This window comes from Gossypium raimondii, chromosome 11 (assembly GCF_025698545.1).
Source record: "Gossypium raimondii isolate GPD5lz chromosome 11, ASM2569854v1, whole genome shotgun sequence".
Lineage (NCBI taxonomy): Eukaryota > Viridiplantae > Streptophyta > Magnoliopsida > Malvales > Malvaceae > Gossypium > Gossypium raimondii.
Genome location: NC_068575.1, coordinates 20,431,876 through 20,576,054, shown reverse-complemented (window position 1 = coordinate 20,576,054; position 144,179 = coordinate 20,431,876). Strand labels below are relative to the sequence as shown.

Here is a 144,179-nt window from a genome sequence, read left to right as displayed (position 1 = left end):
AATGTCCCACCTGGTTTCCATAAGTCTATACCGCCTCAACAACAAGTTCAAAAATGGCAGACATCATCTTCTTCCTCATCTATTGCATCTCTATTGAAGGAGTATATGGCCAAGAATGATGCTGTGATCCAGAGCCAAGAGTCACCTTTACGAGCTTTAGAGAACCAAGTAGGAAAAATAGCTAATGCTTTGAAATCAAGAACAAAAGGAACTTTGCCTAGTGATATTGAGAATGCAAGACCATTTGGGAAATAACATTGTAAAACAAAGTGGCATAGTTAGATAGAGTTGACAAGAGTGTCGTTGCTGAAATAGTAAATTTAGAATCTGATCAAAGTAAAACTCTTGAAGAACACAAGAAGAGCACCGCAAATGAGAAAATTGGACCAAGCAATGCCAAAGAAATTTCATATAGCACTACTGAATACAATGCCCGAGCAAAATAATCACTGAAACCTGAAGTTTGCCCATCCCACCATTTCCCCAATGATTTCAGAATCACAAACAAGACCAACACTTCAAGTGATTCTTGGCTATCCTTAAGCAGCTTCACATCAATATACCCTTGGTGGAAGCCGTGGAGCAAATTCCCAACTATGTCAAGTTTATGAAAGACATACTTTCAAAGAAGAGACGATTGAGAGAATTTGAAACAGTCGCACTCAGTGAAGGGTGCACTGTTATGCTGAAAAATAAATTACCTCCAAAGTTGAAGGAACCAGGAAGCTTCACAATACCTTGCTTAATTGGTAACCAATATGTTGGGAAGGCCTTTTACGATTTAGGAGTGAGCATAAACCTTATGCCTATGTCTGTCTTCCAAAAGCTGGGAATTGGTGAAACAAGACCTACCATTGTGACCTTGCAATTGGCAGATTGATCATATGCACACCCAAAAGGTAAAATCGAAGATGTACTGATGATATAGAAGTGTGTCATGCTGTCAGTTTGTTAGACTCTGTTGTGGAAGAGGAATTTGAGAAAAAATACCATGAAAAAGAGCATAGTGAATTGAATTCAGTTGACATTGATGATGAAGGGAAATTGGGACACCAGAAGTAGTTGTTGGAATCTAAACTAATTGTCGGTAGACCTGGAAAGAGGTTTGACACATTAGATTTATCTACTCAAAATTTTAGCCTTGATAAACTATCCATAGAAGAACCACTCACATTAGAGTTGAAACCTCTACCTGCTCAGTTAAAATATGCTTATTTGGGGAAGGATAACACATTGCATGTGGTTGTATTTGTTGAGCTACTTATGAGCAAGAGGTTCAATTATTAGTTGTACTTAGGAGATTCAAAAAAGCGTTAGGATAGATAATCGCAGATATTAAAGGAATCAACCCCACAATCTGCATGCATAAAATTTTGCTAAAAAATTGCCATGGTAGTTCTATTGAATAGCAAAGGAGGTTGAACCCAATTATGAAGGAGGTGGTGAAAAAGGAGATAATCAAATGGTTGGATGCTGGCATTATCTACCCAATCTTAGACAGCTCTTGGGTGAGTCTAGTCCGATTTGTGCCAAAGAAGGGAGGTGTCATAGTGGTCAATAACGATAATAATGTGTTTATACCAATACGAACTGTCACGGGATGGTGAGTCTGTATGGACTATCACAAGCTCGACAAAGCCACAAGGAAAGATTATTTTCCACTACCCTTCATTGATCAAATGTTAGATCGATTAGCTGGTAAGGATTTCTATTGCTTCTTAGATGGATATTCTGGGTACAATTCATATTGCAATCACCTTAGAGGATTAAGAAAAAACAACATTCACCTGTCCATATGATACATTTGCCTTTAAAAGAATGCCCTTTGGTCTGTGTAATGCACCGACAACTTTCCAATGGTGCATGATGTTAATATTCTCAGATATGGGTGAGAAGTTCATTGAAGTGTTTATGGATGATTTCTCTATATTTGGGAATGACTTTGAAGGTTGTTTGCACAACTTATAGCCAATACTTCAATGTTGTGAGGAGACAAACCTTGTTTTAAATTGGGAGAAGTGTCATTTCATGGTACAAGAGGGCATTGTCCTAGGGCATAAGGTCTCATAAAGGAACCGAAGTTGACAAGGTAAAAATTGAAGTGATTGAGAACATGCCACCTCCAACGATTGTTAAGGGAATTATGAGCTTCTTAGGGCATGTTGGATTCTATTGAAGATTTATCAAAGACTTCTCTAAGATCTCTAAGCTCTTGTGTACCTTGTTAGAACAAAATAAACCTTTCCTTTTTGATAATGCTCACCTATCTGCTTTCAAGGAGCTGAAGAAGCGACTGGTGGTTGCTCCAATAGTAGTGGCCCCAGATTGTTCACTGCCATTTGAGCTCATGTGCAATGCGAGTGATTTTTATGTTGGAACTGTGCTTGGGCAATAGATAGGTAAGATTTTTCACACTATTTACTATGCCAGCCGCACTTTAATAGAAGCACAACTAAATTACACTACCATTGAGAAAGAATTATTGGCTGTTGTGTTTGCATTGGATAAGTTTAGATCATATCTAGTAAGAACTAGTGTCATAGTGTATACCGGTCACTCTGCAATTAAATACTTAGTAGCCAAGAAAGACTCAAAGCTGAGACTGCTTAGGTGGATTCTTTTGCTACAAGAACTCGATCTAGAAATTCCAAATAGAAAAAGAATAGAGAATCAAGTAGCGGACCATCTATCCAGGTTAGAAGCTAGAAATGAGGATGGCAATGTCAAACTTATTAATGAAGACTTCTCAGATGAGAAACTGTTGGTTGCCACGACATTACCTTATTATGCCGATATAGTGAACTTCTTAGTAAGCGGTCTGCTGCCACCTAGTCTTAACATCCAAAGAAAAAGGAAATTCCTTCATTATGCAAGATATTATTACTGGGATGAACCCTTTCTATTCAAGCAGTGTGCTAATTAGATAATTAGGAAGTGTGCCTTTGATGATGAAATACACAGAATTTTGCAACATTTCCATTCAGCCCTTTATAGAGGACACTTTGGAGGAATGAGAACTGCTGCCAAAATACTTCAGTTAGGATTTTATTGGCCAAGTTTATTCACTGATGGCCATAGCTTTTATAAAGCATGTGATTGGAAAGACGAAAATGTGCAAGTGTACACAATCGCAACAACTAATAAAGTGACACGTAAATGTCGAGTTATCGTACCCACAGAGACTGTAAAAAGGAATATTTAAGAAATTAATGTTAAAACACTTTGGTGATGGAAAATATTTTGGTTTAAAGATGATTAAAGACTAAGGGTTAAAAACTAAGTAAAAAATTTTAGAAATAAAAAGGTTCTAATGCACGATTTCAAATAAGGTTTAATCAAGATGATATAATTGTGTTGGATTAATTACATTTCTTTTATGTTTATACTGCTACGAACAAATTCACGGCTACTCGGTAATTTGCTAACTACTGATCATACATACTTATTAAATTAATCAATCTCTTGAACATTTTTCAATGTCAATCCAAGCGATTAATCAATCTTTACAAGCATATAAAAGATCAAGTGAGGTAACAGATTATTTCTACATTGAAACAGTTTAATCACAATAATCTTGCAAGTTACGCAAGGCATATGTATCGCCAAATACAATACTAAATTAACTTCAGCTACTTTAGAAGAATAAACATGCACTGATTAAGTATTGTGTCGATTAATTACAATTTCAATACGATTTAATAATTAATTTATTAGTTATCTAACAATTAATATTGCAAGAATAACTTAGGCATGATTTTACTTAATCAAGCATCTTACCGAGGCCTATAACAGCACAAACACAATTTCAATAATTTAAGCAGAAAAAATTTAATCAACCAAACACGGATTAAATTCAAGCTAGATTGATTAAAATAACCATTTCAATAGCATAAATATTCATAAACATGTTTGTCAAAAAACAACGAAATTTAAAGAGATAGGGAACAAGAAACAAATCTGGTGTTTCTCCGTGGCTTGACTGATTTCTCCGTTCTTCGTTCTCCATTGTCCTCGACTATCAAGGTGGATTATGAACACTTTAATTGCTGCTCAATAATGGCTGATGAGGACCTCTTTCCCAAGAGAAGAAATCGACAGTTGAACAAAAGGGAAAATGGGAAGGAAAAGTTGAGAGAAAGTGAGAGAGTAGAAGAGAGAATGAGGGTGTGAGGGATGAGTTGAATAATCAGCAAGGGGTGGATTTTATAGCTGATTGTGGCTGCTAAAAATAGAAAATTCCATCAGCCAAAGAGACCCCCCTTGGCCGGCCACACACATGGCAAAGTTGAGAGATTCAATTTTGCTAAAAATAGCCTAGGGCAAATCCATAAAGCCACATTTTTTGGAGGGGTTTGAATGCAAGGTTGAAAGTTCTTCAATGGCTTATTTGAAAGATTATTTAGTCAGCTAAAATACTGATTTGGGTCAGCATATGGACGGTTTTGGGCAGCCCAATTGGTGGCTAGTTCGGTTCATTAGATTCAGTTCAACCAAGGCGGTTCAGCATGACCTTTTTTCCATAATTAATTAATAATAATTTATTGAGCCCAAATTAAATTGATAATAAATTAAAATTAATTAACACACATTTTTGGACCATCTTAGGCTGGAAATAGATTTTCCTGGATGCTTCAAATTGCTTCTCGGTTTTATCCTTCGAGCATTGTCTGCCGAGCCAATTTTCGCCCTTTGTGCGAATTTGTCGAGAATAGTCAAAATTAATCAAAATTAACTATTCAATTAATTAAAATTCATCATGTTCATATTTTTAACATAATTAAATTATTTTATAATATTTAATTATTTTTCGACAAGAATTTAACAGAAATAGCATGATTTTAAGTTAAAAAGGGCATGTAAAAACACATAAATTTTCGTGTTTCCACACCCCAAACTTAAATCATTGCTCGTCTCAAGTAACGCACAAATTTGAAAATAATTTTCTCGGAAACACTTTTTGAAAAACTCTTTCAGAACAACATTCTTCCCAAAATCATGAAGTCAATATACTTATGCTCAAAAACAAGAAATTTGATAACTATGCTACTCAAGTATATATATCGTTCAAATTAATCTCAACAATTACTACAATAGCAAAATTAGACTAAATGTTTCTTAATAAAGACATTTTAATCCCTACCAATTTGATTTTAATCCTTATTCAAAATTAAACTGCAATCATTAAGCTTAACTGATGTCTTCATATGTTGAACAGAGTAATTTCTCTCCACTAATGTAGGTAACATTGGAACTTTGAATCAATAGGTCTTTAACAAGGTTGTAACGTGGCTGGGCTTAGGGGTAGGTAAAAGATAGATAATTTTAGGTTTAAAAAACCCTAGACTCAGCTATAATTTTAGGTTTAAAAAACCCTAGACTCAGCTTGTATTGGACCTTTCGAGATAATTACCTTCAATACATCAACTTTTCTTTCCTTTTCACATGCTCTTTAGTGTAATTTACTTCAAGTACATATGCTCTCTCTTTTTTTCAAGTATTTTACTGCATGTACTACAATTTTTAGAGGATTTCATACTTCTTTGTAACTTCCCCAAACTTATTTTCAAAGAATACTCTGAATAGTACTACTCTAGTGTTTGAGACATTTTTAAGATAATTAAGAAAAGTGATGGCTAACTTAGTAAGGGTTCAAATAAAATTAGACCACAAAGTCTCAAAGTTGGGTTTCAAAGGATAAAAATTTCATCATGGTTGGCTTGAAAGGCTCAAACGGTCCAAACAACAGTTGCCTAAATCATTTTCAACATTCCATGCTTCCTAGGGTTTCACCTCAAGAAACTACTAAGTCAATTCTAAAGACTTAAACTTTCATGCAAGCCTAACTTTCCTAAAGAACTCAAATTTTATGGTATGATTTGCATGCTTTATTTGAAATACATTTCATGTCATTATTAAGCTAACATAACAATTTTTGAAATAATCTAACTTTATTCATACTTAAATTTATTGAACAAAAATATATCATATTCATAATTAAAAGAAAAATTTTATTCTGAGTGGAAATAATTTCAATTTTCGGTCCCCCAAACTTAAAATGAACAATGTTCTCATTGTTTAAAGTGAATAGATACCATACACTAGGTAGGATTCCAGAAAAGAGGAGGTGGGTCAATTTGACTGCTTAAGTACCAAGTTCTTCCTAGATCCAATCCTAGACATGTATATACCTATTGCCACACTTTAGACTTTACTACTTGTCTATATTTACTTTTGATTCCCATCTCTTATTTTATTGTGCAGAAATAAAAAAATTCCTAATTCATCCTAATTTTAAGCTAAGTTAATAAAAATTAATATATAAATTAAAAATAATATAATTATATATTAAAGTTTATCAAATTATTAATAATATTAACGATATTTATTCTAGAGGCTTTTTGAAAATATTGACAAAGAAATTAAGGCACCTAGTTTTTTTATTTATTTACGAAAAGAGCGACTAAATTTTAAAATAATTTAATTAAGTCCCTAGACTTAATGAAAATTTAAAATTGAGTTGCAAATTAAAACTTGGATCAAAATTGACCTTTTTATTTGAAAGTAAAAATTTATTTTTCCATTTAGGGGATAATTTCTCGAAAAATTATGTCAAAATAAATTCCCAAGAAAGATTGGAGGGGTCACAAACGGTCCTGCTCAAGTTCCAATCTCCTAGAGAGAATTTATTTAAACATACTTTACCCGAAAATATACCCTAAATCATTTATTCAAAAAGAAAAATGAAAATTAAGTATCCGATAAAATGAACGAGATTTTATCCTTTTCAATTTTATCTCCCCAATAATGTTTCTGGCACTGAGCATTAACTCGGAAATTACCTCCTTTACCTTAGAGTTCAAAAACTCCGTATGGATAGACTTGGTGAATCGTAAATGGACCGGACCAACATGATTTTAGCTTACCTGGAAAGAACTTCAACCTGGAATTGAACAACAAGACTTGCTGACCTACTTCAAATTCTCGAACTTGAATGTGGCTGTCATGCCATTTCTTGAGTCTTTTTTTTAAGTAATTTGGCATTTTCATATGAGAACATTCAGAACTCTTCTAAATCATTGAGTTGGAACATCCGTTTCTCTTTCGTGAGCTTATCCAAATTAAGATGTTGAAGAGCCCAGTAAGCTTTGTGCTCTAACTCCAATGGTAGATGGAAGGATTTCCCAAAGACCAACCTATAGGGTGACTTCCCTAACGGTGTCTTGTATGCTATTCTGTAAGCCCATAAAGCATCATCTAATCTTGTGGACCAATCTTGTCGGTTTGGGCAGACTACCTTCTCAAGTATGCCTTTGATCTCCTTATTTGCCAGTTCAGCTTGCCCATTTGTCTGCGGAAGGTAATCCGTTGCAACCTTGTGTTTCACTCCGTGCTTGTCTAATAACCATTATAACTACTTGTTCACAAAGTGGGATCCTTCATCACTGATGATGCTCTTGGGGTTCCAAACCTTGTGAACACATGCTTCTACAGAAAATTCATCACAACCTTAGCATCGTTTGTCGGATATGCCTCAGCCTCGACCCACTTAGACACATAGTCTACTGCTACTAGTATGTACTTGCGACCGCAAGACGGAGAAAAAGGACCAAGAAAGTCAATACCCCATACATCGAACAACTCTACCTCAATGATGTTTGTTCGAGGCATCTCATTTCTATTGGTGACGTTTCCAACCCTTTGACATCGATCACAACTCTTCACGTAAGCATATGCATCCTTGAATAGTGTTGGCCAAAAGAATCCGGCTTTCAATATTTTGGCCGTTGTACGTGTACCTTCGATGTGTCCCCCACTTGGAGCTGAGTGACAGTGGTGTAAAATTTTCGGTATTTCATCTTCTGCCACGTATCTCCTGATCATCTGATCTGCACACTTTTTAAACACATATGGCTCTTCCCAAAAATAGTACTTCACATCGTGAAAAAACCTTTTCCTTTGTTGATACTTCTTATCAATTGGCATCAAACCACAAGCTAAATAGTTAGCAATATCAGCAAACCAAGGGATACTATGGACATGATTTACCTTTAGGATATGTTCGTCTGGAAATATCTCCTGAATTGGTATAAGAGGAGAATTCCCTTCTTGTGGCTCCAATCTGGACAAGTGATCTGCTACTTGATTTTCGACTCCCTTTCGATCTTGAATTTCTAGATCAAGCTCTTAAAGTAGAAGTACCCATCGGATTAGCCTCGACTTAGCATCTTTCCTCGCAAATAAATACTTAATTGCCGAGTGGTCCGTATAGACAGTCACTTTGGTACCTACCAGATAAGATCGAAACTTGTCGAAAGCAAACACAATAGCAAACAACTCTTTTTCTGTTACCGTATAATTCAGTTGAGCTCCTGTTAGGGTTTGACTTGTGTAGTAGATGGGATGAAAAACTTTGTTCCTTCGTTGGCCCAAGACAGCTCCAATTGCGAAGTCACTCGCGTCACACATCAATTCGAATGGCAAATCCTAGTCTGGTGTGATGATTATAGGTACCGTGACTAATCGAATCTTCAAATCGTTGAATGGTTTTAAACATTCCTCATCAAACTTGAATATAGAGTCCTTCTCCAATAATTTACATAAGGGTTTAGCAACTTTGGAAAACTCCTTGATAAATCTTCGATAAAAATCGGCGTGGCCCAAAAAGCTCCTAACACCTTTTACAGATGTTGGAGGTTAGAGTTTTTCAATAATGTTTACCTTTTCTTTGTCTACCTTGATCCCATGTCTCGTTATCCGATGCCCTAGAACAACTCCTTCTCGTACCATAAAATGGCACTTTTCCCAGTTGAGTACGAGATTCGTTTCTTCGCATCGCCTTAGTACCTTAGTTAGATTGGCTAAGCAGTCATCGTAAGTATCTCCGAATACTGAAAAATTATCCATAAAAACTTCCAAATATTTCTCAATCATTTCGGTAAAAATAGACATCACACATCTTTGAAATGTAGCAGGTGCATTACATAAACTAAATGGCATGCAGACAAATGCAAACGTACCGTACGAACAGGTGAATGTCGTTTTGTGTTGATCTTTCGATGCTACTGTAATCTGATTATACCCTGATATCCATCGAGAAAACAGTAGTAATCTTGTCCTGCGAGTCTATCCATCATCTGGTCCAAGAACGGCAAAGGAAAGTGATCTTTCCTAGTTGCCTTGTTCAGCTTCCGGTAATCGATGTAGATTCTCCATCCCGTAATCATTCTAGTCGGTATTAAGTCGTTGTTCTCATTCTCTACGACCGTGATACCTCTTTTTTTAGCACACACTGGACCAGGCTTACCCATGAACTGTCTGAGATGGGATAGATGATACCTGTATCTAACCACTTGATGATCTCTTTTTTTACTACGTCCTTCATGATGGGGTTCAGTCTCAGTTCTCCATCGATTGTCCCTTTTTTGTCATATTTCAGGATAATCTTGTGTATGCATACAGATGGACTAATACCACAAATATCGGTTATAGTCCATCCGATGGCCTTCTTGAATTGTTTCAGAACTAAGATAAGTTTTTCCTCTTGCTTAGTGGTCAATTCTGCTGAAACAATCACAGGCCGAGTAGAAGCGTTACCTAAATAAACGTATTTTAAATAAGAAGGTAATACCTTGAGTTCTAATTTAGGTGGCTCTTCGATCGACGCTTTTGGTTAGGAATAGTCCTTCTTTTCTAACTCCAAAGATTCAAAACGGGATTGCAGATTAAATCCCCTTTGATTAGCTTCTAGCAAAGCTAACTATTCATACTCCTCTTCATCATTTGGAGGATCAGCTGTCAAATTTCTTTCCAGTGGGTCCTCAACATAGTTGAGTTCCTTCTCCACTGTTAAATCCTCTAAATCGAACACTACAGAGAAATCATCTATTGTGTCAGGAAATCGTATAGACTCAAAGACGTTAAACGTTACCTGGTCATCCTGAACACGCATAATAAGCTCGCCCTTTTGCACATCAATTAGAGTCCTTCCAGTTGCTAGGAACGGCCTTCCTAGGAGGATTGGTACTTCTTTTTCTGCTTCAAAATCTAGAATTACAAAGTCAGCAGGAAAGACAAACTTATCTACACATACCAATATGTCCTCGATTTTTCCTTCTGGTTGTGCTAAGGATCGATCTGCTAGTTGAAGCGTAACTGTAGTTGGTCTAACGTCTCTTATCCCCAACTTCCTAAATATTGACATAGGCATCAATTTGATCTTACACCTAAGTCACATAATGCCTTACCACAATATGTTGCTCCAGTGTTGCACGGTATGGTAAAACATCTAGGATCCTTCAATTTTGAGGGTAGTTTGTCTTGAAGATATGCACTGCATTCCTTCGTCAGAGCTACCGTCTCAAATTCTCCAAGTCATTATTTTTTAGACAAGATATCTTTCATGAACTTGACGTAGTTTGGCATTTGCTCAAGTGCTTCAACCAACGGGATGTTGATGTGAAGTTGCTTGAGTACATCAAGGAACTTCTTGAATTGAATCTCTTGCTTCTATTTCTGAAGTCTTTGAAGGTAGGGTGGTGGTGGTTTCATTACTGGGACTGATTCTGGTTGATTCGTCTTTGGCGGCAATTTTGCATCTAACGACATTGTTAGTTGCTCAGAATTAGCTGGTCCTAAGGTTACTTTGTTGAGTTTTGCAGATTCTGGTTCTTGTGAAACTGGAATTTCAACACTTGGTTGAACTTCTTCTGAATCTTGAGCGTCAGCTAGCTCCTTTTAAACTTCGAAAGTGTTGGGCTCTACTATCTTTCCGCTCCTAAATGTCAATGCTTTACAATGTTCCTTCCCCAGATTTCTCAGATTCTCCATGTCACTAGGTAGAGCACCTTGTGGTCAGCTCCTGAGTTCAGTAGCAAGCTGGCCCACTTGATTCTCCAAATTCCTTAGAGTGGCATCGTTTTTCACCATGTACGCCTTCAATAGATTCTCTAAGCTATTGGATGGTTTCGCTTGGGTTAGTTTCTAAACTTGTTGGGGGAAACTAGGCGGCTGAGTTGGTCTAGGTTGGGTGTAAGTGATACTGGTTCTAGCCCCTTGGTTACTCCAGCAAAAATTTGGGTGATTTTGCCATGATGACTTATAAAAGTTGGATTGCAGTCCTTGCCTCCCTTAGTTTTGATTTTGGTTACCCATGTAATATACGGATTCAGGGTTCGATGGACATTCTTTAAACAAATGTCCTTCCCCACAATACACATAGGCTATATTCTCAAATTGGTTAGGTGGTTGGGCTACAAAACTGTTAGACCCATTAGTGGTAAGATTCTTAAGCATTGAGGATATTGAAGATACCTGAGATGCGAGTGAAGTGAGAGCGTCCACTTCATGTATTCTAGCGACTCGTCTTCCTGACGTTGCTCGAATGGTTGTCCATTGATAATTGTTGCTGACAATCCTCTCAATAATTTCATAAGCCTCATTATAAGACTTAGAAAGGAGAGCACCATTAGCAAAGGCATCCATTACCATCCTCGTGTGAGCGTTAAGACCATTATAGAATGTCTCAAGTTGAATGCAATGTGGGATTCCATGATGAGGGCACTTTCGTAATAACTCTTTGTACCTTTCCCATGCCTCATACAGGGACTCATCATCCATTTTTTGGAAGGCAGTGATCTCATTTCTCAACTTGGCATTCTTGCTAGGTGGGAAATACTTCATGAGGAATCTCTCAGCTAACTCTTGCCATGTAGAAATGGAGTTCGGTGGCAATGAGTTCAACCAAGCACGAGCTCTGTCCCTTAGCGAATATGGGAACAACTTCAGTCGTAATGCATCTTCGGGTACTCCGGCTAACTTGAAAGAATCGCTCACTTCCATAAATAGTCTTAAGTGAAGATGAGGATCTTCAGTAGGCATTCCACTGAATAGGCTTACTGTCTGAAGCATCTGGAACATGACTAGCTTTAGCTCGAATTATTGTGCCTCAATTTTGGGTCTCCTAATACCTGGATTTCGATCGTTAAATACTGGCACAACATACTTTCGTAAAGCTCTATCCCTATCATCAACAATAAGATTCTGAGCAAGGTTTACTCCGTTTCCTTGATTCATATTCTCAAAGTTTATCTCTTCGGTCCTTCTCTGGTTCGCTTGTCTTCTTTGCAGTCGAAAGGTTCGTTCTATTTCAGGGTCCACATGGAGTAAGTCGATAATCTGGTCAATACTCATAAACACCTAAAATAATCACAGAAAAATTAAGTAAAGATTTAAACAGAAAAATAAATAAACCAAAATGTAAAAACAGATTCACCAATGATTGCTTTTTTTTAAGACAGTCCCCCGGCAACGGTGCCAAAAACTTGGAACGACGAAAATGTGCAAGTGTACAAAATCACAACAAGTAATAAAGTGACAAGTAAATGTTGAGTTATCGTACCCACAAGGACTGTAAAAAGGAATATTTATGAAATTAATGTTAAAACACTTTGGAGCTGGAAAATGTTTTGGTTTAAAGATGATTAAAAACTAAGTGTTAAAAACTAAGTAAAAAAAATTTAAAATAAAAAGGTTCTAATAAGGTTTAATCAAGATGATATAATTGTGTTGGATTAATTACATTCCTTTAACTTAGAATTATTAAACTTATGTTTATACTGCTACGAACAAATTCACGGTAACTCGGTAATTTGCTAACTACTGATTCTACATACTTATTAAATTAATCAATCTCTTGAACATTTTTCAATGTCAATCCAAGCGATTAATCAATATTTACAAGCATATAAAAGATCAAGTGAGGTAATAGAGTATTTCTACCTTGAAACAGTTTAATCACAATAATCTTGCAAGTTATGCAAGGCATATGTATCGCCAAATACAATGCTAAATTAACTTCAACTACCTTAGAAGAATAAACATGCACTGATTAAGTATTGTGTCGATTAATTACAATTTCAATACGATTTAATAATTAATTCATTAGTTATCTAACAATTAATATTGCAAGAATAACTTAGGCATGATTTTACTTAATCAAGCATCTTACCGAGGCTTATAACAGCACAAACAGAATTTCAATAATTCAAGCAGGAAAAATATAATCAACCCAACACAGATTAAATTCAAGCTAGATTGATTAAAATAACCATTTCAATAGCATAAATATTCATAAACATGTTTGTCAAAAAACAACGAAATTTAAAGAGATAGGGAACAAGAAGCAAATCTGGTGATTCTCCTTGGCTTGACTGGTTTCTCCGTTCTTCGTTCTCCGTTGTCCTCAACTATCAAGGTCACTTATGAACACTTTAATTGCTGCTTAAAAATGGCTGATGATGACCTCTTTCCCAAGAGAAGAAATCGACACTTGAACAAAAGGGAAAATGGGAAGAAAAAGTTGAGAGAAAAATGAGAGAGAAGAAGAGAGAATGAGGGTGTGAGGGATGAGTTTAATGATCAGCAATGGGTGGCTTTTATAGCTGATTTTGGCTGCTAAAAATAGAAAATTCCATCAGCCAAAGAGACCCCCCTTGGCCGGCCACACACATGGCAAAGTTGAGAGATTCAACTTCGCTAAAAATAGCCTGGGGCAAATCCATAAATCCACATTTTTTGGAGGGGTCTGAATGTAAGGTTGAAAGTTCTTCAAGGGCTTCTTTGAAAGATTATTTAGTCAACTAAAATTCTGATTTGGGTCAGCATATGGATGGTTCTGGGCAGCCCAATTGGTGGCTAGTTCGGTTCACTAGATTCAGTTGAACCAATGCGGTTCAGCTGGACCCTTTTTTTGCATAATTAATTAATAATAATTTATTTAGCCCAAATTAAATTTGGAATAAATTAAAATTAATTAACACACATTTTTGGACCATCTTAGGCTGGGAATAGATTTTCCTGGATGCTTCAAATTGCTTCTCGATTTTATTCTTCGAGCATTGTCTGTCGAGCCAATTTTCGCCCTGTGTACGAATTTGTCGAAAATAGTCAAAATTAATCAAAATTAACTTTAAAATTAATTAAAATTCATCATGTTCATATTTTTAACATAATTTAATTATTTTATAATATTTAATTATTTTTCGACAAGAATTTAACCGAAATAGCATGATTTTAAGTTAAAAAGGCAAGTAGAAACACATAAATTTTCGTGTTTCCACACCCCCAAACTTAATTCATTGCAACTAAGAAGGAACCAGAGAAAACAGAATCTATGCATATTTAGGATGAGGAAAATATGCAAAATGAAACCAACTATGCAGCTACAATGAATGAGAAGGGAAAAAACTTGTCCCACATACGCCACCTAAAGACATGTCCGCACAAAATTGAGAAATCAATCGCATAATGTATAAGATCACTGAATCTGGAAAGGAAGAGGAGGAACCACCAATTTAGTCACTTAAAAGAAAGATGAGATAGAAGAGTGCAACAAGGAAATCAACCCTTAGGTTTGGGGGTGTAGCATCCATTTTAGATTTTAGTGTAGCATAACATTTCATTCATTGTTACATTTTATCTGTATAGACATACTTAATTGCCATAGCATGTCATGCATTTAGTTGAAGATAACATTTAATACATTATGGTAAGAAATAAAGAATTCTTTTTTATAACATTATTGAGTTGATTGCATGATAGCTAATTGTCCAATGATCAAAATAGTCCTTAAAATTTTTGTGAGATATAGAAAGGAAATGAATAGAATTTGTCCCTAAGGTTAGGATTCTCTATCATATTTATGAAACTTAGATTGTATTCATTCAATCCTTAATTACCTTAGGAATTTTTGAATTAAAACTCATGGTTTCTTATATAGAAGTTATTAAGCTGAAATGCACAAATGTAGCAAATGAAAAGCTAAATTTAAACTCCTAGAAGCGTAAACTGCTAAGTTATGTTTTCTAGTAAAGACTCTAATGTCTGCATCATTGAGTAGCCCAAGAGTTTGGTGTTTGCTTCATATTTACTTTTGGGTAGAAAGAGTTTCAGATAAGAGTGCCTTAAATTTTGTTTGGAACATTCCACTGTGGAAGACTGCTAAGTATCTTGGGAGTTTGGTGTTTGCTCCATCTTCGCTTTCAAGTAGAAAGGTAGTTGGAAATATGAGTGAAGAAATTAACTTCAAATCAAGACTGTGCTAAGTATCTTGGGAGTTTGGTGTTTGCTCTATCTTCGCTTTCAAGTAGAAAGGCATGTGTGATGAGATGAATTCCCAAAAATAAAGAGTGAAGCATTAAATGGGAGAAGTAATAGCTAAAGTCAAATTGAAAAGTAATAAAAAATTTTTTAGATTGGGAATTCATAAGTTCCTTAAGATTTGACTAAATACAATCTAATGCACACAATTGCACTTATGGAGATTCTGATTTTAGGGAAGGGTTCTTGCATTTCTAGAATTTGATGAACTTTTTGTGGATAGATTGCACATATTCTTGAGTGTAGGATTTTTTGAGGACTGACAATTGGCAAGGCTTAATCAACTCGATCATGTAAGTGCAAGTAATGAAGAGCATGCATTAGTTGTTATGTAGCATGGCATTGCATTGCTTGAGGACAAGCAATAATTCAGGTTTGGGGGTATGATAACTCTTTAAAAGAGTTATAACTCATACTTTTAGACTTAATTAATTGGTTATACTTAAGTAAAATTAGTTTCATTTTAGGTAATTGCATGATCAATTTTTGTCAATTAAGCACTGCATTTAGGAGTTTGAGATGATGATTACTTCATTACATATTTACTTTTAATTGCTTGCGAAAAGATCTTGCTGTGGCTGAATGGAAGGTTTAAGGAAGAAGAATTACAGAGGAAGGAGGTTTTCCAAGGCATAATGAGAAGTTGCCATGGCAATTCTGGTGAAGAAACTAACAACCACACAGTTAGCAATGAGAGCACTTAACAGCTGGTCCCCCCCACACTCACGTGTAATAGAAATATCCACCTCAAAATTAGGGAAAAAGAAATCATTGACTAACGGCTTCTACCCTATAGGCGGATCCAAGTATAAAAGACAAAAGAAAGGACAAGGAAATAAGAGACGAAAAAGAAATAAAAGGAGAAAAAATTTGACGTCCACACTTAAGGTCTACCATTAATGAGAGCTGAAGGTACTGCTAAATGCAATTTTCTGAGCTTCAACAAAGGTCTCATTGTAGCAAGGAGGGAAACTTGAGCTACTAGGAGCATTGGTGAAGCCAAAAAATAAGACACCGAGTGGAAAATTCGTGTTTTGAACCCAAATTTCTTTCTTTCCATTTGGTTTCCTTTATTCGATTCTCAACTATTATTTAGAATGATGATACGAACAAACTTGGATTTGTGTAGTCCAGCCATGAGCTAACTTCATACGGCTGGGGATTATTTTGTATGATGTTTAAACTTTAACTAATGTTTGTGGATTAATAAGGTTGACTTTGTTATTTTATCCACTAGTTGTATTTGTTTAAATTCTTGTTACAGTATTGATGAATGCTCGTTAAGCCTTAAGGTAGCTTACTACCGACAAGGTTAGGCTACTTGGATCGAAGTTGGGTAATATAAGTGAGTGTTGAATGAAGCACTCGTGTAAACTCTAGACATAGAGTCTTACCTTATACGATTTAGAGGGTTATGCTTAGTAGTGGTTGTTACTCCCAAGCCTATAGATGTAGAGTGCATCATGAGTGAACAACCTTAGCTTTTGCTTTCGACAGAGGTAAACCACATTAGTACCTAATCGAACAATAAGTTTGCCATAGTTTTGCCATGACATTACTTACAAGTTAGAACTAATCCCTTAGTAATCCCAGCCTTTACGATCAATATTCCAATCTTGCTAAAGTTTTTAGTACTTTTGTTTGAAGTGTTGCAATTGCAATCTCTGCTAGTATACTTCATTACTCTTATTTTTAATGTGTTAATCCCATTTTAATTACATTTAAGTATTGTTTAATACAACTATCTTTTCTATTCAATTATGGTAATTTAGGCGAAGAACACCTATCCAATCCTTGTGGGAACGATACTCACTTATCACTTTATTACTTGATTCGACGTGTATACTTGCACAATTCACACATTATATTCACATGTGGCAGTAGATCATCATAATTTTATGTCAGTTGGAAGTTCAAGTTAGAGCTCACACTATATGTTCGTTGACTCGATATAAATTGTAGTTATTTTTATTTAGGTTATAGGTGGCATGTACTAGGAGTTTAAATTTACTTGTTATTAGGCATGTTGTTTCATGCTTAGTTAGGTGATGTTGTAGTTGTGTTTATTTAGCTCTTTTGGTATGTTTTGACTATAATTAGATAAGTGGTAAGATTCATGCCTTGCAAGTTTGATTTTGATTGTGGTTTAAGCTTACGAAATGCTTGATAGATGTATGTTTTGTTATTTGGGAAATGATGTATGTGATTTAGAATCTAAATTTTTGAATGGTGGTACCAAGGAGGGTACCTTGGTTAAGCACTTGGGTTGAATGTTTTTGGTATATTTTTGACATGAATAGATGTGTTTTGAATATTATGTTTTTAGCTTTTCCTATATTTTTCTTTTTTGTTTTAGATTAGTCCCTGTTTGTTTCCAAATTGGTTTTAAGGTTTCGTAGACCTAATTTAAGTTCTGTTTTCGCATATATACTATGATTAATGGTTCACCATTGTCTTATGATGACTACATCGAACTCTGAATTGTTTTAATTTATAATTGAATTGAAATTTTGAGAATGTAGCAAATTAGTCCTAGTTAAATTATGAATGGTAGTGGAGCATATATAATGTAACACGCCAAACCAGGCCTAGTCGTTATAGTCGAATTTGAAAAGCTACATTGGCCACCAAAATGACCCAGAATAACTTTCGTAATTTCAAATGTACTTTTTAAACCATTCACATAGTTCGTTCAAAACTAGTAAAATCTAATGTTCAACTTTATTTTCAATCTCAGTTCAAAATCATTTGTCTGCGAAAATGGATGAAATAAACTTTTGGAATATTTGAAAAGAATATTTAAAACTATTGGCTTATCAAGTCAAAAAAAAATGAAATAAAGTGTTTATTTTAATTTCATAAAAACTGTACAAATTTTAGGAATTGAAATAAATAATATCTCCATTATAAACATTCAATCATTTATTCAAAACTACTTGATTTTCAATCATATTTCTAAATCATTTGTCTTTTGTTCAAAATTTAAAGAACTTGGTTATTTGTCATTATGTCGGAAATAAAAACACCTTAACTTCATAAATCAAATGTCTTTACAAAACTCATTTATAAACATTAATAAATTTGAAAACTAAGACTAATTATATTAAAAATGCATTTTTAAATGCAACGGAAAAATGTGTTATTGACAAATTTTAATTAAAATCTAGTTTTAAATGAAATCTTATCATTTGTTAATTTATGCAATTTTAAAACTTAATGTCATGTAAGCAATTTATGCAAATCGGAATGAAAACCCCAAAATAAAGTCTCATGCCGTAGTCCATACTCAAACTTATTACAAAATATCAAAATATCAAAATAAAATTTTAATTACTTTAATTTAAAAAGACTTTCGAGTAACTCCTCTAAATGTCGTCGTTGAATCCTAACCGTTGGGTTATATGTAAAAATAGAAAACTAAAGAGGGGTAAGCTATAAAGCTCAGTGTGAGATTAACATAAACACAATCACATATATATAAACATATCCATATACATTATACAATCATAATAATCATATTAGTTTCATATAACTCAATATTTCACACTTATACTATGTATGATCATGTCAATGCACATTTCGTAAAATGATGCAGATTTTATGAAAATGGTCATACCCATCTCCACTGCACACCAAAATCGAGTTTTCCCTAAACTCGTCCATCCAACACACCAAATTGTGAACAGTGTCATAGTAATGTAGATAAACTGCCACATAATCAAAATTGTGGACAAGCCATTAGAGTCGCAAATAAACTGCAATATAATCATATCATGAATAGTATCACATTAATGCAAATAACTGCCATATACTTGCACCTTTCACATATCCCACCCCCTGCATGTGGTATGACCAAAATCACTCAAAATCATATAGGCATGTTTAACATGCAAATCACGTATGTACTCATGGTACCAAAATTTCACATTTTATTTTCATATGAATATCACGTATGTCATATAATCATATAATATGAGAATGAGATGTACATATTTTTCACATTAGCAGTAAGCATCAATATCACACAACATGCTTTCCACAACGTATACGATTTAGGGAAACACTTACTTGATAAAATCCATAATGACGATTGATCTCTCTTTATGGATACATGTAGTATCCCCATCAATCAACATTATTTAAATAACAATATTTTTATCAATATAAAACACGTCTCAATTTTATTTAGTGTTAAAACCCACACCTGATAATAGAGCCAACGCAAATCATCACTCTAAAGAGACACCCACACTCGGATCTAATCAATAGGTTACTCTAATAATAATCAATCGAAGATTGATCTCATTCCCCACGTTAAGGGTTTTCAAGAATGGCATTGGTTGACCCTTCATCAAAAGTAGAATACAATGTGTTAATACTTAAAGGAAAAACTATTAAAACCCCCTTAAACACATATGGCCTACAGGAAAAAGTAGGGAGGAATAGTTGATTTCATTCCACTACCATACTTACTCCATTTAGATTAAAACGAGAGGGTCGGAGGATCACTGTGTTCTTGAGAAGGATAAGAATATAGAGAAAATGGTCACTTGAAAAAGTGAGTCACCCAATTTAATATTTTAAAACATAATATTTAAACTTATTGAAATAGGGTTGTAGAATTTTTATTCACTATAAGAATGATAAAGGTTGGAAAATGTTGAAGAAAAGAGAAAGAATTACCAAAGCTGGTGGACGTATGGCGTTGACGGTGACGGCAAAAAAGGTTCGATGATGAAGGCGGTGGTGCTACAATGGAGGAGGAAGAAGAAAAAAATATGAGTTTGGTCATTGTATTAAAGGAAGAGAAATGGGAAAAGAAAGGAAAATAAGAAAGAAAAAGAAGTTGCGTGGTGGTTGCCACAATGGTGGAGGGCGATGTTAGGAGCGAAGCTTGGAGAGAAAGAGGAGAAAATTGGTGGTGCAAAGGAGGTTTGGCGATAAGGTGATGGTGGTTTAAGGCCAAAAAATGGTGGATGAGAAAGAAAAAGAAAGGAAAAAGGGATGTTAAGAGCTAAACAAAAGAGAAAAAGAGAGAAAATGGGGAGGAGTAAAGCGTGGTGCTACAATGAGAAGGGGAAAGTTATAGGATAGATGAAAAGAGTGTGGTCAACCTTGTCTAGGTTCAATAAACCATTCATATGGTAAAAATGGAGGAATTGGAAAGTAAGGGGGACAATAGAGTGAGAAGAGGATCTTGGTCACCACAATTAGGTTATGTTGACCAAAAGAAAAGGAAATAATCTTTCCCCCCACTATGGCAAGAAAGTTCGACGAAAATGGGGTGTTTTGCACATGAAAAAATCACAAAAATTAATTAAAAGGTTTGTTGATGGGGAGGCTTAAATCTAAGACCCATAGGGTATTAATTAAACACTTAACCACTCTACCACTCACTTCTTTGTGATCAATTTAGCAAGAAAATAAATAAAACATGGGATGTCCTATGCTTACGGTTTTAAACAAATTTGCACCAAATAGAAATTAACGAGAGGGAAGGGATTTGAACATAAATCACCAGGGATAGCTCCACCACTACTCAATCACTATAATTGATATCTATTTATTAAAAAATGCACAAGGATAACCTTAAAAAAATTAGGGCATGGCCACTCTCGGTTCATTAACCCAATTTCTACTAACCCAATTTTTGGGATGTGACACATAAGCCTATATATGATCTGAGAAATTACGTATTTGTTAATCATAAATTGAATTTACTATGTTTGGAATTGTTTTTGTTAAATTTGAATAATAACTATGAATTTATAAAGTATTATATGTTTATTTAAGATAATTAATGTGAATTGAATGCGCTTTATTTCGGTTATGATTGTAGCATTCTGTAACTCTGGTCTGATGATCAGATCGGGTTATGGGTGTTTCAGATTTTGGCATGCCATGTAGTTTGTAGACTTGGTTCAAGTAATCATGTGCCACTATTAAAGTAGTTAAACGATTAGCTAAAGCAATGAACTGGCCATATTTGGTCAATCTATCCACCACTACCAGAACCATGCTTTTGCTTTAAAATGTAGGTAAACCCTCTACAAAATCCACGCTGATAGCTGCCTAAGCCATGTTAGGTATTGGAAGAGGTTGCAATAATCTTAGAGATGCTGAGTTGTCCACCTTGCATCTCTGGCAAGTTATACACTCTCGAACCCATTTATTCACATCCTTTGAAAGCCCATTCCAATAGAGTAAGCTCGATGTTCGATGCATTGTGGCATGTGTGCTTGAGTGGCCCCCTAATGATCCTCCATGGAACAAATAAAAAATGTGTCTTTTAAGTTGGTCATTTTTCCCAACCACAACTTTCTCCAATTTGCGAAATACCTTGCCATTCCAAGAATATTTAATATGAATCTGAGGTTGGTGCTGGAGTTCCTAGCACAACTGTTGCAGCTTGGGATCACTTTTCCAAGAGTCCATAATTTAACCTCATAACTCAAACCAGGAAAGGTTCACACTACCTTAACATTAAAAGAGCTGATGGTCCTATTTATGAGGCCTTCTTAATAAGGAATTTGGCACTGTATTTTGACCCCCCTTTCTGTAGTAAATTGAGTAGTCATACTCAAGCATCTTAGCCACCCATTGTTGTTGGTAAGGAGTTATTGCTTGCTAGTTAGTCAAGAATCTCAACTTTTGGTGATCAGTATTGATTTGAAAATGCCTCTCAATTAGTTAGGGATGCCACTTTTTAACTACCAAAAATATTGCAAACATCTCCTTGCCATATATTGACAAGGCTTGATGTTTGATGCCTAAGGCCTTGCTGAAGAAAAGCTATTGGTCTGCCCTTTTACTATAATACTACACCCACCCCTTGTCCATTGGCATTAGTTTCCACACAAAATGTCTCTTGGAAATTATGCAAGGCTAAGATTGGTGCCTGACATATAGCTTCCTTAAGCTACTGAAAAGTTGCTTGTGTAATCTCAATCTACTACCATGACACATCTTTCTTCAGAAGAGTAGTAAGGAATTTGGCCAATACCCCATACCCCTTGATAAATCTCCTATAGTAGCCTGACAGACTAATAAACCCTCTCAAATTTTTTATAGACTGTGGAATGGGCCAGTTAAGAACACCTTCTACCTTTTCCCTATCCATACTAACTACCCTTTTAGAAATAATGTGGCCTAAGTATTCAATTTGAGTACCTCCAAAAGTGCACTTACTTCTCTTGGCATATAACTGATTAGCCCTCAACAATTGCAATACCTCTTGCCAATGTGCTAAATGATCTGACCAACTCCTGGAATACATAAGGATATCATCAAAGAATACTAAGAGTGATCTCCTCAGTAGCTGTTTAAAGACAACATTCATCAAGGATTGAAAGCTAGAGGGGGCATTGGTCAGACCAAATGGCATGACCATGAATTCATAGTGCCTCTCATGTGTTATGAAATATGTTTTGTGAACATCTTTTTCCCACATACTAGAACGATGAAAATGTTCAAGTGTACACAATCGCAACAAGTAATAAAGTGACAAGTAAATGTCGAGTTATCATACCCACAGAGACTATGAAAAGAATTATTTATGAATGCAATTAAAAACACTTTGGTGAAGAAAAATATTTTTATTTTAAGGAAATGATTAAAAACTAAAATTTAACTAAGTAAAATAAAATAAAAAAATAAAAGTTCTAATGCAAGATTTCAAATGATGATTTTAATCAAGATGACATAATTGTGTTAGATTAATAACATTTCTTAACTTAAAATTACTAAACTCATGTTCATGTTGTTACGAATAAATTCACGGCAACTCGGTAATTTGCTAACTACTGCTTAGACATACTTATTAAATTAACTAATCTCTTGAACATTTTCCAATGCCAATTCAAATAATTAATCAATCTCCATAAGCACATAAAAGATTAAGTGAGGTAACAATGCATTCATACCTTGAAACAGTTTAATCACAATAATCTTGCAAGTTATGCAAGGCTAATGTATTGTCTAATACCATGAGTAATTTAACCCTCAACTACCTTAGAAGATTAAGCATGCACTGATTAAGTATTGTGTCAATTACTTACAATTTAAACACGTTTAAATAATTAATTCATTAGTCACCTTACAATTATAATGCAAGAATAACTTAATTATAGTTTTACATAATCAAACATTTCACCAAGACCTATAACAACACAAACATAATTTTAATAACTTAAGTGGATGGAATGCAATCAACCTAACACGAACTAAATTTAAGCCATATTAATTAAATTAATCATATCAACATCACAAGTATTCATATACATGTTCATAACAACAACAACAATAAAATTAAAAAGATAAGGAACAAGAATCAAATCTGGTGTTTCTCTGAAACTAGACTAGCTCCGCTCCTCCTTCTCCGCTTGTTCTTGTTGAAATGAGGCTTCCATGAACACTTGAATGCTGCTTCAAACAGTGGTTTAAAGACTCTTTTCCAAGAGGTGAAATCGGCAAGGGAATGGGAAGGAAAATGAAGAACAAAAGAAGGGTTTTAAAGAGAGAAAGTGAGAGAGAGGTGAAAGGATGAAAGGTTTTGAGGTGTGTTTGAAATGAGCAGCCAATGAGGTATTTATAGGTTGAGAAGGCTGCTAAAAATATCAAAAATCATCAGCCATATACTCCCCCCATGGCCGGCCACACATGTTGCAAGTTTGAAAGTTTCAAACTTGCTAAATTTAACTAAGGGCAAATCTAGAAAAAAACTTAATAAGTGGAGGGGTTTGAATGCAAATTCAAGGAGACTTCAAGGACTATTTTGCAAGCCAAATAATCAGCTAAATAAGCTGATTGGGTCAGCATGTGGGACAGTTTTGGGCAGCCCATTGCTCAGTTGGATCAGTCTTCTAGGTTTAGCACAACTGGGCCTCCTTTCATAATTAATTAATAATAATTATTTAACCCAAAATAAATTGGATTAAAATTAAAATTAATTATATTATGAATTAATATTCATAATTTGGACTGTCTTAGGCTGAAAAGTTAATTCACCTCGATGCTTCAAAATCGCTTCTCGATTTTACGCTTCTAGTAGTGTTTGTCGAGCTATTTTTCGCCTTTTGTATGAATCTGTCAAAAATAAATCAAAATTAATCAAAATTTGATATAAAATTAATTAATATTAAACATGTTAAAATTTTAAGTGCAATTTAATTATTTTATAATTATGTACTACAATTTTGTTGTATGTACTACAATTTTTGAGCATTTGATACTTCTTTTCAATTCTCCCAAACTTATTTTCAAAGAATATTCTGAATAGTACTGAGTCTAGTGTTTGGGACAATTTAAAGATAATTAAGAGAAAAGTGATGGCTAAAAATTGCAAGGATTCAAATAAAATTAGGCCATATAGTCTCAAAGTTGGGTTACAAAGGATAAAAATTCATAAAGGTTGGCTTGAAAGGCTCCAATGGTCTAAACAAAAGTTGCCTAAATCATTTTCAACATTCCATGATTCCTAGGATTTCGCCTCAAGAAACTATTAAGTCAATTCTAGACTTAAACTTTCATGCATGCCTAACTTTCTTAAGGAACTAAAAGTTTTATGGTATGAAATTCATGCTACATTTATGTCATAATTCAGCCAACATAAAAGTTATTGAAATAATAGAATTTTATTCATACTGAAGTTTAGCATACTTAAAAAAATTTCAAATTTTCGAACAAAATATATCCTAATCATAATTAAAAGAAAATTTTATTCTGAGAGAAAATAGTTTCAATTTTTCTGTCCCTCTTACTTAAGATGAACAATGTCCTCCTTGTTAAAAGTGAATGGATACTATACACTAGGTAGGATTCTAGAAAAGAGGAGGTGAGTCAGTTTGACTGCTTAAGTACCAAGCTCTCTCTAGATCCAATCCTGGGCATGTATATATCTATTGCCACGCTTCTTTTTTTAAAACTTGTTCATTTTTATTCATGATTTCCATCTCTTGTTTTATTATGCGAAAAATTAAAAATCCTAATAGATCCTAATCCTATAATAACTTAGGAAAGAAAATAACATAAGGTAAAGATCCCCCATTTCTTATTTATTTGTAGATCCCTCAAAATTCAATTCATCTTTTGCTCCATCATCTTTGTTTTTGCATGAATCTCTTCATTCCTTCTTCAATAGTGGACTCCATGGTTCAAATATAATATCTGTAAACTCAAGCACAAAAATAAACGGGTCATTGAATATTTTCGTAAGAGCGCTTCTCATTGAGTCATCCTATATTTTTGAACATCTCCAGTAAGTTTGTTGCTGACACTGCATGTGTTTCATTATGTCCATCAACTTTGACAGATCATTTCGAAGATATGAGCGAGGCGATTGAGTTCTGAACATAGAGGTTGTCATGTCAGGTTCGGTTGCTGGTTCCATTGGTTCTACCTTATTAAGGATTTCAGCTGACTGCATTGGTTCGGTCACTGTGGGATCTTCTTCTTCTTTTTCTTTGGGATCCTTGCTCTCTTCAACTCATTGCTGGAGAACAAAGTCTTCGACTATTCGGTAGAGGTCCCAACCTGTGATTGTGCCCTGGCTATAACATGTCTTCTTTATGTTTGCAAGAATTTTAGCTTTCAAACACAAAATCGTTATCGTAAAAGGAAAGTAAGTTGGGCTAGAACATCTAGTGGCACAATTCTGCATTTCTCTCATGATGATTTTTCCCACATCAATGGTCTTTGCAGGTAAAATTGAATGAAATAGAACAATACGTTCGCTAGTGGTGTCAAATATTCTTTGCGAAAAGTGTGAATTCCTTGCTTTGACACAGTCCACTTAGAACCTAGAACTGTAAGTTCCTTGAGAATTTCTTGTAGATTTTTAGTCTCAATATTTCTCATCAAGGAAGAATATTCGTCGTCTTGGAAATCAGATCATTCAAAGAATTCATTAATAGCGTTTGAGTTTATTGGTACCTTAATTCCTCGGACAAAAACTGCCATCAATTCATTTGAGGTCAAATTTGCATAAAATTAACAAACTAATTCCTCATATACCCTAGGTCTTTTCTCACAAAACAACTCCCAATTGAGAGCTGCAGCAATTTGCCAAATTCGGGCCATGAAATCAATATAGTTGCTTTCTTTCAATGTAAAGCCTTTTTCTGGGTGCATTTGTTGATTCTTGAAAACGCTTTCGTATCTTGCTTTGGCTTCTTCACAGTGAAATTTGTTTTGGGATTCGTAAATTTGGATAGAGGCACGAGTTCTCTTGCGAGGCATGATTAACCTAAACATAAGATGGAAACAAATATTTTCTCAAAAATTTAATTAGTAAAAATAATATATTAATAATTAAAAATAAATTTAAGAGTTTAAATAATTAAAACGAATTAAAATTTTGAAGAAAACTTTCTTACCACATCGTATATAAAAATTAAGAACTCAACTAAAATTAGAAGCAAAAGATTGTAATTGAAGAATGGTTGGAAGGGTTATCGGCTAAGCATGGGGTGTTGGTGCGAGTTACAAGGCTAGTGTGTCACGCGGATGCTGGGAAGCTGCTAGACGTGCGGGCGAATGTGCAAGGGAGCAACAGGTTCTGGCGTGGCGATTAGGGCAAAAAGAACATCGAAAGCGAAAGCAGCGGAGGGTGGTGCATTGATGCTGCATGAGCTGGACCTACGAGAAGCATAATCGCTCGGAGTAGGATGTTCAAGGCAGTAGCAGTGCGTGATGGAGGCAAGTGTGGGCGGGGTGAGCTGTTGACCTGGTGTGCCAAGTGGTTGCAAGGTGAGCTGCTGGCCGAATAAGGCTGCTGGGCGATGCTATTGCTTGTGGTTAGGAGCTGCAACACTTGGTTGTTTTTGGATGCTAGGATCGATAGTGGAACGAGTGAATGGAGGTTGGTTTGATGAGTGATGAATGATGGAGAAGGTTGGTGGAATTTATAGGGAAGAGGGTAGGAGTTTAGTTAGAATTCTTAGAACAATTTAATAGTTAAAATATTCTAAGTTAATATTCTATAAAAAGGTAATAAAAATTAATAATTAATATAATGCGTATTAAAATATTATTTGCTATTAATTTATTGAAATAGAAACTATTAAATAAAATATGATCAAATTTAAACTAATCCTAATTCTATGTAAAGTTGATAATAATTAATATATATTATAATAAATATAATTATATACTAGTTATTATCATCTTATTTATTAAAATTAAATTAAAACATTTATTTTAGATGCCTTTGAAAATATTTACGAAAAGAGACATCTAATTTTTAATATTTACAAAAAGAGCAACCAAATTTTGAAAATAGTTCAATTAAGTACCTAGACTAAAAGAAAATTTGAAAATTGAGTTGCAATTAAGACTTGGATCAAAATTGACCCTTTTATTTGAAAAACTAAAAATTTATTTTCCATTTAGGGAATAATTTCTCGGAAGATTATGTTAAAATCAATTCCCAGAAAGGTTGGAGGGGTCACAAGTAGTCTCGCTTAAGTTCCAATCTCTTAGACGGAATTTATTTAAACATACTAATCTTGGAAATATACCCTAAATCATTTATTTAAAACAAAAAATAAGAAAAATTAAATATCTATTAAAATGAATGAGACTGTATCCCGCTCAATTTTATCCTCCCAGTAGTGTTTTAAGCACTGAGCATTAACTCGAAAATTACCTCCCTTACCTTGAAGTTCGACAACTCCATATGGGAAAACCTGGTGAATCGTAAATGAACCAAACCAACATGATTTTAACTTACCTAGAAAAACCTTAACCTGGAATTGAATAACAAGACTTGCTGACATGCTTCAAATTCTCGACCTCGAATGTGCTTGTCATGCCATCTTTTATGTCTTTCCTTGAATAGTTTGACATTCTCGTATGAGAACATTTGGAACTCCTCTAACTCGTTGAGTTGAAGCATTCGTTTCTTTTTAGCAAGCTTAAAATCCAAATTGAGTTGCTGGAGAGCCCAGTAAACTTTATGTTCTAACTCTAAGGGCAGATGATAAGCTTTCCCAAAAACCAACCTATAAGGTGACATCCCTAAAGGTGTCTTGTATGTTGTCCTATAGGCCCATAAAGTATCATCCAGTCTTTTGGACCAATCTCGTTAGTTTGAGCAAACTAGCTTTTTAAGTATGCCTTTGATCACTTTGTTTGCTAGTTCAGCTTGCCCATTCATCTGCGGATGGTAAGCTGTGGCAATGTTGTACTTCACTCCATGTTTTTCGAGTAACCATTTCAATCATTTGTCTATGAAATGGGACCCTTCATCACTGATGATAGCTCTCAGGGTTCCAAACCTTGTGAACACATGCTTCTGCAAAAACTTCATCACAACCTTAGCATCGTTCGTCAGATATGTCTTAGCCTTAATCCACTTAGACACGTAGTCTACTGCTACCAATATGTACTTGTGAACAAAAGACGGAGGGAAAGGACCGAGAAAGTCAATACCCCAAACATTGAATAATTCTGCCTCAATGATGTTTGTTCAGGGCATCTCATTTCTGTTAGTAATGTTTCCAACTCTCGGGCATCGATCACAACTCTTTACATAAGCATACGCATCTTTGAATAGTATTGGCCAAAAGAATCAGGCTTGCAATACCTTTGTCACAGTACGTGTACCTCCGAAGTGTTCTCCACTCGAAGCTATGTGGCAATGATATAAAATCTTATGTACTTCATCTTCTGCCACGTATCTCCTGATCATTTGATCTGCACACTTTTTAAACAAGTATGGTTCTTTCCAAAAATAGTACTTCACATCTTGAAGAAACTTTTTCCTTTGATGATATGTCATATCAATCGACATCAAACCACAAGCTAAATACTTAGCAATATCAGCAAACCAAGGGTTATTATGGACATGATTTACCTTCAGTATGTGTTCATCTGGCAATATATCCTTAATGGGTATAAGTGGAGAATTCCCTTCTTACGGCTCCAATCTAGACAAGTGATCTACTATTTGGTTTTGTACTCCCTTTCGATCTTGAATTTCTAGATCGAACTCTTGGAGTAGAAGTACCCATCGGATCAATCTCGGCTTGGCATCTTTCTTGGCAAGTAAATACTTAATTGTCGAATGATTCGTATAGACAGTCACTTTGGTACCTCTAAGATAAGATCAAAACTTGTCAAAAGCAAACACAATAGCAAGTAACTCTTTCTCTATTACCATATAATTCAATTGAGCTCCCGTTAGAGTCCAACTTGCATAGTAGATGGGATGAAAAACTTTGTTCCTTCGTTAGCCCATCACAGCTCCTATCGCAAAGTCACTTGCGTCACACATCAATTTAAATGGCAAATCCCAGTCTGGTGTGACGATGATGGGTGCCGAAACTAATCAACTCTTCAAATTATTGAAAGCTCTTAATCACCCCTTATCATATTTAAACATCGTGTCCTTCTCCAATAAATTGCATAAGGGTTTAGCACTTTTTGAGAAGTCCTTGATAAATCTCCGATAGAAACTAGTGTGGCCCAAAATACTTCTAACACCCTTTACAGATGTTGGAGGTGGGAGTTTCTCAATAACATTTATCTTTGCTTTATCTACCTCGATCCCATGTCTCATTATCTGATACCCTAGACCAACACTTTTTCGTACCATGAAATGACACTTTTTCCAGTTGAGTACGAGGTTTGTTTCTTCGCATTGCCTTAGTACCTTGGCTAGATTGGCTAAGCAATCATCATAAGTGTCTCCAAACACTAAAAAATCATCCATAAAGACTTCCAAGCATTTCTCAACCATATTAGTAAAATTTAACATCATACATCTTTGAAATGTAGCAGGTACATTACATAAACCAAATGGCATACATCTAAATGCAAATGTATCATACGGGCATGTGAATGTTGTTTTGTGTTGATTCTCCGGTGCTATTGTAATCTGATTATACCCCGAGTATCCATTAAGAAAAAAGTAATAGTTTCACCCTGCGAGTCTAATCAGCATCTGGTCTAAAAACGATAAAGGAAAGTGATATTTCCTAGTCGCCTTGTTCAACTTTCGATAATTGATGTAAAGTCTCCATCCTGTAATAGTTCTAGTCGGTATCAACTCATTATTTTCATTCTCTACAACTGTGATACATGCTCAAACTCACTAAAAAGAGCTTGTAGGTCTTGTGGAAACTAAGTGAATGGTAAGCTAATGGTAGCTTGATCATATGAAGCCAATAACATAGGGCAAGGACCATTGCCTATCATATTAAAACACTTGGATAATTGGCCAAAATATAGAATTTGAATAGAGCCTGGTATAAGACCTTGGAGAGTGCAACACTGCCCTTGTACTCGAATTGTATAGTTAAGGAGGAAAATTTCCAAATAATAGGAGCAAGAGATAAGAGCCACTGAATTCCTAGCACGAGATCACAACTCTTCACTAGAAAAATCATCAAATCAATTGAAACTATAGCCTTGTGCCTTCCATTGAACAACCCTGCATAGTCCTTGAGTTAACAATCTAACTTCATTGGCTACCATTACCTACCATTACCCTCAATGTGTTTGTCTGCTCCACTGTCAAATTCAGCCTTTTAGCTACTTTGGAGTCCATAAAATTGTGTGTACTCCCTAAGTCGACCAAAACAATTACTTCAATTTGGTCTATCAGAGCTGAAAACCTCATAGGGTGATGCCCTTGAGATCATTGAGGGGCATATAGAGATAAAGTTGGCATGGAAGGGGTGACTGCTTCAAGATGTTTAGGACAGTTTTGGAAATCCTCAACTATTGGACTCTTGGCATTTGTTTCCTATTCAAGTAAGGGAGCAGTGATAAGTTGTTACAACTAAGATTTCGAGAATTTATGCCCTGGTGTGTACTTAAAACCACACCAGAAACAAAGTCCCTTCTTCCTCTGATCCTCTATTTTAGTTTGTGAGAGTGACTTAATGTGAGCTCGCTGCCCCGAATTACTACCTATGGAAGGAACCCCTAGAATTCTGAGGTACATTAGGATTAGAAAACAAGGGTTTGAGAAAACCTATCCCACTTCCTATAGGCACATTCTTCCTTGAGGGACCTAACATGATGCTCTCAACTTGTCGAGCCAACGTGTAACCCTCAATCTTAGGGCTTAAATAACTAAAGATATTGACCAATTTTTGGTTACAAGTTGTAAAAATACTTAATGCATATGTCTTAGGTAGATGAAGTTGGTTTAGGAGACTTGCAAAACAATCATGGAATTTGTTGACCGATCCTTTTTGCTTGATAGAGACAAGCTTAGACATGGGGTCAATGAAGGAGTCAGACCCAAAACGTTCTTTCAGACCTCTACCATACAAATCCTAAGACAGCTGTTGCAACCCCCTTGCCTTTGAACAAAGAAATTGTACCAATCCAAGGTTTTCCCTTCCAAGTGCAACATAACAATTCGAATCTTGACATGATCTCTTATCCCTTCAGCTTTAAAATAATGTTTAAGCTTAAACTACCACCCTCTGAAATTTTCCCCATCAAAACGTGGGCAGTTGAGTCGAAAAGGATGGTTCACAACATCCAAAGGCCCAACTTGAAAGGATGCTCCAGTATGTCCTAGGTTTGGCATAGGGGACATGACCAGATGCTCATTTAGTGGAAAGCTAGGAGGGGGTCCTCCCAAAATCCCTTTACCTTTGTCAGAAACCAAGCCAGTAATAGTAGCATATTGCCCAAAGTATTGCTCAAACAAGGAATGGAGTTTCGAACGAAGCTTAGAACATACCTCACTCTTAACACTTTCAAGAAGTCCTCAAACGTGCATCAATCTTGGTATCCAATTGACTGAACTCCACTTGCAACTGAGTGAGCTCATGTTGCAGTGATCTTATATCCTTCTGCATTCTGGTGGTCACATCCTCGTTGGCCATGAGAATCGCCAAGCTCTGATACCTTTGTCATGAAACATAATAGAAAAGAGAAAATTGATAGAGAAAGATAGATCGAAAGAGAAGAAATCAGAGGAGTAGGAGAATGAAAATACTATCAAATTTCATAATTGCCTTGCCCCTCATTGATTGGTGTTTAAAACAGGTGAGTAACGGCTTTGGCCAACTGGCAAGGCTAACAAATTGCTCAAATTGCACCATTTCACTAACACTTCATACAAAACGTTGCATTTTTACAATATGAATTAAACAAGTAAAAGAAATAACAACAAAAATAACAGAATTATAAAAGTGTTAACTGTTGACCGCTTTGTTCCATAACACCATCATAGATTCTTGTGTCTCTTATTTTTATTTTTATTTATCTTTGGTTGGTTATTGGGTGACATAAAAGTGGACTAAAAAATGTATAAAAAGTAAAACAGAAATCCAAAAACTTACTAAAACTGGTTGAACCTGTTCAAACGGTTTTAGTTTGATAACATTCTCAACAGTTCAATCCAAAAAACGGTTTAACATTAGTGTCTGTGATTCAGCCAATTTTCGATTCAAATGATTCGGCTAGTCTATCCAATCCTAATTGCTTACTAAATTTTTTGTTTGTGAAAAAAAATTACTTCAATTATTTTTTTTACATAAATGGGATTTTCACCAAATTTATAATTGAAAATTAAAAAAAATAGCAAAAATAAATAAAAATAGAATGACTAAATTCTGTATTTTATTTAAAATATTCTACACAAAGAAAATAGAAAAAGGCATAATTGCATAAAATACCATCAACGAGTTTTTAGTTTTATGCCATTGACCTTTTTTTTATTGACACCCTCAACATTACGGTTTTTTCACAAATCAACCCAACTTTAACAAAAAAATATTAGTTGACCATCAGTTAAGCATCGATAAATGAAATATCCTATGTGGTGTGCTGACGTGTCAAAAATAATAAATTAAATATAAAATTAAAAATAAATAATAATTTGTAAAAAATTAATTTTAACCCTAAAATTAAAACCTATCATTAAAATACCTAAGCCCTTACTCTAAATCGTGAAATCCCTAAAAACTCTTTGGATGAAAAAAACATCAACAATCTCCAATTGCTGATAAATTGAGACAACTTGGCCGTACAAATCAAGGGAATAACACAAGTAAAATGAGCATCTGGTCAAGTAAAATGAGCATCTGGCCGTATAAATTGATTCTGTGTGTTACTTGAATTCAAAATAACTACTTTCCTTTTTTTTTTTTTTCCTTCGATGGAGAGCAATGGTGAAAGAATAAATTGGTTGGTGTATATTGAAGCAATGAAAAACAACAAAAATTATAATACATATACCAATTTTGTCGTAAAATTTTTAAGGATTTTAAGATTTGAGAAGGGGTTAGGGATTTTAATGATAGGTTTTAATTTTAGCGCTATTTTTTTATAAATTATTTTTTAATTTTACATTTAATTCTTTATTTTTGATACAATAGCATGCTATATAGGCAATTTCATTGACCAGCACTTGACTAGCAGTCAACTGACGTTTTCCGTTAAAGCCAGATTGATTTGTGAAAAATCGTAACGTTGAGGGCGTCAATACATAAAAAAAAAAAGGTTAAGGGCACAAAACTAAAAACTCTTAAACATTGAAGGTATTTTATGCAATTATGCCAAAAGAAAAAGGGTGTAAAAGTAAAGCAACGTGGAGGTGGTCCTTGTGGAGTTAGTGTCAGTGACAGAACTAACAGATATTCTAAAAGGTTCCCTAACTCCAAGGCCCAAAATCTTTGCGGCAAAATTTATAGAACCGAAAACAGTAAACCTAACTAGTACCATCGAACACAAAGAAGACAGAGCTACCCATGAAATTGTTTGATGCTCATTGCCACCTTCAAGATCCCAGAATTCTCAACAAAGCCCCCAAACTCATTTCCACTGCTTTGGATTCTGGTCTCCTTAATTTTGCTGTTAATGGTGTTTCTGAGGTCGCTCCTTTTACCTTGGATTTCTCATTCATTTTCCTATTTTATTTGCTTTTTTATAATGATATTATGCTTGGGTTTTTCTTGAAAACTGTAGAAAGATTGGCATTTGGTCAAAGAAATGGGAGACAACTATCCTTCTGTTATTCCATGCTTTGGAGTTCATCCTTGGTAAAATGGTTACTTTTAAAATGAATACTTAGATGTAGTTTTTAGGCTCTTCTCTTTTACTGTTTTCATTTGTTGCAGGTATGTTCCTCAGAGAAGTCCAAATTGGTTTACTACTCTCAAGGAATTCTTTGAAACCACTCCTTCTGCTGCTGTTGGAGAGGTAATTTATTTCTTTTACCACTAATTCTACTTAATTTCTTAATATCTAACCAAGGGTATTTAGTTTTATTTTAATTGTGCAGTCCATAGGTCTGATGTAGAGTTCTAACTTCAGTTTTCCAAATTTCATGGTAAAAAAGAAAATATTAAAACAGAAGGTTTCAGGACTAGATTCTTACACTATTGTGCTTGGATTTATATTTTTTCATAGCTACCTCTCTAATAACAACATGCTTTTGCACATTTCAGATTGGCTTGGACAAAGGTTCAAAAGGAAGGGAGATTGATTTTAATGATCAGGTCCTCACTGTTTTTGTGTTATCTTGATTGTCATTTATTTTTTATTAATTCTACTTTTTCATAAGGCAGCATACTCTCTGTTTTCTCTAAGGCAAAAAGAGCAGCTCCATGCATAACAAAAAGACTTGCATCTGTTTACATGTTGCCATTACTTGGTGTGTGTGCACGTATACTAGGCATTTTCGTGAAGTTTTCTGAATCTTTAAGTTCTATCTTCCAGATTGAAGTCTTTAGGCAACAGCTAGAGCTTGCAAAAGAGCTGAAAAAACCAGCATCAGTCCATTGTGTTCGTGCATTTGGCGACCTCCTTCATATAGTGAAGTATGACTTTCTCTACATCTGTTTGTAACTGAGATTTTCTCTTAAACAAATTATTAGGGACTATTTAGAAAATGTTTCAGCACAATTTCTCTAAGATCTGCCACTTAGTAGATAACAAATAACATAATGAAGGCAAGAAAGCCTTTGAAATCTCTGGCACTTATCACTATTAGTGTCTTTGCTAGAAGTGCTCATTATCAGGCATGTATCTTAGCTGCTTGTTTACCGATGTACATGTAAGATGCTTTAGTTAATGTATGTGTTTCCTTACTGCAATGTATCTTATCACTATTAGTGTCTTTGATAGAAGTGCTCATTATCAGGCATGTATCTTAGCTGCTTGTTTACTGATGTACATGTAAGATGCTTTAGTTAATGTATGTGTTTCCTTACTGCAATGTATTAATATCCTCAGGGACATTGGGCCTTTCCCAGATGGTCTCCTCCTCCATTCTTACTTAGGTTCTGCGGAGATGGTTCCTGAATTTGTCAAATCTGGTGCTTACTTCTCATTATCCGGATACATCATGCCCATGAAAGTGCAGAAGGCCAACAAAATGTTGAAGACGGTTAGTTCATTGAGTTTATTGTTCCATTGATCTGATCATCATGTAACAAAGTATACAATTGTCTTACCTCTGAAATTCCTGCAGATACCTTTGGAAAGGATCCTCTTAGAGTCGGATGCTCCGGATGCATTGCCACATTTAGAGTTAAGCTCTCTATTTTTGGTCGACAAAGATCCTTCCCTTCCACAAGAAATTTTTGCTCATGGGAGAACTACTGCTTCAAATGTTAGCACTTCATCTGATACCTCAAGAGACGCTTCTTCATTGCCAAAAGACATGCTTAATCATCCGGCAAACATACATAATGTATAATTTCTAGTTCAACTGATGGGTATCTTTTCCATATGCCTGTAGACTGCTTACATCTTTATCTAATACCTTACTTTTGGCACCTTTTCTCGTAGAAACTCAAGAAATATAATTACATAGGAAATAGCCTAAAACAAAATTAATAAAGGACAGTACCCTTCACCTCTGGTACATATCATGTTTCATTTATAAGCTTATGGATTTTTGGTTTGTTTTCTCCAGTTGAAAATAAATGTGATGTTCATAGCTTACTTAGTACCATCTGATTCGTATATGATATAAAGGAAGCATAGGAGACTATGATCTTATTTGGGTTGAGTTCTAATTACCAGCAGCACTAATATGTTGGGACGGGGTTGGTCTGAAGATGGAACCTCAATAAGTTTAGAGTCATCGAAATATTTTGTTATCACATCTACGACTGATAGTTGAATTTTTTTGAGGTGTCATCATTTAGTTTTGATCACATGATATGCTGCTATATGCAATTCACACCGTTTGTAACATTCAGATTTCTTAATTTTTTTCATTTTTTCTTTTCCTTCAGGTGCTTGATTATGTTGCAAATTTGCTGGAAATTAGTAAAGAGGAACTTGCAGAAATAAGCTACAAGAATTCTATACGGTTGTTTTCTTATCAAGGTTCAAAAGTTGCCTTAGGATAATCTTTTAATGTCTTCTAATCTTTTTACTGCAAAGGAACATGCTTTCGTACCTTTTCTGTGTCTTCAAAATGTGAAAATGCTTTTATAATTTTTGGTTGTATTTTCAGTTTAGTTGAGTTCTAAGATGTAAATTTTATGGAAAATTATAATCATACTTTCTTATTTATCTTTGTGGGTATATTTTGTGTATCTAAGATCCTCTATTCTTCAAAATTTTGCTGTTAATGGTGTTTCTGAGGTCGCTCCTTTTACCTTGGATTTCTCATTCATTTTCCTATTTTATTTGCTTTTTTATAATGATATTATGCTTGGGTTTTTCTTGAAAACTGTAGAAAGATTGGCATTTGGTCAAAGAAATGGGAGACAACTATCCTTCTGTTATTCCATGCTTTGGAGTTCATCCTTGGTAAAATGGTTACTTTTAAAATGAATACTTAGATGTAGTTTTAGGCTCTTCTCTTTACTGTTTTCATTTGTTGCAGGTATGTTCCTCAGAGAAGTCCAAATTGGTTTACTACTCTCAAGGAATTCTTTGAAACCACTCCTTCTGCTGCTGTTGGAGAGGTAATTTATTTCTTTTACCACTAATTCTACTTAATTTCTTAATATCTAACCAAGGGTATTTAGTTTTATTTTAATTGTGCAGTCCATAGGTCTGATGTAGAGTTCTAACTTCAGTTTTCCAAATTTCATGGTAAAAAGAAAATATTAAAACAGAAGGTTTCAGGACTAGATTCTTACACTATTGTGCTTGGATTTATATTTTTTCATAGCTACCTCTCTAATAACAACATGCTTTTGCACATTTCAGATTGGCTTGGACAAAGGTTCAAAAGGAAGGGAGATTGATTTTAATGATCAGGTCCTCACTGTTTTTGTGTTATCTTGATTGTCATTTATTTTTTATTAATTCTACTTTTTCATAAGGCAGCATACTCTCTGTTTTCTCTAAGGCAAAAAGAGCAGCTCCATGCATAACAAAAAGACTTGCATCTGTTTACATGTTGCCATTACTTGGTGTGTGTGCACGTATACTAGGCATTTTCGTGAAGTTTTCTGAATCTTTAAGTTCTATCTTCCAGATTGAAGTCTTTAGGCAACAGCTAGAGCTTGCAAAAGAGCTGAAAAAACCAGCATCAGTCCATTGTGTTCGTGCATTTGGCGACCTCCTTCATATAGTGAAGTATGACTTTCTCTACATCTGTTTGTAACTGAGATTTTCTCTTAAACAAATTATTAGGGACTATTTAGAAAATGTTTCAGCACAATTTCTCTAAGATCTGCCACTTAGTAGATAACAAATAACATAATGAAGGCAAGAAAGCCTTTGAAATCTCTGGCACTTATCACTATTAGTGTCTTTGCTAGAAGTGCTCATTATCAGGCATGTATCTTAGCTGCTTGTTTACCGATGTACATGTAAGATGCTTTAGTTAATGTATGTGTTTCCTTACTGCAATGTATCTTATCACTATTAGTGTCTTTGATAGAAGTGCTCATTATCAGGCATGTATCTTAGCTGCTTGTTTACTGATGTACATGTAAGATGCTTTAGTTAATGTATGTGTTTCCTTACTGCAATGTATTAATATCCTCAGGGACATTGGGCCTTTCCCAGATGGTCTCCTCCTCCATTCTTACTTAGGTTCTGCGGAGATGGTTCCTGAATTTGTCAAATCTGGTGCTTACTTCTCATTATCCGGATACATCATGCCCATGAAAGTGCAGAAGGCCAACAAAATGTTGAAGACGGTTAGTTCATTGAGTTTATTGTTCCATTGATCTGATCATCATGTAACAAAGTATACAATTGTCTTACCTCTGAAATTCCTGCAGATACCTTTGGAAAGGATCCTCTTAGAGTCGGATGCTCCGGATGCATTGCCACATTTAGAGTTAAGCTCTCTATTTTGGTCGACAAAGATCCTTCCTTCCACAAGAAATTTTTGCTCATGGAGAACTACTGCTTCAAATGTTAGCACTTCATCTGATACCTCAAGAGACGCTTCTTCATTGCCAAAAGACATGCTTAATCATCCGGCAAACATACATAATGTATAATTTCTAGTTCAACTGATGGGTATCTTTTCCATATGCCTGTAGACTGCTTACATCTTTATCTAATACCTTACTTTTGGCACCTTTTCTCGTAGAAACTCAAGAAATATAATTACATAGGAAATAGCCTAAAACAAAATTAATAAAGGACAGTACCCTTCACCTCTGGTACATATCATGTTTCATTTATAAGCTTATGGATTTTTGGTTTGTTTTCTCCAGTTGAAAATAAATGTGATGTTCATAGCTTACTTAGTACCATCTGATTCGTATATGATATAAAGGAAGCATAGGAGACTATGATCTTATTTGGGTTGAGTTCTAATTACCAGCAGCACTAATATGTTGGGACGGGGTTGGTCTGAAGATGGAACCTCAATAAGTTTAGAGTCATCGAAATATTTTGTTATCACATCTACGACTGATAGTTGAATTTTTTTGAGGTGTCATCATTTAGTTTTGATCACATGATATGCTGCTATATGCAATTCACACCGTTTGTAACATTCAGATTTCTTAATTTTTTTCATTTTTTCTTTTCCTTCAGGTGCTTGATTATGTTGCAAATTTGCTGGAAATTAGTAAAGAGGAACTTGCAGAAATAAGCTACAAGAATTCTATACGGTTGTTTTCTTATCAAGGTTCAAAAGTTGCCTTAGGATAATCTTTTAATGTCTTCTAATCTTTTTACTGCAAAGGGAACATGCTTTCGTACCTTTTCTGTGTCTTCAAAATGTGAAAATGCTTTTATAATTTTTGGTTGTATTTTCAGTTTAGTTGAGTTCTAAGATGTAAATTTTATGGAAAATTATAATCATACTTTCTTATTTATCTTTGTGGGTATATTTTGTGTATCTAAGATCCTCTATTCTTCAAAATTCCAAATGAAATAAGTAGAATATAATTGCATAAATCACTCTTAACAATTAAACATTCTATAATAATAAAGTTAAATTTATTTAAGTTTATCCTATTAATAAAAAGATCATTTTAAAGTATTTATTATTTGGTTCAGTTTAGCTTGTTATTATTTGTAAGATGTAATTGAAGGCACAGCAAACCAATATCTTGTCAACCAGAATGGAAGAACAAGAATTTGGGATCTCAGTATATCCTTAATGTTACAAATATATGGGGGAAAAAAAAAAGAAAGGAAAGAAAGAAAGAGAGAAGAAACCTTAGATGAATCCAACACTGTTAGTGGTGGTTCGCCTTTCCGAGATGCAGCTGAAATATGATTATCATTCTCTTTACCTTCCTGTGCTGTTTCAGAGAGGTCGTGCACCTTTGCGTGGACTATCACCCCCATGTTTGTTGACAATGTTACCGAAAGGAACACGACGATGATCACCATCAGGCGATCCCAGTGGTGAGCCTTCATTTTCCAATGAATCCATCGAATTGCCTACATGTCCATCAGCAGCGCAAGACTGTTTCTTGGTTAAACTGCTAAGTTCCCTGTTGAGATTCCCTCCATTGCTTCCACAAACGCAATCTTCAAAACTCCTATATAGGTAAGTAGCAATCCAAAAGATCCAGGGAATGCCAATGAGAACTATCCCAACAACAGGATACCAGGATGCGGATTCGGCCTTGGGTTGTAACATGTAAAGGCATAAGAAGGCGCCCCCCGTGCAGATGCAGAGGAAGAAAATGGTGGAGACAATGTAGATTCTGGCATCTCCTTGTTTAGTTTCTTGCATTGAATGGTGTTTGATGTAATTTGTGTATAGGATGGGAGGTGAAGAAAAAGGGAAAGTGTAGGGATCCCATGGAAGTTGAAGGAATTGAATGAAAATAGCATTGAAGGGGAAGTGGTTTGTTTTTGTTAGTATGGTTGTGGGGGAGATTAGCCGCTTTGCCAGTAATTTGGAAAATAAGCTTGAGCTGAAAAAACAACCAAAACTGCAAAACAGATAAATTATAAGGGAAGGCCCCAAAATTAAGAGTTCATTCCCGCCCTTTACCTCCTCTTATACTCTTATTTCGACTTTTGATATATACTTCCCACGTGTATTTAATATTTAAAATAAATAAAATACTATAATTATAATTTAAGTAATTCTACAATATTACAATGATTAAATTGTAGGACCGTATTATCTCCTTTCAATATTTGCAAAACCAATTATATTGTAAATGCACTTAATAATAATATTAATTTTAGTCATAAAAAATAAATGTATCTCTTTTGCAATAATACAGCAAGGTTAACAACATATGCAACATTCTAATTTAAAAAAGAAATTATATAAAGTTTAAATTGGAAAATCTAAAAATATAAAGTTACCATGTAACATTCTAATTAAAATATTCATCCTACTTTTGTTTCCTTTCTTTCATTCAAAAGTTGGTTTAACATTAATAATCACACCCATAATATCTAGCCTAAAAACCAAATCAAAAATAAAATTATTCTTATTTACTAACCTATTTACTAAAAATTATAAAGTAAAACACTTTTGTAAAATTAAGAGGTTAACTTCTTTAGGAGGGTATAAGAAGTTGATAATAACTCATATTTATTATAAACATTAATAAATTTATCATAATTTTTTTAAGCTTATAAATAAAAAAAACCTTTAAGAAAATAAAATAAAAATCAATTAAGCCCCTGTATTAAATTCGTGCCCAATTAAGTTTTTGCCGTTAACTAAAATAATCAATTAAGCCCTTCCGTTGACTGTTATTGGCCACGTTGACTGTTAAAATAATTTGACAGACCAATCAGATAGTGATATGTGGCAGCTTCTGGTTTAATCTAATATTTTTTCTCATAAAATAATAAAAAAGCATAAAAAAATTATAAAATATAAAAATTAATATAAACTTATTAAAATTATAAAAATTTATAAAAAGTATAAAATATAAAAATCTAATTAAATCTAATAAATTATAAAAATATAAAATTAATAAAACTTAATTAAAATATTTAAAATTAAAAAACATATTAGAATTCTTAAAAATAATAATAAATTGTAAAATATTAGAAAACTATTAATATTGATATAAACTTATAAAAAATAAAAAAAAAACACATAAAAACTTGAACTGGACTGATTAGACCGAAATCAACAAGGTCACAGTTGAACAAATTTTTTAATTTTTAATATTTTTTTTCAAACCAAAATTTCATTATCCAACTATTAGCATATGTCAGAATGAAATATTCTAACCAAGGTTTTCAGAATCGGACCGGTGGTTAAACCGATTAAGCCAGAGGTTTGCCAGATCGACTGATCCGTTTAGTTCAATCAAATACAATATTAAAAAATAAAAAAATAATTTTTTAAAAAATAAAATCAGTTCAACGTCCGGTTCTAAGGTCAACCGGTCTAATGAGTTTATTCGAATCGATATCCCCACCGATTTCGGTCTAATCAGTCCTATAATGGCCCGATTTCCAATGGCATCAGAAAAGGCAATTTCGGGACCTTGTTTCCATAAACTGAGCTCATAAATATCTAATAAAAATATTTATAGAGTTATTATATGAGTGAATTGAATTTTAAATAAGTAGTTTAACCGAAATTATAGTTAATTAGGACCCATAAATTAAATTGTAAAGTCTAATCGCTATAGATTTTTAATTAGTGAATGAATTTACTCAAATTACAATTAACTAAATACATAGAATAACAATTAGACCTTAATAAAGCATAATATAGTGGACCGGTAGATTAAGAAAACAATTAGTTAATTAATTAAAGTTTTAATTAACTAAGTTTAAATTTAACTAATTATATGTATATATATTAAAGTTGGGGGGGGGGGGAGAAGAACATTATCTTCTTTTTCCCCATGCATCGAAAATTGAAGAAGAAAACCTAGGTTGGAGTTCGAAGCTTTCGGTCAAAAATATGTAATTGCAATTTAGTTATTTTCTTATAATTTTTATATTTTTGAGGTCATGAGAGCTTGATTTAGCTAGTCTATCGATCTACCGTAATTTGATATGATAATTAGGCTTTCTTGGTATATTTATGGAGTTTATTCTCAAGCAAAGTAACATTTTTTTCGTAGTTTTTCATGATTTTTAGATTTTAAGTTAATAAGTGTAAATGCCTCGTTTTTACTCATTTGGAGACCTAATTTGACCAATAGTGCTATTGGGGGTCTTAACATATGGTTGAGTGGTGTAGGGACGTGTTGGAGGTTAAAAACGAGTGAAAGCGACACCAAATGAGAAGGTATCGTGATATCCACTTTGGGTATTGCGATATCCACCCTCCAAGAAGACCCCCAAGTTCAAAACTAACAGGGTATCGTGATATCCTCTTCTTGTGCATTGCGATACTGATATAGTGAGGGGATAAAATTGGACAAAAAGGGTAATATTTGTCCACCCGGTGCACCAATCACACAAGCCCAAGAAGAGCAGGATACAAACATTAGCTTAGTTTTAGCTTTAGTTTCTCTAGGTTTTCTTTTGGTTTTTCTGCAACTTTTTCTAGGGTTTATATTTTCTCTCCTCCTTTCTTAGTTTTAAAGTTAATTTTCCTGCACTTTCTTCTTGTTCTTAGTGTTCTTGTAGTTAGTTAAGTTAGTTATCACTGTAGCCTAGGTTTATTTGCACTTTCAATCCCTGTGATTTGGTTGTAATGACATTTTTAGCTTTAGTTTGATGTATTTCAATTTCTTTTACTTTAAATCTATTAAAGTTTGTTACTTTATATTTGTTACTTTAGATTTTTTTATTGAATGTTTTTTTGTTGAATGCTCTTTAAGCTTTCTTGCATAAAAATATAAAGTTTTATATTTTTTTAAGCTTTACATTAATGAGTTTTTTTCTTTTCATTCTCATGGTTGTTAGTTGTATTTCCGGCATCAGTAGCTAAACCTTTAAAGGGGTTGGTCTATTGCCATAAACATCACAAACTGGGTCGGTTTTTAAAATTTTAACTTTTTGTTGTACAAGAAAATCGTTTTCAAACCAGATTTTTTTCAACACCTTTTGCCTTTTCGAGACTTCGTTCTTTGCGTCGTCGTAATGTTGTGCTCCTCCTCATCGAGATGTCGGTTCTGTTTCGTATTTGGTTTTCCTAAAAATGCAAGCCACACCCCACAAAATTTCCACAATGATTTATATTTTCTCAACGCCTTCTTTGCTGAGCCCCATCAGGGGCCTAACTTGATTTTGCGGGATTCTTAACCGAGTCCAAGTGGTACTTAGACTTTGAAAGTGGAAGACTTTTAATTTTTTGAACTACTAAATCAAAGCTGACTCATGTTTGCTTCCCATAAATGCACTGCTCTGTTTTACCAACTCCTTCAGCCGAAAGAGAACCTCTCTTATTCAAAACAATCATATTTTTTATATGACCAAGTTGCCTATGATTCAAACGAGTCAACTCTGACTTCTTAAAAGATGAGGAAATTGTTGTTTTACTAATCACTGTTGCTTGCAGAGCATATAGACTGTCAGTCTTCTAACCTTTCATCAAACCGAGAGCTCCACAAGATACCTTAATGCCGCTTGACTTAATGACGATTCTACAATTGTTTGACTCTAACATACTTAGTGAGATGAGGTTTTTCTTTAAATCAGGCACACGCTTGATATTTGAAAGTGTCCTGATAATTCCTTTAAACTCTCTTAAAAATATTTTTAATCTCCTCTTACTCTTAATTCATAGATTAAATATGACCAAAATAACCTAGATTAATCAAAATTTGATTAGGAAAAAATAATAGTGTTTAACTAGGGAAAAATAATCAGAATTTGGAGAACACGTAGCCACGTCGTGACGTCGCCTTTCGCCTCGTCGGGACATTGTTCTTCGCGTTGTCGTAACTTTGTGCTCCTCCTTGTCAAGACGTCGATTTTGTTTCATCTCTAGTTTTCCCGAAAATTCGAGGCACACCCCACAATACCCAAAACTGATTTAATAACCAGTTATTTAAAAAGTGGTAGTGGTCCCCAAGAAATAGATATATCTCGTATTTCTTTTCCATCCCCATCAGAGAGATATACTAGGAGAAAAACTATTTTCTTGGAAGATCAAAGCCTTCTGGGGGATCTTCAATAATGAATTCAGGTACGCTTTGATGATCTAACATGGCAAATTTTGGCCTGTTAAAGTTTTATATAAAATATTATTTTAAGATTTTAACAAGTGGCATCCGAGCCTCATCATGTCGAATCATTGAGTATGGGTTAAGTTGATTCATTCATGAAATACTTTAGTATTTCAATTAGATATAGGTTAAGTAGTTGAGTTTGATGATTATTTATTAAAGCTTTGGGTTTTGATTTTTATGGATTCAGTTTAGGAAAATTAATGTATGGATCGGTTTATTTTCGGTTAAATATATTTGGGTTTCATTATGAAACCACATATATTCATATATATATTTTAGTAATATGCATGGACTGTGGAAAGAAAAAGTTTTGATATTTGAATGGATTCAAGGTAAATTTTGAAAGGATATAATGTTGATTATTTATTTATTTATTACGAGGTGTTAGGTATTAGTTATATATTATTCAGTTCAGGTTTGCAGATTCGTTGATTTGGGTTAATTGGTTTGAAAACCTTTAAATTTGCAGGTAAATTTCTGGATTAGGTTTCATTAGAAACCGTCTATAATATATATAATTGTATATGGTAATTGTTTTTATGAATCATGTTTAATGCTTTTATGAAAAGATAGTTTGAATTTGATGGAAACTTGAATATTGATAATGGAGGTTTATCGGATTTACATCTCCTAATTGTTTTCTGTTATTTCTAATTTTGAAGTTTATAATTGCTCACTGTTTTATATGCTTCCGATTTTTATTGTTTTAGACTCGAAAATTTGAAACATGTTTAATCATAAATACAAATAGAAATTTTATAGTATATGCAGAGTAAATTTTCTATTTGATTTTGAATTACATTAGTGTTTTGTTTATGCCAAAATTATAAATACATGTGCTTGTTAATTATTTGGCATTGAATCATTGCATTATTTCTACCTTTGATTGTTATGAAAATTTTGAATTTGAATATCAATATATTTATAAATATTTTAAAATAACTTAATTGAAACAATAAGTTGTCAAAGTGATTTCTGTTAAAATTATTTTGTTTTTAAAATATAAAATGTTATATGCATATAACTTAAGCTATGTTAATATTGATCAGCCCAAAGGAAGGTTAATATTTAAAAATTTTACATGTGCAATAGTGGTAAAAAACATGTGACGATTATTCTGCTTTTACACCTAAATAATAAATTGACCCAGAGAAAGATTTATTGTTCGACATGTTTTTATTCTCAGATTTGAATACTACAATAATATATCACTTAGAAGTTAATATTTTTGTTCAAAGATGAAATTAACATAAATATTTTGAAACAAATAAATTCAGATTTTAGCTTTGAGTTTTGGAATAAAATGTCATTATTTTGAATTTATTGTTTATTTATAGATATTGATGTGAGCTTGTGATAGCTCTAATATATAGCGTTATTAAAGTACTTTTGACCTTATATTTCGGGCAAGTTAAGAGGGATTGATAATTTTTTAGTAGCTATTTTTGTTATATTTCTATTGAATATTCGATATTGAAAAGTTTTAATTGGATATTACATTTTTGGTCAATTTCCATGCTAAAATATGCAATTTTAACCTTGAAGGTGGCTATTGAAGTTTACTCAACACCACAACAATGTCACAGCAATATCATAAGCCTCAAGACCGATAGGAACAAGCTAGCTCATGTTCAAGGATTATAAATAATAGCTACTAGGCAAAAGAAAGTAAAAGGACAATAGAGAAAATGGAGCCAACATGCATCAAAAGTTCAGCTACAGAGAGCACACATTGGTCGCGGACAACTCGCAGTTATCACGTCGCTGATGAGAGTTTAACGAGCATTCATTGCTCATGGATAGCTTGCAATTAGAGCTCAGCTCACATGCATTGCTCGTGGACATCTCGCATCTCTCTGTTTATAGCTTGTATGCATCGCTTGGAGACAACTTGCATTTCACCAGTTCGCAGCTCCATCTCAATTCGCAAGCTCTTTGTTTGCAACTCGCATGCAACCCTTGGAGACTATTCGTATTGCACCAGTTCGCAAGCTCTTTGTTTGTACCTCGCATGCAACCCTTGGAGACTGTTCGCACTTCACTAGTTCGTAGCTCTATCCCAGTTCGCAAGCTCTCTGCTTGCAGCTTGCAAGTAGCGTTTGTTGGTGGGGAACTTACAACATACAACTCGTAGTACATAGCTCGCGTTCTCAGATCGCTAGCAACGCTTGCTAGTGGGAGCTCGCGTATACAGCTCACATATAATGCAACTCAGAGCACACAATCCACAATCCTATGGTCGCATGCATTACTCGCCTACATAGAGCTCACAGTTCACGGCTCGCACATCAAAGTTCCCATTTCACACTTTGCTAGTTCACAGATATGTGAGATGCGACATGGTTAGTCGATCTCCAACGCGTACACAAAGAGCTTAGTTTACTATTAGATTATGGAAAGCAGAAAACACAGAACCACTATAATGATAGAGTAAATTAAGGAACCGCTACGCCTAAAAATAGAAAAGATGAAAGGAGCTTAACAATATAAATAGGGAGTAAATTTCAGCATCAAAGGGGGATAGAACACAATAGAACACAAACACACATAATTTGAGAAAAGAAAAATCAAAACACAAGAGTGAGAGCATTGAGGCTGAAAATGACACAGAGTTTTTGAGGAAGCCAACGGAAGCTAGTTGCGGAGAACCACTAACATTCGACTAATCATCATTTCTTTCTCTTATCTATTTATTTATTCTGTTGTTTTTAAATCATGGCTGCAACTTGTTTGTTGGTTTTCACTTTAATGATTATGACTTAAAATTGTTATGCTAGAATATTTTCGGATCCTTAGCATAAAATTATCGATGCTTTGCTAATAATGTTTTGTGCAAATGGTTGTTATTCATTCGAGTGGTTTTCACATTTAACACTTGCTAAAGCATAACTAATATTAGTAAGTACTTGAGTTAATTATCACATTTGAGAGGATGGCAATTAATAGACATTTAACTTCAAAGGTCCATGTTTAATTCTTCCAGTAATTAAATTTGTAACAGTATAGCGATATATTTTTACCTTACATAATCCTTGGGAACGATGCCTAAAAATGTGATCTTGAGGTTAACTTGGCATAGACATATGTTAAGGTGATTAAAAGATTTAACTTAGTGACTTCGAGAGAAACCTAAAGCCAATGGATTCCATATTAGTAAACTACCATATCACCACAACATTTTATAACATCGCTTTCGATGATTCATGTTAGGGGGAAACAAATGTTCTAGCCTTTCATGTCATTGTTTTCATTGCAAATACATTTTGTGTTATTATTTTAATTTGTTTCGCGTACTTAGTTAAAATTAATTTAAGAACTTAGTTAACTCAATTCCCTTATATTTTTGTTACTTCCCAAATTCATCTACACCAAAACAGGCTTTTAGCGGCGCTTTTTTAGGCCTTTAGCGGCGCTTTTTAGCGCCACTAAAAGTATTTGCGGCGCTTCAAGAAGCGCCGAACAAAACGCCGCTAAAGAACGCGTCGCTAACTTTAGCGGCGTTTTTTTTTCTAAAAACGCCGCTAAAGACCAAGACCTTTAGCGGCGCTTTTCCCACAAACGCCGCTGAAGACCAAGACCTTTAGCAACGCTTTTACCGAAAACGCCGCTAAAGACCACAACCTTTAGCGGCGCTTTTCCCGCAATCGCCGCTAAAGACCAAGACCTTTAGCCGTGCTTTTCCCACAAACGCCGCTAAAGACTAAGACCTTTAGCAGCGCTTTTCCCACAAACGCCGCTAAAGACCAAGACCTTTAGCGGCGCTTTTCCAAAAAACGCCGCTAAATACCGAGACCTTTAGCGGCGCTTTTCCCACAAACGCCACTAAAAACATGACTTAAAAAATATTTTAATTAAATAATATTTATTTCTATCATAAATATTATATTATGTTTTTATTTTTAAAATTTAAACTTTAAACTTTAAGGATAAAAAATATTAAATTAAAATTTCTATTAAAATATATAAAAATTAATGAATTTAAATTAAGAAAAATAAAACAAGTTACATTCTATATTAGAATTACATAAGAAAATTGTTTACATTCTATATTAGAATTACATTAGAATACATAAGTTCTGTTTACAAGTTACATTCTATATTAGAAAATTGTTTACATGTTACATTCTCTCATGACCAACTCTCATCAACTCTTTAAGGGATCTTTTTTCCCTTAACTCGGTGGTTTATCCATACTTTTCTTGCCATCCCACATGTAAACATCACCTATAGCAGTAGCAGTTGCAGCCCAATACTTACCAACAGAAATGCTTACGATTGTTTTCTCACAAAGGGAATATAGCTGTACAAATTCATCCAAATGAAGTAAATAAAAGCTTCACTCCAGGGGAAGTTAAAATCAACAAAGACAATGGAATAGAACCTGTTGGCATCTAAGATGAGGATCTGAGGAAACCCAATAAAATAATGCTCCATCTTCAGAATAGCCATGCTATGTACCATCCCGTGACTATTGCAACCACGAACCCAAGTACGCTTAAGGCCTCAAGGGCATAGATGAAGGCTACTACAGCAGGCTCAGAAATATGAATTTCCTAATGCTATGTTTGGAAATATGAATTTGAGAATTTGGATTTAGATTTCATTTCCTACATTAATTGTGAGAATAAATGCATCATTATGCATAAAATAACTAAAATTATGATTATGTATTTAAAGATATAAAAACATGAATATCAAAATAAGAAAGATCCATAGGAATTTCAAATTCATCACTTATACGGGCATCCCACAATCCATAAATTTCAAAAACAGTCATGGATGTTAAACTTACTAGTTTCTTTATCACACAACTTACACCATATTGAAATTCAAATCCATTTTCTGAAACTCAGATTCCTAAGTACAACCTAAGTGAACATTTCACACTATCAATTATTTTATGCCTTGTATGTTATATCATGACGATACTCAAATCCATATCTCTTTTGTCAATTGTTTAGTCCCAATTTTGTTTAGCATTCAGTACCTTTTACATATAAACTCAACATACAACAATAAAATCCATTTCTCAACATGTAAGCATTTGCAACACAAGTAACACTGAACAGATATTCGCACCAAGAAATTAATGATTCCTCATAATCATAGTAAAGACATACATTTTTGGGCAAAGAAAAACCTTCAGGAACCATAAAACAATGGCGAAGACAGTACTTCTCCCACATAGCAAGCCGCTTATCCAAACTTGATTGAATCATATTGCGAATATAATTAACTCCTTAAAAAGAAACAAAGAGTCGAAAAGCTTAATGGGAAATAAGGAATATCACAAAATTGTTTTTTCTCCTGCATTTTCTAGTCCTCAACTATATTTTTTCAAATCAATAATGTTAAACTTTATTTAAGGCAAATTAATTTTCTTTATTTTTAACTTAAGGCAAATTAATTTTCGTAGAAACTATAATTAGCAAAATTTTGAAAAATATAAATCATTTTCGGCTCTAACAAATCAACATTTCTAAACTCAGAGTAATAATACTTTACTTTTACAAAATGAAAGAGAAATTCCAGGTTACCTTGGTTAGTTCTTGGGAGCAATCGGTAACTTCGACTTTCAAAAGTTTGGAAGCTTCTCTGCACGTTTTCAACAAAATTTTACTAACCTTTCTTGAGTGAACTCACAGAAAAAAAATTTAAAAAGATTAATAGAAACTGAGAATGGGGGAGAGAGAGGTTATGTAATAAAAACTCACTTTCGCAGGCTGTCTGTGATTAACATCTAAATTAGAAGGGAAAAATGATATTTCATTTTTCAACTTGGGCAATAATATAGATGAATTAAATTAAATGATTCCTTTCAATATTAGCTTTAAATCTGATCAAAAAGGGAAAAATGGATAAATAATGAGTACCTATTCTAAGTGGAATATATGGATACCAAGTTGGGATTGCACTCCTATTGAACTTGTACTGCACCTAAAGTTTCCCCTCTGTCGAAAAGGGCAAAATCAGAGGTTCGACTATAAAACCATAAAACATTATATGGAAAACAAGCATGGAATGATGAGCTTATATGCAAAAGAGATGGATAATTAGGGAGTGTTACGAACTACAACTACAATCATAATACGTCAAGTACATAAAGGACCATTGAAATTTAAACATAGCCACAATCATAATTTCAGATAGATGCATAGACGATCTAAAGCTACAAAGGAATCTTGGGTTTTTCTTGCTATTAAACCAGCATAAAACATAGGATATCCATAAGGTTTTATGGTAGAAATTTGTGTTACAATGCTTGAAGATGGTATTCCGAAGAGGAGAACTTACAACCAAGTAAGAAACAGTTTTAATTACTAGCATGTTTGTAAGCTGCTGCAAGAACTATATCACCAGAAATACTAGCATGTATGATTTGTGCAATTATATCCTTGTTGGTCTAATAAATATGTTAAGGTTAAAGTATTAACTAGCAACCCGCTAAAGAACAAATAATCACATTTTGAATTAACCTAGGTATTTCAGCACATTCAGCAACCTATATGTCTAAACAGTATAACCTCAACCCAAACAGAAATTATTCACCATAAAAAACATAAACGGTATTTTGGGGTGTTGTATTTGTTCTTGTCCTGATTAATCCTGCGAAAGTAGACATTCCAATCTGCTTTATAATGTGACTCCAGTCACCTGCGGTACCTGTAAAAATATCTTATATTAAATTGAAGACTTAAGAATACATGTTTTCCTCCTCTCATTCAAAGTCCAAGATCTTATATTGAATATGCTTTTTTTAAATAAAAAAAAACTCTCCCTGTAATAAATGAATGTATCAATTGTTTCTCCAAAAATATCTTAAACTAATCAACTTATTAACAGCAGCAACGCATTCACTGCATGGTTCTTTTGTACTTAGTTTTGCTAAAGAAGAAGCAGATAGAACAGATATAACTAAAAACAAAAGCTGTTGAGCAGCATTTGGTGGGGTCAGTCCTGGTTCTTCCATTCTTACTAACCATATCTGAAAAAGAACTTCTTTGCAGACTTTCAATGGATAAAATTTTACTAAACAAACATGAACTTTTACAAGAGACCACCAAACCATTAAACTCAAATTTCATAAAAAAAGATGGAAAGAAAAAGTAAGAACTTACAAAAAATTATATTTCAAGCTAAACCTAAATAAGTGCTTTATATGAGTCAATGAAACCTTTCCTTTTATATCTATGGTCCAAATTGTGCAATAAAACGTAAAAGAAAAACGAAATTCATATATGAACCAAGCTTCATACAAATCTTTAGCAAACTAAGTCCTCAATATTTTTAACAAAAATCAAATTTGGAAATCAAGAATAGCTCAAATTTCTACACCGTAATGTAAAAGCTAAAAGTAATTAAATTACCACTGGGATTCGAAAGAATAAAACTCGACATCACCGATGCCGTTGATTGAAACCGGAGAAAACTCAGATCTGGAGAGAGATTTCAAATAAACCAAAGGCGGGATCACAAGTTTTCAAGTAAGCACAAAAACAAAAAACCGAATACGAGTAACAAACTTATTTGATAATTACAACAGCTCACTGAGTAATCGACGGTGGAGATAATAACATCACCAGAATCAAAACTCGCACGCAATGACTCGGACTCGTAGAGTTACCGAGTCCAAGAACTTCAACTCAAAAAAAAAACTCAACCTCCAAAACGCCAAAAAAAATTGAAACAGAGAAGAAAAGAAGTTGATTGTCTAATTGTTTGTGGAACTGAAAAAAAAACCGTTGGCTTTAGCTTTGGGAGTAAAGACGAAAGACCTGGTGAGATTTGTAAAGGAGACGGGTAGAAAACACCATGAGAGAGCTCAATCAAACTTCTATTTGGGAGTAGGGTTTCTAGTATTTGTTTTGGGAATCTGCTTGCTCAATCAAAAACTTAAAGGGTGTTTTGAGCATCCCAATTTTAGGGGAAAAATTAGGGGTTTTAGTGGGGAAAGATGGGGATAAAACCGCGCCATATTTTTTAAAGAAATAATTTTTGCGGCGTTTTTTAAAAAAGCACCCTAATGCTCTGTCTATAGTGGCGCTTTTTAAAAAGCGCCGCTAATGCTTAATCTATAGCGGCGTTTTTCAAAAGCGCCGCTAATGCCACAAAAGCTCAATGGTGCTAACTTTTTTTTGCGGCGTTTTTCAAAAAGCGCCGCTAATGCCTGACCTATAGCGGCGTTTTTCAAAAAGTGCCGCTAATGCCTGATCTATAGTGGCGTTTTTCAAAAAGCACCGCTAATGCTTGATCTATAGCGGCGTTTTTATAAAAGCGTCGCTAAGGCCACCAAAGCTCGACGGTTTTTTTGCGGCGTTTTTCAAAAAGCGCCGCTAATGTTCGACCTATAGCGGCGCTTTCCAAAAAACGCCGCGAATGCTAGTTCTATAGCGGCGTTTTTCAAAAAGCGCCGCTAATGCTTGATCTATAGCGGTGTTTTTAAAGAAGCGCCGCTAATGTGATATCTATAGTGGCGTTTTTTATCCAAACGCCGCTGAAGGTGCCGCTAAAAACCTGTTTTGGTGTAGTGATTACTAGTTAATTTTACAATTATTGTTTTAAACCAGTCTTTGTGGAGATGATAACTCTAATACTCATTACTTTATTACTTGTTGGCGATTGTGTACACTTGTACATCAATAGAAAATCTCGCAAAAAATTTTTTGGTGCTATTGTTGGGGACTATTTTACTCATTATTTTCTAAATTAATTATCTTGCAATTTGGTTTAATTTTCTTTTGTTTTCACTTCAATAATTTTCATGATTTTTCAGGTGCTATTAGTTTATGAACGTAAACCAAATTATTGATTTACTTCCCATTGATCCTGAAATCGGATGTACTTTTAGAAGGAGAAGAAAGGAATGAGTGAATCAGAGACAACCTACATTATGAATATTGCACCGCAAGGTCAAAGAGAAGGAGCTGCTAGTAATGTTCCAAATCTGGTCATTGTTTTTGATAAAAAAGACCGTGCTATTCACCAATATGTTGTGCCTCTCTTCAATGAACTTAATCTGGGTATTGTTAGACCCGAAATTGAGGCACTTCAACTCAAATTGAAGCTGGTCATATTCTACATGCTTCAAACGGTGGGTCAATTTAATGGGATACTTACTGAAGATTCGCACATTCATCTACGCTTATTCATGTAGGTGATTGACTCATTCAAATTGAGCTTGAGACTAAAATTATTTCCATACTTTTTGAGAGATAAAGCACAAGCATGGTTGAACTCATTACTCTCTGATTCGGTAACTATTCAGAAATAATTAACTGAGCGATTCTTGATGAGATATTTTCCTCCTAGCAGGAATACCAAGCTTCGAAATGAAATCAACACATTCCAAAAACTTGATGAAGATTCTCTATATAAGGCTTGGGCTTAGTTCAAGGCATTATGGTGAAAGTGCCCTTACCATGGTATTCCACATTGCATTCAGTTGGAGACTTTCTACAATGGTCTCAATGCTCATATGAAAATGGTGGTAGATGTTTCAACCAATGAAGCCCTTCTTTCTAAGTCCTACAATGAAGCTTATGAAATTCTTGAAAGGATTTCTGGTAACAATTATCAGTGGCCAACTACTTGAGTATTCACAGGAAGAAGAGTGGTAGAAGTACATGATTTGATGCACTTACTTCTTTGGCGGCCTCGGAATCTTTTATGTCTGCTATGCTTAAGAACCTAACAATACATAGGTCCAATGGTAACCCGATGGGTCAGCAGCCAGACCAGTTTGAGAATATCTCTTGTGTATATTATGGACATGGCCATGTTTTTGTGAATTACCTATCAAATCCAAAGTCAATCTATTACATGGGGAATCAGAATCGGAGTGGTACGTAGTCAAACTTTTACATTCCTTTATTACGAAATCATCCAAATTTTTAATGGGGCTGGTCTGAGTAACTTTCATATGCGAGCAAGACCAAATTTGTCATCTGGAATATTCACAACACGCTCAGAAACTCCCACCAACTGAACATTCGAGTAATATTGAGAATTTGCTAAAGGCATACATGGTGAAGAATGATGCACTGATCCAAGGCCAAAAAACAACATTGAAGAATTTGGAAAATGAAGTGGGACAGCTAGCCAATGAGTTGAGAAGTAAACCCCAAGGTGCTTTACTAAGCGACACAGAAAATTTAAGAAATGCATGTAAAGAACATTGCAAAGTCGTCACCTTGAAGAGTGGGAAGATGTTGGAGTCCAAGGAGTTTGAAGCTAAAAATGAACCCTTTGTTATTTAAAACAAGGAGAAAATTCAACCTAGTGATGAAATTCTTGCATTACAAAAGTCTGTTCTTGCGACCTTTGCTAAAATATTACTACAACAAAGCAGTCCTAGAAGTCAACATCAGAGACCAAGGTTGCTGTACCGCAAAAGAGTGGTCCAGACAGATTTAAAACCCTACAGCTCCATGTCCTCAGCGATTTTAGAAGCAGAAGCAAGAGGTTCAATTTAAGAAGTTCTTGGACGTGTTAAAATAGTTATATATCAACATTCCATTGGTGGAAGCTCTTGAGCAAATGCCAAATTATGTGAAATTCATGAAGGACATTCTCTTTAAAAAGAAAAGGTTGGGGGAATTTGAGATGGTGGTTTTAATAAAGGAATGCAACATATTTTTACAAAACAAACTGCCACTAAAAATGAAAGATCCAGGGAGTTTCACCATACCATGTAACATTGGAGACTCTTATTGTGGAATAACTCCATATGATTTTGGAGTGAGTATCAATTTTATATCCATATCTATGTTTAGGCGAGAGTCTTGGTGAGGTCAGACCAACGACGGTTACACTTCAATTGGAGGATGTGTCATTATCACATCCTAAAAGGAAGATCGAAGATGTTTTAGTATGTATGGATAAATTTATATTTCCATTTGATTTTATTGTATTGGATTTTAAGACAGAAAAAGAAGTACTAATCATTTTGGGGGGACCTTTCTTGGCAACTAGTGAAACATTGATCAATGTGAAGAAAGGTGAACTCACCATACGAGTTTAAGATGATCAAGTGACCTTTAATGCGTTCATGGCCATGAGATTTCTAATTACAATTGAAAATTTTTTTGCTATGTTCGAGACAGAAATGTCGGTTTCTACATAATGGGAACTTAACTCTATAGATGATCCGTTAGAATGCATTTTAGTATCCGACCCACCGAATGACGATGAAGATGATGAATGTTTGGCTTTTTTAGAAGGGATTTACTTTACAATCTTGATTTGAATAATTGGAGTTATCATTTCGTGACTACACACAACCAAAGACATTAATTGAGGATCCACCTAAAATGGAGTTAAAGGTACTTCCTTCCCATTTGAAATATTCTTATTTGGGTCCCTCCCCAACTTTGTTTGTCATCATTTTAGCTGAGTTAACTGAAAAATAAGAAGAAAAGTTGCTCGATGTGTTGAAAAAGTTTAAAAGGGAAATCAGATGAACTATCGCTGATATTCGAGGTATCAATCTGTCTTTGTGTATGCATAAAATCTTACTAGAAAAGGATGAAAAGGTATTGATTGATGGCTAAAGAAGACTGAACATTATTATGAAAGATATAGTTAAGAAGGAAATTATTAAATGGTTAGATGTAGGGATTATTTACCCTATATTTGACAGCTCGTGGGTGAGTCTAGTTCAATGCGTACCGAAGAAAGGGGGAATCACAGTTATAGAAAATGAGAATACCGAGTTGATTTTGACAAGAAGAGTTACAAGTTGGAAAATTTGTGTGGATTATAGGAAACTAATCAAAGAAACTTGGAGGAATCATTTCCCACTGCCATTTATTGCCAAATGTTGGATAGGCTTGCGGGACGTGAGTATTATTATTTCTTGGATAGATACTTAAGGTACAATTAGATAGTTGTAGCTTTGGAAGATCATAAAACCACTTTCACTTGTCCGTACGGTACATTCATTTTTCGAAGAATGCCCTTCAACTTATGCAATGTGCCGGCAACATTTCAAAGGTGTATGATGGCAATATTCACTGACATGGTTGAGCAATTTTTGGAAGTTTTCATGGATGGCTTTTTAGTGTTCGGGGATTCGTACAATTATTGTCTAATTAATTTAGCTATGGTGTTGAAACAGTGTGAAGAAATGAACATTGTCCTTAATTGAGAGAAATGTCATTTTATGGATAAGGAGGGTATTGTTTTGAAGCACAAAATATCAAGACATGGAATTGAAGTTGACAAAGCAAAAATTGATGTGATCGAGAAGTTGCCACCTTCTATTTCTATAAGAAGCGTTAGAGGTTTTTTGGGGCATGTCGATTTTTATCTAAGGTTCATCAAAGATTTCCAAGCCACTGTGTAATTTATTAGAGAAGGATATAACATTCAATTTTGATGAAGTATGCTTGAAAGCCTTTGATGAGCTGAAAAAATGGTTAATTTTAGCACCAATTATTGTTACACCGAATTGGAATTCTCATTTTAAGATGATGTGTTGTAACACCCATTACTCAGTCCGGTTGTCGGACCTGAGCTACGGAATGCTACAATCATAACTGAAACAGAAAATGGTCAATTTACATCGATTATTTCAAATAAATATGGAATATTTCATTAATACACAATTAATAATCAATTTAAAAAAAAATCATACAATCATAGTCAAATCAATTCATAATCACTAAATACAACAATTCTTAGGTCTTATACGAGCTTACGTATACTCCAGTATCACCCATAATTTAGCTAGGACTAACTTACAACATTTCCAAAACTACAAATCAATTATATCATAAATAAATTCTTCAAATAATCATTCATGTCATAAGAACTCAAGTATTATGATATATATAATTGAAATATTTTCAAAAGTTAAAGGCAAGTATGAAAAACAAGGGTCACACAGCCGTGTACCCAAGCCATGTAACTCTTTGTGACCATGTGGCAGAAAAATGACCATGCCCTCCAGTAGTGACAGGACTGTGTGGCCATACCATATAACAATTGGGAACAGTGTGGACAAAAAATGGTAACGTTTTACAACCTTCACACGACCGTGCCTCCAGCCTGTGTATTTCACACATTTTGACAAATTCAAAAACTTGCTCAAAACATTTCCAAAACAAGGTAAAACAAACATATATCAATCTCCTAAATCACTAACCAATATACCTCAATGACACCATTACAAACCAAGAATTTCAAAACATTACAATTTATTCAACTCAATTAATACCATTTATGTTATTCACTACACATTACTGAACCTTCTCACATATGCAAAACATTCATTTAACATCCACCATCAACACCAATTGTCATGCCATATTGGCACCAAATGACCCTTCAACAAAAACACTTTATACCATACAAATCATCTTACAAATGCACCTCATTTAGTACACAAATGAAATCTCCATTATACCTTTTATATCATTGAAATCATGCACACATTTCTTACCCATTCATTTCTATACTAATCACTTATGCATCAAACCATTCTCAAGAATAAACAAACCATTGACTTTCATCACTTATACACATATATATATTGAGATGCAAACATGTAAACATAATCTACAAGCCTTTAAGGCTATTATCAATCATGTAAAAAACTTATACATATCAACCTATGTACATGCTGTTGGGAAATGTGCCCATATTGTAGTAAACATGTAACTGTTTTCTATTTATTTAAACGATGAATAAATAAAGTTAATTTCACATTTCACTATTATGTCTTTTGTACTTCTATCTTTCATATTTTGCATGCATAGCAAAATTGTGACAATAAAATATTAGCTTATTGATTGTGTAAGTTTAAACTGATGATAAGTGGCACTGTAAGAACGTATGCATTGCAAGAAAGACAACTTACTTCGGTAGATAATCTAAATGAGTTTGTAATCTTGTAAAAGAATTAAAGTGAGCATTTGATTCAAATACTTAGAAGGATTATTATGTTGTCTATAATTCCAATTGAGGAGATGACTAGTCTTGGCTATCAGAGCAGTTGACTCCATGGGTAAAGATATAGATGTATTTATTTGCAGAATGATAATTGGACTAAACCCAAGATGAATTAATTCTAAATCTGTTTGTGAATTACTCCACTTGTGACATTCATGGTGTGATTTACCTAAATCCTGATTTAGTCACTGGCCATGCGTACGTGACAGATGTGCTTTGATATAAGTGGAGGCTTATGCTCTAAAGATGATCAAACCGATAGTCGGTATGTTGGGTACATGACTTGTGTATGGCATGACTTTTCTAGTAATAGTGGAATTCATAGCTAAACTAAAGAGTTAAAGATATCCTCTCATTAACATTATGTGGATTGATAAATATGGAACGTGGCTACGGGTTTCTTGTTCTTGATCGAGCAATTTATTACAGTTATTTGTTGATAGTGATCATATTAATTATTAAGAAGACACAATGATGACAATGAGATAAAATATGATTGTATTGAGTAAACGGATTTAACTCAAAGGAATCTAGGATATCTTATGAGGGTAACACACACATGACAAGGTAATTGGACAAAACAGTTGGATGAGTTACTTTTGTAAAGAGTATACGCTAAGGAGTTTTCAATCATGGTGCTTCTTGTGAACTGACTCCATGATTAAGTAATTGCGAATTATCGAAATGATGCTTCTGGGCATAATTGCAATTGCTAGAGACTAATTGTATATGTCCGATTAGTCCCTCCAGTAGCTCAACAAACTTTCAATCGGACTGTATTTAAATCAGAAGAAAATTCTACGACTTTGGAAATAATTTAATTGAGTCGATTTATCCGATGTGGAACTAAATTAGACAATCTTAAGAATTGTTCAACTAGAGAATTTGATTAAAGAATTTTCTTAAAAAAATAATTTAGAAAATCTAAGTGATTTTTGGGAAAATTAATTTTGATAAAGTAAAATTAAATTAATCAAATTAATTAAATTTAATATGATATTTTTGGAAATTAAATTTCAAGTTAGACAATTGGTCCAATGGGTAATTGAACTTGAAAGTTGGACTTGAAATCGTAAATTGGGTTCGGGAGCCCAAAACCGAGATTGAGACTCAAAAATTGGTCGAATCGAGTCTGGTATGTGAAACCAGGCCAACGGTCCAATCGGTGGCTGGACCAGATCGACTGGGTCGCCACTGTCTCGAATTGATCCGGGTCGAGGTGTCGGCAATTGCGATGATGACATTTTGATGGCCGACAAATGGTCGACGACAGTGGGTCTTCGGTGGTTGAGTAGTGGAAGAATTAAACTCCTACTAGGACTCTACCAGAGAATTTGATTTCAGATTAACTATTCCAAAAATAATATTGTTTTAATAAATCTAGTATTAAATTAAATTTAATACTGATATTAATATTAATTTATTAATTTAATATTAAATTGATTATTTTAATATTAAATTTAATTTAATGTTTAACTTGTAAATAAATATTATATTAATTTAATATTAAAGTGATTAAGTTTAATCATAGTTGAACTCTCTAAACTCTCCATATATAAACAGAGTCATGGGTCATTATTCGAGACACATGGATTCAAGAGAAAGTTGTAGAGAGAAAATTCTCTGAAGAAATTATTTCAGAAAATTTCTAGAGATATTTTTCTTATTTACAACATGGTCTAAAATTTTAGAGAAATTATGAAATTACCCCACTGGAAATTTTTGTAAAAGGTTTTCTGATTCAAAATGAGCCCACACTCGACAAATGTAAGCTTGAGGATAGCAGAGAAGACTATTCGATCGAAGCGTTCATCCTAGATGAATTGAAAAGGTAAATTTTGATCAAGTGTTTATTACTTTAGATATCACAACCAAGATCTAGTTTTGGAAAATTTTTTTTCAAACTTTGGTTTTCCCTTAAATTTATTTTTCGATGCATTTTTCAAACCTGATTTTCCAACACATGCCACATAACTGAGTCTAGAAATGATTAAAAGTCTATTGAGACAGAAGTTGGTTAGTGTGTGTTCCAAGGTGATTTGATCGACACATTCCACAAAATGACCACTATAAAAGCAAAAAAGGAACAAAATAAGCATTTCGAATTCTTAGTAAGTTCATAGGCATTAAACCAAATAACTTACCTCCGTTTACAAGTAAACACTACATACTATTTAACTCAATAATTTTTTCCTAGCATGACAAATCAAATATAAAAAAGGTGAGTTAACATTTAACCACATCATAAAGCAAATCAAATATGAAATAAACCAAATCACTTAATATCACATTTAATACCTTCTCAACCCAATTCAATATTAGCTATATGAACATCATTCTCATATCATATAAATTCTATCTATTTATCAAATATACATCCAATTCTAATTTAATGTCAATTACTGTCACACCTAAAAATTTGGTCTAAAGGTTTCGAGGTTAGTTTTGGAAATTTTGGCCAAAATTGGGTTCGGTAATTCAGGATTTGGTAACTGGAAAACATCTTCATCAAATGGCTTTTGAAAATAAAATTGATTTATGAAAGAAATGAGAAAAAGACTTTTGATTTAAAAAGAGGACTGTTTTGTAAAAGATTTTAAGTTGAGAAAAGCTCAAAGGCAAATATATCAAAATTTTAAAATTAACCTATTTCCCCCTTCACCTACAGTAGACGCACGACACCCTTTTCCCCTTACTTCTTTTTGCTGTGAATTGAAACCCCCAAAACCTTAATCACAAATTTTGATATTTATTTCACCAAACCTTTTGATTTCTATCATCTTTCACACACCAAATCTTTTCCAAATTCTAAGAGAAGCATCAACAACACCATTAATTTCATTACTATTCATTTTGTGGGTTTTTCTCAGATTTCAATCAACCATTCATTTTTCTCCTCAATCAAGGTAAGGTTTTATTTTTTATTATATTTTAATGCAAACTAGTCTTTCAATCAAGTTTTAATCCGTTGAATCAAGCATTTCGTATTTTAGCTGAAATTGGGGTCGTTAATTGTAGAATTTAGATTTTTTAATGAAACTATATTTTCGATGTGTTTTTCAACTTGTTTCGATGAGATTAGAATATTTTTAAACTTTTTTTAAACTTTTGCTAAGGGATTTGAAGATTATATTGGGTTTTCATTGAAAATAGCCATAAATGTCGAAATTTTCCAAAACCAGAAATCTGAAGAGTTCTGGATGTTTTAACGGTTGAAAATCATTCTTAGATGAAAAATTAGACGATTAGAATTGATTATAAGTAATAAGAATAAGTTCAGATTAAGAAATCTGAGTTTCGGCTAAGCGAGTAAAAAATTTTGGTTCTAAGAAGAGTTGGTTTTAACCTGCGTTTTTGTTCGAGTTAATATGTGTTTTGGCTGTTAATTGTTTGTATATGTTGTGTGGTTAATATGTGAGAATATTTAGAATCATTGGAACCCTTTACGAGCAAGGCGAAAGGAAAGGAAAAGCTAGTTTGAACGTTCAGCAAACAAGCGAAAACATGATTGGTCAGTGTTTTGGAGTCTCTGCTTGTAGGCATGATTCATAGTGTTAAATGAGAGCTTAGAAGTAGTCTAAATGTAACATCCCAAAATTTAGCTTAATGAGAATGTATAATTTTATCAAAGATAAGGAGTTAATTAAGTGGTTAGTTGTTAAATGTGTAAGCATGAAATTTAATTGGAGGTCCTAAGCTCAAATCTTTTTCATTGAAAAATAATTAAAAGTTTTACAAAATCCCTTATTTTAAATATTTGTGCCATCCATACCTTGTAACCATAGGTATAAATGTTAATTTTACACAAAATAACCAACCTTTATTCTATATATCCTCACCCTAGTCGTTCCTCCCCTCTTCTCTCTTCTTTTATCTTCAATTTTTCTTTCTTCCTCCATTGTTGTTGTCACCCATAACACCTAGTTTTATAATATTTTTTTCTTTTCTTTTTGCAACAAGATTTTGCATCATCTATTCCATCATATTGCTATCACTTTTCTCTAATAAAAGCAGCCCCAAATCTAAAATCTTGAGTCTCCAAGTTCAATTCCTATCGTTGCGAAGAAGTGCCATTGCCGCCCATAGCATCTAACTTGTGTAAGATCTCTTTCTCTCTGGTTTTCTTGTTAAATCTTGATAAATAAAAACTTAAATTTTTGTATTTGGAATATGGGGGATTTTGAAGGATTTAATGGATTTTTTTCCAACTTTTTAATCAATTCCATCTTCTTTCTCTCTCGTTTTCTTGTTAAATCTTGATAAATAAAAGGGGGATGTTTTTCATTAATTATTTCCCATTTTTCCTAGCATGATTTTGGGTTCTTGAACCCCTCCTAATCATCCTTGAAATAGGTTTTGTAACACCCCTTACCCGAGACCGTTTTCGGAGTCGAGCATGAGGCGTTACTTGACTTAACTTAACTTAAAAGCTCGGGGCATAAAAATTTACTTTTTAAAAGTTATTTCACTATTCATACACTACACCAAAACAGGCTTTTAGCGGCGCTTTTTTAGGCCTTTAGCGGCGCTAAAAAGCGCCGCTAAAAGTATTTGCGGCGCTTTGATAAGCGCCGGAAAAAACGCCGCTAAAGACTGTGTCGCTAACTTTAGCGGCGCTTATCCCACAAACGCCGCTAAAGACCAGGACCTTTAGCGGCTCTTTTCCCAGAAACGCCGCTAAAGACTTGGACCTTTAGCGGCGCTTTTCGCAGAAACGCCGCTAAAGACCAATACCTTTAGCGGCGCTTTTCCCAAAAACGCCGCTAAAGAACAAGACCTTTAGCGACGCTTTTCTCAAAAACGCCGTTAAAGAACAAGACCTTTAGCGACGCTTTTCCTACAAACGCCGCTAAAGCTCATGACCTTTAGCGGCGCTTCTACTAAAAACGCCGCTATAACATTGACTTTTAGCGACGCATTTTCACAAACGCCACTAAAAGCATAACTTTTAAAAAAATTAATGAAATAATATTTATTTCTATAATAAATATTTTATTTTATTTTATTTGTGAAATTTAAACTTTAAACTATATAATTTTAAGGATAAAAAAATTAATTAAATTAAATTTTCTATTAAAATTTTAACTTTAAAGGTAAATATAAAAATTAATAAATTTAAATTTAGAATTAAAATATTATGTTTAAATAAATAAGCAATCTACCTCACAGCTCATCTGATCTATATTAACTCGGCCAAATATAAAAGAAACTACAAAACATAATTAACAATCATAATTAAATAAACTAGTACACAAGGTAGCTACAAAACCCTATTTCAATAACACCTAATTCAAGTTCCGACTAAGATAAACGACCATGGAATACAACATTAAGTAACACTCTACTTGAAAAAGTGCTAAGCCTTGGCTTTTCCATCTTGAAGAGATTGAATCATCCACTACACCTTCAATATCTAAAGGATGCAAAACCAAATGATCAGATAAACCAAAAAACTTGGTAAACAATAGAGATGTTAAAAATAAAAAATATATATAGCATTAAGGCTCAAAAAAATATATAACAAACAATTATGTGCAACTTTAGCTGCAGGTTGAACTATACTAACAAACAATCTCAATCATAGCTCTTCCATGTGTCACAAATAGGCATTCTTTCTAATGATTGTCTAAACTATTTAATTTTTTAACAAGGAACATTAACAACTAATGCTAAGAAAATACGTAATTTATGCATGGAACGTGTCACAGTCAACAATTCAATTGCATGACTAAACAGGAAAGAAAATATGATTCACAAACACAAATTACAGATAATAACCGAAAATGAACTTTAGAAGTTTTAAAATTGATAACTAACACATGGGAACTTCATAATGTAAGTAATAAATATAACTCCCAAGCTGTCATAAGCCACAATCCAAGAAACATGTATCCGCACAAATCGAGAACATATAGATAAACCATCTACAAGACAATAAATGGTTACAAGTTACAGCCAAGACGTAACATCGCCTCGATGAAGTAAACAAATGAGAAATTTAACATTGAAATAGGCACCATCCATCTATGTCCTAACACAAACAAATAAGAATATCCCACCCCATGCTGGTGACTCTCACCTTCAAATAAGAATATTTCCATTTGGTAATTCTTATATTAATTTTCTTTTCTGTCATTTAATATTGTTTTTTATATCTTTACAAGCTGTGTCGTTATATTGTTGTTAACATTTAAAAATTGCTTCATGTTTCATGGTTAAGAAATGAAAGCATCTAGATACCGAACCACAGAAAAAGATCGGTGAAGCTAATAAATATATTAACCATGTTAGCAGGTAGTAGAAAAGTATCAAAGAAAACTGCATTAAACAAAATACCAAACTCTTTTTCTAATTATAAAATGTCTAGAGCGTAAATCACTCAAAATTAGCAACATTAACCTATATTTATTTGCTGGCAAAGTAGTGTGAAGGATCTAAAAGCAACTTATATTAACTAGGAAGAAACAAGTTGAAACTTCAAGGTTTTAAAGTTCAAAGACAAAAGCATAACATACCATAAACAAATGAAAGAAATATCACTCATTTGAGTTGTACCTGTGAATTTATGGAATTCAACAAGGAAGTTTACTATAAGTTGTTATAGTAATTACGTATTAGTCATAAAATATAGTTTAATTTTGGTTCTTGGAAAAACCCCACATGAAATAACAATGTTGTGGACCATCAGCCCTGTTTCCTACAGCATAAACAATAGTAATTGACTAAACGACATTCCACTTCTAAGCCATGTTCTACAAGAAACAGCTAGTGGAAAATCCCGATTAGAAGTAAGATAAAACAACAAACCTGGGCCAGGGAACCTTTCATGACTCGATGGAAAAAGGAACCCTTGTAGTGCAACGGCTTTCCAGTTTTAGGACCAATGCCCTTTTCTCCTGTAGACCAAGACATATTTTAAAAAAGCAGAAAAATACAAACACGTGAATATATATGTGCATAAATGTCTGCAAGTGTGCTTATCTCTACAAACAGCAGGCGAGAGCTTTTTCCCTTTATATGCGTCATTTCTTTCATTCATTCAACTGTTTCAAAATACTAGTGAAGGTTTTGTAGAACATGGAGCGTATAAAAATAGATTTTCTTATAAATAGTATATATCGAGATTAGGAAGAAGAAAATGGAAAGCATTGCAGGTAGCTATGAAACCTGAAGAAAAAGGAAAGCATTCCGAGGGACATTGAGCACCGCTGAAGTGTCTTGACATGGGAAAATGGAACGCGCGTGGATACACTGGCATTGGGTATGAATAAAAGGCTGTTTTTTTTTTGTTAAACGTTTGCGGCGGTGATAGCCATTGGAGAGCAGAAGAAGAAGGGGAAGTAGAGAAAACGATGAAGAAGGAGTTCAAAACATTATCGTCTAGTAGCGAGATGGAAAGCTGGGTTCCTTTGATAGGGTCAGGTGAAGATGAAAGAGAGAAAGGGATAGGGGAAAGGACAATAGGGATAGTAAGATTAGGGATTTCACGGGGAAAAATTTAGGGTAAAATGGCGCCATTTATTAAAGTAAAATGATTTTTGCGGAGTTTTAAAAAAAAACGCCGCTATTGCTTTATTTTATTTTAAACAAAACGACGTTATTTTGCTCTACTAAAATTTTTTTATTTTGTCTGTTAAAAATTTTTTATTTTGTCTGTTAAAAATTTTTTAGTCAACTAATTTGATAAAATATTTATTATTTTTTATAAATTAAATTTTACTCTCAAAATAAATATCATATATTTTAATAATAAAAAATATTAAATGGTCAGTAATTAATTATTAAATCAAAATTATCTAATGTAAGCAATTAATCTCTCACATATCAAATTTCTATTAAAAATTGAGACGTTAATCATGATTTTATATTATTCATTTTCGATCTAATCTCCATTTTATTAGAGATATTTCTTCCTAGCTAAAATATAACTATTTTGCTAGATGTTCGATGTGAAATGATTTTAGTTTTTGTATTTCATTTTATTTGTTATAATTTGGTCCTATCCAAAATATAAAAACATTAATTAATTGTATAAATTTTCATCATTTAACAAATCTAAAATAAACCTTAAATCCTAAATCATTTAATATATATAAAATTGATTTATTATCTCTTAAACAATTTAAACTATAATCATAATTTTAATATATTAAAATCAATATTATCTCTTTTACAATTATATAATAAATTATTTAATATATAAATTAAAAACACCAATTAATCTAACACTTAAACCTCTAACCTTTAACCCCTAACCCTCTTTTACAATTATATAATAACTTAATTAATATATAAATTAAAAAATACTAGTTAATCTAAACATTAAACCCTAACCCGACCTTGAATCTCTAAAACCTAAATTAGTAACTCTTAACCTCTAACCCCTAACCCCTAACTACTAACCCCTAAACCTTATTTAATATATAAATTAAAAAACACTAATTAATCTAAACCCTAACCCATAAACCTTATTTAATATAAATTAAAATACACTAATTAATCTAAACCATAAACCTTAACCTAACACCGAATCCATAAACCTCAAATCCCTAAATCTTAATCTCTAACCCCTAACCCCTAAATCACAACCCTTAAACCAAAAACCCTAATCCCTAATCCCTAATTTCATAATCTATAAACCTTAAAATTGTAACTCCTAAACCGACCTTAAATCCTAAATTAATCATATACCCCAAACCATATACCCTAAACCATATATATTAAACCCTAAACTATAATGATAATTAATTAAACATTTTAAAATTAATACGATCGTATCTTTTACAATTATATATGAAATTATTTAATATATAAATTAAAATCAATCATCATGTACCCAAAAAATTTAAAATTATTTTAAATAATAGTATTTTAATTTTTCCATTTTTAACAAATATTTTTCTATTTTTTATTTCAAATTATTTCTACGTGTCATCATTTCAAATTTATCCATTTTTAACAAATATTCAATTAAAAATAAATTGAATTTTAATTAATATAAATAAACATATTAAATAGTAAATAGACAGATAAAATATTTTTGTGGCGCTTTTTAAAAACGCCGCTAAAGCCCTGAGCATTAGCGGCGCTTCCCCAAAAACGCCGCTAAAGCCTTGAGCATTAGCGGCGCTTTTCCAAAAACGCCGCTAAAGACCTGAGTATTAGCGGCGCTTTTCCAAAAACGCCGTTAAAGCCCTGAACATTAGCGGCGCTTCCCCAAAAACGCCGCTAAAGCCCTGAGCATTAGCGGCGCTTTTTTAAAAACGCCACTAAAGCCCCGAAAGGTTCGAAAACGATGTCGTTGGGCTTAGGTTTTTTGCGGCGTTTTTTGTAAAAACGCCGCTAATGCTCATTTTTAGCGGCGCTTTCCTGAAAACGCCGCTAATGCTCGATCTTTAGCGGCGTTTTGTCTAAAGCGCCGCTAATGCTCGATTTTTAGCGGCGTTTTTTGTCCAAACGCTACTAAAAATGCCGCTAAAAGCCTGTTTTGGTGTAGTGATAATAAGGTTGTCCACCTATGCAGCAGTCACTAAATCAATTATAAGTCGAGCTATGAAACTTGAAATTTAGATTTGTAAATTTTCCCTGAAACTAGACTTATATATATTTTTACCATAAATTTTTCAGAATTTTTGGTTCAGTCAATTAGTACAGTTTATTAGTTAAAATTTATTAGTTAAAGTCTCCCCTATTTCACTGATCGGTTGTCCTGAACTCTCGTCACTAAAATTTAATTATATCATTGTACAGACTTCATATGGTGTTCTCACTTATTTCTACAGAAAATAGACTCAATAAGAAATCTAGACATATAAATTAAAACTCATAACTATTTTTTTACAATTTTTAATGATTTTCCAAAGTCAGAATAGGGGATTCCAAAAACCACTTTGACCTTGTCTAACTAAAATGAAAATATCTTAGAATACATAATTCCTTTGTCTACAACACTATTTTTCTATGAAAATAGACTCAATAAGCTTTAATTTTATATCTCATCCACCCTCTAATTCATTTTCTACTATCCTTGGTGATTTTTCAAAATCACGTCACTACTGCTGTCTCAAAACTGATTCACTACCAATTTTTACTTTTTCATGATTTCTATGCATAATTTATCACCTAGACATTTATGACAACAATCACCTTCATACTTAGCCATTTTAATAACTATTCATCATCAAATATTTACATATCATCTTTTGGTCATATCTTAAGAATATACAATCGAAATGACCAAGTCCCTATACATGCCATAGCTCAAAACATTTATCGCCTTAAAATACCGAGTTGTGGTGGTTGATAGTGTGAACGCCTCCCACGCCTTCAAGATCCCGACTATGTTTGATAATACTATATGAAAGAAAAGAAATAAAAGAAGTAAGGTAAAGCTTAGTAAGTTTACAAGTAAATAAATAACAACATTGATCATAAACAATTATATTCATAAATTTTCATTAAGCATTAAGATCTTTACTTTCTTCTTTACTTACTCTCTTACTATTTTACTTACTTGCTTGCTTAACTTACTCCTTCGTTGCTGAAATTTCTTTTCTCTACTGATAACTGAGATACTCTTAATCTTATTAACTCGCCTGAACTTGTCTATTAGGATTTTACCTGAACTTTCATTTAACATCTTCTATTTACTCGGGTCTCCTGTCTGAATATAACATGCCAAAGTGTCCCAGACATAGTCTTACATGAGATGTTTCTTGTACTGCCAATGCCATATCCCAGATATGGTCTTACATGGGAGTTCTCGTATAGGTGTCCATGCCATGTCCCAAACATGGTCTTACGAGGGACCTCTCATCTCGGTGTCAACACTATGTCCCAGACATGGTCTTACATGGGACCTCTCATAATCTCAATGATGCCAATGCCATGTCCCAAACATGGTCTTACATGAGATCTCTTTACCCAAATGTCATGACATTTGTATCTAATACATTCCTTAAGTTTCAACGGGGCCTTTTAACACTGATTCTCTATCATCTCATACTTGAGTTAGCATTAGATATTTTCATGAAATAAATACATAATTGCTAAAAAATAACAACATTAATAATAATTATCAAAATATTGTATTTATTTACCGTAAACTTACCTCGATACAAAAAATGATCAAATCTAGCACTTTAGTCCTCAACCTTTTTCTTTCCCCGGTCTAACTTTGGATTTTGTTCTTCTTGATCTATAATAGAAAATTTAGCTTATTTAATATTCACATTCATCAAAACAGTCCTTAACTCGAACTTTGACAAAATTACGTTTTTGCCCCTAAACTTTTACATATTTACACTTTTGTCCCAAAGCTCGGAAATTAAACTTAATCCCTTATTCTTATGTTTTATGACACGCTGAACATTTTTTCCTTCTATGGAAACATCAAATTCCCACTCTAACACTTACTTATGAACATTAGGTATTTTTACCGATTATGTCAATTTACACGTTTTCACTTAAAATCACTTAGCAAAAGTTGCTTAACATAATTTCAAGCTTCATAATCTACCATAAAACATCAAAATAAACACATTTCACCTATGGGTATTTTTCCAAATATGAACCCTAGGTTAAATTATTGCTAGAATAAGCTAAATCAAGTTACGAGGACGCCTAAAACGTAAAGAACATTAAAAACGGGGCTAGAACAGACTTAAAATTGAGCTTGGAAGCTTGAAAAACCCTAGCCATGGTTTCCCCTTGTGAAATTCGGCCATGGGGTTGAAGATGGACAAAAATTGGCTTTTAATTTTGTTTTTAATTCATTTTAATAACTAAATGACCAAAATGCCCTTAATGAAATACTTTGGAAACATGCCTAACCATGTCCATTTTTGTCTACCAACTTAACCAATGGTCTAATTACCATATAAGGACCTCCAATTTAAAATTTCATAACAATTGGACACCTCTAACATGTAGAATCAACTTTTGCACTTTTTACAATTTAGTTTTTTTAACTAAATTGAGTGCCCAAACGTCGAAATTTTCGAATGAAATTTTCAAAAAATCATTTTGTGAAATCGTTGACCATAAAAATATAATAAAATAAATTTTTTTCTCATCGGATTTGTGGTCCCGAAACCACTGTTTCGACTAGGCCCAAAATCAAGATGTTACAGGTTTTAATTAGGAAAAATTTTTCTTGACCAATCGGCAAATCGGATCTGACAATTTAGGAAGCGTAAGTGTGGGTAATCATAAACTAGTTTGTTGTTTTGACATAGATTTTGGGAAAAAGGGTTATGGGTTGATTAAATGAAGAATTTTAATCAAGATCAGCTACCGATTTTCTATTATTTAAATGTGTTAGGTGCTAACTCGAAGGCTCCAAATCAACAGTAAAACTGAAATTCGTTCGCACTACGATTCACATCAAAACAGTGGAAGAAATCTAACTAGTTTGGATTCAAAAAATAGTGGTAATTGTGGTGATTGTATTGAACCGATAAATGGGTGTTTAGGGGATGTATAAAGGTTTAATTATTGAGTTATATACTAATTTCTTTTAATTTAATTAATTTATATCCATTTTAAGTTTATTAAAGAAATTGTAAGATTCGCTAATGTGCTGCAAAAGAGCGTAAATAAGGTGTGAGACCTAAACTCAATAACTTGTTTGATAATAATAAATATTATAATTAAATTTATTGTTTAACTTGCTGACTGAGCTTGGTTTAATAGCTAAGAAATTAAATTTGTAAGTGGTTGAATTAGGTACGTTTGAGCCCTAACTATTGGCATGGTAGCATTATTACTAGTTTGATTGAATGATTGACATTGTCATGAATGTTTAGTAAATTTAATGTATGATTGGTTGTATGCATGGCATGTTTCTGAATGAACATAAGGCTTATGCATGATGTATTCGTACAAGTGAATTGCTATGATATGTTTGAAAGACTGTTGTACATGCACACAGAAAAAAATGAAAGTACATGAAATTGTGTTTTGGGAATAATACCATCTTTATGGTAGTTTGAAAGTTGGATTATTGATTCTATATTCTGAAAGTATGTGATAATTGAGGGCATGTATTGAAAATGCCAACTAAGTGTGAAAAATATTGATTTATGGCTATGTCTGAGATAGTATGACATATTGTATGTGCATGGGGTTGGATTATGTGGATGATGGAGGAGTTCTTTGGAGTTTTGGAGGCATATTAAGTCCACATTTATACGTAATCAGTGCACTACACCTGGAGTATTGAGGGGATTGGCGATTTTATCGCATTATATGTTATTCAACAAATTTTCTGCATTTATGTTATGCGGTGGTTTCTACCACATCGAGCCTTGCTCATATAAGTTGGAGTTTGGCATACGAGTTCTAGGGAACTCATGGTGTGTAGAGGATGGTATGGGTAGGACTCTCATGTCCATTATGTCATGATCCTGTTACATAAGAATGTTACGATTGATATAGATTATGTTATTTGCTTCAATGAGAAATGCTTGTATGTATGTATGCTTGTATGTATGCGGCATATTAAGCTCACACTGAGCTTGTTAAGCTGACCCCATTACTTCAACTTCTCAAGTAATGAATGAACTTAGGATCGAAATTGACATGCAGACGTACAACAGAATTCGAACTCGAAACACCATTATGATTTTATTTATTTAGTTTTCTATTATATTATTATTCAGTTTTTGGACTGTAAAATCATTTAAAACTGTGGTTCGGGACTGTTTTTGTTTTGGTGATTTTCATGCATGCATGATTTTCATATTTAGGGTGGATACATTGCGATATATTAAAATTAGACTAAGCATGATATTTGGTTAATTTTATAATTGGGTTATTAAATGCTTTTCCACTGCAAACAAATTAAGTAAAGTATTTTTCTTAATAGTGATGTGCAGAGAGGTTTTTCTAAAGCTTCACCTATCCAACTAATTTGAATTAATAAAGGTTGATTTAAATTAAATAAACATTTTCTCAAAATTAACAAAGGCAACTGCGGTTTTATAAAAAGAGAGTTTTTTTGGGGTTTCAACTATTAATAGTGTAGGTTCATCGCTTAAGTGTCCAATGTGACTTTCATGATTCGACCATAATGTCTAGACCGAGTTTGGGAGGTTACACGAAACCCCTATCCTAAGTTCTGAGTGTAAGCCTACTTACTCCTTTTTATTTTATTTTGCAAAATTATGGATACGTGATTGTGTTAGCATGTGATATGGAATTATTGTTTTATGCATATATATGTGTGTGATTTAATATGGTTATAGCTTGTGAAGCATTATGTTAGCACTTGTGAGTGCATCAATGAAAAACATGGTAAGCAAGCAATGTGAAAGTGATAGTGTTGTGTGTATAATGGTTAAGAGTAGTGATAATATGCATTAAAACAGTAAGTAATAATGTGTGCAATGGTTAATATTTTAGCCTTGTGGTTTCTTAAAACCGTTGGATATAATTGGCATGCCATAAGATTTGTGAGTACTCACTCTTGTGTTGTGATTTGGGGCATTGAGGCCTGAGACAGATTGGAGAAATAAGGGAATATGTTGGTGTGTTAGATATTGATAGTTTGATGCTACACTTATGGGATATATTGGACTCTTTCAGTCATTGGTGTGTTGGAGATCCGTGTATCCAATGTGTGGTGATAGAGCCCACTTTTATGTTTCATAGTCTCAAGTGGCCAAATTATCGTAAACGATTATATATATATATATGTTGTACATAAATTCATGAAAAATGAAAGCTAAATATTTGAGTTAATGAAACATGAACGCAATATATTTCCTGTTACGAATGTGCGTGAGAATGCCTTTGTTTTAATCTATGTTTATGTGTATGCTTGTGGTAATTTCCGATACATTCACTAAGCTTGTTTAAGCTCACACACTCCTCCCTAAATCCTTGTAGACAGTTAGCATTTCCTATGTGAGCGGTGCAGCCAAGGAAGTGATCCAAGCTAGGCAATAAACATTTGAGTTGGGGGTGTTATAAACTTTGGATATTTTGAATAAAGGCAATGTGGGTTAGAATTTCAATTGGTTATCTTTATTATTATTTTTAGTTTATTATGATCTTTTTGGAATTTTGGAATATTGATATTGCCTGGAAATATGTTTATGAATAGTTTGGTGATTGATACTGTGATAAATAATGCATGTTGGAAAGACATAATGTTTGAGCATGAGTGTTTCCTTTGTTTTGTTGTGTTTTTTTTATTTGTGTAGAGATGTCGATACTCAGGGCATAAATATCGATACCTAGATGTTGGAACGTACGTGCAAGAAAAATAGTAGCTTGTTTTGATATTGATACCCATTCACGAGTATCAATACTCGGGGTAGAAATACCAATACCGTAGTTTAAGTATCGATAAAATGTTATGGTTCAAAATTGAAAGGAAAAACATAATGCTCAAATGGTATCGATTTTCTTGTCAGTATCGATATCTCACTTAAGTAAATATCGCTACCTGCGATTTTGTATCGATACCTAAATTGATTTCTTTGGGATTTTAATAAATAGACCCTAGTTATAAATTAAATGTTTCTAATGTCGTATAATGTAAATTAGACACAAACATTTTTATTTAGATGTCTAAACTTGGTAGCTATTATTCTTGATTGAGGCTATGTATGCATGTATGTAGGTTTTGATGTTTGTTGTAGCATCATGTTACTCGAGTTCAACGGTAGAGCCGAGTGTAGGGTGTTACAATCAGTATTTCATTTCATAATATAAATTCCAAATCGCATTCATTTTTTTGTCACATTTCCATATAAGCTCTCCTGGCTCGTATAATCATTCACCAAATGTATATGTATCATCCAATCACTATATCAACTAAATCTGAATATCATTTATCCAATTTACATTTTATATCCCTATTACCCTAACTTGGACTCAGACGGATACATGGATGCAACCAATTACACCAGTTTGGCACCTAGTGCCTCATCAAACAATGTTGAAGTAAATAGTTTTTGCCCAGCGCTCATCAATGTGTTTGACACCTAGTGCCTCATCGGTATAACCAAAGTAATTTGGCACCAATGCATCATCGACGCGTACTCAAAGTAACCCTGAACTCTTCCTATCTTATGACATGCCAACTATATCCAACTCTGTTCGAACAAATAATAGGGAAGCAATTTACTCAATTTCATTTATAAGCCAATTTATCAATTCAATGATGTCATTTCATCAATCAATTATCAATTTGTATGCATAATATTATAATTCATCTTATCATAAAGCCAATTTTGCAACTACAACAATATATAATATTTCAAAATCTATTAAATTTAGTCCTCTATCTTGAAGATCGACATAATCATATCGGTTTGTTTCAACTAAACTAATCAATCTTAGGTTGCAATTCATTATATTCAATTTATTAGTTAAATTTTCATTTCTTTATGATTTAGTCCATATCTCACCTTTTGTACCAAATCATAAAAATAAAAATCTCAATTCAACATATCTATAATTATAATTTTAAATAAATAAAATTTAACACAAACATATCGTATGAACTTACATTCAAAATAGCAAGCGATCAATTCTTTAAGGACTAATAAACAAATTTGCCTTTTTCCCCAATTAATTTTGATTTGGTCCGATTCTCAATCTATACAGTTATTCAAATCAATTTATTAAATTAAACCCTTTTTATTTCATCCTATTATAAACATATATAAGCTCAATTTCATTATTCAGATGCCCTTAACATTTGCATTTTATTCAATTTAGTCCCTAAAACTGAAATAGTTATAACTTTCAAATTTAAGCTTCATTTTTCAATCCATTTTTAATTTCATCCTTCCACAGCCCTCTAGCACATATAATTTTAGTGCATGTACTCAAAACTAACAAATTTCACTTTACAAACTAGTCCCTATTCATATCCAAGCACTAAATCTAACAATTTAACACTAAGAGCTACTGGGCGAGTTAACTGAAGCAGCCAGAAGTGATGAGAATTTGGCGGAATTGATTGATACAAAAATAAATTTGAATTTTGAGATTGAGAAAGATGAACGCTACTGGGAACAGAGAGCTAGAATCAATTGGTTGAAATTAGGGGACAAAAATACTGCTTTCTTTCATAGCCAAGCCTCACAACGGAAGAAAAAGAATCACATTCATAAGCTGAAAGATGAAGAGGGAAGAGAAATGGAGTTCATTCAGGACATTGAGGGTGTGGCGAAGACTTATTTTTAGAATTTATTTTCGGCAAGAAGAAAGGGGAATTATGATCATATTCTATCAGGGATAGAACACTGCATTCAAGCGGAGGACAACCGAAAACTTGCAGAATCATATTCTAGAGATGAAATTATAGATGCTGTTTTTGAAATGGGACCAACGAAAGCACCAGGGGAGGATGGATTTCCAGCTTTATTTTATCAAAAGTGTTGGCAGATTGTTGGAGATGACGTCATAGATTTTTGTCTACAAACTCTAAACGGAAATATGGAGGTTAGTCCGATAAACTCTACAAATATAGTGCTTATTCCGAAAGTCAACAACCCATTAACTATGACGCAATTTAGGCCAATTAGTTTACGCAATGTACTTTACAAAATTATAGCCAAGGTACTAGCAAACAGATTTCGAATTGTTATTGGCAAATGTATTGATAAAGAGCAAAGTGTTTTTGTGCCCGGCAGGTTAATATCAGATAATGTACTACTCGCTTATGAAATATTGCATAAACTGAAGCAGAAAAGAACGGGGAAAAAAGGATTTATGGCCGTTAAACTCGATATGAGCAAAGCTTATGACAGAGTTTAATGGAGTTTTATAGAGGAGATTATGAAAAAAATGGGGTTTGACTTTAGTTAGGTAAATGCCATTATGAAATGTGTGTCATCTGTTGCTTATTCAGTGGTCATTAATGGGCACAGAGGAGATAAATTTGTACCAACCAGAGGACTTAGACAAGGTGACCCATTAAGCCCGTTTTTATTCCTGATATGTGGTGAAGGTTTATCGAGTTTACTGAGGTTAGCAATGAAGAGAGATTGTCACAAAGGAATACGGGTGAACAGGTATGGTCCGCAGGTATCTCATCTTTTATTTGCTGATGATTGCATACTGTTTGGAGAGGCAATGAGGAGGGTTGCAAACATTATAAAGGATATTCTTTGTGAATTCAAAGTTTGCTCAGGACAATGTGTAAATTTTGACAAATCAACGGTATTCTTTAGTAAAAACACGTTGGAGGAGGATAAGAGACAGGCGGTCAATGTGTTGGGGGTACGTAGGACCAGTGAACCTGAATGATATTTAGGGCTACCCAATATGATGGGGCGAAAGAAAAAAGAAGCTTTTCAGAGTTTAAAGGATTGAATCAAGAAACGTATTGATAACTGGAGCAACAGATTTTTATCACAAGGGGGGAAGAAATTTTTATTAAGGTCATTTTGCAAGCTATTCCGACTTATTCTATGGCATGCTTCTTATTTCTGAGAGCTCTTTGCGATGAAATGGAGAGTATTATAGCAAGATTCTAGTGGCAGAAAGGAGGAGGCAAAAGGGGAATTCATTGGTGCACTTGGAAAAACCTTTGTTTGCTAAAAGAAAATGATGGCTTAGGTTTTCGAGATCTTAGTAATTTAATATTACGCTATTAGCTAAACAAGGTTGGCGTCTCATTAATTTTCCAAATTCTTTATTAGCCAGAGTTTTGAAAGCTAAATATTTCCCCCAGTCTAGTTTCTTAAATGCAGAGTTGGGAAATTTATCTTCATTTACCTGGAAGAGCATCTGGGCAGCAAGAGGACTTCTCCAAAGAGGATTGGGTTGGAGAGTTGGTAAAGGTAATTGCATTTCTATCTGGGAAGACAACTGGATTTAGGGGATCGATAAGGTGGAGGTGGCTGAGCATAATAGAACAAACAGAAGAGAACTACAGTTAGTTTCAGATCTCATTGACAATTCAAGCAGAAAATGGAAGTCAGACTTAATTAATAGTACCTTTCAAGAAGATACTGCTCGGAAGATTCTACAAATTCCTCTGGCAGAGACTGAACATGAGGATATTCAGGTGTGGAGTGGAGAACTATCTGGGGAGTTTTCAGTACGTAGTGCCTATAAACTATTACAAGATGCTTCTACAGCCAATGACTACTTATTACAGACCGAAATAAAAAAATTTTACAAAAAATTATGGAGCCAACAATTGCCTTCAAAAATTGCAATTACAATTACAATTTGGAGGATTTCATGGGATTATATCCCTCACTTTGGTAATCTCAGCTTGAGGAGGGTCAGTTCAAGTGCCTGCTGTCCACGGTGTTATTCTGGAGTAGAAGAGAGTCTTCATGTTTTCCGAGAGTGTCCTTTCACAAGAGAAGTGTGGCAAGCATTAAACTTAGCATGGGTCATGGAGAATACGAGTTAGAATACATGGGAGTGGCTAACCTGGGTTTTCAAGAACAACAACTATTACCAGTGTCGGCTTTTCTGCTACGCGTTATGGTTGATAAGGTCTTGTAGAAACAAACTTATTCACGAGGGGAAAAATTCAACAGGAAGGGGTCTAGCTCCGAATATTCAAAGACATATGGCAGAATATGAAGGAATAAATGCTGAGAAGAAAACTGAGAAAAAAATTTGCAAGAGTCACAGAATACAGGAAAACGTACCAAGAATATCGATCAAATTTGATGCAGCACTGGATAGTAGAACCTTCAAATCAGCGACTGGACTAATAGGTTGGGATATGAGGGGAAATCTACTGTGATAAAAATGGTTATCCATAGAAATGTTCCCTCACCTTTTGCAGTAGAGGCATATGCATGTTTAGAAGGCATGAAGTTAGGGATTGCATTAGGATCTCAGTCAGTTAGAATTATGCGAGACTCAAAAACCGTCATAAAGAAGAGCAATGCGACTTCAACAGATAAATCGGTAATAAGTGCCATTATAAAAGATATTCAGAACAAGAAATCCTTTTTTCAAGATCTTACTTTGAAGCACATCCATAGATCAGAGAATAAACATGCACATGGTCTAGCAAAGAAAGCTCTAGCGAAAGAAGAAAACATTTACCTGATAGGAGAAGAACTGGAACGCCATTTTTTAACCTTGGATGAAGATTGGCAAAGAAATCTGGATTGAAGAAATGGGTGAAGGAGCAGCTTCCAAAACAGATAGCTTAATGAAGTTTAAATCTGTGGGAAAGAGCTATCGACATAACAGATGGGACCTTGGAAATGACTCTTCAATAAGCCTTTATGGTTTCCAGCTGTTTCTGATTATTGACTGGGACATGTTTTCATTTGGTTGATTTCAATTTCATTTAATGCTTTTGTCCTTTCTTTTTAATTATCTAGCTTTTTAATAGACGTTTCTAGGGGGTTGTAATTTTCTGATTATTTAGGTTGAAAAATTAGGTGGGTTCTTTTTTGTTGTTGCTTTGACTTGGGCCCTTTGATTTGGGCTGATTGGATTATTTTTTATTTCATAATAAATACCCAGTCATTCTATCAAAAAAAAAACACTAAGAGCTTTAAAAATCATCAATGGAAAACTTTTAATTAGATTAAGCTACAACGATCTCAAAAATATGAAAATTACGAGAAACCAACCTAGAAGGACTTACCATGCAAAGACAATTATTCAAAAGAGTTCAAAGGTTTCATTTCTTTTCTTCCATAGAGTACAAAAAGCCCACTTTTGTTTCCTTTTTAAAATAAACTAATTATTTCATTAATTTAATAATTAATTAACATATAATTTTAATGAAAATAAAAGCATTAATCGTCCATGACATTTGTAAAGGGTCAATTTTCCACATAAACTCTCAATCATTTATCTATTAAGCATTTTAACTAATAAAATCAATATTGATTAACTTTTACAGCTTTTATGATTTAGTCCTAGTACCTTAACTAAATATCGTATCGCTAAAATTTTTGGACTATAATTCAATTTACCTATAAAATAAATCCGTAAATATTTTTGTACTATGTTTACGTAAACGAGATCCCGATACCTCATCTTCCAAAAGCATTAACTTTAGGGTAAACCACTTATACTTTAACTCTATGTCAAATTAGCAAATTCATCAAATCAAAATCTAGTATAACACTATAATAAACTTGTAAATATTATTGAATAATATTTACGGATTCAACCATCGGTGAACGGGGTTCCGAAACCATCATTTTTGACACCACTAAAATTTAGATTTTTGACATGTGTAATGCTATCGTCTTTGTAGTGGGAGCTGTAATGGGTCAGTGAAGAAATAAAATATTCCATCAGATTTATTCTGAAAGTCAAACTTTGAAAGGAGCCCAGTTAAACTACATGGTAATTGAGAAAGAGCTACTTGCTATGTTTTTCCTTTTGACAAACTTTGTTCTTATCTTGTAGGTACTAAAGTAACAGCCTACACTGACCATTTGACAATTAAATATTTACTAATAAAAAAAGATGTTAAGCCAAGATTGTTTTGATGGGTATTTTTACTCCAAGAATATGATCTTGAGATTCAAGATAGAAATGGGGTTGATAATCAGGTAACAAATCATCTGTCAAGATTGGAGCAACAAGAGGGAACTCATTTCCCCATTGCTATTAATGAATTTTTTTTCTGTATGAACACATCTTTGAGGTAAGTCATACACATAAAATTCCTTGGTTTGCTACCTTTGCTAACTTCTTGGCTAGTGGGCTAATTTCGCCTGAGATGACAAACCAACACCAAAAGAAGTTCCTCCATAATGTACGAAATTATCTTTAGAAGAGTCATATTTATTCAAACAGTGTGCAGATCAAATGATTAGAAAGTGTGTGGCCAAAACTAAGGATGCTATCCTTTACCACTGTCATTCATCTCTAACTAGGGGAAATTTTTAGGGAACACATACCGCGGCCAAGGTGTTACAAGTTGGGTTCTTTTGGCCCACTTTATTTAAAGATGCTGTAACACCCCTTACCTGGTCTGGTTGTTGAACCCGAGCAAAAGAATGTTACAAACAAATATCACATAATTCCAAACAATTTATAAATCATGACCATAAATACAAATTAAGAGAATTACATACATGTATAATAAAATGCGTTAATCAATCTATTTCAGGTAAATATTGACTATATGGAAGCTTTGAAACAAATTGGGCCTGAACAGGGATCAATTTGAATTAAAAATAAATAGATGAGAAATATTTGAAAAGTGGGGTCACACGGCCGTGTGGCCAAGCTGTGTGACAGAGCCCAAACTGTGTGCCTCCAGACATGGCCATGTGGCTACCCCGCACGCCCGTGCGGCTACTCTACATGCCCCTGTTCTCAGACCGTGTAACTCTCTAACTTGGTACACACGACTGTGTTGCAGGCCATTTGAAACCTGGACCTAAAAATATTAGACCACACAGCAGTGTGCCAAGCCGTGCATCAGCTCGTGTACACTTAAAGAAACTTAAAATTCGAGCCATTTTATTTGTCCAAACTTAAGCATCAAGCCATACCATTTGCATAAATCAATACCTTCATCAAAACGCATCAAATTATGCAAAATCATGTCAAATAACAATCAACCTAAGTGCCTAACCAACATGCCTACAATGACACCTCCATATTCAAATCCAAGAAACCATAAGGATTTGACCAAACATGCCAAATTTAAACACGTAAACATATAACCAATTCATATTGCTTTGCATCATGACCTTAGCATCTATACACAAACTACCAAAGCGAACAAAGTAGTAGCATAATTATAACTTAACTACTACCCAGTCCATACTAAAATAACCAAAGAATAATATGTATCAACCAAATCAAGCAACCATTAATCATCAAGCCAAGCATGTAACCAACTCATTCAAGACTATGTTAGGAAATTACCAAGCAGTACAAGTTTCAAGTTATTAACCATTTGATCATTACCAAAATACCTTGTATATATACATAGCTATAAAGACATCAAAATTTAACTAACCATCTACTATAAAAACCAACATTCTAAACCGAAGAATCTCTAAGTACATGCCGACATCAAAATAAGGACGTCACCAATGATTGAGTTTGGGATTATCTCTGGATGCTAAGTCTTGTAAAATCCGAATAGTACCTAACCTATACACGAAAAACAAAATCGTACACTGAGTAACTCAGTGGTATTTCTATAATCGAACAATAAAACATATTATAAAGGTTATAATGCATTTTAACATGTAAATATACAAGTCCTATTACATCACCTAATTATTCAATCTTTTTACATATCTTAAACCGAGCTTATAAACTAATATCCATTATCCAACCTTGTTTCAATTTCATTATACTCAATTTCTCAGTGCTACAATATAATATCATTAACCAATCATTAAATCACATATGTGACAACATAATTCATCACTAATTGAACTCAATTGCATAATTATAACAATATATCATATTTTCAAATTTCAATTTAGTCCTTATCACAAATAAGTAATTCGAATCAGTTCAATTCAGCTCATTCTAACATTTCTAACATTTTTTAAAAAATCAAAAAATTAGTTATCGACTTATTAAAAATGAAAATGGGAGTCGCCACCGATCTTTTATTGTGGTGTGATCGGATCGCCTTGAAAATAATTTTAGGCTTGTGAATTTTGAGAAAACAGGTTCGGGAGTCGGTTACGCACGAGGAAGGGTTAGCACCCTCGTGATGCCCAAAATTGGTACCGAATTGATTGTTTAATGTCTTAATGTCGAAATTTTGAAAAGATTTTAGAATACAATCCTTTAAAAAGAAAATTCGAATAAAATGAATTGGATGATAAGACTCACTTATTTCGAGGAGATAAATTGCCACACTCAGTAAGTTAGAATGCAACAGTTCAATCTTCGAAATTAGGTTTTTCCATTTTTAATTTTTAAAAATTCACGCATTTTAAGAAGGATATCTGATTATTTGGGTCAAATGAGAAAATCAAAACCCAGTAAGTTAGGGGTCAATTTCACAAAATTCCTAAATATAGAATATTGTATTTATTTGCATTTATTAGAAAAATCCTCGTCTCGAGAGAACAATATGTCATATCCAATGCGTTAGGACACCAAGTATCGAATTCTCGAGAATGAGATTTTTATTTATGTTTTAATCAAAAGGGATATTCTCGATTATTTAGATTCGACGAGAAAAATTGAAACCCAATACGTTAGGGCTCAATTCCTTCGAAGACTCCAAATACCGAACTTTGCGTTATCTTGAAAGACTTTGAATAAATTGGTTTTGATACTTAAATGATATTTGATGTAACCTTTTAAATGAATAAAGTGAGATGGATTGATAATGGATGAGGCAAAATAATAATTCGTAAGTTAAAATGTATGCTAATGAGCGATAAAGAATCAATAAATACAAATAAGCAACATAAAATATGTAACAATAAAACATATATCACACATTATGTGAATTCTAGCACTAACAACTGAGAACTAATGAATTAAAATTAATTAAAAAACAAGCAAATTAACACAAATAAATACACAAGTCCTAAAATAATTGAAAGGACGACTAGCATGGGAGGAAGGAAATTATAATTGAGAAGTTACGAAAATATTAATATACACATACATGAGAATTTGAAATAAATAAAATAAATAAACCAAAATCGAATGTCCTTTTTTACAAAAATTTAAAACCACAAAACATACTAGTAATAAATATGAAAAGAGATAAGTAGAAGATATAACTAATATAAAAGACAAAAGGATACTAACAAATGCTAAGAAAAATATAAAATAAAAGAAAATACTAAAAATAATAATAAACATAACAAAAATATGATTTAAATTAAAATGAAAATGTTTGAAGGTTTAAAGTTGCAATCGATTCAAATCCAATGGACTAAAACAGCAATTAGACGCATGACCTGGGCATTCAATCCTAATAATGAAAACGACACCGCATAACTGTGGATCAAATTGAAATCAGAATCAAACATAAGGTAACAATTAAAAAATTGAGGAAAAAACTAAATTGAAACAAAAACGAAATGCGGAGGGTTCAGTGCGCAAAAAGCCTACCAGACCCAAAGTGCGCGGATCCTTCCCTCGGGTCAGGTCACCGCGCGGGTCAAGGGTTATCAAATGGCGTCGTTTTTGAAAACATTTTAAAACCAAAAAAACCTAAATCTAAAGATTTTCATTCGGATTTGCAGAAAAAGGGAGAGCACCGCCTCCAGCTTCCCTTCTTCTGTCGCTTCACCTTCCCCTCTGCCCGTTCGACTCTGTTTTGCTCAGAGGGAGGGCTTCATCGGCGCCGACAACAAGGTAAAATCCCCCTTTTCTCTTTTATTTCTTATATATTTATGCTTGTGTGTATGGTAAATAGCAAAACAGAAAAAGAAAGAAGAGCAATCGAAAATGGAAAAAAGGAAAACTTTTTCTTATGTATTGATTTCTTGTTTTTTTTCTCTGCTTTTCTTTTATTATTTGTTTGTTCCATTTTTGATGTCGATTTGTTGTTTGCTGCAGGTATGGTCGTACGAGGGGGGCGAAGGCATCGCGTACGGAAGCAGAGGCTGACGTGGAGCGGCTCGGAGGCTGAACCTACTGGTTGCGGCGTTGAAAGTCTCAGAAACCCTAGGGTTTCTGTTTGTTCCAGTTTTGGGCCAAGGGTATTTAGTTGGTTTGGGCTTGTAAGGCAATTGGGCTGGGGTGTATTTGGTCTGTATGATTTTAGGCTTGTAATATGGACTGATGGACTTTTAATTATGATTGGTTATATATTTTTTTATTATGGGACGAGAAAATTGGGCCTATTACAGCTGCCCCTCTTTGCTCATTGTTGTGTAGCGGGAACAGAGCAAAAACTAAAAAAATGGTCAATTTTGCCCGGTCGAGCTTGGCCTTGGTGCTCTTCTTCTTCAAGTTGCTCCATTTCATCCTACTGCATCTTCAGAGGTATAGAAATTGCTTCTATCCGCTGAACTGTAATATCAAAGAGATAGGATTTGTAACTCGTAACTTTTGGAAAGTAAGATTCTGCATTGTGGATTTAATCTTTTTAACTGCAATGTCTGGAAGAAAGATTCACTGTTGTGGCTTTAATCTGCTTCACTACACTGCCTGGGAGTGTAAGATTTGCTGCTGTAGTTTTAATCTTTTTAATCGCAATGTCAAGGAGGCAAGATTCACTGTTGTAGCTTTAATTTGTTCAACTGCACTGCCTTGGAGGTAAGATTCACTGCTGTACCTTTAATCTTTTTAACCGCAATGTCAGGGGAGCAAGATTCACCGTCGTGGCTTTAATTTGTTCCACTGCACCGCCTGGGAGGTAAGATTCATTACTGTAGCTTTAATCTTTTTAACCGCAATGTCAAGGAGGCAAGATTCACCGTTGTAGCTTTAATCTGTTCCACTGCACCGCCTTGGAGGTAAGATTCGTTGTTGTAGCTTTAATCTTTTGAACTGCAATGTCGGGGAAGCAAGATTCACGGATGTGGCTTTAATCTATTCCACTGCATCGCCTGGGGAGTAAGATTCGCTGTTGTAGCTTTAATCAAGATTCACCGATGTGGCTTTAATCTGCTCCACTGCATCGCCAAAGAAGTAAGATTCGCCGCTATGGCTTTAATCTTTTTAACTACAATGTCGGGGAAGCAAGATTCACCGATGTGGCTTTAATCTGCTCCACTGCATCACCAGGGCAGTAGGATTCGCCGCTATGGCTTTAATCTTTTTAACTGCAATGTCGAGGAAGCAAGATTCACCGATGTGGCTTTAATCTACTCCATTGCACCGCCAGGGAGGTAAGATTCGCCGCTATGGCTTTAATCTTTTTAACTGCAATGTCGGGGAAGCAAGATTCACCGATGTGGATTTAATCTGCTCCACTGCATTGCCAGGCAGTAGGATTCCCCGCTGTGGTTTTAATCTTTTTAATTGCAATGTCGGGGAAGCAAGATTCACTGATGTGGCTTTAGTCTGTTCCACTGCATCGCTTGAAAAGTAAGAGTCGCTGTTGTGGCTTCAATCTTTTTAACTGCAATGTCAGGGAAGCAAGATTCACCGATGTGGCTTTAATCTGTTCCACTGCACCGCCTAGGGAATAAGATTCGCCATTATAGCTTTAATCTTTTTAACTGCAATGTCGGGGAAGCGAGATTCACCGATGTGGCTTTAATCTGCTCCACTGCATCGCCAGAGAAGTAAGATCTGTAATTCTTTGGTCCATTCCACCGTAATCTCAGTGAGACAAGACCTGATGCAATCTACTCTACTGTAACTTCAGAGAGATAAGATCATTTATTTTAATCCGCTCCACTGTAACTTCAAGGAGATAAGATTATCGACTTCAATCTGCTCCACTATAATCTCAAGGAGATAAGATTTTTTGCTTCAATCTGCTCCACTGTAACTTCAGGGAGATAAGATTCACCATTTTCGATTAGGAGTTCTTCAGTCTATTCCACTGTAATCTCAGGGAGATAAAACCTGATGCGATCTACCCTACTGTAATTTTAGAGAGATAAGATCCTTTATTTTAATCCGCTCCACTGTAACTTCAAGGGGATAGGATTATCAGCTTCAATCTGCTCCACTGTAATCTCAAGGAGATAATATTTCTGGCTTCAATCTGCTCTACTATAACCTTAGGGAGATAAGATTCACCATTTTTTATTAGGAATTCTTTGGTCTACTCCACTGTAATCTCAGGGAGATAAGACCTGATGCGATCTACTCTACTGTAATTTCAGAGAGATAAGATCCTTTATTTTAATCCGCTCCACTGTAACTTCAAGGAGATAGGATTATCGGCTTCAATATGCTCCACTGTAATCTCAGGGAGATAAGATTTCTAGCTTCAATCTGCTCTACTGTAATCTCAGAGAGATAAGATTCGTCATTTTCGATTAGGAATTCTTTGGTCTATTCCACTGTAATCTCAGGGAGATAAGACCTGATTCGATCTACTCTACTGTAATTTCAGAGAGATAAGATCCTTTATTTTAATCCGCTCCATTGTAACTTTAAGGAGATAGGATTATCGGCTTCAACCTGCTCCACTGTAACTTTAGGGAGATAAGATTTGTCATCTTCCAAACCTATTCCACTGCTGACCAGGGATATAGGCATTGTGATTTCACCAATCTGTTCTCTGGGGAACATGACCTGTATAATTCGTTTATGAACTTAATTATGCCTAATGATTAGGATGGCATGATCAAAGTGTATCAAATGCTCTTAACTAGACATGTGTGAATGGTGTTTGCATGAATGCAGAATTTTATTTTTCCGAGAATGATCCCGCTTAGGTTGTCATTACTCGAAGTTTATTAAGGCTTTAACACCGACGTGCCACAACGCCTTCTTGTTTGACTGACTTTTTTGAAGAGACATTTAGCTAGGTTGCCCCCCACTGTAAACCTCAAAGTTTAATCCATTGGGGCACAAAATTTGTACCATCATTCTCCCACTACAATCCAAGGGTAGAAATATGTGGCTTTTCCTCAATCCTCTCGTATCACAATTCAAGGATACAAGATCTGAATCGTTCTGGTTTCTTACACCATTCTCAGGGTGTCGTACCAAAGACTTATGCGCAGATGAAGGCTCTCTTCTTTGAGGTAACCTCTTCCTCTTGCCTGGTGGTCATTGGTTGCTTGTTTATGGCATCTTGACAACAAAATCCAAATAGAAAATCTAAATTTAGACTCTTCCTTCTCAAATTTCCAACCTTTAAATCTGGTGCGTTCTAAACAATAGTCCTGTTTTAGGTTCCTATATTATTTAGAAACTTTTCAGAGTAATATGCAAAACCTCTTTTGTGAAAGTTTTATTAGTTCATTAATCATTATTCCAATGCAACATACTTGCAAAAAAAATGGTCATAACAATGGGTAAGAATAAAATTGGCTCTGAGCATAGCTCGAAAGGAATAAATTATCAAAAATTGTAAACAAGGATAATAAAGAAATTGATTGGGAATGTATATCTTGGAAAAGGAAAAAAGTATTCCAAGAACGACAAATTCAATATAAATAATATGAGAATTGGGTGCCCCAGATATCGCAGCTTGAACTTCTCTGTGCAAGCTTCCTGAAGACCATTCTGAGTTTGACATGTGTTTAGGAGATCTACAGTGATTTGTCAATGCCCCAAGATGTCGCCTATCCATTCCTGTTGATTCAGGCATAGCAAGATTACCACATGCCCCAATCTGATTAAGATTCGAATCGTTCTGATCACTTCATGCCCCATTCTGATTAATATTTGAGCCGCCCTTTTCGGGTTTTTAGCTCAGATCCCCTTTTGCCTAAGGTGCCCTTTGCGGGTTTTCCCCTTAGCCTCTCCAATTTTCATTTTTCATTTTTTTGACTCAAAGTGCCCTTTGCAGGTTTTCACCTTGGTCCTTTCTTCTTCTTTAAACGAAGTATTTCTTGACTAGACCTGAGCTTATATGACTAGCAATCTCACTCAGGATCAGTGCTCCTCTGAAAAAGGTCTTCTCTACAACATAGGGACATTCCTAGTTTGGCATTCATTTCCCTTTAGAATCCTTTTGTTGATGAAGGATATTTTTCAACATCCAGCCCTCTCGTGGAATTCTCTAAGACGACCCTGTTTATTATGGGCTCGTATCATTTGTTTCTAGTACATCCGACCCTGATGAATAGCTTTTAACCCTTTTCCTAGGTCCAACTGATCACGTTGCGATTGGATCCTTCCAACTCTAATACCCGGAGAGAGGGGATTTTAATAGGTACAACTACCTCAATCCCGTAAACCAAAGAGAACAACGTTGCTCTAGTAGAAATCTTGATAGATGTTCGGCAAGCAAAGAGGGCAAATGGTGATTCCTCATGCCAGTCCTTGTAAGTCTCAGTCATTTTTGCAATTCATTGTCTTGCAATATAATGAAAAACCGTGGTGTCTGATTTCGAATTGATTGCAGCTCTCAGCTATCGCTTTATCATTCAAGTTCAATGCATTTTCCAATACCATCGGCATATGATGACATTGACGCATGCAGTAGCCTCTATCCATTTGATGAAGTAATTAATGATCTCAATGTGAAGCAATGCCCATTAGAAGTCTTCGATAATGGTGATGTCCATGCCCCACTTTGCTCAAAATTTGAGTCGCCCTTTTCGGGTTTTCAACTCAAAACCACCTTTTGTCACAAAGCGCCCTTTGAGGGTTTTCGCTTTGGCCTCTCTTTTACTTCCTTTTGTCATTTTTTATTTTGATTTTTTCATCTAGATTTTTCTATTTTTTCATTCTTCTTTCTTTTTCTCTCATTTTCATTTTGACCTTGATTTTGATTTTTCTTTTTGTTTTTGTTTTTGATTTTTGATTTTTGATTTTTGATTTTTTTGAGCTCATAGGATTAGGCAAGTCATCGTTATCCCTTTCGAAGAATCTTCTTTGATATCGAACTTCCTTCATAGAGCCTTTTGGGGTGACACTGTGACTGAAAACTTTTGATCTTCCTCTTTATCAGGATGAGATCCAACAAAACTTGAAGAGATGAAAACTCGACTTCAAATGGGCAAAGCTATGCTGAGCCAACGAGAAATGCATTGCGCCGACAAAGAATTGCATCGTTCATACTGTAAATTTCTGCCATCACACTGTTGTGTAGATTTCATTATCAGCGGTTAACCCGGGCATATCCTGGCATGATCATACAAAAACATCTTGGAACCCTAGAGGTGACTCAACAAGGTCTTTCTTCGTCTTTGCAATCGGGTCAATTCTAATATTCACCAAGCTCACAATTTCTAATGATTCCTTGTGAGGTAGGATCTGTCTATCCTCTTGTTCAACCATCATCAACAAGTACAGAGATAAGTTACGATCTATGTCATTTTCAAATTCATGAGATCCCTCTAAACACATGCCTCGCTCAAAAGGAAAATCTGAGTTTGTAGCAAAGAAAAATAATGTATAAATTCATGAATAATTATTTGTACCATATGATTATGAATGAATGAATAATAATTTGGAAGAAAATTCAAAAAAATGAAAGAATCTGGAATTGTTTGCAAAGATGTATTTCATTAAAATAGTAACGTTCAGACATGAGCCTATTTCACAAATGAATTTCTATCATTTCTAGGCTAAAAACAACAAAATGTTCTGAACATTATTCTAAATAAGCTCTAAAAACTATAGGGATTTCTTCTGCAGTCTAATTACTTAGAATACTCCAGATTTATAAGGGCAGATATCTAACAAGGTCCATTTTCATTCGTGTCTTCAAATATGTCATTGATGTGAACGCTTCCCAACATTTCTTCGTACATCACATTCACCTCTTCATCAATATAATTGGGTAGCGGATTTTCTACACTGGAGGCCTCATCGAATTTGACAATGCCTATTTTAATGAGTCTTTCAACTATCTTTTTGAAGGTAATGCAGTTTTCTATCGAATGCCCCGTAATTCCTGCATGATATTCGTATTGTGCGTTCATGTCATACCATTTGGGATACGGAGGTTGTATGGGTTTTAAGTAATGAGGGGCAACAACATGCACATCGAACAAGCTTTGATACAGCTCTTTATATGTCATCGGAATTGGTGTGAACTAGAGCCTTTCTGTACTTGTCTTCTTTAAAGGACTCTGATGTCTGGTGATTTCTGTCTTTGGCCTACCCACAGTTATTGGATTTGAGTGGCCCTTGTTATACCTACCTGCATTATCCCATTTATTTCCCTTCTTCCTTGGGGCCTTTGGAGTATCTAGGTACTCCACCCTCGCTTGCTTTGTTTCAGCGGGGTTATCAAGAGCAACAGGAAAATTGTTCCTCAAATTCACTGGTGTCGATGTATCAGTTTGACAATGTTGAGATTTGATGGTAAAGAATGCCCCGTGTGAACGCTCATCTGGCTGGACCTGAACACTTGTCGGAGTACAATCTAGGGAATAGGCAAGATCCTTATTATCAACCCCAAAGTGGACCACCAGGTCTTTCCTCTTTTCTAACTCTCCAGCTAGGAGACGGTTGAACTAGCTCATCATAGCCCTCTGTAATTCTAGCATCTAATCTCTCATTTCCTGTTGAAATTCGGTCAATTGCTCCTGCATCTGTATCTGCATTCGCTCTAATTTTTCCAACCTTTGTTCCATTTCTCTAGTCTTTGCTTGGATACCGTAAGGGTGTTTGGTTGGTTGGTTTTCTAGATTAGCTGAAATAAATTTACTCGTTTAGGCTCTTTCAATGGATTTTAATCCATATGATATCATGTAATGCAAATGCATGAAATGAATGCCTAAAGAGACGTTGATTCTGATTCAATTACATTTAGAAAACTTTTCTATAAAGCAAATTCCTTTAAATAAAGCAGATGCATGTACGGCCTCACCCTTATATTCCAAGAGACAACATCGATCCTTTTCTTCATCCGCATCTTTGAGATAATCTCGCCAATTTCTAATAGACGCCACTGCTAGCTTCTTTTCTTGATCTTGGTTGCGATCCATCATCTGCCCATCTCCATAAGGCTCGTTAGCTTCTTTAGGGGAGTTGGAACGTTGAGGACTCTTAGATAATCTCCTTGAATCCTCAGGCCACGAAGCAAGGTCACGGGCTCTTCCATCGCCCTTCTTGTGTTTCTCAGAATATATTCAGGCAGCCGTATTGTTTTCCACTTTATCAAGGAATCCGTATTCCATGACAAGCTTTCTAATTTAGTAATCGGATTTGAATCGATATCTCTTTCCTAAGATGCAAATGCAATGCAATTAAAACACAACAAGAGGGGTTAGTACAAAATAGAAGCAAACAAGGAAAACAAAAGTACCTAGTCGGGTAACCACTAAGGATTTGGAGTGGCTCTACCTAGGATAGGTTCCTAAGGTCTTCTACATGCGGTTTGGCTCTAAAGTTAAGGTACCCGAACCAGAGATTCTTCGATCTTCACCCATTATAGGCTCATACAGACCGAGTTCAGTTCAGGGGAATACATTTCCCTATGGCTGCACGGAGATGAAGATCTCACGAAGACATAGGGACGGATGTATTCCGAAAGTGGTCCTCTATCCTGCACGAAGGTGAAAACCTCACGAAGGAGTAGCTTCTCACTCTCACCTAAAAGGATAAGACTAAACAGTCTTTATGCAATATGGTGCCAAGATATAAAATTTAATTTGCAGTGATCATACAAACAAATGCAAAGAGGATCATAATTTTTCAAATCAAATTTTCAATTTTCGACAATAAGATCAAAAACAATTTTGCGGCTTGACTCTCTAAATTTCCCCAGTGGAGTCGCCAAGCTGTCGAAACCATTTTTTTAAAAATCAAAAAATCAGTTATCGACTTATTAAAAATAAAAATGGGAGTCGCCACCGATCTTTTATTGTGGTGTGATCGGATAACCTTGAAAATAATTTTAGGTTTGCGAATTTTGAGAAAACAAGTTTGGGAGTCGGTTACGCACGAGGAAGGGTTGCACCCTCGTGACACCCAAAATTGGTACTGAATTGATTGTTTAATGTCTTAATGTCGAAATTGTGAAAAGATTTTAGAATACAATCCTTTAAAAAAAATTTTGAATAAAATGAATTGGATGATAAGACTCACTTATTTCGAGGAGATAAATTGCCACACTCAGTAAGTTAGAATGCGACAGTTCAATCTTCGAAATTAGGTTTGTCCTTTTTTAATTTTTAAAAATTCACGCGTTTTGAGAAGGATATCTGATTATTTGAGTCAAATGAGAAAATCAAAACCCAGTAAGTTAGGGCTCGATTTCACAAAATTCCTAAATATCGAATATTGCATTTATTTTCATTTATTAGAAAAATCCTCGTCTCGAGAGAACAATATGTCATATCCAATACGTTAGGACACCATGTATTGAATTCTCGAGAATGAGCTTTTTATTTATGTTTTAATCAAAAGGGATATTCTCGATTATTTAGATTCGACGAGAAAAATTGGAACCCAATACGTTAGGGCTCAATTCCTTCGAAGACTCCAAATACCGAACTTTGCGTTATCTTGAAAAACTTTGAATAAATTGGTTTTGATACTTAAACGATATTTGATGTAACCTTTTACATGAATAAAGTGAGATGGATTGATAATGGATGATGCAAAATAATAATTCGTAAGTTAAAATGTATGCTAATGAGCGATAAAGAATCAATAAATACAAATAAGCAACATAAAATATGTAACAATAAAACATATATCACACATTATGTGAATTCTAGCACTAACAATTGCGAACTAATGAATTAAAAATTAATTAAAAAACAAGCAAATTAACACAAATAAATACACAAGTCCTAAAATAATTGAAAGGACGATTAGCATGGGAGGAAGGAAATTATAATCGAGAAGTTATGAAAATAATAATATACACATACATGAGAATTTGAAATAAATAAAATAAATAAACCAAAATCGAATGTTCTTTTTTTACAAAAATTTAAAATCACAAAACATACTAGTAATAAATATGAAAATAGATAAGTAGAAGATATAACTAATATAAAAGACAAAAGGATACTAGCGAATGCTAAGAAAAAATATAAAATTAAAGAAAATACTAAAAATAATAATAAACATAACAAAAAGATGATTTAAATTAAAATGAAAATGTTGGAAGGTTTAAAGTTGCAATCGATTCAAATCCAAGGGACTAAAACAACAATTAGACGCATGACCTGGGCATTCAATCCTAATAATGAGAACGACACCGCATAACTATGGATCAAATTGAAATCAGAATCAAACATAAGGTAACAATTAAAAAATTGAGGAAAATCTAAATTGAAACAAAAACGAAGTGCGGAGGGGTTCAGTGCGCAAATAGCCCAGCAGACCCAAAATGCGCAGATCCTTCCCTCGGGTTGGGTCACCGCGCGGGTCGAGGGTTATCAAACGGCGTCGTTTTTGAAAACATTTTAAAACTAAAAAAACCTAAATCTAAAGATTTTCATTCGGATTTGCAGAAGAAGGGAGAGCACCGCCTCCAGCTTTCCTTCTTCTGCCGCTTCACCTTCCCCTCTGCCCGTTCGACTCTATTTTGCTCAGAGGGAGGGCTTCATCGGCGCCGAAAACAAGGTAAAATCCCCCCTTTTCTATTTTATTTCTTATATATATATATATGCTTGTGTGTATGGTAAATAGCAAAATAGAAAATGAAAGAAGAGCAATCGAAAAAAGAACACAATCGAAAATGGAAAAAAGGAAACATTTTTCTTCTGTATTGATTTCGTGTTTTTTCTTTGTTCTTTTTTGCTTGATACAGTATGAGTGTGAGAGAGTCCCCACTTTGAGTACATCTTTGTTTTTCTTTTTTTGTTTTTCTTTTTCTCTACTTTTCTTTTGCTATTTGTTTGTTCCATTTTTGCTGTCGATTTGTTGTTTGCTGTAGGTACGGTCGTACGAGGAGGGCGAAGGCATCGCGTACGGAAGCAGAGGCTTACGTGGAGCGAGTCGGAGGATGAACATGCTAGTTGCGGCGCTGAAAGTCTCAGAAACCCTAGGGTTTCTCTTTGTTCCAGTTTTGGGCCAAGGGTATTTAGTTGGTTTGGGCTTGTAAGGCAATTGGGCTGGGTTGTATTTGGTCTGTATGATTTTAGGCTTGTAATATGGACTGATGGACTTTTAATTATGCTTGGTTATATATTTTTTTATTATGGGTCGGGTAAATTGGGCCTATTACAAGCTCGTTCTAACATTTCTAGCTTACCGCATGTCATTACCATGCAGCGTAGTTTGTGAATGCAACAATTAAGAAGGTCCGGGTTATAAAAATACAAATTGTAAACTACAAGCTATTCTTTAACGACCTTATCTTTTCCTTTGTTTCTTGAGGATTTCGAGTCAACATGAGCTACGGATTAAAAACAACACATCAAATTATCAATTACAACCATTTTCATATTCAATTGCTAACTTATGTAACTTTTTCATTTCATTCAATTTAGTCCCTAAAATCGGGACTAACGTAACTTTCAAATTTAACCTCCAATATTTATATCACTTTCACTCTAAGCCTAATTTAAATCTCTATTGCACATTTCTACCACTAACTTTTAAAATTTGTGTATCTTAGTCCTTATTGCACAAAATCATAAAATAACTTTACAATTTAGTCCTTCATCAAATCTAAACTTAAAATCTATCAAAATATCACCACAAGCTTCAACTATCTAACAATGGAAACTTATTAATTCTTTAAATATATCGAAAAATTCAACATGGATCGGCTAGCTTATAGTACCAGAATTCCAAAAACATAAAAATTTCAATAAAAGGATTAAATTGGACTAACCAATTAAACTTCAAAATTAAACTCTAATTGCCGAATGTTTCTTCTCGATCTCTTCTCCCATTCGAATTGCATGAAGAATATGGAAGGAAATGCTTTCTCTTTCCTTCCACTACTCTTATCATCTTTTAGTTTCTTTTTAAATTTTATTTTGTTTTTATTATGGTTTAGTTAATGTTTTATTTTAATTTATAAATTTTATTACATTTTCTTTTAATGCAAACATCCATTACCGTCCACTCTCATTAAACCAATGGTTTAATTTCCTTGTGAGTCCCTTAATTTTGTTTTGCTTTAAATTTAATTATAATTAAAATTTTAACTTTTATGCGATTTAGTCCCTATACTTAAATTAAACACCAATTTAAAAAAATTACCTAATCAAAATTCGATTTGCTTCTAATATAACTCTGTATATCTTTAATAAAAATATTTACGAATTTGGTTTACGAAAACGAGGTTTTGATACCTCAAATCCCAAAACCAATGACTTTAGAACCAATACACTCATATCAAATCCCAAAACCAATGACTTTAGAACCAATACACTCATATCGTGTCTAACTTTTCACATAAACAAAATTATTAGACCAAACCTCAATATAATATTGTAATAAATAATATTTATTGAATCTATCATAACAAAAATAGAATTTTAAAACTACCATTTTCGACACCACTGACTTTGGGTCGTTACAGATGCACATGCCTACGTAAGGAATTGTGACGGGTGCCAAAGGGCTGGGAATATTTCAAGGAGGAAGGAGATGCCTTTGAATAATATCCTTGAAGTGGAATTGTTTGATGTGTGTGGCATTGACTTTCTGGGTCCATTTCCTCCTGGTAATATGTACATTTTGGTGGTTGTTGATTACATATCCAAGTCGGTAGAGGCCGAGGCATATCTGACAAACGATTCCAAGGTGGTCATGCGCTTTCTACATAAGCACATATTCTCTAGGTTTGGGACTCCGAGGGCTATAATTAGTGACGAGGGATATCACTTCGTGAATAAGTGCCTGACTTGCCTACTAGATAAATATAATGTGAAGCACACGGTTGCTACTGCTTACCACCTGCAGAGAGGAAGAGCTAAACCTCAAATTTAGTGAAAGTGTGGTAGAGCCAACACATTTTTCAGCTATCATTTTGGAGGAGCCAACCAACTTACTTCACGATCACATGTAGTTTTCTTCTGATGTGAGAATTGCGGTTCAGGGAGATATGAATTTATATGACGTTGAGTTTATTTTACCTAAGGAAATAGTACCTCGGAAATGAACTATGGAGTTGGCTTGGCTTTGGAAAGAAATGACTCGTAGTGTGGCTGTCTAGAAGGTAAAAAATAAGACAGCGAAAATGTGCTCGAATGACAAAGGGGTTTTTATTCTGGTCATGAAGAACAAACGTTGATTTAAGGTGTTGAGGACCTCTTGGAAATTCTTCTATGGAAGGGATATGGATCATTTGAAAGTTGATAAGTTTTCTTTTTGCTAATTCTTATGTTGTTTTTATTTTTTTTATTGTATACTTTTCTTTTGGTGTGTTTTTTTTTGTTTTTCTATGTAGGTCTTCACCGAGAGCTACACAAAATTGAGAGCTTCAATGAAGTTTGAGGACTACTCCACCATTTTCCTGCACTTGGTGTTAAATTGAAGGAGATTTCTCAAACTAACCTTTAGTAGGGGACACATTAAGGACAATATCTAACTATGTATGAGGGGTGTACATAGAAATTTTAATTTATGTGTTTTGTTTTCTTATTTTATGTTTTGTTTAATTTTTTCCAAAATCTATAAAAAATTTAAAATTTTATTTTTTATTTTTATTTTTCTTGTATGGTACTTGAAATATGTTGGCATTGAGATTATTGGTTGTTGATATTGAATGATGTATTTTTACTTTTGAGCATGTAATTTTTTTATTAATTTTAGATAACTTGGGTATTTTAAAAGTAGATTAGTTAGTTCAATAAGTTAAATTGCATAATAGACTAGAGGTAATTATTCTTTATGTAAATGTGTATGATTTGTGTCAAATGATAGATAGATTGTATATATGCTTGTAGATAAATAATGCTTGAATCAATTGCTATTCATTTGGGTAAATGTAAGCTTGATTGAAATTGTGTTTGGTGAAATGTTTAAGGATGACCTAAGGCATTGTTTGATTATCCAATAGCCTAAATGATTGACCTTGATGCTATGTTTTCCTTAGTTCCCATGATTTGAGCCTCAAATTATCATTTCTTAATGAACCTACATTTTTGCAACCTTTAGCATAAACTGAGTTAAAAACTCAACCCTTCACTATCCTTGATCTTAAAATACACTATGAAATGGACGTTGGGTCATGGATGTTGAGGGTTAGGTAGATACATCTTGGTGGTTTCAAATTGGTTTTGAGAGAAAGGAGAAGATATTGTTCGATATGGTGTGTATAGACTCTTGCTAAATATAAAAAAATTTGAGTAAATGAAAGCAATGTAAGGGTTAAAACAAAGTGAGTGGAACAAAAGCATAGTTAGTGACAAAAGCATTGTGAGTGAAAGAGTGAAAATTTATAGAAAACACTTAAACGAAAATCATTTTTGAGCTTGAAAGAGATCTTTCTTTTCGTACTGTACAAATACTCGCTAGCTTTTTTTATGCACCAATTTTGAACAATATCTTCCATTTCTTTGGAGAGATAAAGAATGTGAGAGAAGGAGAAATAAGATGGTGAGCTTAATGATTACTTTGGGTGTAACCTCCCAAACCTGACCTAGACATTATGACTAGATTGAGAAGGCTATATTAGCCACTGAAATGGCTAAGCTAACTAACGTTACTTTTGAAGACCCTAAATAAACTCATTCTAGAGAAGACCATAGTTGTACTTTGAGTTAGGTTAAAAGCATTCATTCATTAGGTCGTGTATACTTAGGATTCATTTTATTGTTAATAGTGTTGTTTCAAAAAAACCGTTTGCTTGTCGCCCTTCTTTAAAAAAAACTCGATGTTAAACTAATGCAACGAAAAAACCATTTTTCAAGTCATTTTGGAAACTTAGTTGCCTTATTGATTTGATTTTCAAAAATGGTTCCTTTGCAATGTAGCGGAAACTAGGGAACAATATCAAATTTTACTAAAGCCTGATATCATCCATTATCTGTTTATTATGCTTGAGTAATCCATGCATGCAAAAATCCCAGAAGAAAAGTTACCAAGCGACAGACCAGAAGTCATTAAAAATTACAAACCAAAACCAATAGAGACTGATTAATAATTATTAAAAATAATTTGAGCTCTAAGGTGATTCTCCGAATGCCGAGTCTAGTCCTAATTTCAAGATTTTCCTAAAAATTTAAACACTATTGGGGGTGGGCTTATGAAAAGCTCAATGTGAGTCGAACAATTATTTAAACGAACAAAAAAATCAAATACATTGAAACATATTAGCATTAACAAAAGAAAATAGAACCATCATAGGAATTTCATATCATTACATAGCCATTATCAAATTGATGTCAAATAGTGTATGAGCATGGGTCATCATTCATTCTAGTAACAATCATTAATTTTGATACCATTGAATACAACAAAATACAATACGCAGCATAAATCAATAACATTTGAATATGTCATGCACGTGATGAATGCAAAAAAGTTCCTACCTATACTATCCACTACACACCACGAGTTCCCCAAAACCTATCATCCAAACTCGAAAACATTATGAGCTTAAGCCCGTTATGGTTAAAACCACCGATAATAGTATGCAAAAATTCGCAAGAAAATGCGGATAAAGCGCCAAGAAAGCTGCGATAAATCACGATTCCCTGGTACTCCAGTGCGGTAATCGATTACAAATAATGTGGACTTAATATACTGTCGGTACTTTACAGAACTCCTCCGTAAACCACAAAATCCCAACCCAATGCATATGCAATATGTCACACAATCTTATACATAATCATATCTCAATACTTTTCACATTCATTTGACATGCTCAACATGTCCTCAATAATCACATACGTTCAATAAATGGAAATAGTGTTCCAATCTTTCAAATTACCATTGTGTTGGTATCAATCAATATCGTTCAATTTCATATGCTTTACGGATTTTCATTGTGCATAAATAGCACCCTTTTCAGTACACAATATAAAAAATATCCCATTTGTTTAAATCATACATAAGCTTAATATCTCAACACATTATATCATTCAGTCAAACATTCTCATATCTCATAACTCAAATATGCAATAAAAAAACTCAATCAAATATTCATACTATCAAACTAGAAATTTTGCCAACATGTTAATCTTTTAAGGCTCAAAGCATAACTGATTCGGCCGCTCACAAAATCAATAATTTGGCTATTAAGTCATTCCAATCAGCAAGCTAATTTATGAAATATAACGTGATATTTAACATTTTCAAACAATTTTATGAGTTTAGAACCCACACCTTATTTTTCACTTCCTCACAGTACACCAACGAAACTTCCAATTTTCTTTAATAATTCCTTAAACAAACTTAAACCAAAATTTAGTATAAATTCAATAAATTTAACATTAAACCATCCCCCAAACATCCACTTATGAGTTCAAACCCATAGTTGAAATTATAACAATTTTATGAATCCAAACTAGTTAGATTCCTTACACAGTATCAATGCGAACCATACGTACAATTGTTCTTCGCCTTTACAGATGATTTGGGGCATTTGGATCAGCACCTAATTCAATAACATATTGGAAAATTAGTATCTAATTAATGATTAAATTCCTTCATTTAATCAATTCATAACATTTACCCAACAACTATTTGAAATAGCAAACTAGTTATCCTTAATTGTACTTACACTTCATGATTTGTGGGATCCGATTGGCTAATTGATCAAGAACGCATCTCCCTAATTAACATGTGATTAAAGGATGATTAGGAGGGTTAAATAACACAATTTAATTCTTGAAAAATATGAGCAAGACCTGAGAAACAAAACAACTCCCTTTCTCGCACATAGGCGCACGCACCACCACCCATGGTGGCCAAAATTCGGGCTTAATTTTAAAATGATTTGAGATCTCATTAAAATCTGGAAAAATACCTTTGAAATCATTTAAAATCCACCAAAATTCTGGATCTAGATTTTTTTTCATTGAAAAGATTAATCAAGAAATTGTAGAGAAAAGAGATCTTACCCAAGCTAGTTGAGAGAAACGGTAATGACACTTTCTTGGCAATGTTCAGGATTGATCTTGGGGTTCAAGATTTTATATTTGGGGCTGATTTACATGAGGAAAAATTAAAAAAATATATTAAAAAGGAGATGGTTCAAAATCTTGATGCAAAAAGAAGAAAGAGATGGTAAAATGGGAGGTGTAAAAAACGACAACAATGGGAGAAAGAAAGAAAATTGAAGAGAAAAGAGGAGAGGAAGAGGGTGAATGGCTAGGGTAGGTAAAAATTGAATTAAAGGCTGAAAAATAAAGTAAAATGTTGTATTTATACTTAGGGTTCAAGGGTATGGATGGCACACACATTAAAAAAACAAAGGATTTTGCAAAATTTAATTATTTCGCAAGGGAAAATATTCGAACTTGGGACCTCATTTAATTTCCATGTTTTCTCATATTTATTTTATGCATTAGGATTTTTCTTCATTCTTGAAATAATTTTTCAATATTTATTTTAAAAACAAGGTATGTCACATACTAGGGTTTAAGGCAAAATTTGCAAAATAATAAAAATGATGCGAGAGAAGGGATTTGAACTTGGGTTTTAAGGAACGTTTCACTAACACTTAGACAACACACGAATAACTCATTTATTTCATAACAATGCATAGATAATCTCAAAAATTAAGGCATGACCACTCTCTCTCGATTCACAAACCCAATTCTACTAACCCCCAATTTTTGGGATGTTACATTGGGGATGAATAAGGAACAGTGTCATGTACTTTACTATTTCTAGTGCTTAAAACCATTTCGAGCTATCTTTTTGTTTGAAATCTAAACCATCCTAAGCCTCTAAATGTTACAAGCCTAATAGACCTATGTGACCTAAACATTTCCTTTACACAACCTTCTTTATTTGTTTATAATTAGCTTGATGAATACTTTTTATTTGCATTTTGTGTCTACTACGTATCTATATAGTTTATGTTCATGGATAACATAATCAAGTATTTATTCATTTGAATTGCCTCTAGGTTTGTTAGTTCTTCAACCTAGTGAACTAGGTCTATTTTCTTTAAAAGTACTTAAGTTAGTTAAACATCAATCTTAAGTTGCATGTGAGATATGTCATGTACAAATTCAATATTTGATTATTGTGTTTCTTATTGTTCAATATATTCCAATGGTCATCTTATGCAAGTTTTGTGTGTTTGCTTGAAGACAAGTAAAGATTTAAGTGTGGGGAAGTTTGATCTGCCGTAATTTGATATGTCAAATTAGACTCTCCAAAACACTGAAAGAGCTTATCCTCATGTAATTTAAGTGTTTTTACATGTTTTTTTTCAGTTTTTAGTTTTTATCATTAATTTTTTTTTGGTTAGTTTCATTCATTTTGATACCCAAATTGGCAAAAATATGCCATTGGGAGTCTAATGAGTGATTTGAGCTTGTGTAGGGAGACAACAATGGCCAAACCTTGAGGACAACATCATTTAGAGTGGTTGTCACAACACTGATGCCATGAAAGTCGCGAAACCTTAACCCTTTCACATTGAGGATACAAATCTTAAACTAGAAATCAACTTGGAGCCCATTTCTAAGAGATTCGTAACATCGAGGGTAGGATGTCGCGACATTGAGCCAAAAGTTGCAACACCAGATCTCTAAGGTCATGATACCCCTGAAGATGTTGAAGTGAAGAAATCTTGGTCATCACTAGTGGTGTTGCGGCACTGACCAATGGATGTCATGACACCAAGACCCCCCAAAGCCAAAATTGTGCCACTATTGAGGGTGTCACAACACCGTTGCTTGATGGGTGAAAAACAGAAGGGGAAATTTTGTGCCCAAACAAGATTAAGCCAAACTTTATTTATGGGCATAATTGTCAATTTTAGGTTAAATGTTAGTAGACTATAAATACCACTTTATAAGCTTTTGATTTCAAATTTTGTTAGTTGAACATTTCTCCTTAGTTTTTCATAATTGTAGGTTAGGTTTTCTTTTCATTTTCTTTTCTTTTTCATTTTTGGATTAGGTTTATAATAGATTCTTTTTTTTATTTCTTCTTGTATTGTTGAAGACTATGCAAAAGAAAGATGATCAAACTCTTAGGCTTCATTGGATTTCCATTAATTGAATGAGCATTTTCTCAAACTCTTTACTTTTATTTTATGCATACCATGTGTTTGATAAAATGCTTGTTTGAAATTTAAGTTTGATAATGTACTAAAATTTGTTGATGGTTGATTGATTGGTTATTTTTTAGTTTAATTTAATATTTATGCTTGATTTGTAACACCCCAAACTCGGCCTAGACATTATGACCAAATCTGGAGTTGTTACATACCATGATGGAAAATTTGGTTTTTGTTTAACTAGAAAATCATCATTAACTTTCAAAACCACGGATTACTCAAAATCATATCTTAATGTGTCATTTTATTAAAATGTTGGTTTTTTTAATTTTCTAAAACTTATAATTTTTGCAGTGGAAAATCCTTAAAAAAATTATTCGAGAAACATGGTTTGTTGTTTGAAAGCCTTTAATTTTTGCAAAAAAAGCGAGTTTCATCGTCTAAAACATTTAAATAGTATTAAGAAAAATAAGAAAAATAAATTTTAAAAATATAAAACAGTTCAAAAAGTCCAAAGAGTCTAAAATTTACAGAACCTAAATCCCAAAATTTAAATAAAATCAGATTTAAATAAATGATGACACTAACTGAGCTCCCCATTGCACCATCCCGCCTAAGTCTGAGGATTACCTGAAAGTATCAATCAAATAGAAAGTGAGTTTTTGAAACTTAGTGCATAACGAATAACTTAAAACAGTTAATGCATACCAGGCAGATTTATCATAAATAGATACATAATGGAGCAGAACAAATACAGATATATAATCCTACCCCCAACCGCTACACACCAACTTCGACCATCCCAACACACCATGTGGGTATAAAACACCCATCCAACCCTACACACCACTTAGTGTTGATAGGACAGTTTATAGAATAGTTGTAATTGAGCTGCTAGATAAATAGACGAGTTATCACCTTTTACTGAAGCACTTCCTCCACATATCATAACCCATCCCAAATGTAGATACATATTATAAAATATGTCAGACATGTTTCTAGAATACATGCATAAAATAACAAATACTGAGCATATATAATAGTTTCTCAGATTTCACATAGCAAAGTTTACTAATTATATATTGTTTCAAATACTCAACAGATAACAAACTTAGTACTAAAAAATGATCGAACTTTACATTTTATAGCTTATCAGACCACAAATGGACCCCATGGAAGGACTACGATCAATCGGAATGTCATATACGGCCCTAGGGGAAATACAAAATTTTAGGCCCACACGACCTGAATAACTCAGACCGTGTGTCACACACGGCCTACCACACGGCCATGTGGCATCCATAGTGAACTTTTTTGGCTTTTGTTGATCACTATTTTTTGTGTTTTTAAATATACACCTGATTCAATTTCGATACCACCGCACTCACGAAGTAAATAGTACCTAAAATCGACAATAAATTTCCCAAAATCAGTCCCCAATTCCTCAATTTTTACCGAGTCACTCACTTGATTAAAACACAAACATGGGCAATTCTGACTAAAATTGAACATATAAATGTTCGAATACTTACCCACGTTCATAGCAACCCCTAAAACAACTAAATCGCATGAGGGAATTTTCGATTCTCACGTACGTCACCTACAAACAAAACAATCAATTAATATTGGTACATTCCACCAACCACCCTCAGCACAATTGCAAACTAATGACGGATAATTCCTCAATGAGAAAGAAAGAGTCACGATTTACACACGAGTCATGTTGGAACCTACTCGGTTAACTCACTATCGATCTTTGAATAGAAAAACAATGAGGCTTTGGCATTAAAATCAAGAAACCAAAAGAAACAATTTGCTACCCCCTTTTCCAAACCCATGTAAAAAGAAAGAAAAGGAAAAACAAAAGATTTTGTAAATAGAATACGAAAAACTAAAGTAACGTGAAACTAGGGATAATATTTTCCTTTGAAATATCTTCTATTATCATCTTTTTAAAAAAAATAAATGAATGGATGAATAAAACAAACAAACAAGTCAATTCCTATCCATCCACTAACCCATACCCATCCAACAACTTCTAAGATTTTAACTATCCCAACTTAACTCCAACAACCTGATATGCAGCACAAGCAAAACACTAACAAAAATTAACTCTTGATTGCACACACAAGAGCTTTAACCCAAGACCTCCAACAAACCAACAAACCCCTTAACCCTTGGAACATATATTAATTTATGGCAAAATTAACAAAACAGAGACTATGATTTTTGGGACGTTACATGATTAATTGATTGTTTAATTATATCGAAATGTTTGATAAGCTACAATTGATGCCTCTAGAGGAAAATCTAAATAAATGAGACCGAGAGGAGAGTTTGTCATTAGATAGTTTGATATAATTGTGTCGAATAGTAAGACCAAGAGGAGAACTATATGCCTAGGTGAGACCAAAATGAGAACCTAGGTAGTATCTTTTAGTCTAGGATGAGACCGAGAGGAGATTCTTAGCTAAGAGTGACAAACAATATAATCAGTATAGGTTTATTCGCTTAGTTAGCGAGTAACGAATCAATCGACCATCTTTTTATCATTTTCATTGTCTAAAACAATAGGGAAGAAAATTAGATTCGTTTGTTTAATAAATAATAGGGAAGAAAATTAGATTCGTTTGTTTAATAAATAATTTAAATTTAGTTTATAAATATTTTATTTTGGAATTTGCACTAATAATCCGGGGCACGGTCATTAGGCAAATCTAAACTCATATTATTGCGAGCTCAAGCCACAAGAGAATACTCAATTGTTGTTGCACTCTCAATAACATGTCCTCGTTTTCATCTCAATAAGTGGGTAGCAATTATAGTATGCTTGGAAATTAGAATTTCAAGATACTTAGGTATATAGGCTACATTAGAATGTAGAAGTGGATTTTTTTTTCTAAGAAAACTAAAAACTTTGAATGCCTATTTATAGGTTTTAAAATTAGAGTTCTACTAAGGTTTCTAAATGAAACTCGACACCAATTGGTATCTTTACTAAACTTTACATTTGTGAAAGTTGAAATATCCCTAAAATGTATATTGAAAATTAATTTTTAAAACACTTGTATTAATAAATGATAATAAAATTTGTAATAATGGAGTAAAAAACCCTATAAACTCCATTTCATTAATTAACTAAATTTTAAAAAATCAAATCAAATTAATTAAAAATAAAAGAATTATTAAATCCAAGAGTTTAGTAAAAATAAAATTATAAAATTTTAAGATCAAACTAAGAAGTTACTTTAAAAGGATTTAAATTGATTATGAATAATGTTAAGTGACTAAAAGTGTTATTATCCCATTTAACAAGATGACTAATCTAATTACCCCTTAATACAACTATTTGGGTGAAAGAAAATACATTATGAAATTTTATACATAATATTCCCCATAAAGCATTGATTGAATCTTCTTTATTAATACCTTAAGATTTTAAGTTTAAATCTTCATTTTTATTTTAAATAGTTTCTTTTAAAGATTTTACATGAACTATTAAAAGATATAGATACCCTTATATTAATATTTGTTATTTGTTAAAAAAATTATTTTAACCATTTTCCAATTGAGTTGGTTGCTAATTATCTCGTGACATCAACTCAGTTATAGGCTTTATTATTATGAGGGTGTTTTTTTTTAAGATAAGTTTTTTGTTATATAGAAAATGAACTTCACCATTTAAACTAAAATCGACAAAAGTACTAGGGAAGCCCATATACTTAGGGGCAGATTGCATTTCAGCCCCTCTAGTAAAAAAAGGGTAAATTGACCCTTATACATTTCGAAACGTGCAAATTAGCCCCTCCGTTAAATTTTATTTGCTAAATGATGACGTGGAATATTAATTTAAATGGTTAATTATTAATTTGGTTCTTAAACTATAGCCAAAATATCATTTTGATTTTTTTCTAAATTTTCTTAACAATAATTCTAAAAAAATAAAAATTCTTAAAATAAATATGAACTCTTAAAAATATTAAAATTATGTTAAATTATTTTTAAAAATAAAAATTCTAAATAAAAAATTCTAAAAATTCAAAATATATATGTAAAAAATATAAAAATTTACAAAAAATTAAGATAGAACTTTTGAGTTGAAACTTAGAAACCGTTGTCTTTTTACAAGACTTTCTTTCCTAGTTTACAAAACCCAGGAAAAAAAATTCTCATGTTTGATTGAAGTTTCTCATGCTTTTGTTAATGTTTAATTTCATTTTAATTGCCCATGCTTTCATCTAAAGGGTACATAAAAATTTATTCAATGGTTATTTTCGTCTACTTTAGTAAATACTAATTTTCGCAATCCTATACTTTCGTATCTCCTAATAGTGTGTAACCACCGTTATTAAATTTTGATTATTCATGTCGCATTCCCATAACTATTACAAACTTTTCTATTTGAAGATCTTATTGTTTAACAATTTTTGGGTTTTGAATTTTAATATAAAATTATGGGTTTTGAATAAGACTCCATGGGTTTTAAAATTTTAGAAAATAATGTTTTGTTATAAAATAAAAGACAGAGAATAAAGAACAAAGAGAATAGGAGAGCAAAGAGAGAGCATACTTTATTGATTAATCGGAATATTTACAAAGCTTCTCCAAAGTCTCTATTTTTAGGCATAAGAAGTATAAATGAAGTAGATATTTACTTCTAATGACTATTAGAATTTAAAGTACATCAAAACTTATCTTGATCTTGATGGGCATTCACTTAATAAGATATTCATAATACTTTCCCTTGGATGTCTATTGTTAGATAATGTATCTCGTTAAAACCTTACTAAGATAAAAACTCTATGGAAAAAAAAATCTCTAGTGAAGGAAAAAGAGTACACATATCTATAATACGCATAATATGCTGCCTCATTAAAAATCTTACGAAGAAAACCCAATGGGAAAAAACCTCGTTAATGGAAAAAGAGTACAGTGCATATTTACTCCCCTTTATGAAAACATCACATAATATCTCATATTCTATGTATTCAATATTGAATACTAGCTTTTCAAATGATCATTTGAACGTATCTGCTAAGCATTTATATCAACATTCTTTTTAAAGTCATGAGTGAGGGAAAATTTTGGGGGAAATATATTTTGATCTCTTCAAGATTTTCAACAATAATCATAACAAACTTTAATCATGATCCTCTATAAAAATACAAATAGGTATTTTGGATCATTATATAATCCTCTTTCAATTGCAATCGACTAAGTCAAATTTACCACATATATGTTAAATTATTTCAATTCAAGTAAATGAACATTTTCTCGATAATTTCAATATGCTTTTGGCATTCTAAATCCTTTAAGGATTTTAATATAAACTTTATTATATAGTGATTCATAAAGGTTGTAACAACAACCATTAGACACAAGTTAAATCTTTTATGAACTGTTAGTTTAATAATATATCTAAAGGTTATTGCATCTACCACAAAATAATATTATATCTTTTCATAATCAATATCATGGCTTAGCAAAAGCTTCATATTTTATTACGTTTTTGCAAAACTACTTAATTTGCACCTTCCACTATAGCAAAACAGGTTTTTTAGCGGTATTTTTAGCGGCACTTTTTGAAAAACGCCGCTATAGGTCGACCATTAGCGGTGCTTTTTGAAAAATGCTGCAAAAAAATTAAGCACAACGCCGTTGTTTTATGTTGAACTTCAGTGGCATTAGCGGCGCTTTTTGAAAAACGTCGCTATAGACGAGCATTAGCAGTGCATTTTGTAAAACGCCGCAAAAAAAGTTAAGCACAACGTTGTTTTATGTTGAGCTTTAATGGCAATAGTGGCTCTTTTTGAAAAACGCCGCTATAGATCGAGCTTTAGCGGCTCTTTATAAAAAATGTTGCAAAAAACATTTTTTCTATCTATTTATTATTTAACTGGTTTATTTATATTAATTAAAATACAATTTATTTTTAATTGAATATTTAAATTCTTCAGAAAAAATAATGACACGTAGAAAAATTTGAAAGTAAAAACATAGAAAGTATTTGTTAAAATGAAAAAATGAAAATACTATTATTTAAAATAATTTTAAAGGTTTTTGGGTACATGACTGATTGTTTTTAATTTATATATTAAATAATTTCTTATATAATCGTAAAAGGGATAGTATTAGTTTTAAAATATTGAATTAATTATCATTATAGTTTAAGGTTTATGATTTAGGGTATATAGTTTAGGGTTTAAGGTTTAGAAGTTACTATTTTAAAGTTTATGGATTATGGGTTTAGGGATTATGGATTATGGTTTATGGTTTAAGGGTTGGGGCTTAAGTTTTAGGGGTTAGGGTTAAGGGTTTAGATTAATTAGTATTTTTTAATTTATATATTAAATAATTTCTTATATAATTGTAAAGAGATAATATTAATTTTAATATATTAAAATTATGATTATAGTTTAAATTATTTAAGAGATAATAGATAAACTTTATATATATTAAATGGTTTAAGATTTAAGGTTTACTTGAAATTTGTTAAATGATGAAATTTTATACAATCAATTAATGCTTTTATATTTAAAAATATTTAATCTAAACGATTTTATATATTTAAATATTAGATTTAAATATTATTTATCATAGAAATAAATATTATTTAATTAAAATATTTTTTTAAAGGTCATGTTCTTTAGCGGCGTTTGTGGGAAAAGCGCCGCTAAAGGTCTTGTTCTATAGTGGCGTTTGTGGGAAAAATGCCACTAAATGTCTTATTCTATAGCGGCGTTTGTGGAAAAGCGCCGCTAAAAGTCATGTTCTATAGCAGCATTTGTGGAAAAAGCGCCGCTAAAGGCCATGTTCTATAGCGGCGTTTTTATATATAAATGTCGCAAAGTTTTGCGGCGTTAGCTATAGCGGCGTTTTTTGCGGCGCTTATCAAAACGCTACAATTAGATTTAGCGGTGCTTATAACCGCTGCTATAGGCCTAAAAAAAGCCGCTAAAAGTCTGTTTTGCTGTAGTGTTCACTGGCTTTATACCTTTAGATATTTGGACTACTGGTCCAAAAACTCTGCAAATTTATTTATACTTGAGTTGCATCTTTCTATTTTGACTAATCTATTCCTTATCTATATTTCACAATAGATTTATTCAAGATCCTTCTTTTATTTCATTATTTCAACAATAATATTGCATGCAAAACCATTGTCGACCACTTTTATTATTGGTTTAACATTTTCTCAAATTGGCATAATTTATCAAGGTCTCTTATTTTCACTATCTTAATCTTCAGTTTTAGGTACCTGAATCTCTTTTGGATTTTTAGTTGTTATTTATGCCTTGGGTCTCTTCTAGAGCACCTGCCTTCACCATATGACCATCTAGATTTATTATTTTCTTTTATGAGAATTTTCATATTTAGAACTTGTAATAAGTTATCCTAGTTGAACTTCTGGTTCAAATTACGCTCCCTTCTAACTCATTACAAGTTATTATTTCACCCTCCCTAATGTCGAGAAAACTATCAAATCAAAATAGTAATCACAAATCATGTCATAATTGAATCTCCAATACATTTAAAACATATAATAATACAAGAAGACTCGTAATTAATATATATTCCCAACTTTATTCAAATATTCACTCATCTTTGTTATGGTGGAGCAATTGGAACATATATGCGCATACAAAAATTCAAAGATGAGGAATATTTAGCTCTTGACCAAAAATCAATTGCAATGGGGAGTACTTATAACTTATTGGCTTGATGCGTACAACAGGTAAATCAACATAATCTCATGTTGAAATAGGAAGTTTAGTTCTCATAAGTAATGGTTTTGACATTAACCAGAAGTGTTCAATCAATAATTTCTCTAAACTATTATGCGCATAAATAACAAACTTTTACAAAAAATTTTCAAACTCAATCAATAAAAGACTGAGATATAAACCCATCAATATTAGTAAAATGAATTGTCTTAGTTGCATGATCTGAAATTAACCAGAGGCGTTCAATCAATAATTTCTCTAAACTATTATGCGCATAAATAACAAACTTTCACAAAAGTTTTTCAAACTCAATCAATAAAAGACTGAGATATAAACTCATCAATATTAGCAAAATGAATTATCTTAGTTGCATGATCTGAAATTAAACAGAGGCGTTCAATCAATAATTTCTCTAAACTATTATGCGCATAAATAACAAACTTTTACAAAAAAATTTCAAACTCAATCAATAAATGACTGAGATATAAACTCATCAATATTAGCAAAGTGAATTGTCTTAATTGCATAATCTGAAATTAATTATTTAAACAAGTAATCTTGCAAACGACAGGTTGCAAGTTGGTAACACATATGTGATTATTTTGTAGATGCATTTACCAAAATAATATAATATCAAAACCATCTACATGGTGGATGAATGGGCTCATATTCATTTCAGAAATGTAGGACATTAAATCTCAACTTTAGCTAGTGAGTTTCTAACAATCAATTTCTATCGAGAACAAGCAACAAATGAGAATTCTTTAAATTAAAGAATATTCTGGTTCTTTAATGAATGTCCATATGAATTATCAATTAATTTTCGCATCGTATATGATCCAGAATGGTCTAACTGGTCATGCCAAGTAGTAAATGTATTTGCATCAGTAAACTTTTAGTTTACTTTAATATAAGTTTCAATTGTACTAAATTGTAACAAATTGATAATTTTACTCTCATTCCTTTTACTTTGTATTCACATATAAGTAATATTGTGACATTTACTCTGGAATTGTCTAAATCAATATGAATTCTATAATGCCACTAAGTCAATAAATACAATTTCCAAATAATTATATGCAATATTTACTTAAGGGAATATGTCAAAATCTTCAAATGCAAGGCATTTGGTCTAGTGGTATGATTTTCGCTTCAGGTATGAGAGGTCCCGAGTTCGATCCAAAATACTTTTAAAACCATAAGAGTTTTGCATAATAAGTTAACTATCAAGAATAACTGTCTAGGTCATGTATAGAAACAAGCCTATATTAAATATATCAATAAAAGTCACATCTCAAAGATAAAAATATGACATAATGAAATAACCATCATCATAAACATGCATGAAATTTAATTCAAAATCCAACCATCCATGCTCATAGAACTTTTCATTTACAATTGCTCATGTCATTTCTCTAAACAATTAACAAATGGAATCATATAAAACGTATGGACTACTACTTTTAACAATTCTTTAAACTAAATCAAATCCAAATAACCATAAAATTCATTGGTTTATTAACACAAATTTGCATACTAGATATGTTTTAATCAAATATGTTATTTAATTATAAAACCTACTATAGCAACATAAATAAATCAGCTAATATTCATTTTCATGAACAAATGAGATGCTTAAAACAATATGTAACCCACGTAATCAAAACTTAAAAGAAAACCATCTCAAATATTTAAACCATTTATCAAGTTCATTTAATATTTAAACCATTTTTTTCGTGTTGAGTTGATGATTTTTATCAAGAAGTAAGAAAACTAAACTCCAGTAGTAGACTTTGAATCCAATTATAATCTATTAATTGCAAACTGTGAGAGTGGACCTTATTTTCCAACAGTACAACAGGTATATAACCAATAAATTTTCATACATAAGTTTTCTCTCTTACAAGTTCTCATCAGTAATATTTTTCCACATAGTTTTAATTGAGAACTTATTCTGAACACTGTAGAGTTATACTTAATTTAAAAAACAAACTTACAACTTCAGGTGCATCCAACTATAACAAGCTTTAGATAGAATTACCATATTCTACTGCTGATAAGTAGATATTTCATAGTCAAATATTTTGCTTTCAACCCCTTAATAGGAATGATGACAAAAGATCACAAAGATAGTCACAATCAATTCAATTTAAGAGCACGAGTAATCAATAACTCAATCCTCCCTTTTTTCATCCTTTCAAAATAGATATTTATAGCAACAGTGATTCACATGAAATATAATCTTTTCTTCGTTCACAAACTTAATATGGTATCCATTATAATGAATATATTTTAAAACTAATGCATTAACCATCACAAATTTTGTGCTTTTAAATATTGATATATTAGCTCTTCTAGAGCTTTCAACTAATTTTGTACTATCAAAATTGGAATAATATTTGTTTGTTTCTATACCAAATAAGATAAATATTTTGTATTTGTAATGATAGAATTCATTACTAAATTCTCATATCCTTCCTCAAAGAATATTAACAGAAACAAAATATTCGGGCATACGCCACATATGTGGCCAATAATATTTCATATCACGTTGATAACACAAGTTATCTTTACCCTTTGAAGAGTTATCTTGAGAACTCATTGTTCTCTTATTTATTACTATGTTCCTACTTTTAGTGGTGCATTGTTACATCTTTTATTTTATTTTTATATCTGCATTCACTTCAGGGAATGCAACAAATCTAGTATGACAAACTTCTAAACACTTCCATTGATTCTTTATTTCATAATCAGCATCACAAACATACGTGGATTTCAAATCAGAATCTATATATTCATGTTTGTCATGATTAGTTTTAATTATAATAAACATGATATAATAAATAAATCATAGTAAAAATATACTTGAAGATCTTTTAACACCATCATCGTCACTTTGGCTATTATCACGAGCACTATTACAAGTACTAAAATAACTATGCTTTCATAAGAACATACTACATATAACTTATAGAATCTTATGATGCTCTAATAAATTATTTTTACTTTATAATTCAATCTAAAAGGTATAACCCAATCATTCATCAATAACAAAAAAAAAAATCTTTAAAGGGACCAATATCACAAAAACTTATATTTTGCATCGACAATCAATATATATTTAAACAATCATTTAAAAATAATATATTATAAAGTTTTATTAGTAAACCTTATGAACATGTCAATATTTAATAATATAACTTAATAATTTGATCAGACTTAAAAAATAAATAATAACAATCATACCTCAAAAAACTAAAGTTACTTACCAATTTAAATTGTGCTATACAAATCCAAATCCATATTGAGATAAAAAAAAAAAGGTTATCACCATCCAAAGTAATAGACTATAATGTCCATCTTGGTGTTGAGCCTCTTAGTGTATACTCAAACATTTCATTTGGAGTAATACTCTTTTACCAACTTTAATAAGAAGTAAAACAAGTAAATTAAAATAATCTCAAATTAATTTAACTTAATTGAAAATTAATCTAGATATAAAACACTAAATAGATAAAAAAATTCCTGCAAAGAGTTGCAAACAACAACAAGTAATAGAGAATCAGGGAAGTAAGCGCTCAATTTGAATAGCAACCAGTAGCAATAAATAGCCATTTGAAGAAGCAAAGGAGCCAACGAAACAAAAAAATAAGAGTAATTTTTGTGGTCAGAGGCTGAATTTTGGTATTATGGATAAGGCTTAATGGTTCGCAAAGTTGTTGTTGATTTAATCCACAACCAAGATAATTAAAAGAGAATCGTGTTGATAATGTGTTATAAAATAAAAGACAGAGAATAAAGAGCAAAGAGGATGAGACAGCAATGAGAGAGCGTATTTTATTGATCAAACGGAATATTTACAAAGCTTATCTAAAGTCTCTATTTATACGCATAAGAAGTATAAATGAAGAAGACAATTACTTCTAATGACTATTAGAATTTAAAGTACATCAAAACTTATCTTGATTTTGATAAACATCCACTTAATAAGATGTTCATAACAGTTTTAAATTTATGAGAATAAATAAAAGATAAAAAGTAAAATTTTAATTTAAAATAAATTCCCAAAGTCATCAACACCTCAACAGAGGTGAAGAAGCAACTAAATGAGTTCTTTGTCTTTGTTTTATTTTTCATTGCCAAAGAGAGATGCAAAAAAAAAAAAAAATTTGTTTACTGTAGATGTGTTGTTTATTTGGTTTAATTGTATTTCAACAATAATAAGATCATGATTTTATTGAAATGAGTAATTTTAGAATTACATTGGAAAGCTTGTTTCATAAGTAATGTTAGTGCCTCATTGAATTAGATCTCATCAAATCGAAAATTTTATTGAAATTTTTTTTTCTCGAAAGTTCAATTTTTCAAAAATAAAAAATAAAAACACCGTGATTAAAAAAAAAGCGCTTAATTTCATCACTTTAACCTAAATCAAATAGTTTGAGATTAACCCTAAATGTTAAAACAATCTCATATGAGATTTACTGCATGGGGGGATAGAGGATATTCTCTCCACTGAAATCATCACTTTAGCCTTGTCAAAACACTCTCGTTATTCTGAGAATGTTAATGGGAAAGTTCCAGTTTTTAATTCTAGCTTGTGCAACAATCAAGTTTTGATGGCAAGAAGTGAGAGTGAAGAGCAGGTGAACGAGGGGATTAAAAAATTTTAAATCTAAGAAAATCTTTGTTTGAAATTGAGGAAAAAAGGATTGAGGGGCTTGAATTTAAGAGGAATGGGAGAGGAAGGAAATGTAAAAATAAATTTTCGAATCCTATGTCTTCTGGGGGCAAAGCTGCTTACAAATCATTATCCGACTCCGATGTTGAAACTCTAAAGAAGAAATAATGGAAAGAAGCTTCAGAGGCGTGGGAGCTTGGGAAAAAAATTAGGACTTAGAGTCATCGGGGATGAAGACGATGTTATTAGAGAATTAAAGGAAATTGAAGAGAGAAGAGTTAATCAGAATTAATAGGCAGTCTTGGGGGGTGTCTAAGGTTGGGATGGAATATTTTTGTTTTTATCGCATGGATCTCTTTTGTAAGGGGATTATTGTTGCTTTGGCCTTGTGTTGGGGTTGATTTTTCTTTAGATTCAAGGTTTGCTCATGTTGCCGTTTTGCTGATATTTTCTTCCGAGTTGGATGGTGCTGCTGTTATTTATTTATTTATTTGTTGAGGATTAAGGACGAATGTCTTCGTCTCTTTTTTGGTTGGTCTTGTGTCTTTCGGTTTGTTGATTGGTGCATGGCTTTGGAGTTGTCATTGGGTCTTTGGTTTTGTCATGGAGGAGTATTTAGGGTTGATCTTGTCCATCTGTTTACGTTGGAGTTAGGTGCATTCGCTTTGATGAATTTCTGATTTGTGGGCGTCATTCTCTGCCATAAGGCCGTTGATGTTTCTTTTCTTTTGTAGTGTGCGTTGTATTGTCTTCGGAATGCTCCATTGGTTTTTTGAGTAGTGCTGGATTCGTTTTGGTGTGTGTTCTGCTTTCGAGTTTATTTTCTGAAACCCTTTTGTGTAATTGATTTTGAAAGAGGATGGATGGATACTATAAATTTATTAAAACGAATGAGTAAATATAAAAATATCTTATCCAAACATAAGCCCTAAAACTGTAAAGATTTCAATCATGGCAGACAAGACATTTAAAAAACTTGTAAATAAAAGATCTGCCTTTTGGCCTTTCAACTTGTTTTCCTAATTCAACAATCTCAGATTCATGGATCCCTCCCCTTTGGCATTCATCACAGAACTTATTGAAAGCACCATTCACATACTTGGCAGCCTCTGCAACTGTCATCTTCTCCACAAGTTTGTGTGGATACATGTCACTTTTATGGTCTCCATTCAGCACTGCTGCCATTTGTACTAATTCTTTTTGGAAATCACTTAATTTCGCCGTCTCTTTTGCTTCAGTAGGTCTCATCTTCACCGGTTCGGGTAATGTAACTGCAATACACAGTAGATTCCAAGTAATTAATTCATGAGTTCTAAAATGCCTGTTTCTCTTTAAATAGTGATAGACTTATTTACCAGGACAATCTACTCTTGGGTTCTTCCTGTTTATAACACCTTCAAAAGTAGCAGCCCAAGCATCACGCTTCGTTAGGAACTCTTTCAGGTTGAAAATCTTTTTGACAGTTGCAGGAATTGATGAATGCTCAAATTCTGAAGTAGGATATGGGCCTAAAGGCCTATGTATCACTGCAAATTCCATTACCATACACACATGATCTAAATAACCCAAGTTAAACGACAACAGTAATGGAGACTCACTAGACTTACCAGTTCCAGGTTCAATCCATGGAGAAACAAAAAATGTAGGAACCCTAACACCAAGCCTATCAAACTTGAAATGATAAGGTTCAGGACCGACAATATCATCAGGGCTAGGAACCCCAGTTGTAGGTGTTGGAACATGGTCATAAAATCCACCATGTTCATCATATGTGATTACCAACAACATTTCTTTCCACTGGGGGCTACTTCGTAGTGCCTCGTATACTTCCTTAACAAATTTTTGTCCTTCTGAGACATCGTGGGACGGATGATCGTCGTTCGCAGGCACCGACAAGAGGTCAAAGTATCGTTGTTCGACGACCACGTAGTTTGGAAGCTTCCCTTCTTCACAATGTTTCTTGAAGTGCAAATCAAATTGATGAAAGTTTTTTAAGTACTTCATTTGTCTAAGGTTCCTGGTAAAATCGACTTCATTCTATCAGATTACATATGAGATTTTTGAAAGTTCGGTGTATTGCTTTGCATATAAACGTGAGAATTTATGAATTTAAACGTCAAAATGACTTTTTTTATTAAGATTTTTTTATAAGAGATAGGAAATAATGATTGTTGAAGATTGAACAAGAGATAAAAAAAAAAAAAAACATAAATACTTTTATCACTTCACGTGTGAATGTGATTTAGTAGGATCTAATTTGAACACAAGTACTAACATATTTTTCCTGTACCGGACGCTAACTTGCTGACTTGATGACACCTTAAAAGCTAATAAGATGTTAGCTTAGAAGACATTAATTAAGCAAGTTGTGTTAGGTAGGAGCATTTCCAGTTTAAGTGAGAAAGTTTCCAATTTTAAATAACCTTTTTTTAAATCGTTAACTGAGTCTTAATACAGCCGACATCAACATTGTTACTAATGCAAAAGAATATAAGTTTGAGTGCAATTATCCTCTAATTTAAGGGTCGAAAAAAATTATAAATAGTTCTAGGAATTGTATTAAAAATTCTTTTTCAAAATCTCTTTGAAAAGCTTAAATAAAACTCAATAAATAAATTTATTTAATAAAAGATTTATTAGACTTATAAATAATAATCATGTTAAAAGACCTTTACTTTTTAAGTTTAAAACTTTTATAAAATTATTTATATAATAACATATAAAAGTTAAATTTTATTGAATTATTTTCATTCACCCAAAAATAAAAAAGGAAAAATTATTTTAGATTTCAATATTAAATATTTATACAATAAAATTATATTATATATAATTTTATAATTAATACATTTATATAACTCAATATAATGTATTGTCTGTATACTAATTATTATTTATAAGCTATTATGGTCAATATATTAATTAAGAAAATAAAATATATGAAAATTAAACCAGCAGGAGTATTAATTTTATTATATGCCAAAAATTTGTACTGTACAAATGCTTAGTGATTAGAGATTATTTTATTATAATATTTGAATTATAAAATCATTGATATAATTTAATTATGTTTATTAAATATTATTTTAAATAATGTTATTTTATATTAATTGCATACGGAAAATCATATTATTTGATATATTACAAAATTAAACATATAAAATCATGTGCAATGTATACGACACATATTGTTGGAAAATCAAATACTAAAAATCAAATACTATTTATTGGAAAATACCAAAGTAACCACATATTGTATAATTACACATGTTAATTATTTAATTATTTTTCAAATAAAATATTAATGATAATTGATGAAATAAATTAAATTATTAAATTAAAAGAATTTTATTGATCATTAAATTAATATTTATGATATAAATTATGCAAAAAATAAAACAAAATTTGTGTCTATTAAAATCATATAGAAGATAAAAACAAACACTATACCATATAAAGAAGTAATAAATTCAGTTTTGAATTTAATAAAATGAATGTTGATTTGAAAATGTAAGAATTAAATTATGAAAAAAATATAATTTTGATATAAAGCAAAATTCTATTGACATATTAAATGGGTGAAACTTACTATAGTTAATTTTACATTTCACTTCACTTTGGTAATATATATATATTCTCTTTTATAGTTAATTTTACATATTACTTCATTTGGTGATAAAAGTTTTTCACTCTTTTATTCCCCATTCATGTGTTGGTTACCCACATCAAACTAATTAATATTTTTAAAACAAATTTAACCATCATCACCCCACAAATTTTTAATGCAAAACTAAACATCTTCCCATTTCAAAACATTTATATAAACTTTGATGATTTTAATTTCACCATTTTAATTTCATCATTTTAAAGACAAAAATAATAAGATATAATATATATATATATATGAGATAGAAATACAGCTATAAGATAAAAAAAATTTACGACTACCATAACCTAATTTGTACCTAAATGAAAAAAAAAAAAGAAAGGATTGTATTGCATGAAACAATTATGTCATGTTTATCCACATTATACCATGTAATCGTATGTATAAAAGTCAACTATTTATTATACATAACATGTGTTAGTTAAATGATACAATATATTTTATATAATTTTGAGATAAGAATGGGATAATCAGGTTTGAACCCGTAAAACGAACTTAGCAATTCATTAATAATTGAATTAATTAATAAATAATTATTTTATATACAAATAAAAAACTCCACAATCCATATTAAGAAGCTACTAAGTGTCCTTGAATTATATTTAGAAAATAAAAACTAAAAGAAATATATGGGTCAAAATATGTTAGTTTTTGTACTTTGAAATTTTTAAAATTTAGTCCTCATATTTATAAAGTTTAAAATTAAGTCCTCTTACTTTTTAATTAAAAAGAAAAACACTCAATCTTATCATTAACATTGTTAGTATTCTTCGTCAAAATCTGTCAACTTGGCATGTTGATTAGACTGTTCTCATATGACGTTGTGCATGGTTAAAAGAAAAGAAACATGTTAAGCTAACAAATTTTAACGGAAATTACCAACAATGATAATGATGGAGTTAGAATTTTAAATTGAAAAAGTAGAGGATTGAATTTTAACTTTTAAAATATAGAGACTAAATCTCAAATTTTCAAAAAGTAAAAGGCTAATAGAATATTTTAACCAAATATATGTCAACTTCCTAAACCTAGTTCTTAAAAATAACCAATAACTCTTATTTTCATTATTTTAAATATAACTATTTATTTATATATTATAAATAAATTAAAATTAATTATAAACCACATGATAAAGACTTATGCACGCACCATGTATATGTGTATGAGCAGCAAACTATTTAAATAAAAAAAAATAAATGAAATAACAATTACCTGAAGAACAAGGTGGAGGGAGGGTATTGATAATATATCCCAAAACTAAAACCACTTTCATCCAATGACTCGAATATTGTCTTTTGAGGAAACCCTTTGATCAGCTTTATTGCGTCATTGCTCGTCTGTCCATACGATGTAGCTGAATGCACAAACATCCGGTTCGGTTGCGTTGAAGCCGGCACCGACGCGAACCACCGGTCACATATTCCGAACTTGGACGCCAGCTCTTTGTAAACAGGCACCGCATCAGGTTTAAACCCTTTCATCACTGCCTCTGCCATTCCCTTTTCGGTCCTCTCAGCGTTTTGAGCGAACCCATTCATTGTGGGTTCATGGGGTGGGTTAGGGAGGTCAGAGCTCCAAGGGTGGCCGAATACTTGCTCGTAAATGGCTTGGATGGAGTGAGCAGGGTCAGGGTCTACGTACTCGGAATTGTCTTTGAAGAAGACCATGGGTGAGTTCGGGTCGGATGTGGAAATGGGGTTGGATTCGGATCCGGTAACGCCATCGATTTCAGGGTTTAGGGACTTGAACCAGCCTAGCATGTGATCGAATGAGCGGTTTTCTTGGACCAATATCACTATGGTTTTGATAGGATACGAGGACGCACTATTGCTGCCTTGGGAAACCATTGTTCTGTTTTTGTATGTTCTTTGCTGGTTTGGAATGGGTTGAGATATATATACATACATATGCAAACTTAAAAAGAAAAAATTTGGGTAAAACAATAAAAAAAACAAAGAAATGATAGGATATTTATTTGATAGAGTTTTGGAGAGGGAAGAAACCCTACTAAGATCACGATATTTTCGATTCGAGAAACACGTATATACATTGAACTCGAGATTTAGTTTAGTTGATTCCTACAATTAGAGCATAGATAATCTTCTCAAAGTTACATAAAACATATACACACATGGCAAACATCATTTCTTACATACAGAGATTTAGAAAACGTGAAATATGAGTTAATACATGTGGCAGATAATTATGAGTTCATAAAATAATACTTCGCATTTTCTTGATGGAAGAAGTTTTTTCCCTTAAGAAAGATATTGATAATGGAGAATATGCTTTGGGTCGCTTGTATACCAAGTGAAAAGAATGTGCCTAAATAGAATTTCCGCAAAACCAGGGGCGAAGAGGTCTACTATGTTGGTTAGACTGATGTAATTCTGTTTATGGAGTCGCCCCTTTATGGCGTTTTATAATCCAAATATCTACATGCTGGACAATGGATACAATTTTTTATTATTGGATTGGTTTCGTCTATTAACCAGATTATAATTCAATTCAAAAATATCCTATAACTCTTTATTCTTTGTAAATTTAGAATATAGTCCTTATATTTTTATTTATAAAAATTTAGTCAATGTATATTTTAGATTTCAAAATTAACTTCAACTGTTAACATTGTTAAATATACATTCATCACAACATCATTTTCTTACTTACATTGCACCCAAGTGTATTTCCTTTTATTTCAAAATATCACACTAACAATTTTTTTTAAAATAACAATGTAAATAATCGGACTTGAATTTTAAAAGTGAAAAGTAGATAGACTAAATTTTAAAAATAAAAGTACATGAACTAAATTCTAAATTTGTGACAAGTAGAGAAACCTATGACATATTTTAACCAACTACAAAACCACGCTTTGAAGGGATTAAAGGAGAAAACTACTTTCATGCTCTCCTCCGAAATGGGAGCTACCATGCTAGCTTTGTCTGTATAAGGATAACCAATGAAGGTTTGAAAGGTTAACACTTAAGAGGCTTCTACCTTAGACGAGGTAAATAGGCTGGTGGAGAATGAATTAACAATTTCTTCAACTCCCTCTCTACCGGTGATCTGTAACAGTTCGTTTTTCAGTGGTATCGAAAACAGTGATTTTAGGACTACAATTTTGATGAGAGAGTTCATAAATATATTTAATTAATATTTATGAATTAAATATAGTATAATAGTGAATTGTGATTTAATAGGTTTTATTAATTGATCAGTTAGTTAAGGTACAAGTGGTGCATACCGAAAGTCAAGTGGTTTTAAAAAATGAGGTATCAGAATCTCATTTCGGTAAATTGAGTCCGTGGATATTTTTACTAAATATTTAAGGAGCTTTTATATAGGTGAATTGAAGTTTAGTCCAAAATTTTTAGTGATTAGATGACTAATTAAGGTATAGGACTAAATCGTAAAAACTATAAAATTTAGTCACTATTAATTTTTATTAGTTAAATTGCTTATCTAGTAAATATTTAAGGTTTAATATAGAAATTATGCCATATTTAATTATAGTGGGACGACTTGTACTTAGTTTTGTTATATTTTATATGTTAATTTAAAGTTAAATTAATAATAGTACAGTTAAAACATAAAAATAATGATCACCTTCTTCGTTTCACCATGGAAAATAGGAAACCAAAGCATGAGAAGACATTGTTAAAACTTCCCAGGTTCGACGAAGTGCATGTGAGGCTATTTCTAACCCGTTTTTCGTAAATTTTATATTTTTGAAATCATCGCAACTAGGTCCAGCTAACTCGTACCTTCATTTTCAAAACTGATAAAGATTTAAAAAGTTATCATTGATGTTATTTGAAGTTTTTGAATGTTTATGGTAGATTTTGGACATAGAAATGAAATATGATTAATTTGTTAAGTAAATTTTGTTAGTTTTGAGTTAGGGACTAAATTTTGAATATATTAAAATTGGTATGAAATTTTTGTAAATTGTGATAATAGCAGGGTGTATATGGACATAATTGAAGCAAGTTTAAAATTTGGAGTTCAAATTTGGAAGATATAATAAGTTCGGTTTAGGGACTAAATTGAATAAAATACAAAATTTTAGAGGCCATTCGAATAATGAAATTAAAATTTTATATACTTATAATAGGATGACATAATATGTTTGGAAGATATATTGAATTCAATTATCGAATAGATAGAAAATTGGACCAAATTGAAGAAAATAAGGAAATGATAAAAATTATTGATTAGTCCTTTGAGAGTTGTTTGATTGTTGTCTTAACCAGGTAAGTTCATACGGTATATTTGTGTTAAATTTTTATGCATTTGGAATTATAATTGTAATGATGTTTAATTGAAATTTTAATTGTTTATGCTTCGATAAAAAAAGGGTGAGATAAAGAATTAAATTGAATACGATGAATTGCAAATTGAAATAATTATGGAATTGACCTTACATTGGGCTAAAATAGAATGTGTTATGTGATGAGGTAATGATTTAATGAAATGATCGACTTGATTTGATTTAGACTAGTTGATAGTGATAAGGACTAAATTGAATATATATATAAAAAAGTGTATCTATATGTGTGTGTGTGTGTGTGTCTAATTGAATGCATATAGATATGGTTGATGTTGTCATGAGTACGGATGAATGATTTGATGACGAAAATATATGTGAATTGAGATGTTGATTGATAATAAATTGATTAATGAATACCCTATTAACTATTCAGGCAGAGTCAAATATAGTTGGCATGCCATAGGATAGGAAGAGTTCAGAGTTACTTCGACTACAAGTCGATGAGGAACTAGGTACCAATTTGTTTTGGTTATACTGATTAGACACTGGGTGCCAAACTTATTGATAGCACTAGGCGCAACTATTTGCTTCGAATTTATCCGATGAGGCATTGGGTGCCAAATTGGTATGTTGGTTGGATCGGTATATCCATCCAAGTTCGAGTAGTATTAATAGGAAAATAAATGGTAAAAACGAAATATATGATATTTGAAATGGCAAATGACGTGAAATGGAAGTGAAATGTGAAATGGAATATGAAACTATGAAATGAGTTGTGAACATTTATTGATTATGTTCAATGAATCCATGAATTTGGAAATTGAGATGGAATATGATTCGTAATTAGTATTATGAAATGAAATAGTAATTGACATTAAATTAACAATTGATATATATATTTGCTATAAAGATGAATTGATATGAAATAGGAATAAAGTTTATCCAATTTAATATGAATTTGATTGAGAATTCAAATTATGAAATGAAAAATAATGTTTGACATAATTTGAAATGGGATGTATTAAGGGTAAATAGGTGGTATGATATGATTAAGATAGTGAGATGATTAAATGATTGTTTATTTTATGAATGATAACGAAATGTTGAATTAAGTGAATTGAAATGTTATATGAATGAATTAATATATAGTATGATAAATGTTGAACTCACCTTTTTAATATGTGATTTGCCATGATAGGCAAACTTTATCAAGCTAAGTAACATGTAGTGTATAATTATAGCTGAGGTAAGTTATTTGGTTTTAATACTTGTGAACTTCCTAATCAACTGTAATGCTTACTCTCTTGTTTCCTTTTTCCCTGTAGTGTTAATTAGCAGAACGTGTCAGGCGAATTGTTGAAAAGCTCACACTATTCCGATATTGATTATGTAGTCTTTTGACCATATTAAGGCTTGGTTATGTGTGGCATGTACTTAGGAGTTGTTTTGGTTTACTTATACAGTGATATGGCTTGAAACCCTTTTTGGTGTGATTATGACAAAGAATATACTTGTTGAAAACATATGAATTAGTAAATGGTTTGAATTGTGTATTTGGTATTTGAGATGAAATTTTGAGTATGCAATTATACAGGTAATATGATGTCATGATATAGATTAGTTGGTTTGAAATAGAACTATATAATATTTGGCATGTACCTAAGAGAGTTATGTGGTTGTATATGTTATGCTTTGAATGAATTTAGCATTTTAAATGATATGTGAATATGTATATAACAATGAGTTTGTTAATGATCTTGGTATTTGGTAATTTTTATTGATTGTTTAGGTATGTATGTTATAATGCTTATGTGGTGATAAAGTAACTTGTTTGAAATATGCTTAGTAAATGAATGGTATGTATATGATAGGTTTGAATAAATTTGGTAAGGTATTATGCATGCTTGAATGGTTGATATTGAATTATTATCATAACGTGTTATAAATAAATAAATGAGGTATGCTATGTTAATTGTTTTGAGATGCCTTAGAGGGCATATTGGATTGTTTTGAATATGGTATTATGTTTATATTTGAATTGTTGGATTTAGGTGCCAATTGTGGCATATTGGTTGTATGTTTGTAATGGTTTGAATGAGTTTTATGCAGGTTATTTGTGTACCTATATGCATCTATGAGCTAAGATATAGATTTGGGCATGAAATGAACTTCTAAATTTATGATTTTGACCATCTGGGTAAAAGTATCGATACTAGGGACCAAGGTATTGATACTTGACCAAATGAACAGTGTTTTCAAAATGGCATAATGCTAAAATGGTATCCATATTGATTTTTGTATCGATACATTTGTTAAAAATATAGATACTAGTTCCTTTTGTATCAATACTTAGTTCTAATTTTTGAAAATTTTTAGATTGGTCCTTAATCATGCTCGAATCTATTAAACTATGTTTGTATGCTCAATTTAGCCTCTGTTTGGTTAATAACTTCTATTGTGCATGTATTTAGAAAATTTTGATGACTTAAATTGAATTCAATGTTATGATTTGCATATGAATGTTTCAATAACTGTAGTAGCATCTTGAACGTGAATTTTTCCCCTTTAATGAGCCAATTTACTTAGAATTTCATAAGCCATAAGTCTTCCTTCTATTTGAGGATATCTTGATATTACCTAGTAAATGTGGCTTAGAGTGTAAGAGGAAGTCATTAGGCTAAATTTTAAGTGTACTATCAATCTCCTTCAATCTAGCAATTAGTTTTTATTCTCTTTATGAAATACATCCCCCAACATGTTGTGGTTCCATTGCTTAAGAATGTGGGTGAAAGTCTAAATGGTCGTAGGAAGTGACTTGTTAGATCTATCCAGACATTAATTTGATAAAATTTGATTAAAATCAAGGTGATCAAGTCACATCTTTTGAAATCTAAAACACCTATTGTATGGGTGGTTAGATTTATTAGTCAGTTCCAATAGGATTGACCTATGTTCGGTCTTGGTTTTTACAAATTGAGCAACTTTGGCATTCTCAAATAGCAAGCACAATAAAGGACTAGAAAACACTAAGTCAAATTCTTTTTTGGATAAGTTGGTTAATTGAGCTTAAGTTAGACCAAGTGAGTTAAGGGCCTTTAAAGCCAAGATCCACAATATCATAGCAATTCAAACAATTGTGAATTCTCTAAGTTAGACTGGGGAGATCAATCTCTTACCTTTCTTATCTTGAATATATGCACATCATTAAATTTACCCACCATTAGTCATAGTAAGGCATGCAATTGAGCAATCTTTTTCAAATTTTTCAAAAGAAGCCGTCTAAACTTAAATTTTGGGCTAGCATAAATGGAAAAAATAACCAAGCATGGTCTGAAGGGCGTACCTTTACTAGAACGTTTATTACCTACTTTGTAGTGCATAACTCCTCAAACATCACTAAATCTATGTGCCAAAGGATTCAAAGTCTGCCTTGAATTCCAATAACATTTGTAATAACCTAGGCACCAAATAGAGTTGACCCATAATTTGGCTTATGTCTATACATTGCACCTTAGTCTTGGCAACAATTATAATTCGAGGATAATGGATTTCCATCACATCTCTTATAGTTTTAGTGAATTTCGTGCTTCTAACCCCTATTATTACAAATTATTATTGACATTGGGTTCATAATCTAGGGTTATCGAGCCTATTGTATTTCTACATACCCATAAAACTTAAATTTAGGGCTAGCATAGATATCAAAAAATAATCAACCATGGTCTAAAGGACGTACCTTTACTAGAACGTGAATTTCTTGCTCCATAGTGCACAACTCCTCAATCGTCACCAAACCTAATTGCCAAAGCGAAAGTCTGACTTGAAATCCAATAACATTTCTAATGATCTAGGCATCAAATAGGAGTTGACCCATAATCTAGCTTATGTCTATGCATTGCACCTTAGTCTTGGTAACCATCATGATTTAAAGATAATGGATTGCCACCAAGTCTCTTACAATTCTAGTGAATTACGAGTTCCTAACCCCCTATTGTTCATTACAAGCATTGAAATCAGGTTCATAAATCTATGGTTATTATATTGGGATTTAGTGCCCTTAGTGTAGTGGTTACGTCTATGTACTTGTAATTTTTTGAACAAATTGATTGATAAAACTCCACCATTATCACTAATATATTTTTTATAGTGTCCTCAATATCTTTTGCACACAAAACAAAATGAAAGTAAATATTGCTCATTTATTATCTAACGTTTAACTAATATTAAGTTGCATTACGTGGCTGGATCGTAATGCGAGAAGACAACTTGTATTAGTAGATAATCCAAACAAGTCCTTTGTCTAATGAAAATGGAGCAAGTTAACAGAAAGACTAATATGTCCTCTATCAAGTCCAATTAGGGAGATACCTTGTCTTGGCATGTTAAAAGAGGATGATATGTTGCAATTGAGATATTCTTAGTGTGCACCCAATTTAGCTTTAACCTTGGAAATTGGTTTTGCACCACTAAAATTTGAAGAAATCTCAACCTAATGATTTTTATTCTATGCACATTTTATAGATCATTTGGGGATATTTTCAATTTGTAAGAAGCATCATCCCAATAGTTATAAGAAAATCATTTGAGTTGTAACGACTTTTCAACTTTTTAGTATTTATAGCATCTACTTGGGTCTCTAAACTTGTTTTAGAACTTTTATTTTAGAAAAACATGTTATTTGATCATTTTTATTTTGATGTATTCTTAAGTCTTTTTAAAACAATTATCTTCTCTCTCTTTTCAATTGAATTAATAAGGATTGATGTTAAGCTTATGTAATTGTGACTTTTTCATTTTACTTGGAATTCCATATATTTATTTAGTATGTCTCTAAGCATGATATTATATGTTATTGTCTAGATTAGATATAACTTGCTAATATTGTATTAGTTTAGTGTCTAACATGTTTAGGGAGTGTTTTGGGCATGCATGACTTGAAATGTCAATTTTTCTTTTTTTCATTTTTTAAATTTTGTCTTGAGAAAGATAGATCATTTTTTTTCCATTTTTGGGCTTTTGTCTCAAGACAGAGCAACCTTGTCTCAAGACAAATAGAACATTTTTATGAAAACATGCATTTCTGGGTGCATCTCGAGAAATTGAGGGATAAGTCTCAAGACATGGTCATATTATCTCGAGACATGAAAGTTCATAGCTAAAATTTGATTCTAGGGTTTACAATTCTCAAGACATGGACCATGTATCTCAAGACATCAGGCCTTGTTTCAATACTACGGCCCTGGTATTGAAGCCTGGCTCCTTGTTTGACTAAAATCGACCCTATAACTTCATAATAGGGCCCATCTGAGCTTAGTTTTATTTATAATGGTCCCCTAATGTGATACTCTATATCTACTCATCTTTCGAACTGAGTGTAGGAATATTAATAAAGTAATAAAATATTCAAGTGCGTGACAAATACATAACCAATGATTTTTCATACATTGAAAACATAAATTGTCTCTCTTCTTTAAAAATTTATCTTGAGAGGGCTTGTTATTTTCTTATTTATTTCTATGTTTCAAATTCTAATGGTGAGAAGAATTGTTATGATTTTTCACTTTTGGTGGTTATTATTATGTCACTTACCATGTCCACAATTATATTGTTTAAATTTATTATGCTTGGATTTGCTTTAGTATAGTATATATCCAAGAAGATGAACTTCTAAACATCCTAATAATTTTTTATTTAAATGAACCAATATCACAAAAGTTATATTTAAAAATCAAGAGCATTTGAAAATTACTATATGCATTAAAATATAAGCAACTTATTATTAATATAATTTTATCAAAACCCAAAATTTTAAGATATTAAATAATAAAAGAATATTACTATATAACATTTTTTTTCAAATACCATACAATAGTCAACAATCATCTGAAAATAATTTATTGTGAAGGCTAATTAATAAACTTTATAAACTAATCGAAATTTCATAATTTAACTTAGGTCAATATCCTATGTCTCAAGATTTACAATATATCAATTCACAATAATTAATCAACTTTATAAACTCATAGAAATTTCATAATTTAACTTAGATCAATATCCTATGTCTCAAGATGTACAATATATCAATATAAAGTACTAGAATTAATATATAACTTTATAACAAGTTATGAAGCCTTACTTTATAATAGAAATATAATAGTCTAATAATTAAGTTCACAATTTCATCATGATTAATCTATCATATGCTCTACCTATAACAAATATGTTATAGTAAAATTAAGTATAATAAATATATTTGAAGGTTGCTAACATCATCCTCATAATTATGGTTGTTATCACAAGTTTTATCACGAGCCTTTGAAATAACTTTATTTTCAAATTAATAAGTTTGTGGTAAAAAATTTAAAAATTTAGATTTTTAGATGAATAATATTTTATAATAAAAGCTTTATAAAGCGGCTTGCAAATCTAAAAGAGATGAATAAAGGATTATAAGTAAAGGCATAAAGTTGATAGCCACAAAATATAATTGTAAAATTTCAAATTGCATACTTGACAATAGCATATGTATAATATTCATGGGATAATTAATTACACTAAATACATGATATATTTTTAAAATTCTCTTAAGGCTAACTTTTATGGAAATTGAGTATAAGATTGTTTCATCTTTCTTTTATGCTTGTATTAAAAATATTTGTGTTAAAAAGTTCATTTGTGGGATCCCGGAGAAATTTCTATTCTTCTATTGTAATGGATTCGATGATCGGAGATATGACTTTCGCTAGAAGGGGTATTAGATGACCAACCAAGAAGGGACAACGTAGACTGGCAGAGCCGCCTGATCCAGATGACCCTGTGGTGGATGACAAGGGTATGAAAGTGAACCCCACTAACATTACACCAATTTCATGGAAAGATAAGTTAATGGGCGATATGGCTAATGTGATGAATACCTAAAAAGATGGAAATTTTGATCTGCAAAAGGGAGATGCTAAAAATGAGATTGTTGATGGCATTCCTTCCATCACTTTCTCTGAAAAAGTGCACCAGTTCATCGCAAAACGTATGTCTAGGAGGGTAATTGTTAAGTTGCTTGGAAGGAGAATTTCATATCTTACAACATGTAGCAAACTGAAAGCAATCTACAAGGCGAATCATCCGCTGCAAATTCTTGATTTGGAAAACGACTATTTTTAGTCAAGTTTCATGAGAAGGAAGAGTACCTTGTTACTTTGTCGGGAGGACCCTAGACAATTTTACGAAACTATCTCACTATGAGGCCGTGGACACCTACTTTCTCGATAGATTAAATTCAACCAAAAAACCTATTGGTCTAGATTAGGTTACTGAGGCTGTCAGAGGGCATGTACACAAAAAGTCTTTTCAAGTTTATTGGAAGTGAAATCGGCCTATTGGCAAAGATCGACCGAAAGATTGAAAATAATTCCAAAGGGCAATTTGCTAAGCCAGTAGTCTACATTGATTAAGGGGAGCCATTGGTCTCTAAGGTTAAAATTGATGGGAAAATGTAAAGGGTCGAATATGAATCCTTACCCATGGTTTGTTTTGATTGTGGGAGATTTTGGCACTACCGAGAAATTTGTTCGCGTAAAATGGGTCAAGGAGTTGCATTGGAGATGGAGGAAGATCAATCGTGTGTTGGGGAATCTAGGATGTAGGGGAAAGTGGAGGATAAGCAATTTTGCCCTTGGATGCTTGTTGACTATAGATAGAGGAGGAAACCCCGAGCAAGAGAGAAACCTATTGATGACTTGGATAGCGGGATGGTTGGTGGTTCCAGATTTGGGGTTCTCAATGAGATTAACAGAAAGGAGAACAAGGAAGAATCTTGGGCTTTCAATGGCATTAATAGAAGCCGAATTTCAAGGAAATCGAATGTGGGAATTGAAGAGGCTACAAGGGAGGAAGGTAAAGTGGCTTTGTCAAACAAGTCTGAAAATATAAAGAAAGGATTTGGAAAGATTAGAGGTAAGGGGGTCATCGTTGCAAATGGGTCAAATCCCATTAATTGTAACACCCCTTACCCGCATTCCTGATCGGAACAGAGTATGAGGTATTACTAAATTTTTAAAAAAATTTCGACAGCATTTCTGCTTATTTTTGCTTAAACCTCCTGCAAGTTTTCAAACACAATCCAATATTGCAACCAAGTTCAGTTGTATAAACATACACAATTTAACCATTAATAAACACTACATTTTAAATCGAACCATAACATATATTTACATGGTGACGCCCCATTACATAAGTCGTCTATACATGCCATAATTTCTGGAATACTAGTAGCAAAATACCCAAACGTGGATGATAGTGTAGATGATTGTCTGACTCCGTCCCAATTCTGAGTTGATGGAAATCACTATAATCCAGGGAAAAATAAAAACGAGTAAGAATATAGCTTAGGAAGTAAACATATGACAAATAAATAAATTTCTCACATGACTACACCATAGTATAAATTTATTCACAAATAAATTTCATTGTTTGTGTAATTTCCAGCAAGCTGGTTTTCTGCGTCATGACCACTAATTTATTTTTATCTGGAGCTACAGGGCTCAAAATTGAATTCCGTAAATTATATCTGAAACTAGACCCATATATATTTCTATCATAAAATTTTCAAAATTTTTGGTTGAGCCAATTAGTACAGTTTATTCTTTAAATCTTCCCTTGTTTCACTGCCCGACAGTCCTGACCTCCCCTTACAAAAATTCACATAACTCTTTGTAAAGGTTTCAAACAATGTTCTCGTTTGTTTATATTAAAAATATACTCAAAAAGGAATCCAGGAATATATATTTCAAGCCATAATTATTTTTGTATAATTTTTTGTGATTTTCCAAATTTGGAACAGGGGATTTCGAAATCAATCCAGCCCTGTCTCAGTAAAATTTAAATATCTCCAAAAATACAACTCTTTTGCTTGCTCTATTTCTTTCATATGAAAATAGACTCATTCAGATTCAATTTCATATATTATTTAACCTCTAATTCATTTTCCACCATTTATGGTGATTTTTCATAGTTGCCCAACTGCTGCCATTCAAAACAGTTTTGCATTCATATTGTCTCTTTTTGTATTTTTGATTTTCCTCCCATCTTATACATGGGTTGATTAAGTATCAAACCCAATATCCCTCCCATAAACTTGTCCACCACATATATGAATATTCACCTTCCCAATTTACTAGTTGAACCCTCGGAATGTTAACCGTTATCGGTGGATTCCGCACTTAGCAACCACCAATGAATCGGGGAATCAGCACACAGCAACCCCTTGGGGGAATCAGCACTTAGCAACCCCCTTCACATTTCAGATGCGGTGGAATGAGCACTTAGCAACCACCAATGAATAGGGGAATTAGCACTTAGCAACTCCTCGGGAGAATCAACACTTAGCAACCCCCTTTCACATTTAAAATACGGTGGAATCAGCACTTAGCAACCACCAATGAATCGGGGAATCAGCACACAGCAACCCCTTGGGGGAATCAGCACTTAGAAACCCCCTTCACATTTCAGATGCGGTGGAATCAACACTTAGCAACCACCAATGAATCGGGGAATCAGCACACAGCAACCCCTTTATATGCAATATGCTTCGGCCTATTCCGAGTGTTCAACCAAAAACCGTGTTTTGCAACCCGTTACCACCTTTCCCAATTTAACAACATTTTTGGAATCTTGCCAAAAATTTATTTTATATTCAAATAAATCTCAACACAAATCAAATAATATCAATATAATACATTAAGTCACATGTTTACTTACCTCGGTGCAAAATATCGTAATTTTGCAATTCACTCCACTATCTTTTCTTTTCCTCGTTTGAGATAATCTTCCCGTCTCTCTTGATCTATAATAGCAAATTTAACTCGTTTAATGTTCACATTTATTAAAATAATCCTCCACCCAACTTTTTGAAAATTTACAATTTTGCCCCCAAACTTTTACATATTTACACTTTTGTCCCTAAGCTCGGAAATTAAACTTCATCACTGATTCTTAGGTTTTATGACATGCTGAACATTTTTCCCTTCTATGGCAACATCAAATTATCACTCTAACACATACTTTTGAACATTAATTATTTTTACCGATTATGTCAATTTACCCTTTTTCGTTTAAAATCGCTTAGCAGAAGTTGTTTAACATAATTTCTAGCTTCATATTCCACCATAAAACAGCAAAATAAACATATTTCACCTATGTGTATTTTTCCAAATATGAACCCTAACACGAATTATTGATAGAATAAGCTAAATTAAGTTACCAGGACTCCAAAAACGTAAAGAACATTAAAAACGGGGCTTGGAATCACTTACTATTGAGCTTGGAAGCTTAAAAACCCTAACTATGGCTTCCCCCTTGCTTATTTCGTTCACCATGAAGAAGATGAGCACATTTTGCCATCTTTTTCCCTTTTTAATTCTTTTTATTACTCAATGACTAAAATGCCCCCATTTAAAAAAAATCTATTTCACCCATTTCTTATGTCTATTTTTGTCTATCAAATAACTAATGGTCTAATTACCATATAAGGACCCCCAATTTATAATTTCATAACAATTAGACACTTCTAACATGTAGAACTCAACTTTTGCACTTTTTACAATTTAGTCCTTTTGACTAAATTGAGTGCCCAAACGTCGAAATTTTCGAATGAAATTTTTACGAAATGCTTTCGTAAAATTGTAGACCATAAAAATATAATAATAATCATATTTTCTCTCGTCGGATTTGTGGTCCCGAAACCACTATTCCGACTAGACCCAGAATCGGGCTGTTACAATAATAATGTTCTCAAGCCGTCCAACAATTTGGGCGCGTCCTCTTCTAGGACGTTCGCTAACCCATTCGAAAATGGGTCAAGGATGGGACCAATAATTGTGGATAAGGATCTAGATCCAATTCATTTTCAAGCTGTAGGTTCAATACTGAATAATAGGAAAAACATGGTAGTGAAGATTTTGGGTATATTAAGAGTGTCTTTTGTAGTGGAGGAGCAAAATCGTCCTCGTCACTCTATTTTGAACCACAAAATAGGGGAAAATTTTGGGCAACGACTGATTGATAAGATTGGTGAGAAATACTGTGAGAATATGGATCAAGAGCTAGTTACTCTTTCGGATGATGTTTCCTTGACTATCCCGATTGCTTTGGCATTTGATATCATTATTCAAGGATTAAGTCAAGAAATCGAAAATGTAACGAGCATGTCAGAAGTTAAGGTTGGGGTGCATGAGGTGGAGGACGTATCATTGGTTCGATTATTTTTCTGGAGCTACCAAGGTTGTGGTCACCCTTGTTTTCATAGCTTTATGAAAGAACATAAGAGAGAATTGTACGTAGACTTTTTAACTCTATTTGAAACTAGAATCAGTGGAGGAAATGCAGATTCTGTTATTGTGAAGATGGGTTTTGATAACTCATTCAAAGTTGAAGCTTTTGAGTTTACTGGAGGTTTTTGGCTACTTTGGAATGACGATGTAGATGTAGAAGTTATAAAGGCTCACCCAGAGTTTATCCACTTACGCATTTTCTATATTCAGAACCATTTTCCATTTCTATGTACTATCATTTATGCTAGTCCACAGAAAGGAAAATTGGCTCAATTATGGGAGAAGTTGGGTTGGATTATTGCTAATATTGTTGATCCATGCTAATTGCGAGCGATTTTACACTATTTTGAGTAGTGAAGGAAAGGCAGATCCGAATCGCGTCATACAGGCTGCAATCATTGCAGAGATTTTGTTTTTCAGTATGGCTGGTTTGTCATAATTTGATATGTCAAATTAGGCTTCCTCATTATACTTAAAGAGCTTGTTTTCAAGTACATTAGTATATTTCCCATACTTTAGTGTATATTTTATATTTCCAATTTAATAAGTGAAAATACCTCTTTTTACTCATTTTTTAGACCCAAATTGGCCAATTGTATCATTAGGGGCCCTAACGTATGATTGAGTGTTGTAAGCACTCAATGGTGACCCAAAATTGTGGAAATTATCACCGAAGAAAGGGGTATCACAACATCAAAGCTTGAGAATTGCGATACCCCTAACAGGCTCGAGATTAAGACAACATATAGTGGTATCACGATACCCACTTGCCAAGGAGCATCCCATTTCAAGATTGTCGACAATATCACGATACCCAACCCTCGGTATCACGATATCACTATCGTGAGGGGACAAAAAATGACGCCAGGGGTAGTCTTTGTCTAACCAAAACACCAATCAATGAAGGCCTATTCAAGGGCATTTCAGTCAACAAAAGGGGTAAAAAATTACTACTAAAACAACCAATTTTGGTTAATGAGAGAGGAATACCCATATTAGACTTAGTTTAGCTTATTATTTTCTTTAGTTCTATTAGGTTTTCTTCTTCATTTTTAGGGTTTCTTAGTTCTCATCTTTCTTAGTTGTAGAGTTATTTTTCTACAACTTTTTTTCTTATTCTTTAAGTTAGTTATCACTATAGTTAGGGTTTATTTGTACTTTTAGTCCATTTCCTTTGCTTTTAATGATATTTAAGTCTTTATTTTAATATAGTTCAATTTCTTTTAGTTTAATCTATTAGAAACTTCAACTTTTATGCTAATGGCTACCATTTACTTTTCTTGCATGTTTGTTAGCTTAGTTTTTAGCATAGATAACTAAACTCTAAGGGGTTGGTTGATGGAGATGTGGGTAAGTTGATTTTTGGATGAGGGACTAAGTTGAAAATAAATTAGATTAAATTGAATAAACCTAAAACTTAGGAGTGACGCCCCTAAAGGAATATTTAGGCAAGTGAGATCGAGGCGTAATCGTGTTGAGCACCAATTCGTTAGTCTCGGGTTAGCCAGTGAGATCGAAATATAAACTGGGCTAATTTGTCTAATTTGGTAAAGTTGAGACTGAGAGGTAAAACTGAACCACTTTAGGAGTTTAAGCAATTTAGATCCCTAAATCAAAGATTAGTGAACCAAATCGAAATCAATCAACCACTATTTGTTATTTCTTGGTTAATTTAGTAACTTTGCATAATTTACAATTTAGTCATTGTGATAATTAATTGATAAATTAGTGTAATTATTCTTGATTTTATGGCTTGTCGTACTAAAGTGTTTAGTGATTAGTTAGTTAGACTCTTTATTTTTCATGCTTGTAGCTATAAGTTGCTCACTCACCGACTCTCTTTTATTCGATCCTCGAAGTACTCTTTACTCTGCTGTACAATTATATTACAACTGACCTGTCACACTTGCAAACATTGTGCGTTAGCATATTCTGATTATTTGTTTACTGCCTTTTTTATTGATTTCCTTCTATCGGTCCCGAAGGTAATGAGAAGGTTGTCAATGGCATTCATGCTTTGGGTTTTCGGGGGTCGTTACTCACATGGAATAGCGCAGTCTTTTCTAGAGACTTGATCGATCCCTGTGCAACAATATTTTCAATCATTCGCACCAAACACCACGATTTTTCATTTACATAAATTGAAATCTAACCATTTCCCTATTCTAGCTTTGACTAATTTAGCTAGGATAAAGGGAGGGGAGAGACCTTTTCGCTTCTTAGCTAGTTGGTTAGCGCATCCTAAGTTTAAGGAAGTTGTCAAATAGACTTGGAAATCAAAAGTTGATATTGCTAAGAATTTGGAGAATTTTTCCCAACCAATCCAAGAATGGAACAAAATTTTTTTTGGAAACATTTTCGTTTAGAAATGCAGAGCCAGCGCATTCAAAAGGTGTTGGAAAGATGAAATTGAAAATACTCTAAGTCAAGAAGAATTGTTGTGGTTTCAAAAGTCAAGAACTGAATGGCTTTCTAATGGTGACAAGAAAACGAGATTTTTCCATAGTTTTACTTTAAAGAGGTGCAAACAAAACAAAATTGAGGTGTTGAGAATAAATGAAAATGAATGGTTCTATGTTGAGGAAACTGTAAAAAGGCATGCCATTGAGTATTTCTCAAATCTATATACTGAAGAACCTTACGCGATTGGAAATTTTCCTATCAAGGGACGTTCCCCAAAATTGTGGGACTCTTTTCTTAGTGCACTGAATGTCTAGATCACGATGGAGGGAGTTGACGGATTCCATGTAAAATTTTATAAAATGAACTAAGACATTATGGGGAATAGTGTTTACAAGTTGGTTCGACATATCTATATGGAAGGGTATTTAAATCCAAGTTTTAACAAGATGCTCCTGGTTATTATTCCTAAAAGCATCAATACAGATTCCATCAATCAATTTAGACCCATCAACTTATGTCCTGTTTTATATAAGATCACCACTAAAACGATTGTTACCCGACATCAACATGTGATGCAAACTTTGGTGAAACAAAATCATTCTAGATTCATAGCCACATGTAACATTTTTTATAACATTATAACTTCTTAAGAGGTGATACATACAATGAATCAAATGAAAAACAAAAAAGGTGGGATGGCAATAAAAGTGGACTTAGAAAAAGCTTATGACCGGGTTCGCTGGGATTTTTCACTCAATACCTTGTATGATGTCGGTTTTCCAAAATCTCTTATTCGCACTATCATGAACTATGTATCATCCTCGTCAATGCAAGTTTTATGGAACGGGTCTCTCTCTAAAATTTTTATTCCAACCAAAGGTGTAAGACAAGGGGATCCGCTTTCTATTTATCATTTCTTCTTGGGTGTGGAACAATTGGGTCATCTGATTGAAGCTGCTATTGAAGGGGGATCATGGGAACCATTAATGCTCTCTCGCAGAGGACCGACCATTTCTCACCTACTCTTTTTCGATGGTCTAGTTCTCTTTTGCAAAAAGGATGTGAAGGGAGCAGATTGTTTGAAGCAAGTCCTAAATACTTTCTGTCAATTCTCTGGCTATCGAGTGAAAAGACAGAAGACTTAGGTTTTCTTCTTTCGCAACATGTTTGAAGAGGTAGCATCTGGACTGTGCAACAATATGGGATTTATTAGAGTAAGTGGTCTGGGAAGGTACCTTGGAGTACCTTTCTTTCACAATAGAGTTGGGATCAACACTTTTCAATTCTTGTTAGATAGAATACATAGTCGGCTTAATGGTTTAGATGCACAGAAACTATCTCTAGTTGGTCACCTTACACTGGTTAAGTTAGTGTTGTTAACTATTCCAAACTACCCTATAGTGACGTCCCACATCCATATATCAATTTGAAATGAAATTTACAAGATGGCCCGCATGTTCTTGTGGGGGTCATCTTCATCAAGGAAGAAGTTGTCCCTTGTTAACTAGGAGGACTATTGCATGCCCATGGTTAAAGGGGGCTAGGGACTACGTGATTGCAAGATAAAAGCAAGCTTTTTCTAATGAAATTGGGTTACAATTTGGTTTCTAATACTGAGGCATTGCGGGTTCAGGTGTTGCGAAATAAGTACAACATACATGGGTTGCTACCGTCTGACATTCACTGAAGTAACTACTCTTACATTTTGAGGTCTATAGCGACTGTTTGGGACAATGTAAAAAAGGGTCTCATTTATTCTGTTCATGATAGAAGCCTGGTTAACTCCTAGAATAATGACTGGTTAAAGGATTCGGGCCCTTTAAAACAACATTATGTCATCCACAACTCACTTGATGATTCAATTTGTGTTTGTGACATAGTGAACACGGACAGATCATGGAAAGTTTAGTGGCTATCTTTGGTTCTTCCTCAAGGGATGTTGGTTCATATCTCTTAACTTGGCAATGGACCTCTAGAAACACTAAAATATATAGAATTTTTCAGCACCTTTTGATCATTAATTCATTCAAATTTTAAATATTTTCTATTAGATTTTGTGCTTTCATTATAAAATAACTAAATTGGACATGATTTAATACACATATTGATTTTTAGCTATTTTTATATTAAATTTATACAATTTTACCAATTTCAAGCAATTTTTTTCAATAGAAGCAAAACCAGCCTTGAGGTCACCGTGGGAGGATTTAATTGTTGAAGCATTTTTGAAGAATTAGTTGATAACTTAATAGTCATGGACGTCCGAAATTAATATTCTCAGACTCTCCAAAAATTAACTTAATCCAATGTAAAATTGGGTTGATAAATTCAGACAGCCTAATGCGGAATGAAAAGCTTAAAAGGTCCAATTGAGGAAGGAAGAAGGATGAGCTAATGAAGCAGCCCTAAGCTATCTAGCCCTTGCCTAAATCAACTCCCAAAGCTAATTAAAATAATTGAAAAATAGACCCTAAACTCTATCACAAAGTCGTTCCAACCCTTATACTTTTCAAGCCTTCCCTTTATGGCACTGATGCGTCATAAACTAACTAAAAATCTAAGGCAAGTGTACCTATCAATTAATAGTATAGCTATGGTGAGCAAAGATATTGTTCCCACAAAGACTAAAAGTACTAGTAATTATTGTCTTTCTATTATTTAACTGAATAATTAGAGTGATTGATTAAAAACTAAAATTAACTAATTTAATTAAGTAACGAACAAAATAAAGAATAAATCACAAAAATAATCGAGTAATAACCATGAAGCAAAAAAATACCCAGGAAAGAATATACCTAGATTTAATTTGTCACTATCAATCTAAATTACGCAATTTCTTTACTTAGTATCTTGATCCGTAGAAATCCCTAAATTATGCTAATATCTCTTTCAAGAGTAAGAGCAACTGACTCCAAGTTGATTAATTGAAATTTTTTTCTAATTAAAACCCCTATTATCATATTAACTTGTACTATGGATTCCCCTATTAGATTTGACTCAAATCCGGTACATTTATGTCGTCCTATTTCTATGATTGCATGCAACTCCACTCAATTACGCAAGATCTACTCTTTAAAAGGGTTTATTCCTCCTCTAATTTAAGCACATCAAATATGGATCAATAATCTAGAAATATTATACCAAGAGTGGAGCACATATAATTGAGAACAAGATCTAAGTATTTATTACGTAAAATAAAAATCAAACGACAGAATTCATTATAGGGTTCATCTCCCTAGGTATTTAGAAAATTAGTTCATGATTGAAAATAAAAACATTCAAAACACAATATAACCAAAATAAATAAAGAAACTCATGATAATCTTCTAAGAAATTGACTGAGAATCTTCAATCTTGACAGAAATCTCCCTAGTGCTTTTTAAGTTGTTTTCTTAAGTATTCTATGACGACTCCCTCCTATCTTCTTATTTTTGTCATATATACTTCTTAGAATGCTCGAAAGACATAAAAAATCATGTTTTCTTACAGTTTAGGGTGCACATTCACAAAATTGATGCAGCCTTCCACATGGTTGTGTGGTATCCCGTGTAGCTCACACGGTTGTGTGGCCAGGCCGTGTGGAAGGGGTCAACCCGTGTCGCTCCTGTAACTTACTTTAATTTTTTGATTTTCACTCCTTTTGCTCCCAAATGCTCTATTAAGCATAAAAACATGAATTCAAAGGATTAGGAGCATAAAATTCACAATTAACATTGAATAAACAACCAAAAATGCATTAAGAATGAGGTTTAAAACATGTTACTTTTAACACTTATTAGGCACTAAGCCACATTTAGCAAAGGCATACCAATCTCTCTTCCTACTATCAAGGGTTAGCCATGGGAGGAGGGAATCAAGGCTCTCCCATGCTATTTTTAGTCTCCTCAAACTAGTATAAATAGCCACCCTCCTTGCCTTCCATTTGATCACTCAGTCACTCACCATTCATCTTTTCCTCTCATCAGTCCTCTCCTACTTGCTCTTTTATTTTCCCTTCTCCAATTTTTGATTTTCTCCTCTTGAAAAGGAGCCTTGCAATCCTTCTGGAGCAGCAACAGTTAGCATTGTTGAAGGTCCTTGGTCGGCAAAACAAAGTAGAGAGAAAGGGGCGCACACTAGTCTGACTTCGGAGAAACACTGAATTTGTCTTCTAGTTTCTTTCTCTTATTTCTTTTTAATTTGTTTTACGATCAGGAACATAAATGCTAATTATTTTGATGCTTCAAATTTAACTAAAATGAATTAAATTGTGTTTGTGTTAGATTTATTGCATTCTGTCCACTTAAATTATTGAAATTGTGTTTGTGATGTTGTAGGCCTTGGTCATTTGTTCATTTAGATAAAATCATGCTTATGTTATTCTTGCATTATCATTGTAAGATTGAAATTGAATTAATTATTTAATCAGGTTGAATTATAATTAATTGATGCACTATCTAAATGGTTCATGTTTAATCTTCTTAAGTATAAAATTAGATTAAATGAGCAATAATATTAAACAATATTATTCCTTGCATAACCTAAATATTGTTGTGATTAAACTTGTTTCAATATAGAAATATATTGTTAATTCACTTTTTCTTATGCCGCTAATGAAAATTAATTAATTAGTTTAACATAGACATATGCTAGAAAGATTAATTGATTTCAATGAGTATGTTTGCATTGGTTAACAAAGGACCAAGTTGCTATGGAATTATCTGTAACATCATAAAAATTGTTTTAATAATTCTAAGTTAAAGAATAAGATTAATCTAACACACATATGTCATATTGATTAAACTTGTTAAAGATTTTATTTCACCTTGTGTTTTTAATTTAATTTAATTTGTTACTTAGTTAATTTTTAGTCTAGGTAATAACTCACTTTCATCAAAATATTTTTCCACTACCAAATTGTGTAAGTATATATTTCATAAATATTTGATTGTATGGTTCTTATGGAGACAATAACTCGATATATTGATCATGTTATTACTTGTTATGATTGTGTACAATTGTACATTTCCCTCGTTTCAACCTCAGCTGGAAATTTCTCCTTAGTTGAATTGTATAGGCATTTTACTGCATCTAATGCTCCATCTCAATTTGCGAGCAACAAGTTCATTTGGAAAGCCTTGGCGCCACAAAAGGTTTGAGCTTTTCTCTAGTTGCTTACTTGTGTTAGTGTATTAACTAATAAAGAACAGACAAGGTGAGGTACGACTACGTTTCCCCTTTGTGAACGATGTGGGAGGGCTGTAGAATCTGCGATCCATGCTGTTAGAGATTGTGGTTTTGCTCAAATCGTTTGGAAATTTTTGGTTCCAAGGAACATTTTGAGGTTTTTCTTTAACTAGCCGCTTGAACGATGGATTGTCTAGAATATTAGGAATGAAGGTAGCATAAAGTGCTTGGATGGCAAATGGGCTACTTTATATGCTACTGTCAGTTGGTTTCTTTGGAAGAACCACAATGATTTCATATTCAACCAATCTAGCAATAATAGCTACGACCTCATTGCTTTGGATGCAACATGGGCAAAGTCTTTGAAATTCAATTGTCTAACTAAGCAATGGGCATGTACGTTCATGACAAGGGAAAGGTGGCAATTTCTAGCTAATGGATGGGTTGAAGTTAATGTGGATGGTTTAGTGTCGATGAATGGAATAAGGGTAGCAATCAGTGGCGCGATAAGAGGGCCAAATGAAGGCTGGTTGGTGCGTTTTGAAATGGAGGTAGGTATGATTGCCATATTTCAGGTAGAGGGAATGATAATGATCAAAGGATTGAAATTAGCTTAGACGCAAGGCTTTAGACAAGTGGAGTTAGAAAGTGATAATGATTTGTTAATTGATACTCTGTGGAATGGATGTCCTTATTGATCCTCTATCATATGTGAGAAGTTTGTTGGAAGAGGACATTCAATGCACAATGCACGCGGTGAGGTGACTAATGGAGCCCAATCTTTTTAGAATTTTAGTTTAGTACTAAATTTTATTTCTATAAAAAAATTATTTTAAAGCCAATAAATATATAAAATAATTATTTCATAGAAGATTATATCATGCTAAATTAAATCTTATCAATTCCAAAACATTAGTATTACGTAACAAATATCATTTCTTATAATTAATGAAAGAAACACAGCCAACCCTAACAAAGAAGTCACAATCATTGAGTTTTACCATTGTTGTTATTGCAATAATCAGGATGACGTAGGTTTAAGTACACTTAAGCACGTTTTCCTTCCAATATCAGGGTTAAGAAAGGGTTACGAATAGAAGCGAGCATTGTATTTAAAAAAATCCAAAATAAACCTTAATAGAGAATCCATAATCAATAGTATAAACTATACAATTAATCACCAACTATTAGCTTGTTTCTGTTTTGGTCACCAAACTATAAAAAAATTCAATTTCATCATTAACATTTTAGATCATTTTTCTTTTAGTCACCCTCCGTTAAATAGTTAACAAAAATGGTCATGTGACATTTTTCTAATTGGTATAATAACACTTAGTCCTCAATACTTACACATTTTATCAATTTGATCCTAATTCAAAATTATTCAATAAATTTAACCCTCTATATTTACAAATTATATCAATTTGATCCTCAAACACATATAATTAAATGGTTATTTTAGATTTTTAAAATAAATTAAATTATATGTGTTTAAGGATAAAATTGATAGAATTTGTAAATATGGAGGATTAAATTTATTGAATTGTTCAGAATTAGGATCAAAATGATGGAACGAGTAAGTATTGTGGACTAAATGTGTTATTATACCAGTTAGAAAAAGGCACCTTGTCATTTTCGTTAACCATTTAACAAAGAGTGACCAAAATAAAAATGATCTAAAATGTTAATGACGAAATTGAAAATTTTTATAGTTTGGTAACAAAAACAGAAACGCATTAATAGTTGGGTGACTAACTGTATAGTTTACCCTAATTAATATTAGGCATAATGGCATATTTAGCCCTTATTATTTACATCTTTTATCAATTTGGCTCTTATTTTTCGTTAAATTTGACCCTCAACCTTTTAAAAAGAATCGAATTTGACCATCAACCTTATAAAAAAAGTCAATTTGTTGTTTTTTAATGAAAATACTAACTAAATGTTAATTTTTAACATGGCGACCCACCTAATAATTCATGTACACTTTGTAATGGTTTTTTTTAAAAAACGAGCTTTAATTTTTGAACCATTATGAACTTTTACAAACTTTTTTATTTCTTTTATTTGAATTTTTATTTTTGAATATTCTATGATTTTTAAATTATTTGTTGAAGTGGCATATATGAAAAATAATGTCATGTCAAGATGAACTACATGTGTATCATTACGTGGGTGGTCATGCCAACATAACTAAAAATTTAATGTTTTAATAAACATTTCTATAAAAATAATTTAACACTTTTTAAAAATAATAAATCAAATTTAATTTAAAAATAATGTCAAAATTAACTATTCATACCATACAAATAAAACCAAACGATTTTAACAACTATTAATCCCCACAACTTTATATTGTAAACTACTAATTAATTGCATGAAAATCACGGATGCAAGAGTATAACATGACAAAGAAAACCCTCACATCTCCTACCTATCTTTCATATGTGTGTTTTCTTACCAAACTGATTTGCATTAAGAACCCAAATTGAACAGATTAATAATAATAACAAAAACAAAACTAAAGAAGAAATCAGTTTATTCACTTTATTGATTGAGTAAAAACATTCACAATACAAGGCATCCATCCTCATATTTAAACAATGAAATGAACTGAGTTAACAACTAACCTTAACCAACTTTAACTGCTAACAACTTCTTTAACTAACAACTAACTTCAACTGACTTGACTTTCCTTAATATTCCTCCACTACTGCACTCTTCTGTGATTAAAAATTAGGATGATCATACTGATTGACCACATTAAGTGAAGGTCAAAACTTACAGAAGAACGGAGCAAAAAATGGCTTTATAACCACATTAGCTACATTTTCTTGTG

General features: G+C 33.0%; 5 protein-coding genes, 2 long non-coding RNA genes and 1 other non-coding gene across 11 annotated transcripts; 4 read left to right on the top strand and 4 right to left on the bottom strand.

Moving 5' to 3' along the window:
* Positions 1-11,542: 11,542 nt before the first annotated feature.
* LOC128035219 (small nucleolar RNA R71) lies at positions 11,543-11,649 on the top strand. The gene has a single exon (XR_008191619.1). It is a non-coding gene; the product is annotated as a small nucleolar RNA R71 (small nucleolar RNA).
* Positions 11,650-33,747: 22,098 nt separating this feature from the next.
* LOC105804325 (uncharacterized) lies at positions 33,748-39,383 on the top strand. Of its 3 annotated transcripts, none has more exons than XM_012636887.2 (8): positions 33,748-33,992; positions 36,815-36,888; positions 36,965-37,046; positions 37,294-37,344; positions 37,565-37,665; positions 38,081-38,234; positions 38,319-38,537; positions 39,088-39,383. In XM_012636887.2, the coding sequence occupies exons 1-8, from the start codon at positions 33,870-33,872 to the stop codon at positions 39,202-39,204; spliced, it is 921 nt and encodes a 306-aa protein (XP_012492341.2). In that variant the 5' UTR covers positions 33,748-33,869; the 3' UTR covers positions 39,205-39,383. The 3 variants fall into 3 exon arrangements, with proteins under 3 accessions (XP_012492341.2, XP_052480272.1, XP_052480273.1); XM_052624312.1 differs by lacking the exons at positions 36,815-36,888; positions 36,965-37,046; positions 37,294-37,344; ... (2 more) ...; positions 38,319-38,537; positions 39,088-39,383 and adding exons at positions 34,087-34,160; positions 34,239-34,320; positions 34,569-34,619; ... (2 more) ...; positions 35,594-35,815; positions 36,366-36,660 and having other exon boundaries at positions 33,756-33,992; XM_052624313.1 differs by lacking the exons at positions 36,815-36,888; positions 36,965-37,046; positions 37,294-37,344; ... (1 more) ...; positions 38,081-38,234; positions 38,319-38,537 and adding exons at positions 34,087-34,160; positions 34,239-34,320; positions 34,569-34,619; ... (1 more) ...; positions 35,356-35,509; positions 35,594-35,815 and having other exon boundaries at positions 33,757-33,992.
* Positions 39,384-39,606: 223 nt separating this feature from the next.
* On the bottom strand, positions 39,607-40,507 carry LOC105804326 (uncharacterized). The gene has a single exon (XM_012636890.2). It carries the CDS (start codon positions 40,241-40,243, stop codon positions 39,809-39,811), a length of 435 nt encoding a protein of 144 aa, XP_012492344.1. The 5' UTR covers positions 40,244-40,507; the 3' UTR covers positions 39,607-39,808.
* An 8,107-nt stretch (positions 40,508-48,614) lies between these two features.
* On the bottom strand, positions 48,615-49,086 carry LOC128034947 (uncharacterized). The gene is made up of 2 exons (XR_008191307.1): positions 49,003-49,086; positions 48,615-48,921 (listed from the first exon to the last, which is right to left on the bottom strand). It is a non-coding gene; the product is annotated as an uncharacterized LOC128034947 (long non-coding RNA).
* A 16-nt stretch (positions 49,087-49,102) lies between these two features.
* LOC105804327 (uncharacterized) lies at positions 49,103-52,507 on the bottom strand. Its single transcript, XR_008191306.1, has 4 exons — positions 51,989-52,507; positions 50,521-51,284; positions 50,159-50,216; positions 49,103-49,228 (listed from the first exon to the last, which is right to left on the bottom strand). It is a non-coding gene; the product is annotated as an uncharacterized LOC105804327 (long non-coding RNA).
* A 23,902-nt stretch (positions 52,508-76,409) lies between these two features.
* On the top strand, positions 76,410-76,838 carry LOC128034760 (uncharacterized mitochondrial protein AtMg01250-like). Its single transcript, XM_052623602.1, has one exon. The coding sequence runs from the start codon at positions 76,410-76,412 to the stop codon at positions 76,836-76,838; it is 429 nt and encodes a 142-aa protein (XP_052479562.1).
* A 16,391-nt stretch (positions 76,839-93,229) lies between these two features.
* LOC105801156 (uncharacterized) lies at positions 93,230-94,150 on the top strand. The gene is made up of 3 exons (XM_052623601.1): positions 93,230-93,262; positions 93,456-93,587; positions 93,901-94,150. The coding sequence occupies exons 1-3, from the start codon at positions 93,230-93,232 to the stop codon at positions 94,066-94,068; spliced, it is 333 nt and encodes a 110-aa protein (XP_052479561.1). The 3' UTR covers positions 94,069-94,150.
* Positions 94,151-115,370: 21,220 nt separating this feature from the next.
* On the bottom strand, positions 115,371-120,209 carry LOC105804333 (non-specific phospholipase C4). 2 transcript variants are annotated; one of them, XM_012636896.2, is made up of 4 exons: positions 119,387-120,208; positions 116,118-116,527; positions 115,866-116,036; positions 115,371-115,781 (listed from the first exon to the last, which is right to left on the bottom strand). In XM_012636896.2, the coding sequence occupies exons 1-4, from the start codon at positions 120,079-120,081 to the stop codon at positions 115,456-115,458; spliced, it is 1,602 nt and encodes a 533-aa protein (XP_012492350.1). In that variant the 5' UTR covers positions 120,082-120,208; the 3' UTR covers positions 115,371-115,455. The 2 variants fall into 2 exon arrangements, with proteins under 2 accessions (XP_012492350.1, XP_012492349.1); XM_012636895.2 differs by having other exon boundaries at positions 115,866-116,527; positions 119,387-120,209.
* Positions 120,210-144,179: the final 23,970 nt, after the last annotated feature.

What these genes read in the sequence shown, in the direction of transcription:
- LOC105801156 (XM_052623601.1), top strand. Translation starts at nt 93,230, where the DNA reads ATGGATCAAATTGAAATCAGAATCAAACATAAG. An exon ending in AAATCAGAATCAAACATAAG is followed by an intron (nt 93,263 to 93,455) that starts GTAACAATTAAA and finishes CTAAATCTAAAG; the next exon opens with ATTTTCATTCGGATTTGCAG. An exon ending in TCATCGGCGCCGAAAACAAG is followed by an intron (nt 93,588 to 93,900) that starts GTAAAATCCCCC and finishes TGTTTGCTGTAG; the next exon opens with GTACGGTCGTACGAGGAGGG.
- LOC105804325 (XM_052624313.1), top strand. Translation starts at nt 33,870, where the DNA reads ATGAAATTGTTTGATGCTCATTGCCACCTTCAAGATCCCAGAATTCTC. An exon ending in TGCTTTGGAGTTCATCCTTG is followed by an intron (nt 34,161 to 34,238) that starts GTAAAATGGTTA and finishes CATTTGTTGCAG; the next exon opens with GTATGTTCCTCAGAGAAGTC. An exon ending in GACCTCCTTCATATAGTGAA is followed by an intron (nt 34,941 to 35,355) that starts GTATGACTTTCT and finishes TAATATCCTCAG; the next exon opens with GGACATTGGGCCTTTCCCAG.
- LOC105804326 (XM_012636890.2), bottom strand. Translation starts at nt 40,243, where the DNA reads ATGCAAGAAACTAAACAAGGAGATGCCAGAATCTACATTGTCTCCACC.
- LOC105804333 (XM_012636895.2), bottom strand. Translation starts at nt 120,081, where the DNA reads ATGTATGTATATATATCTCAACCCATTCCAAACCAGCAAAGAACATAC. An exon ending in CCCTCCACCTTGTTCTTCAG is followed by an intron (nt 116,528 to 119,386) that starts GTAATTGTTATT and finishes CGATTTTACCAG; the next exon opens with GAACCTTAGACAAATGAAGT. An exon ending in CCCAAGAGTAGATTGTCCTG is followed by an intron (nt 115,782 to 115,865) that starts GTAAATAAGTCT and finishes TGTGTATTGCAG; the next exon opens with TTACATTACCCGAACCGGTG.
- LOC128034760 (XM_052623602.1), top strand. Translation starts at nt 76,410, where the DNA reads ATGAAATGTGTGTCATCTGTTGCTTATTCAGTGGTCATTAATGGGCAC.